The sequence below is a fragment of the Aythya ferina genome (assembly GCF_964211825.1).
Source record: "Aythya ferina genome assembly, chromosome: 2".
Classification (NCBI taxonomy): Eukaryota; Metazoa; Chordata; class Aves; order Anseriformes; family Anatidae; genus Aythya; species Aythya ferina.
The window spans coordinates 8,862,381-9,006,559 of record NC_140297.1 but is presented as its reverse complement, the minus strand read 5'-3'; the positions used below and the strand labels follow the sequence as shown (position 1 = coordinate 9,006,559).

Sequence of the window (144,179 nt, the reverse complement as noted above, 5' to 3'; positions counted from 1 at the left end):
GCCGGCCAGCTGAGAGTGGCCGGAGAGGGACAGAGACGGAGCGGGAGGAAGAAAGAGAGAGAAAATGGGGCTGGGGTGTTTTGGTTGGGGGAGGGCGGGAGGGGAAGGAGGAAAAAAAAAAAAAAAGAAGAAAAAAAAAGGAAGAAGAAGAAAAAAAAAAGGAAATAACCCAAATGAAATGGAAAAAAAAAAAAAAAAGGAAAAAAATGCATATTTTTAAAAAAGAGCACGGATTAAGACTTAAAAATAATAATAATAAAATAATAATAATAAAGTAGGACAGTCCAAAGTAGACTTTAAGGGAAACAAAGACCCCGGGAAGTTCTGTTCCGTTTAGTTTATAAATATATATATATTTTTATTTGTGTTTTTTGTTGTTGTTTTTGTTTTGTTCATTGTTTTGTTGTTGTTGTTGTTGTTTTTTTCTTCCTCTCCTGGATATTTATTTCTTTGGTATGTTGAATAGATGTTTTAAATGATATGAACCGGACCTTCAAGAGCCTTAAATAGTTTCTTTGATAATTTATTATCATGTGAACTGTACTCACAGGGGAAAAAAATTATTTTGTGAGGCCGAGCAAAACTGCGCAGAGTCTATTTTTCTACATGTCATGTGTGTCCTGACTTTCAGAAAGCAAAATTCTGTACTTTCCCATCTCTCCGTTACATTGCTCCTTCATTTCAGTGAGTCTAGAGTAACAAGCAAGCAAAAACAAAAAGAAAAAAAAAAAAGAAAAAAAAAAAAGAGAAAAACTTCATGGGGGTCCGTAAATTATATTTTTATACACAGAATTGTAAATTAGATTTTTTTGAGAGATCAATACTTAACTGAATCACATTTCATTTTTTTGAAATAGTGTAAAATATGAGAATATATTATTTTAATTTAAATAGTTTCAAATGTAACGTCATTTCCTGTATTGTTTTCCATGTCTCTTAAATATTTTGCTTTGTAAAAAAAACACCATTTGGCCACGTTCATGGAAGTCAAGACTGTTACACAAACTTTTTATTTGCAAAAACCGTAAGAAACTTTGTTATTTTTAACTTCAAGAAAAGTTTATTAGAAAATAATATTTTTTAAAAGCGCACATGGCGGCAATTCTGTGACGATGGAGACGGTAGTTTGTACAGAGGGGAGAAAAGGATGTTTTGCATTAATAAATTGAGAAATAACTGCTGTAAATTTACTAAAATGTATTTTTGAATATTTTGTAATAGTTTTAATAGTTTTATAGAAATAAAATGTGCCATGCACAGTCTGGTTAGTATATAATAACTAAGAGTTCCTGGTGCATCCCATTTTTTTATTTTTTTTAAATTTTTTCTTTCCTTTTTTTTTTCTTTTCTTTCCTTTTTTTTTTTTTTTTTTTGGCTTATTGGTTTTGGAAACATAATGCCTACAGGAGTGCCCATTATTTTGTTTAGATATATTGCTTATAACTTTTAGTTTTGGTACATTGAATAAGGAAAGAGATCCATCACATCGGCTCGTAACCTGGAACCTGTTGTACTAACAGTAGAACCTCACTCATTCGCACTAACAACTGGGCAGATTTTTCCCTTTTCCCTCACCAGCACCCAGTCTCCCCGTCCTTGCTCAGGCAATGCTTCCCCTCTTCCAGTTTCAGTGCTGGGTCCTCATCCTCCTCCCGGTCTGATCTGGATGCTGTGGGCATCTCTTGATGGATTTCCAAGGGCGCTAAACCCTTTGAAGCAAACTAACCTGAAGGCAGGCAGCTGCATTCACATTGCAGCACCTCCGTGGGTTTGATTAGCTTTAATTTGCATCCCCTGAAGATGCCTACCTGGGGAGCTGGCACTGGTTTTGGTGAATTAACTGGAATTCGTGTTGCTGAAGCTGAAAGAAGGATCTGGCCACCGGATTTCAGTGGCCACCTTGCCTGAGTAAAGATGCAGGGCTTGGGGCCACCAGGAGAAGATCAAAATATCCTTGGTCAAATAAAATTAAAAAAAAAAAAAAAAAAGGAATAAAAATTGCTCTTTTATACTGAGAGCCATGCCTTAGCCGTAATGCACCCCTGTCGACCCTCAGCCATGGATTAGCGAATGCATTGGAGACATATTTTAGAAGGAGGGCGAGGAGGCCACCCCTGTGCCCTCCCACTGGAGCACAGCTCCAAGCCCCCCAGGAGCTCAGTTTGGGGGTGCTGATCAGTGAGGTTCTGCTGCGCTGTGTGTGACCCTCTCTCCTCCATGGAGGCTTTTCAGGATCCCTTGAAAAATTTTGCAAAACATTTTGTGTGTGCATCTGAGACAAGACCATGCTGGAAGGGAGCTTTCCTTGAATGTCTTCTCACCATTTCTTCAGTTTCCATTACTCGACCGGTTTAGGATGTTCACCCTTCAGGCAGCACTGTGCTCCAGAGACGTGTCCGTGTCCTCCACCAGGATGGAAGGCAGCTCCGTGGTGTCCAGATGTCCTCCTGGGATGATGTGTGGAGGAGCAGTGTGCTCTTCTGTGCTCAAAGCCTGTGAGTTTCTGGAGCAGTGAAGGGAGGTGGTAGCCAAGCCTGGACATGCATGCAGCCTCCAACAGATGGATGAAAAGAGGTGGTCTCTCTTGTTCCTGGCAGCCTCTAGCTGAGGGCCACATCCTCCATTGGAGCATCTGGGATGGTTCTTGGTGGTGGCCAGACGTCGGTGTGCATGCTGGTGATGCTCACAGCACAGCAGTGCTGTGCCAGGATGTGGACTGCTGGGATGAGAGCAGAGCTGTGGCCTCAGGCAGGGTACAGAAGCTCTGCACTGGGACGCAGCTCCTGCTGAAGGTCAGAGGAACCTCTTCTCCAACTTTAGAGGGAGCTGGATTTGTCCCTTGGGCAGTAGTGCTTGCAAGTGAGAAGTGATTTGGGAGCCTGAAGACTCTCTGACTGCAGACTGCAGCTGCAATCAGCTACTCCGTCTCAGTAAATGCCATCTTCTGCAGTGCTCCAGCCGTCCCTGGGTCACCACCACAGTGGTGGCAGTGGTGTCACCTCTCACTGGCATGGGGACTGTGCACTGCAGGTACCAGGGCTGGGACTCTGCCACTTCTGGGTCTTCAGGGGCTGCTGGTGTGTTGGGGGCTGCAAGCACAGATGTAAAAATACGGACATGGAACAAATAAGTCTCTGCTTTTTTAAGAGTTTGTCCTTCCTATGGCAGTGTCAGGGCTTCTCAGCTCTCTGACCCCTATCTCTGAACAGCGGCCATCATTTTGTAAGGCCTTTGCTCTCAGAAAATGGCAATGTGGAAGCCTACCTCCTCCAGGGGTTGTGCAGTGGAAGCATTCAGGGATTGAATGTCAGTGGCAGAATGCAGTCCAACCGAGGTAAAAAAGACCTGCCAGAGCAGAGCCCATGTCAGGGTAGGGTACATGCCCCAGTAGAGAAGATATCAGATCCCACCACATTTAATCTCCACCGAAAGGCAGAGCTTTGCAGTGTGAGAGCAGCTTGGATGCCGCCGTATGCCAGGATCAACCCGTTGCAACAAATAATGAAACGCAGCGCTGTGCTCCATCGCACGCATTTCTGGTGACTGTACGCCTCCCTCTCACCATATATTTATTACATCTCTCCCCAAAACCTTCGGCGTGTCACGTCTGGATCACATCTCCGTGGCACGCGTTAGAAGTGCTTTGTTAGATGGACCAATGCAACCTCTAGCTACAGCTCTCGTATGAAGGATGTACTGTCGTAACCTTGTGCAAAACGTCTAGGAGATGTCACCGTCCATTTTCAGGGTCTGAGTATGGCAATAGTTTGTATAAAATGTACACATAGTGGTGGCTACAGAATAGTTTATGACTAAATACATATCTATTACTGTTAAAAATAATGTATCAGAATGTACTTGAAGCTATTATCCTTGTGCTCTGTTGTCTGAATAATTAAAGAAATTACAGAGACTTCCTGAAACGTCTGTTATGTGACATTCAGCTCTCCAGCTCTTCCCCTGGTGATACTGAGATGGGAGCTGGGGCACACGGTGCCAGTCCCATGGGGCTGCAGGGTTTGGCACGGGAGGAGCTTCCACGGCAGGAATTCTGCTTGGGCCGGTCTGTGTGATGGTCTGGTTGGTATTCACCTGCCAAATACCGTGTGGGTGTGCAAAGACAGCTCATTTGGCAAGGAGTTTTGGGGAGAAAGGGAATCTCTGAGTGCTAGCCCCAGGAGGATGTGTGAGATTCCCAGCCTCCCCTGTGAAACCAGCATGAGAAGTGACCCTAAAGAGACTGGGGCTATTTTATATTATTTTAATGTGGTCGGTCTTTCACATAGTGCCACACACTCATATGCCAGGCAAACCAACTGAGGGGAAGCAGGGATGTGGCAGTAAAGGAGGATCATGGCAACTCTGCAATTAAAATCCAAGCTGTGCACAAAAATAAGCCAGCTCCTGCACATCCAGGTAGCTCTCCGTGTTGTCACACACAAGAGTTTGCTTAGCTATATCTTTATATATACATATATGCACACGCACGCACATATATATAACATTATTACCCACATATTAAGAGCTCAGCATATCCTACTGGGCTATAAATATGTTTACAGTGGCCCTCCTGAGCATTTTGCATCAAGCTGAAGTTGGACGGAAGATTTAAATCAGCTGAGTTTGGTGATAATTGGGCAGCAGCTTTGCAGCTCCAGTATCACATATATTTCAATTACAGGGGGAAGGAAATCAGAATTAGCATTCAGTTTTACTCATTACTGCAAGCCATCAGGGACTACTGGATTTCCTAAGCTTTTGAAATTCTCTCTTCAGCAGTTTCTGCTTTAAAACTAGTGCAAACTTCACCTAAAAAAAAAAAAAAAAAAAAAAAAAAGGTCTATTTTCCATATACAGAACACTCCATAGCTTTCAATAGAGCTGTGTTAATGTGATCCTTGGCCCATGCAGGTTGAAATGGAAAAAAATATATAAAAAAATAAATCGTTTTTAAAAAGTGAACCTTTACAGAAGACAGGATTTTCTCATATTTTGGTGGGAGCAGGCACTGTTTGAGCCAAGAACGTTTAATGTCATTTTTAATGCTTTGCCTTTGAGGTGTTTAGTCTTTGCATTTAAATAATTTTGGTTTTCAGGACTGATTGATGAAAAAAGTGAGCAAATGTAGGAAATATGGGTTTAATAATCCTGTCCTGGTTGCAGAAGAATCAAGAGTGGCATTCAGAGCAGGTCTGGGAGCACAGGGAGCTGTGCTGTCACCCTAAAGCCCAGTGCAGGGCCCTGTGTAACTTTTTTGTTCCCATTTTTTGCAAGCCAACTCTCTGGCCAAATATTGTTGCAAATCAGGAGTGAAACCACAAGGTCAAGAAATATGTTTGGGGGAAAAAAAAGAAAAAAAAAAATTTTGTTTTGATGGACCATGACCTAAATGTGAAATAAATATTAGATTTGCTCAGTTTGGTGTAAAGAAATGTCTGTTCCTATTACTGAGGAGAAGAGGTGACAAGGGATGCTCCGTGTGGCGTGACCGCGGAGGGTTCCCCGGCCGCCAAACTCATGCCTGGCTTTCAGGGAAGATATCACTGTGCTGTTCCAAGTCTGGAGTCTTTTGATGACATTCGCTGCAAGGGAGCGGATGATAAATCTGTATGCAATTACAGCAACATCCTTTTGGTATCATCCACACAGAGTCACTATGTCACAGACCTGTCACAGGGTTTCGCTGCGTGCAGGAAGCTCATTTTACAAGCAAGGTACAGCTCAAGTTTTGGCCAGTTCGGAACATTAAAATATTTCATGAGTTTTTTTGGAACCGTTTAGGCTGGAAGGGGCCTGTGGTGGTCCCATGTCCAACCCCATCCTGTATGGGGCCAGCTTAGGACAGGCTGCTGGGGGCCATCTCCTGGTGGATCTCCAAGGATGGAGAGCCACCACCCCTCTGGGTAGCAGATATTGTTCTTTATGATAACATTTTGCCTGAATACTCTGTGCCATGTTCTATCTACCAAGAATCTCCCTTTATATTCTCTTCTGGGGGTAAGAAACCCAAGAGTTAAAATGATATCATGTTTAAGAAATGCCAGGTTTAAAATCTGGGACATTCAGAGGTCTGCTGGACTGTACTGTTCCCACAGCCCGCACCTAGCAAAGAGAGCAGAAGCATTTGCTGGGGAGAGCACAGCATGCCCAGCCAGCCTCCTCTCTGTAAGCCAGTCCTGCTTTCTACAGCAGTAAGCACTGCTTTTAATTATTAGGTTGTGATGAATGCAAATAAATATTAGTCTCAGGATTGCTAATGAACAGTTCTCTTGGAATAGTCACCGGTTTGGTGCAAGCTTTGGTAGCTCTGCCAAATGATGCCCTTTCTACCCTGTAAAGCTTCAAGAAACAGGAGTGTAATAAATGTGCAGTATCAAACAAGTCTGTTCTGGCATAGTATTTGTATGAATAACTATTTTGTGCGAACACCAGTGGAAGCTACGGGGTTCACAGGCATCAGAAAGTCCAACTGACATTCAAATATTTGCAAATAATGAATCATGTGATCCCACAAATAACAACAAACCAGCCTGCTTGCTTTCATTGAGGAAAATGATTATGAATCACTGTGTACCGTGGGACCAATCCAACAACCACCAGCGTCAAAGGGAGTCTTTCCATAACTTCAAACAGGCAGGGAGCTGAGCTGTGTTTGCTCAGCTTTGCTCAGTGTATCCCTCGCTTTCATATCACACAATTAAATAATAGAATTTATCAGGCAAGTTGGAATTTCCTAGAGCAGCCAAGAGTGGGCAAATGTCATCTCCTGACTGCATATGTGCAGCTCCCACTGATGTCAGTAGGGTTATGTATGGGCAAAATGAGGTCAGGCTGTGTTGTCCTACTTTACGTGCCCTGTGGTATTACACTCAATTAAGTTTGTCTCCCAGGACGCAGCCTCCCTCCCACTTAAGTCACCAGGAACTTTGTCACTACACAGCAGCACAGGAGAAGGCATGAAATACTGGTCTTTCATCCCGACTGCAATGAGGTTTAACTCGTGGAGCTGCTCTTTGAAAAAGGGGGGTTACATTCTGTAGAAAAAAAGTAGAAAGATCCATGAAATCACAGTGTGGGTCATCTTCTAGAGAACGTAGCAGCATTTAAGGTCTCCCACAGCCTTGCAGAGCATGGTGGCCTCAACAAGACCTTCTTCCCAAGGCATCTTCCCTGCCCAACAGCTGCCCACAGTCCCTTGCAGAAAGAGTCTGAATATCATGGCCAACACCTCTTAGGCAGCGCTGGAGAGTCAGCCACATCTTCTGTGTGGGTGACCACATGCTAGGCTACTTTGGGAATATTAACCACTGGTTATGAAGTGAAACTATAAATAGCCATAGGAATGCCAGCTGAAGGAGAAAGCAGGAAAAATCCCCTGGTGCAGACAAACGTGTTGCCAAAATGCTGCTGTGCTTTGAGTGAGCTGGGCTTAGTCCTTGACTCCTTGATGGGGTTCCTCCTGATGTTGAGCAAGTGTCTTTTTCTCTCTCTGCCTTCAGCAGAGATGTGCAGAAAAAACACCACTGAGGATAATTTTCTATGGTCTGTATGATGAGAAACACGGTCATTCAGATATCATCTGCTGACTTTGTGTCACTATGAGGGAAGTTCATAGCTACCATGAAACCCAAGGAGATTCAGGTCTGTCCTACACAGACACATACCTTTGTGTAACAGCCTAGTTGAAAGACCACCTATCTATATATTGGTTAGAAAATAGTGTTTGATTTTTAAATCTCTCACAACTGCTGTTTTAAGTCCCTTCTAAATACTTTTGGAAAAAAGGATAGCTGACTTTTTTAAAGATGTTTAACTTTGCACAGTATACTTAATCATGAGGGGGCCACAGAAGGCAGCAGTCAGCTCGAGGCTAAGACAAAATTTTGGCTTCTGGTTGTGTCATTGGGGTACAGAGAGAGCAATTCAGCTCCTCCTGAAGCAGATACTCTCTGGCTGACAGGAGGGTTTTATGTTATGTCTAAACCCAGTTGTCCTAACTCAGAGCTGGACCCTGCTCTCCCTTTTCCACGAAGGCTCTCCTGTGGGGTGCTGGATTGCATTTAGGGCCTCCTTGCCTCCAGTAGTCCTGGCTGGGCGTTGACAAAGCCACCCCTCCAGCTGCACCCACAGCCGCTGTAGGCCCAAAACCGAGCTTTCTCAGGGGCTGGCCCTGCACTGCGGGACGGGATCAGGACTTCAGAGCGGCCACAAACCTCAGCACCTCTCTTTCCAAGAGTACGGCACGCTTGTTCAGCCTTGCCTGCGTTGGTATAAACACCGCGCACGTACTGTGTAGTTAATTAAAACTATTCCCACTCAGTTTTCCCTGGGGGGGAAGGAAGGGAGAGGAGATGGAACCACTTGGGAGAGGTGCTCGTCGCACTGCTTAATGCGATCTTCGGGGGGAGGCAGGCAGTGCCGCAGAGAAATAAAGCCGCCAAGGCCTGAGAGAGCACCGTGGAGAGCAAGGAGGGCTGTCTGCTGGGAGAGATGTCCCTCAGGCCCTGTGCTGCCCAAGGGAAGAGGTGGTGTGAGCCTGGCAGAGAAAACAGAGACCATCCTCTCTGCAAGGCTGGGTAGCACGCATGGAGGCCTACCCTGACACCACCTAACTTCATGCTCAGGACCTTCTGGGATCTTGGGAGGCTCCCATCCTCCAGAAGCCCATCTTTTGGGCAACTCATGGAAATGGCAGAAGTCACAAGCGGCTGGGCATGTCCATGACATAACCGGCGCTCGGCCTGGGTGACTCAGCCCCATACCTGGAGTTTTCCCAGGCTTCAGACGGAGAACAAAAGCAGCCTGCAGCTCCCCACAGAGCCAGGTTACTCACCCAGACACCAGGAAGTCATTCAGGCTTTTGTTCTGTGGTGTGTGGATGTGCAAGGGCTCATTCGGGGAAAGTGGCTGCCCTGATCAGTGTTCCCAGAGCTGTGATTTTTTTCCAATGCTGGGCATCCTGGCACTGAGGCAGCGGTGCTGCCATGGGACAGATACAGCTGGTGCCACCCCACTGCTCCACCAGGTCCCCCGCTGCCCTCCAGCAGATGCTGAACAAGATCAGGTGCAGGATAAAAGGTGAAGCCTCATGGGCAAAGCAGAACACGCATAAACCAACTGCACCTAGCAGTGGGCAGGGTGCTGCTGCAGGTGATGATGTCTTGGTCCCTGCTGGTGACTGAGCAACCCATGGTGTGGGTTGCTCACATGGGATTCAGGTGTTTCCACTGTGCACACCAACAAGAGAGCTTGTATGATAGGGCCCAAGGCAGCCCAGATGTCCAACATGAAATAAATATCACATTTCATGCTATAAGTTCATCCATTTCCAACAAGGAAAGTTGTTGCTTCACAAAATTAAAAGAAGCCAAGCCTGGGCTCCCATTGGACTTGTTCACAGAAATGTGTCACAGGGAAATGTTCTGCATTATCAGAAATTTGGTTTTAGCATTTTTTTCTTTCACAAAGGAAATGACTTTACTTCAGTTATCAATTGTGTCTAGGAAAGAAACACAGAAATGCTATCACACCTTTGAGTGCAACAGAATAGGCAGCAAAATTAGAATATTTTCTTGCAGATTTATACATCAGAGCTATTCTTTTCCTATTTATAGGGATCCTGACAGGACAGAACTATTTACTGAGAGTTAAATAATGACATCTGTTGTGATGAATATCAAATCCAGTGGAAGCTGTTTCATATTAAAAAAGAAACTCGGGGCCAATTTTCCTCTTGATGAATATAGGCACAGCTTTATAAACTTCTTTAAAGTTTCACCCTTTACACCAGAATAAAACCCAGCCCAAGTAGCTTATATAAACAAGCACCGTACACATGTGCAAAGAGAGTTCCCTTTTAAGCAATGTCTCACTGAAAAACAGAAGAAAGCAGAAACCAAGCCCCAAACCTTTTAGGATTCCCTCGTTTAGATGGAATCAAAGTGACCTCTAGTGATTCGCTGCTAACCGTGCAGCCGTGAAGCACCGAGCAGGAGCAGTGTGATGCTGCGGTGGCACTCCTCTGGTATAAACACCATCAAGACCTGATTAAAGATAAATTATAGCAGTTAGTGGCTGTTACAATGACCATCACGAGTATTCAAGTATAAAGTATTTTCCAAAGCCCTACTGGTTCTTTCCATGCAAGTCTCACACTGTTAAAAGAAGAGGATTGTTTTTATTAGGCCATTAAAAATAAGCAACACAATGAATTTATTAGTAACTTATCATCCATGTGTCTTCTGGCACTGCTGACGTGCTGTTCTTTGGGAATAGGCAGGATAGGAAGTGCACTAGATTTGTGATTTAACTCGTTTGTTCCTACTTTTTGGAACAGTCACAGGCTGATGGCAAAATTATTACCAGTTGTTGTGCAGCGAGTGTGGGGTGCAAGGCTGGGCAACAGAAGGCAGATTTGTACCTTGGCAAGGTCATCCTTCTTCTCCCAAACAATGTTTTTATTTTTATTAATATTTTTAATTAAATAAAAATCATAGAGAAAGAATGTTTCTGTTAATCAGCTGTGCGAGAAACTATATGAGCCACATTGTGTTGGTTTACCGTGAAAATCAATAGAAAAGGGGGTAGAAATGGGATATTGCTGGGGTCACTCCCTGGCAGGAAATCTTCCAGGGACAATTGCAGGGAACTCAGCCAGCAGCGAGATGATGGAGTGCTCTAATATCCCCCAGGGGTGTGTCAGGGCTGGAGTGGGCAGCAGATACAATCGATTCCTTTGGCATGGGAGGCAGGGATGGGCACAAAGGAGATGCTATTACTCAGAATGCAGATTTTTGATAAAATATATCCTCCGCAGGCTGGATGCATCAATCTCAGCACCAGAAACGGGCAAAAACCAGGACACTATTTTTGCTAGGAAATGTTGCCTGACTGCTTTAGTTTCATATGTGTTTGGAACTTCATCTCCAGCCTCCTCTTCGATTCCTTCTCTCCCCATCCCCATGTTACATTACCATTAAAGACTACATCACTGTACATCTGCAGGAAGATGCACAAGAACAATTCTTCCCCTGTTGGCAGCTCTCCGTGACGGTCATGCATGGAGCAAATTGCATTTTGACTCCTTTCCAGGGCTGCTCTAGCACTCCCTGTAATTTTTGTGGAGGATCCGCCGCAGCCATCATAATGAAACTTGCTCCCTTGTTGTGGTCAGCACTGCTTTCATCACACATTTGCAATGAAGCGCCTTCTTCTTCTTCCTTTTTTTTTTTTTTTTTTTTTTGGCCTGGATTTGTCAGTGCTTTTCTCTCCTACCAGAAAGCATTAGTTAAGACATTCCTAGGATAGGATGCAGAAGGACTTCTCATGGGAATGAGGCATTTCACAAGGGGTGCTATTGGACCTGCCAACACCACGAGGGATGCTGGGGACCCTCCTGCCATTCTGGGGTGCCCACGGTGTAAAACTTTCCATGTTTTGGATAACTGCTGCCTGGATAAATGTCCAGACCTAGATGTTAGGCTGCTATTAATGGTCAACCTACAGCTTCATTTGCTCAGGAACATCTGAGCAAAGCCTCCTCCATCTGGGGACAAGAAGCAACTTGAATGAGTAAAATTACATGTGTGTTTGTCCAGGCCTTGGAAACTAGCCAGAGAGCAAGGATTTGTCATCAAATAATGAATCCAGCTACCGGAGAGACCTAGCCCAGGCTCTGCTCTGCCCCAGAAACCTCTCCTCAGAGCCATGGTTTAGGTGGCAAGTGCCAGGTCTACTCACAGGTCTGTGTTAAATAAAATGTGGCTTGACATGTGTTTGTTTTTAGGGCTTACAGATGGAAATATTATTATTGCTATTATCATTATTTCTATTATTATTATTGTCAGGAGGAGCAAATCCAATAAAAACAGATAGGTAAAAAGAAGCAAGGTGCTCATTGCAGGATGATCTGGTACTAACTCTGGATTGTCTAGATTTCTTTATTGGTGTTATAATCAAAAATTCATGTTTCTGTATTTTGTTTCATTTCTTTCACAAAGAAAGACACTTGCACACTTCATTAAGCTCCTTCTACATTTTACATTCATTGTGTATAAAATGATATCATTTTAATGAAAGGCAATAGCTAGAAAACCACATTTTGTCTCGAAACAGCCCCTTTCTGGTAAAGAAACATTTCCTTATTTTTAGAGCCAGAACTGTGCTAATCTGAAGTACTTGCACAGCCTTTGAGTCCCAAACCTGAAAGCTGTAAAAATATAATTTATTTTATACATGCATGCTGCGGGTTTATTTTTCCAGCTAAGGAATGAGAATACAGAAGCTGGTTTCACTTTTGTGGTCTAATAGGTCAGTGCAGATTTACCATTTTAAACATGTGCAGCCATAAATACACAACAAAACAAATTGCTGCTGTTGCTGTGATCCAAACCCCAAATTAAAAACAAATACAAATTAGAAATCCCCTTTAGAAATCTCATCTGTCTCAAGCTGCTAGAATATCATCTTGATGACAGAACTTCTCAGATAACAATGGCATAATATTTGGACTTTTCAGAGTATTTTAACTAAATCTCTTTGTTGTTTGTTTTGAGTATCCAAATACTTAAAGGCATTTGTACATTTCTGACTCTGTGAACCATGTGATTGCATGAGAATTTCAGATTAAACTGTTTGTTTTTTTCAAGTTAGCTTCCAGCTTTCAGCATTTGCAGAAATAATATTAAGAAGAACCTGAAATCTAGAAGACCAGGAGGCAAAAATAAAAAAATCCTTGAGCTTGGTCCTGTATTTATTTCCTGGTAAATTTTACACAGTTGAAGTTGGCATCGGGAGACAAATGAGAAGTAGCACAGTGGAACATTTACATTCTGCGATGCTGGGAGCTACGGAGAAGTATGAAGCAGTCACCTGGAAACCAGCCAGCCCAGTTTAGTCTATCTACAGGATGGTAGGTCACTCTGGTCCTCTTTTGAAGGAAGTGCAATCCGATGATGTTTCATATTTTAAAAAAATATTCACAGTTGACTGAAAGAAAGTTTTCCTAAGGAAAGTAGGCTTGGTGACCTGTTCCTTAAAAAAAGTCCCACTAGATTTATTGGGAATGAAAGCAACCATGGAATACAGGAAAAGAAACGACTCAAACAGCCTGGAGAAATGAGCAGAGAGCAATATGCTCCTGCAAGCCTGCTGCAATGCTCTGCAGGGCTTCATTTTCCCTGCTCTGAGAGGAGATTTTAAAATGTGGGAACAGGGAGGCTGGGTGCCAGAGGAAGGGCTGGTGAAGGTCCCCTGCTTGCTGGGCAGGGGATTCCACATGGATCAAGTCATAATCCAGTACCAGTACATGGCCCCCTAGCTCCAGTGGGCCCATGCAAGCTCAAAACAGATCTGGGGGGACAAAACCAAAAAAAGAGTCTGCAAACAACCCCTTCTACTCTTTGGGATGATGATATCCTCATGCGTTGCCTGAACACATCCTGAAGCCTTGTCAAGGTGTTGAAACTATGGGTTATACCTTTCTGGGATGTGTCTGCATTTTAGCCAATTTTGTGATATTAATCGAATGTTGAAAATATGTTTTTCACCCTTTTCAGGCACACTTGCAAAATTAAAACCAGACACTAAGGTAAGCTGCAGATTGCACTCCCAGAAATAAAATGGCAAGAACTGAGCAGCAAAGAACCCAGTCTTTATGGAGTTTGTGAAAATCTAAAGGACAGTTGCCACAAATCAGGTTTTGTGCCTTTGTTTTGTGTAGGAAAAAAGCTAAAGATTCTCGAAACTTCCTGATAAAGGTGAAGCTGTGCAAGAATAATTTCACTTGTTCTGCAGAGAGGAGGCATATGGCTTCAAAGTAACTAGGGCATAGCTTAAAAAGTGCCTTGCTATGGTTTTCAGTAGGATGCTGATGCTGAATGAACAAGAAAAATGGTTAATGATAATAGGGGTATGGGCTGGAAGTGACTGCATCCACCATGGAAATGAAGTCTGTTCTTTAAGGCAGTGAAAACATGAAGCATTTCTGTTCTCTATGCAAGAGCAGGAGGGAAACAGCAAGTGAGATGGCACGTCCAGGAAGGAGGAATTTAAACACATCCATCAAATTGGCTGCATTAGCATCTGACTGGCCAACTGCAAAGGCAGAAGCTCAAGTTTTCAATGTGGAGAAAGGGGCCTGAGCTATCACAGAGGTCTCGATCCCAGTATTGCACAAGAAAATAAAACAAGTTTTAGATAAAAGAATGATCAAAGATTAAGAGCCAAAGAGAAAATGAGATATATAGTACCCGATTGATTGGGTCAGGTTAATGCAGAATAGTTCTTTGATACTGTAAGCAATTTTATTTTATTTTTAGACAGAACAATTGATCTAAGAAGTATTTCCAATGATGTCTCATTAGTGTATGCTACCTAAGCCAGAGACGATGGAAACAAGTGCGAGAGCTGCAGGCTGGTTGATCGGGGCTCACGGTGACAATGGGAGGAGGAGGCAAATGGTTTTCCTCAAGCATTGATCCTTTCATGGGTCTATTTTAATACCCCTGAAAGAAATTGAGGTGTGCCCTGTGCTGGGTGACAAGATGAGAGTTGCCATCAGCAATAAAGATGACCAAAATATTGATCAGGAGCAAAGAGGTGACCTTGACTGAAAGAATAGAATTGGTATCAAAATGAATAGCAAGAAGTGTTCTTTGTGCACTTAATGAGTAAAAACAGTTACTCATATTAATTACTGGAGGCAAAAGAGGAGAAAGGAGTCCTTCCTGCCTTAGCCACCCCCGTGTAACAGTCAGGAATGTGACACGACCATGCAAAAAGCTAACACCATGCTGGTTGTAACAGGGGAGGTATTTCCAACAGGGTTTGAGGGAACTCTTTGGGCAGCAGGACTTACACATAGGAAGGGAGAGGTTATAAGTTTCTTGGTGCTCTCGCTCAGGATTAGGATGATGTGATGGTGACAGGAGGTCGGAAGGGATGCTGCGTGTTGTGAGCTCTGGAAGATGAAGGTTTTCATACACTCTAGCAGGAGTCAGCCACACCAGTAGTGCAAAAATAAGCACTCGGCAATAAATAATATCCCCACAGGAAATCCACCAGGTGTACAGCTATCTCTATAGCTATTTACTTGTTTATTTAAAGCAGAGTTAACTTACACTAATGTGACTGGACAGATTGTCTGACAAGCCCACCCTATGGGTGTAGAAGCAGAGGCATGAGATGGACAGACACCCAGCCCCTGGTGTGGCAGTACCCAGGCAGGTTCAAGCACTGCCAAAACAGACACCCCAATACCATTAAAATGCCATGGGGAGAGCTGGGGGGGCTCAACTCCATCAGCTGGGCCTTTCTACCACCCTCTCTGGTGCAAAACCTGGGACTGGAGCCCCAAAACTCAGCCCCAACCCGTGCTCTGCTTATCTGGATGGGCGTCTTTCATGTTAGGAATCTGCTTTTCTTTAATATGCATACAATTATTGAATCAAAAACTTCCCCTTTCAGCTTCACTCCGGGTAAAGAAAATGACAATTAACCTGATTCAGCTGTGAGTTAATTCATTTAATCTCCAGGTGCCCTTAGCCTTGAAATTAATACCCCCTAAAACACTGCTAAATAGCGCTCGAATCTCTTCCTTTAATTAAGTGCGTAATGAAGCTAATTTAAACAGCAGCCAGCCTACTGGAGCCCACGCTGCGGGCTCCGTGCCCCTTTCCACTGACACCAGAGAACTTTTTCCAGGTTAGGCCGGCACCGCACGGGCTGTGGGGCCGCTTGCCCGGCCCCTGAGCACCACCTGCCGACATATCGCCTGCAGACAGCACAGAAGCAGGGCCTTGGAGTCTTCAGTTCTGACAAACAGGAGGAAAAAGTGGTCTCAGTGGGCTTGTTGGGGTCTGGGGTTATTATCTGGGGTTTGTTGTCTGTGTCTGCTGCTTTGCTTCCCACTTGGAGGAGGGCTGGGAGGCGGGTGATGGGTTTTCTCCCACCTCTGCACCTCCAGCAGGCTGAGTTAAGGGGAGATGTTTCTCCTCCCCTCAACCGGTGCCTCTCAGGGCTCATCCAGCCCGGCTCCACCTGTGCCACCACTGAAAACAGTTGGAGTCCTTCCTTTTCCTCTGCTGAAATGTCAGGGCTGATGCTTGACACTGATAAAAACTTGAGATAATGTAAAAAGAGGAGGGGAGGCGGGCTTTGTTTATAACAGGACTGGGTTCACACTCCCTCCGTCTTCAGAAAACAAGGATGGGGACAGAGAGGGCGACCTGGTGGCCATGCAGCAGGATGGGGAGAGCTGAAGCACCCTGTGAAGGGCCCGAGCTGCCCTGGTCCCCACAGGGAGCTTCATTTGGCCCTGCGGGGCCACCCCACTGCAGAGACCTGGCTGCACGGAGGTCTTGTCTCAGCTCTGTTTGCTTCCTTGCATGTTCCTTACGCTTCTATCTAAAGGCTTTTTGCTGGGTTGCCTATGCCAGGCTGAAAAATATATATATATATATTTATATATGTATATACATCTATATACACACACGCAACGCCCTTGCAATTGGTTCCTGTAATGGATTTCAAGCCCAGCTACACCTCTGGCTCAGGCAGCCCGACCTAAGGATTTTATTGTGCCCTTTCCAAAGCTGCATGTTAAAACCAGTTCCCAGAGAATATTCTGGGCTGCTTGGTATAAACAGCAGCAGCCTAAAGCCTCTGGCAGGGCTGTGCCTGGCTGGCAGCCTCTCCATCCCCTGTCCTCGCCCTGCTCCTGGTGTCTTTTGGTCTGGTGCACAAAGGGGGCAGAAGGCTCAGCAAGGGTGGGTCGGGGCTGTCCCCGGGGCAGAATTTCTCCCCATGGCGGTGGGAATTGCATCATTAGTGGCTGGCCTGGGGATGGGCAAAGGTGTGGCTGAAGGACGTACACTAGACTTAATTATTTAACTTTATGAGGTTCAGGAAGGAGAAAAGCCCTTGTACCATCATGCCCAGCATGAGTCCTTGCAGCCAGGGCCAAAAAATCACCTTTCTGAGTATCTTTCAGAGAGCTGGCAGCATTTATGAGCTCTGCCTCTCACGCAAGCATGTCATCCTTTAAGATACACTCACCAACATAATGTAGTCTACAAAAAAATTAAGACTTCTGTGAAGTTTGGCTTTCATGTTTTTTTTTTTTTTTTTTTTTTTTTTTTTTTTTTTTTTTTTTTATGTCATGGGTAACTTCACGTCTTTGCTCAGAAAGCCAAACCTAAATCTCCTAACGAAACACCACCTTCACAGGGAGCCCACTGGGTCAGGCTGCTGTGCCTCTTGTTGGCAGCTTCATGCTTTGGAAAACCCGTGAGATCTGAATATTGGTGTGTTGGGATGTTATTTTTTTTTTTTCATTTGCTTTCAGATTGTTGACATTTCAAAATCCTCGCTTCCAAGGCTTTGGCCCCATGGAAAGGAGCCTGTGGAAGGCTGGGGTCCATGTTGGCTCCTCGAGGGGGGGTGTAAGGATGCTCAGGAGCACAGCAACAACTGGAGCCTGTGGTTCCCCTCAGCTCTGTCTTTTGGGTGCATCATGGTCCAAACCTGACCGTGTGCTCACATGGCACTGGGGATGGATAGAAGGACAGAAGTCCTTCTTTTGTGTGTGTGTGTGTGTGTTTTTTGTTTTGTTTTGTTTTGTTTTTTGCTTGCTTTTGTGAGGTTGGGTGTTTTTTTTTGATTGGGGGGGAAGGTTGGTGGTTTTTTTGTGTGTGTTTTTTTTGGGGGGGAGGGGAGTTTTTTGTTTGTTTGTTTGTTTTTGTTCTTTTGGGGGTATTTTGGGGGTGTGCTCTTTGGATAAAACAAGTATTTCTCTGCCCAAATTACCCCACTTTACTGAGGCGGAGGACAGGTAAAAGTGAGTGTGTGACAGCTCCCAGCTCTTCCTTAACTCTTCCTTTTCCCAGCAAATAAAAACGAGCAGATCCTTTCTAGTGAAGCCCAGAGATTTGTGGCTGCTCTGAGGATGTGACCAGGTTCTGTGTGGATGTGCCCTGTGCTGAAGCCCTGGAACCTGCCAGTTGCTGGCTGTTGGGTTGCACTTTGGAACAAATAACGTGCTGTTAGTGTCATCCTATTTTGCTTTTCTGCTCTATTTTCTACTTCAGTTTCACTTCACTTCAGTATAGAGATGGGCTTAGAGAGCCTGGAGGCAGGAGCAGGAGGTCTCAGCTGCTCTTCTCCATGGGTAACGGAGGACAGGAGTGTTTGCAGCAGTTCCCTGCTAGAGGTGTAACAGCATTCAAGCCCCCATCCTGCTTATTTTTGTGTCACATTTCAGGTTTATTGTATGCTCAGAACATGTAGGGTTAGATTTTTTTTAATCTTTATTTTTATTTTTTTATATATATATTTTTTAAAGGTATCTGGTTTCTGAGTTGTCTGCAAGGATGGAGGTTTTGCATAGGAACACTGCAAGTCCTTTCCCTCCATATCCAAGGCATGTTATTCACCATCTCCAGCCCACAAACACACAAAACTGGTATTTGTTCCTCACAACTGATCAGAAAAGAAGATCTCAGATCCTAAAGCACCTCTTTGCAGCAAGAAAGATGAGGGTTCATGCTTTGAAATAAAAGGGGCTGAGAGACACTCACCAGTTTTAATCGATAAAGCCAGAAATACGCTGGCTCTGAGCTCACCCCTACAAGACCAGGGTTTGAACTCCCCGGGACCAGGCTGGAGATGTGCTGAGTCACTGAAGGACATCACCATGAACAAGAAAAGCCTCAGCACAAGATGCTTGTTAGGGCTTTAAGCATTAAAAAAAAAAAAAAAACCTGCTGGAAATGATCCTGCCTTCCCCCCGGACAGCCCCCTCATCAGCAGCATTCACAGTGTGAGAACCCATTTCACCTCTCAGAGAGGAGGTAATTATTTCTTGTCAGTTAGGCTCAATCACTGAACTCTAAACAGCTGGTGGTATATCACCATTTAGCCTCATTTACCACCATGATAGCCTTTTAGCTGTTCTACATTTCACGCGTTCTCTGCCATTTTGCCCATAAATTCTCCTCAAAAAAAATCATAAAAATTTATGAGGGGGGGGGGAAAAAGAAAAAGCATAAAATGGAGGTGGCTAAGAGAAAAGGTACTAAAATTTTCAAATGAAGATGAGGTTGCATACCCCCAGCTGTGTGAAGTGCAGTGATTGAGGGTCTGGCTGATGAGGGTTGATTGCCTTCCTCCTGCTCCTTGCCCCCATTAAAGGAGAAGTGCATCCTCCCTCTGGGTGCGGCTGATTAACGGCAGCGCAGGGAAGACCTGGGAACAACTGTGTCTTCCACGTTTCGATGTGATCCATGGATTTTCCTGACCCCCTTCCAATAAACTAGCACCCTTAAACAGCCTGAAAGGTTTATAGGAACAGAAACTGGGAGGCATCACTTTGCAGAGGGACCAGCTTGTGGCAGCGTTTAAGATGGAGAATGTACCAATACATTATCACCTTATTCAGTTAAACGGGATTTGGCTTCCAGGATGGCTTTTGTGACACAAAAGTCCAGGCTGAAGTTGCATTTGGTAGTCACTGTGAAATAGCAAAATCCTGTTTTTATGGTCCAGGAGTTCCTGGGCTCCACTGACCAAGTCCCAGTTACTTCCCTGGGGCTAAGGTTTTGAATCTAGCCACTGTTTGCAGAAGCCCCAGTTCCAATGTTAATAGTAATAATAAAGACAAGCAAATGATAGGAAGTGACAAAGAATAGGCTGACTTAAGGGCCACTGAATACCTGTGAGGGAACATTAAAACCATCCTAGAGCAAATCCAAAGCAGACCTTCTGTTTTATTGAAGATCCACCCAAGCACAAAGTGGTAAGGATCCAGATGATGCAGGAGTTTTATTTCTGATCTCATTTTCTATCAACTTTTCTTAAGAAATGAGATTTCAGAAAGATGTAAAAACAAACAAAACAAAACAACAACAAAAAATTAGATCATTCAATAAGTAAACTTAATTTTGCCTGTGTGGAGAATACTTGATGCCAGCCACCACTAATATATGTATTACCCAAAGAGCACCATCATATGCTCATAAGTACCTGAGCTGGGACCACTTTTCTCTGTGCAGTGCTAAACAGACACCGCATATTTGAGAGAGTGCCCACACTCCCTGTAACCTATCTTCCATTAGAAAAATAAACAACAAAAAGCCCCCAGCCTCCTCTGGGATGAGGGCTGTAAGGGCAGACAGGAATCCCAACCCCCTGAATACCTTTTGGCCACTATTAAAATACATGGAAGAGCTTTGTTTACATCTTGCTTTTAACCTCTTGGCCATTTCCACAAACCCTCAATCCCTGCAGGGTGGAATCCAGGTTAAGGAGGGATGTGCGAGGCACTGAGCGTGGTGTTGTGCACCTGATTCACCATATAGGTGCATGTAGGAGGGAAAAAAAAATGCAAAAACGCTATCCCTCCTTTCTCGTTAACTTTCCTCCAAGTAAAGATTGTGCAATGCTGTAAGGGAATACCAAAGTTTCCCTTTTTGGAAGACGGACGAATTTGTTTGCAACCCAAGGAAACAGGATTGGAAAGGGCTGATGGGCAGCTCTCGCTCTGTTGTCATAAAATCCTTCTCATGGGAGTACAGTCTTTTTATCAGCAATTTCATGAAAACTGGTTGTTAATTAGCAACTAACGATTACTGGAATAGAGCACTAGAATAAGAAGAATTGGAAATGTTCACTTCGTGTGTCCTCTCCAGAGCCTCCACAATGCAGAGCACATCTCCAGAGAATGACTTTCCCAGGTCAGCACCTCTATTTTTTTTTTCTCTTTTTTTTTTTTTTTCTCTTTTTTTTTTTTTTTGTCAGCTGAAGGCATACCTTTCCTCAGTGATCGTTGCAAAACAGTGAACATGGGTGGATGAAAATACGTAATATACATCCCGCAGTTACCAGAACTGGCATTTGAAACCAAGGAGCAGTGGTGCTGTGTGACCAGTCAATTCTCATTGAAGCAATGTGCGGATGTTTTCTGTAGTTTAAGCCCTGGTATTTGAAAGGCAGAACATGCAGAGCAAAAGCAGAAAAAATCTTTGACAGCTGAACCATTCAAAATAAATAAATAAATAACCAAACAAATAAACACCCCCTGAAATCAATATTCAAAATAAACATCCTCTAAAATCATTATTCACAGGGGAATTCCACTTAGGGAGTTGCTTTGTATTTTGAAGTCCAGCACTAATTCCTCGTACTATACATACACATACTAATACTTCAGTTCTGGAAGTGCCTGACACATTGATCCTGAAAAGGCTTTTTTTTTTTTTCCCCCCCTCTATGGCTCACCACATCTGTAGATCAGCTATCTGCAATTAATTCACTGCTCTTTCTCTTCCTTTTTCTTGGCAACACTCAGCTTACAGCAAAAATCCTTACTTATTAATACCAGAGTGCATGCTCTTGCACTTTGCAAGATTTAATTTAATCTCATCTTTATTATTCTAATTCTCTAGCTCATCCAATTCCTGTAAGATGCTCCAGTTCTCCTCCTCCTCCTCACTCAAGCCCTCCCTCACGCGTCTCCCAGCACGCTTGGTGAGCGCGCTCCCAACTCTTCATGCCCAAATCGTTACAAATTAATTAAGGTCAATCAAGACCAATTTTTGAAGCACTCCACTCAGCATCTCAAAATTTAATTTTAAAGGCTTACTTATTCCTCCCTTGGTCACTCCCTTTCTATCCCTTCAATAGCTAGTTTTTAGTCCCATTGATTTCCTCTTCAGCTCTGCATTTGCCAGCCTCCAGCTGAAGGTTTAGTTTTCCAGTCTTCAAAACACACTACTGCATGAATACTGCATTCAGGTTCTTAAAAAATAACACGTTCGTTGGTGGGAGATTTTAAATTTGTACTGGGTTTACGTGGTAAGGTTTTGGTAGCAGGGAGCTGCAGGGGTGGCCTCTGTGAGCAGAGCCCAGCAGCTGCCACATGGCAGATCAGAGCCCACTCCAGCTGGCCCCAAAAGGACCTGCTGCTGGACAGAGCTGAGCCTTGAGTAATACTGGTTGGGCCTCTGGGAGACCAGAGTTAAGGGATAAAAAGGCTGTGCTAAAGTAGCTGGGAGAGAGGAATCAGAAATGTAAGAGACCCAGCCCTACAGCCCCAAGGTGAGTGCAGCAGGAGGGCAGGAGGTGCTCCAGGCACGCAGCAGCAGTTCCCCTGCAGCCTGTGGAGAGGCCCCTGGTGGAGCAGGCTGTCCCCCTGCACCCATGGGTCCCACACGGAGCAGATCTCCACACTGCAGCCCCCCATGGGTGGAGGAGCCCCCGGTGGAGCAGGTGGATGTGGCCTGGAGGAGGCTGCGGCCCATGGAGAGCCCCCGCAGGAGCAGGCCCCAGGCTGGAGCTGCAGCCCGTGGAGAGGAGCCCACGCAGGAGCAGGGGGTCTGGGGGGAGCTGCTGCCCATGGGGGACCCGTGCTGGAGCAGTTTGCTCCTGGGGGATGGACCCCGTGGGATGGAGCCGTGTGGGAGCAGTGCTTGAAGAGCTGCTGCCCGTGGAGAGAAGCCCCCGTGGGCTCAGTTCACAAAGGACGGCATCCATGGGAGGGACACCACGCGGAGCAGGGGCAGAGAGGGGCCGTGAAGGAGCAGCAGGGATGAAGCCTCAGGGACTCACCGCAGCCCCCAGTCCCCAAATCCCCTGTGCTGCTTGGGGGGAGGATGTAGAAGAGGGTAGATGGGGGAAGGTGTTTTTTGTTTTTAGTTTCTCACAGCTCTATCTTGTTGATAATAGTCAATAAATTATATTAAAGTCCCTACATTGGCTGCTTTGCCCATGACAGTAATTGTTGAGGGATCTCCCTCTCCTTATCTCAACCCTTGAGCCCTTTCTATCATATTTTCTCCCCCTCCTCCTTTGAGGAGGGGAGTGAGAGAATGGCTGTGGTGGAGTTCAGCTGCCCAGCTGGGTGAAACCACCACAAACTTTCAGAAATCACATGGACTGCTATGCCTGATCCTAAATGTGATCTCAGAAAGGAAGATTGTTTTTCAGGTCATGATTCTGTCTTGAGATCTACCCCCAGTAACGATGTGACATGCTAGTAATGCTCCAGTGAAAACGTAGATATTGGATCACCGGTAGCCACTTCAAGTGATAGCAGGGTGATAGTATGATTTATTACATTTTCCTCTGTGAATAATATTAACAGATTGTAAAGCTTCTCCTAAGTGCAAAAAGGCAGATTTTCTGACCTCTTATCTGAATATATACTATTCCAGTGAAATTAACCTTTACTGATGGTGATAGAATTGTGTTCAGAATATAACTGATGGTGAACAGATTGAGTTTGTTCAGAGCTCCTTTATGTCATAACTATAAGCAGTATTTGAATGCAGAGATCTTTTATTGGACATGTCAGTACAGCTGAAAAAAACAGAAAAGCTTTAAACCCACATGTGTTTCTCCTATACTCATGTTACGAGCTACTTGTTAGCCTCAAGATCTTTTCAGCTGTTCACGCAAGCACAAGCCTCATGTACCATCACCTGTCCTCAGTCATTTGTTTTTCTGTTCAGGATGCCTTTGTACAGCTCTGCAAGAACCCTACACTACAGCACTGATGTAAAAGCAGGGGCCCAGGGATGCTACCACAGTAAAACAATATGGTATGTATGGCTCTTTTCCTGGCAAGTCTGAAGTTCAAGTTGTACATCAAAAGACAACAAAGCAATCATGAGGAAAATAAAGTTTTATTCACATATTTTAGGTACAATAAATGTATTTGCATGTTGACATTGTAAACATGGAATTACATGTAAAAAAACTTGCATGAGATTATTTTTGTGTTGCCATTTTTACATTCACTTAAAGAGGTATGACAAAGATCTCTTGTGCAAGTGGAGGATTTGGAATAGTTCAGTGTTACATTCATGAAATGAAGTAAACAGCTTGTGCAGATGATGCTGTAGAAAACATGAGGCAGATGAACCCCCAGTGGAGTCAGAATGATACAGTCGGCTGTTGAATTTATATTCTGAACTGCTAATAAACAAACTCTGTCATCCAGATTAGAGCAATACATTTTAAGTGATTCTCAAAACACCTAAATATATATACAGCATTTAAGACTTTATAGGTTAGGAAGGATCACATTCAGTAATAGTAATAGGAGGTAGAATTGTGTCGACAGTGCTTGTATTTCTAAGTGACAATAAAAAAGTGCTATTACTATCACTGAATTCAAGAACAGAACTCCTGAAAAAGTAAAAAGGATAAAAGAGGTGTTAATCCTGTTCCTCCTGGCTTGCCACAAATGCTAGAGCATCTATAAAAATGCTGTAATTCTCCAACACAGGTAAAACTGCAAAGCAAAACTGTTAAGTGGTATTTCTCCAGTGCTCTGGTATGGGCAGCATCTCCTAAGGTGTGACACCTGTAAACGCAACTTCAAATTCAGGTACTATGAAGTCTGCAAAGAAAAATACAGTATGCTAATGCTTCCAGCATGGAAGATTTAGTCTTCAGGTATCAAAAGGGCTGTAAGTGAGAACAGAACAGAAAATACAGCAAAAGATTGCATGCTATGCACTAAGATAGGATGAAGTCTGGAGGGATGAACGTAGAGTCAAAAGATCAAGAACATAACAAGGATACAAATATCCTTGTGGGAATGGAAAAATAGGGGCGAATGAGATGGAAATGAGGTAATGCACAGGGTAGAGGAAAAGGGCACCACAAGAGAAAAGAAAGTTGACTCATTCTAAGGGCAATTTGTGTCAATAAAAACTATACACAGTGGCATAGAAGATCAGCTGCGAATAAATTAGAGTTAGCATCTCATCTTTGGTGTGTCTGTAAGTGAAAATGTGTATAAATTAGAAATTAAACAGTTGAAGAATTTCGCTGCCTGCAAAAGAAATCCTGCAAAAGAAAATATTATTTAAATGGAAATAAAACTATTCAGAAGTCGGCCTGAGGAACACTAGGAAAAAATACAGCGGATATTAAAAACCATTAGATGTACATAGAGATAATTTTGACCCAGTGAACGAATGCAACATTAACACAGCAGTGCTCTGTTTAAACTGTGATCTTCCAAGTAACTACACACAACATCGCAATACAACTCCATTTAACCATACGCCTTTACAAAAACATTCTTAATGATTAAAATTATTCAGATGGTAAAAAATGGCTTAACCTGAGCGCTGTTACATGAAACAAGGAGTGCAACGCGTTGAAAAGCTGTATGTATACAAGGCCCATTTCCTGTTAGTTAGAAAAACGTGTATCCAACCAAGAAGTGAGAAAGCAACACAGGCACCTAAAAGACCCAGTGAGATTAACTTTCCCCTTGAGGTTTTGTCTAGTGCAATAGGGACCACACTTTCCACCAAAATAAGCATAGAAATAGAAAAAGAAAAATAAAAAAAAATATATAAAATATAAATTAAAAAAAGAAAAAGCAAAAAAAACAACCCTGCAAAAAGTAGTGTTATAAAGAACAAAATGATCCTTCCCAACCATATTATACCAGAAGATGGTATACGTAAGGATCCAATATGAATCAGGTTTTGTACACAAGGCCCTGTGCTCATGTAGACAATAAGTCATCTTCGTGATTAAAAATTAGGTTACAAAAAAACCTTACATAAAATCCTTAGGATTTAACACTAATTGAAGATAAAATACTTCCACAATTATGTTTATGAATTAATGGTTAAGGCATGATTTAAGGTAACATTGAAACAAAAGCCCTATGTTACCCTAAATGACCCATACATACCCTTTATAACATAGCTAACTTTATGCAACCTGTTCATTTTCCTTCAAATTTATTTCTCATCCAACATGCTGCTAAAAATTAAAAAGCACAAAAAATAATTTAAAAAAGGTTCATGTCTCAACAAACAAAAATGCCTTTTTAACAGGGAGCACGTGAAAGCCAGATTTCTACCTTCGAGCATCACAACCCACGTAACAAACATGGTACCAGGCGAAGGACAGAACAACACAATGCTATGCCAGAGAACAAATCCAGGAAATCTCCCCAGTACGACAAACAGGCAAAAAAAAAAGCCAGCAAATGAAAACCCACACCCTCCCTCCCGCCCTCTCACCCGTAGTATAAGGGCAGCACACCCACACACACATACATACACACAGTTACTTTCTGTAACCATAGAAAGTGCATACAACAATTTCTCAGGTAACTGCACAATATAAAGCTAAACAGAAGATACTATATATAAATATAAAAAATACTATTTAAAAAATATTAAAAAATAAATAAAAAATTGTTTCTGATTCCAAGTAGCTAGATTATGTCGAGAAAAAAAACTATGAAGACCCTCAAGGCACATGTTCTCAAATAACCTACAGTTTTATAAAAAAAAAAAAAAAATCTCATCTAAACACTTGCAGTGGAAACCTAACATCAAACGAAAATGCTCAGTCTACTTGGCATTTTAGTGGCTGGAAGGCCGTATTTTTTTAAAACAGAAATTTGGAAATCTCAAGTTATTTTTCAGAATTAAACTGGGGAATAAGCTACGTATCCTGAAGATACTTTACAGATGGGATGCCAATATTCTTCTTGAAGTCATACTGGTGATATATAGGTGGACCAAGAACAATTACCCCGTCTAAATTTACTCTTACCACTACTTAGAGGGAAAACATTTGCATGGCAGCTCCTTCAGCTGTGAAAATGCTATGGACCCATCCTCCTCCTACCTAGCAACAATTGTACTGAGCTTTTCAAACACTCCAAATTGTTTCATCGTACATTATGTGCCACATCAATTGCTAACATTGTGATGAGAGCAAGTTTTACAAGACCAACTTGAATTATGTGTAAAACGAAAATAGCCCAAACTTTTGAGAACAGTATTACAAAGCAGACCTATCTGTGCTTGTACAGCAGAACCAAACAGACCTAGAAAACCATGCCTTAGTCTGACAGTGTACTCTGTTTTCCCTTTAACGTTGAGCTTTTTAAAAACCTTTCCTTTTTTTTTTTTTTAATGTAGAACATTTTGCTAAAATACCACAGATCATATGGCCAATCCAATCTTTCAGTCAAAGCAAAATATGATTAGTTATGAAGTGAATTCTCCAGAGCTACAGATGAAAACAAAATAATTCCAAAAAAAAAAAATGGCTCAATATAATCACCTACTATTGCCTATTAAAATCATTATAAAATTATGCTAATAAAAATTGTGAACAAATAATACACAGATCAGGATGTATGTATTGACTTACTAGCATCTTTATAAAAATTTGAAGATATACACAAAAACACATCAACATTTATGGAACTGTATCCATTAAACTTAGATAAGACAACACAAAAAACTAACAGGTAGCTAAGATGTGTTTGACTGTAAGCACTTTGAGTAACATTTTAATTTTAAAAGTTCAATATTTACATACTACATTAAATGTTCCTTTTTTTTTTTTTTGCATTGTATTTTGAATGCATGATCAAGAAAGAACAAGATAATGGTTGCAACAGATCTTCCAAGAAAGTTAACTTAAGATGTTCAGATTTAACTACGTGCTGAAAGAGAACATGGATGTAACACGTTCATCTAGCTTTACCTCTACTTCCTTTGTGTTTTTTTGTTGTTTTTTTTTGGGGGGGAGGGAGGGAGGAGACAACAAATAGAACTAGAAGAGATGTACCACTCAAACTGATCATTGCCAACAGATCCAGTTTTAAGTTAGAATTTGAGAACTAACAAAACACAAACATTTTCACAAGTGACTCACCTAATTGCTACTTTTGCTACTGAGTTTAAGGTATTAGTAAGATATGGCGACAATACAGGGTGTGCGTATGTATGTATGTGTATACTAAAAGGCATATAGACATACATACATATAGTGAGTACGTTTACACGTGGTTCTGATACCCAGCTACTGCAATAAGCAGCTAAAATAACCAGCAATGCGCTGTACATTGTCTATGCACAAGCAACAATCTACTGCAACCACCTTTAAAGAGGATCCATCTAGTCATTAAACAGGCATTGTTTACATTGCCTCCTACATTTAAATAGATCTGAGGCAATTTCACGTCTTTGTTCCAAAGCCACCCATTTTTGTCTTTTTTTTTTTTTTTTTAAACCCCAACTGAATAAAAATTCTTAAAACTTGTTTAAGTTGGCTGAACCTCAGCCTCTTTGGGATAGATTCAAAACCCAAAGCAGGAGCGTTTCTACAAACTTCTTTGACTTTTGAATCAAACCCATATTCTCAGGCTCCAAGAAACCCTCTAACCCCAATAACACATGCTTACGACAGGACAGCTGATCAACTGCAGATGTTCCTACTGCTGAACTCAGCTGCTGGCCTGTCTGGCATTCGCATCTAGCCCAGATTTCCAGACACACACTATTAGTGCTCCATTCCTAGATGTCTTCCCATCCTTCTCGGCACAGAGAAGCTGCTTCCTAACAGTGGGGTGAATAACTGTTTAATGACTCATTTTAAAGATAAGAATTTATTTTTAAAAATAAAAATGACATAACCTGAGGAGGTAGCACAGCAGTCCTAGCACTCATGGAAGTGAGGAACTACACCGCCCTTGGCAGAGCCAGTCACCGCCATCACCTGGCATTGGTCTTCAGAGTCAGCTTCCACCGGGCACTTCCTACCTGAGACTTGTTCTTTGTCCTGGGCTTAGGCCTATCTGAAGCACTAACAGCACTGTATGTGCTGAATGTAATTAAGAAATATGCTTAAATGGGGAACTGTACAGACAGATATAAAACTCACTTCCACATTAATATTCTCTTGATGTTATAGCATCTTGTCACTATGTTGGAAATGGGCTTAGAGCACTCTTTATAATTTTTACCAGTGCAGTTATTTCCGAAGTACCACGTTACTCTGTATCATTTCAGTGAATAAAAGCAGTTTTACCTAGAAGACTCAACAGTATTTATTAATCGTTATAATTTTTTTAAGCAACTTTTACTTAATTGAAAGCCTGGACCAGTCTTTCCGTAAAAAAGCCAAATGGGTCTCTGTTACTTAGTTACCATTAAACCTTTAAAAAAAAATCTATGCTACTATAAACTTGCTTAGTTCATCCTTCTGTTTTGGCCCCCATTCACAGCTGTTCCATTGGTGTTCTTCTGTGATTGCTCAGGTAACAAACCTACAAAGCTTCTTTAAGTCCCCCCATTCAATAGTAGGTGGAAGGCTTAATAGTATTCCTAAAATAAAGGATGAAGCAAAAGCTCACAGTCTAAAAACTAAGGAAATGTTCATAAAAACTTCAATCCAATATAAAGATGACATTTTAATAAGTTTATTCAGAAGTAACTGAAAAAAGTTGTTCCTTTGGCAATACCATCTAAATGGTTCTAACCAAAAGGAAATATTATGAATTTTACTTTGAATAAAATATAAGCTCCTTTATGTTTGCACATAATTTTTGCGAACTGCCACATTCACCAGCAGATTCACAACGTCCTTATAGTCTTGTTGTATGTATTGGGAACAACACATCAAACTAAATCCTTTCAGTTATGGGTTTCTTATGGTTCAGTCAAAGTAAATCTCAAAGGAAGAAAAAAAATAATCAAAATAAAGCATAAGGCGATTATGAAACACTAGCCCAAAAGAACTATTAGGAATGCACCGCTCTTCCTGTGTAACTTTTTTTAAAGTGAGCCACTAAATATTTCTTTTTCCTTGTATCTGGCAACATCATTTAAAACAACTTAGTTACAACTTGGAGTTAACTACCCCAGGATGCTACTGAAGGGCAAAGATCCTTGTTTTTAAAAACCAAGGGAAAATACAGCAATGTTATTCCTACACAGTGTTTTATGGAACAAGTGGAGTTGGAAGGAGAAGGTGGAAGTCTGTGTTGGAATAGAAAATGCAAAGACAGACTTAACATATTTACAAAGATAGAAACTACAGTTTTCCAGTGTCACCTCCAAAGCTTCTCAGCTTACTGCTATTCAGTGAAGTAGACCACGTTTAAATCTATGCAAGAATACTTTCTATGCTCTCAGATATACAACGTAACTAACGTGTTTTGTTTAGAAAAGTGAGTTCTCATTCAAATACCTCGCACTGAAGATAAGAGCAACCATTATCAAATATTCTTTGCTATGAAGAAAGTTTTTAGATCTTTCGGTGTAAACGTTCTCTCTCAAGTCACTGTGGTCACACAGTAGTATCTTGAAGAACAGTGTCTGCATGCACTGTAAGCATTTTGAAAAAAATCTGTAGTTCCATGTGGTTACAACAGAACGTGAACAAACTGAACAGAAATTCCACCTTTGCAGATCCCTCTCAAGTTCTGCTCTTCTTGAGGACATCTCGCTGCTTTCTGTAGTTCAACATGGCAATTAAAGACTGTAAGCTGAAAGGTTTCAGAACCTGATGGTTGTGCCACCGTGTCTCGTGTCGCTCCACAATAGGCTTCTGTTAGTGTATGTATTTCTCAGCAGACATCACTCAACTATCAGTGCCACATTTATGTGGGACAGATCTATCATGTGCCTGTTAAAAGAAACGTAAAACTCATACTCAAGCTTATTCTAGGGATAGAGATCAGACAAGAAGGTTCTATGAAGGTCACCAATAAATAGATGCTTGAATAGATTAAGAGAAACATTGATCAGAGGAGACTAATTTCATCTTTTGAAGGGAGGGAGTGAAACAAAGGTTGCAGCAGTGCTTACTTACCTGTGGAATTTCTGTTGAAATGCTAAAGCATGTGCTGGCTCCTTAAATTTTGCTATGGCTTTCCGTTGTTGAGGAAGCATCTGTAAACTCTGTAGAGACAAAAAAGTCAAAATATATTTTTATTATTCAACTAAAATTACACTTAAAGAAAACTTATTTTGCATCAAACCTATCAAAATTTTGTTTTATTTCTTTTCTCAGAAACACTTACTGGTGTTTATGGAATGGAAAGAGACTTCTGATTGCAGTCAGGGGCCTAGCTGAAAGCTGGTATGTTAAGCAACTATGCCAAAGGGAAAACCTAGACTATCGCTGGTTAAGCAAAGACCACAATTCTTCAATCTGATCCATACAGATGAAACAAACCCTGCAGCCCGACTTCCACCAACTGACTGCGAAGCATTCAGATGGGCACAGTCTCACTTCACACACAAGCACCTGGATTCGCTCACCTGACCTACATTAATGGATCACAGCATTTCACAGGTCAAACCAGAGCAGAAACGGGGAAAAAGTGGCAAACGGGCAAAAAGTTATAAGTTTTGATCTCTGGACTGTGTATCCTCGTGCTATTTCAATACAAATGGTTAGCTTTTGACAGACACTAATGATCCTGTGACCTTGATGAGATGATTTAGGACACAAATTTAAATATCCAAGTCCCAGTAATGGGAAACGATGCAACACATTTGCCTGCAGAAGTCCATGAGATATATGTTTCTCTTACTAAGAAAGCAGTATTTCACAATGCTGTAAGAATCAACAAAAGATATGTAGTATTGAGGCCTCTAGAACTAGAAAACGCCTCAGCTACGGAGCTGGAGCACTCATGTCCCTGTTCCCTGTTGACCGGTGGCCCTGTGGTCTTTGTAGTCATAGAAACAAAGAATATCCTGAGTTGGAAGGAGCCACCAGGGTCACAGAGACCAACTCTTGCCTCCACAAAGAACCACCAAAAATCAGCCCCTGTGTCTGAGAGTGGTGTCCAGATCCTCCTTGAACTCCTGCAGCTCGGTGCCGTGCCCACTGCCCTGGGCAGCCTGTCCCAGTGCCCGACCACCTCTGGGTGCAGACCCTTTCCCTAACCCCAGCCTGACCCTCCCCTGTCCCAGCTCCATGCCGTTCCCTCGGGTCCTGTCGCTGTCCCCAGAGAGCAGAGCTCAGCGCCTGCCCCTCCGCTCCCCTTGTGAGGGAGCTGCAGGCCGCCATGAGGCCTCCCGTCAGTCTCACAAACCAAGTGATGAGAAGTTAACAGCCTTACTAAGGTTGAAATTGATACTTCGGGTTAGAACAGTCTAACCACCCCCCCTAAAAAAAAGACACTTCAGAAATACGAGAAAATTAAGTTTTACAAATTAAATATGTGCACTCCCAACAATCCCTGAGAACATGCGAGAGGCATTCATCATAACAGAACATCCAGGATGGAAATATCCTGCTACGCTGATGTCTGAACACAGGCCACAGGGATTTTACAGTAACTAGGTTAAAACATCTTCTGAAAGTTTCAATCACAATTTTGAAGCTCAATGTCACAGCGATTCCAGAATCTCACGATAAGTTTCTGAAGTTTAATTGCCTAGGCTGCAGAACACTGAAGACAATTGTTGTCATTCAGCTTCCAGCTCCCCACCATTCTCATGGCTTTGCATACAAAATTATATACCTACCATTCCTGCTTTCCATGCCTAAGTTTCCACATAAAGTCAGTCCAATTTTGCACTGAGCCTAATATGTATTAAGTCACCTCAAAACTTTTCTAGGTTTCCTTGTAATTTCCTGGTTGTCACATATAAATTTAATTCTCTGTTCCCGTGTATCGCCTGCACTTAGCAGCATCCCCACACTTGTCAGTGACTCTAGCCTTCTCTAGGTCAGTCTCCAAAATTTTAAATTCCATCTGCAAAAACTTCATATCATCTATTGAAGAAATACCAAATATCTTCAGACAAGCAACTGTTCCTTGGGAAACCACAAACAACCACACTCAATACATTTTTCAAGGGTAACATGCTTTGAGACGTCTCAGTGAAAGGATTTTTATCCAACTACTGTGTGCAGTGCTTGCTCAATCTCATGCAGCATTTTAAGCAAGATGTCAAACGTCAGGATGAAATTTGCTATTAAAATTGCCTACTTATATCTTTTTTGGAGCAGGCTGAGAACATGTTTATTTAACAAGAGCTGTGGTACCTGATAGTCGCATTTCTTTATTTTTAAGCCTGACAATTCAGCTGTGGGCTCTTTCTGTAGTTTATCCATCTGTGGATTTTGAAGTCATTAATTTTAGCGCTGGCTACCTTGCACTACCTTGTAATTGACAGGAAACTTCCCTTTCACTACAAAAATCACAGAAGTTTAATATTTCCATTACTCTGACAATTTTAAAGTGAAAGCAGAGGAAACGATGAGGAAATTATCAGCTTCAAATTTGAAATAACTGAGAAAAAAGTGAGTAAAGTAACCAGCAGAAAAGTTCCAGTTGGTTAATTTGCACTGTACAGTTTTCGGAAGTCTTGCAATAAGGGAAAGATTTAGCTAAGTAACTAGAATTTGTTCTTTTCTGAGCTAGTAGCAATAGGATTTATCTAAAAAAAAAAAACAAAAAAAAAACAAGCAAATAGGAATATGTCTATTTTTTAATCAGAAAGATCTTTACAAGGTTAAGCACATTTTACCAACATGAATACTATCTAATTGCACAAAGCACCAAAGAATGAACTTGGAAAAAAGCTCAGTTCTCCTGTATGTATAGAAATCTGCTGGACTGGATGAGGGAGGTACTGAAGTTTGTGTTCTCCTTTACAGATGTCCCTTTATTATAACTTACAGAACTGTATTCTCTTGCCACCACCTTTTCAGTCTAGACTAAAGAATAAGTTTTAAAGACTAAAAACTAATTACAGCCATTAAGTAAAACATTTTTTAAAGAAGACACTTTTAAGAGTTAAAAGGAAGAAATGTAATTTAAAAAAAAAACAAACAAACAAACAAACAAGAGAAGTAAATCTGTTTCCTTGATTACGACCCAAAGAACCTGAAACGATTAATATAAGAAAAACCTGTCTGAATCACTGAAAGGACAAATAGTTCAGAGAGCAGTTGGACAACAGCGAGTACCCTGCAAGTCCTACTGTCACCTCGTTCTCTCCCCTTTCCTGAGCTGCCTTTAGTTCTGCTAACAACCGATACTCACAGGATGTGATCAGTTTCAGAAGAGAAAATGTGCTCTTTTTCCAATAGTTGATCAATTATGACTTTAGTATGCTTGAAACGCAGAAAAGCAAAATTTGATTTTGCAGCTCATACACCCGTAATGATAAATTATTAAGAAGCTGCTCAGTAATTAGCATACAAGATTGACTAAAGAAAGACATTCCGGCGTAGTAGAGGCTTATTAGTGAAATTAGAAAGGCAAAGTATCTAAATCTTACTGTAGACAACATATTTGTGCTTTCACATGAATTAATAAAGCTTACTGGCTGACTAGTTTGGATATGTCACTGCCTGCTCATCTTTGTGTTGTATTATTGTCATATTTTCCAAAGCAAAAAAAATGTAACCAAAACAATTCTGATTTAAGTTTTAATTTTAATACTCAGTTGTTTTGGCAACAAAGCATCTGTTCTTGGATAAGTCTATTGAAAAGCATCTTAATAACATTCAGTTTCACTTGTCAATATGGTGAAACAAAGTAAAAGGTTTTCAGCTGATTTTCAGTGGAAGCAGCAACCATTTATACTCAGCCTGAACTTACTTGAAAGTTCTCAGTTTATTCAATTCCCCCAACAGTATTTTATATTTCAAAGCCTCAACATCAATTCTAACAATCAAAATTTTCCCACAGTCATCTGGCTAATGAATCCAGATGGGAGCCACCGTAGCAGCATGGATCAGTGTGCCACGCTGGATCTCCACTGGCTGCAGTAAGCCAATCCATCTGATCCTTTGCTGAACAGGCTCCATGTAACGCACTCACAGAGCCCAGCAGTAGGACAATCACTTCCAGCATCAATCTTCTCAACTACTGCAGTTACATGCTCTTGTGCTTTTCAGCAAGAGAGAATTTAGGACTGCACAACAAAAGGATAAACGAACGCTACACAAATGATACTCCTCTAATTGAAAACTGTTCAAAAGCTCCAATTAAACAGCTTTAATACAATTTCTCAACCTTCACTACACTCAAACCATGGTTGTGAAAACGGTGCAGATTTGTGTTTGCCTCATTTAGATATAAAAAAATGGTTTTGGTCTTGTTTTAACACGAAATAATTTACTAATTTACTTTCACTATATGAATACCATAGCCTGAAATGCCATCACAAATACCTTTGCTGACAAAGACTTATAATATCACAACATGAGACATGATCTACATTGTGTTTTCAAACAAATCATTATTGATAACGTGCAAATATGAGCATTTAGCTTGCTATCAGAAGTCTCTTGAAAATGTCTACTGTTATTTTGAGACAACATACATTTACTTGTACTACTATATAAACTCCGAACTTCATGCTTACACTGTTAAGAGAACAACGAGGCTGACTGTCAGGCACCGAACAAGTCAGTACAATTTTGCTGGAGTGTGTAGGTCCTGACCTGCTGCTATCCTGAGCCTGAACAGATGGGCTATCGGCTGGGAATACAAACAAGTGTTCCACTTCAGTGGAAACCTGAAATAAAATAACTGCATATTCATCTTACTGGATTATTTCTGTCTCCTTGAATTCTGGGTGAGATGTAGTTTAGAGTTGATCCTGCACTTAGGTGATGTTAACAGCTTCAGTTAACAGGTGATGTTGTCTGAAGAAACAGATTGGGCATGCAACCTGTGGAATTTTATCACCTCAACATTTTTTTTCAAGGCATTATCTTATGGACTTTACCAGCTTTTCCTACATGCTAGGAAATTACACACAAAATTAATTCTGCATAACTTAATCACACTACCTTGTTATTTTGAGACCCCTATTTTTGTCACCTTTTTAGAATAACTGGGCAGCCATTATTTTCAGTGATAAAATTCAGTATTTCTAGCACATTCTTAGGATAGTCCAAGCGCTTGCACATTCACAGGGTCATTTCAAAATAACCTCCTAGAAAGCTGTTACATTTAATCAGCTGGACCAACTGCAAGTCTCTGCAAAAATACCAGTCCTTTGTAAGAAGTGCTAGCCCTCCAGGAACACCGCATTTCCAGAAACATCACAGTGATCACAACTATGCCGGTGACTTGCTCCAGGTTCAAGTCTGTAACAGCTATGGCTGATACCAGGCTGCCGTAAGATAAACGTGTTGCATGCTATTAGCGGTAAGACTTTTTCTTCTTACAAACTTTACACGTGGAGTTTTGGTTCGTTTATACTCTAAATTGTGAGTAACATGCTAATAAACGCATAACTGTATGTTGCTTAGACACATTCAAATCTATATTAAATGCTTCCTTCAATAATGTTCAGATACCACACAAGTACCACAGATGAATAACATCTATGGAAGAAAAATGGTTTTAGAGGTGAGTTAGTATCAAAAAGAAGCTAAAACCATCAGACAGGCAGGCCTTCATATACTACTAATGATCTGTTCTCTCATTTTCAAAGAATACATAGCACAAAACAATCCTTAGCTTTATGATCTCCATTACAACAATAAAAATGAGTTTATCTTTGACAAAATATCATGCCGCCCTATGAATTTGATCTGAATTTAGCATTATTCCAGTAGCTACTGATTTTGCAGGATGCCAAAGGAGAGTCAGGAGAGGCTGGGTAAAGACCAGCTACACAGCCTTGCTTTTGGACATGCACTGGTTCTACCAAGAGTTACTTGACTTCTCATATAATGCAGGGACACTGAAGTTTCCTCAACAGGAGATTTCTGCCACACTGCACTTCACAAGAATCTCCTTCTATCAGCAATTCCTAAACTGAAATATCACAATCCTTCCAACCGTCACAGCTCTGAAAAAACAACTTCATTCACATTTCCTCTTTAAGTTGACCTAGTCAGACGTTCACCAGAGGATGAAAACCCCTTCCCGGATCCGCTCAGGTGTAAAGGATTGACAATCCAATAACTTCCAGGGGATTTCATTGACTTGTTACTTTACAGATTAGGGCGTACAGATCTACAATACAGTTCTTCCTGGAGATCAGCCTGAGATCAGAGGTATTCTATGCATTTCCCCAATCGACTCCGGAGTAACAGAAGAGATTAGATCCTGACACAGTTTTAGCATTAAAAAAAAAAAAAAAAAGAAAAAAAGAAAAAAAGAACTGTTTTATGCTGGGGAGGAGTTTTTTATGTTTTTATACAGAGGTGATTTTGGAAGCGTAGAGCTCATACTGATCTTCATTATTTCCCTTTTCTGCTTCTTTAGGTGCTGCCATGGGAAGATGTGTACCTTTTGTAGAATGGAAAATGCAACAGTTTCAAACAACCAGGATTTCATGAACACTCATGCTTTTGGTTGAGAGCTAGCCTACAACTGTTTTAAATCACTACTTAATTCAACATCTTTAAAAAAAAACAGGTCTGACATTTTCTGCAACTGAACTATTACCAGTGACTAAAGAACGAACATCGTAAAAAGACCATTCCCTCTGCAGAGGCCGAGACCTACACTGGGCTCAAATTTATCCTTTACACATGCTTTGTCCTTACATCTACACTTTTCCAATATCAATAAAAAATAATGTTGAAATAACCTGCATATCAGCAGCACAATGATCTCTAGTTAAGCTTCACTGAAAAACACTACCTTGACACACGCAACAGGACAACCAAGAGTAGAAAGCAAGAGATCTCTTGTAGGAACCAAGTGTCTTTGACACTAAAGCTCTCAGAAGTTACACAGAGAGAAGGAAGTTAAAAGGGAGGTAGTAAGAGTACTGAGAGATGGAAACTAAGCAGGCAGGGATTGAGACTGGAGCAAGAGCTCGTTTCAATTACAATAGACACATGGGAAATAAAAGTTTCCTCCTCTAAATAATAGACTGTACATTCAGTTCATTGCTGAATTTAGGCTTAGGGGGTGACAGTCCATACACGGCTGCTAAAAAGGGTCTGTGCAATAACAAACTGTAAATGGTCATAAATAATAACATTACTAGTGTGTGATTCAATCTGTTCTCCAACAGTATGAACAGCAGCACGGCAGGTACTTTCTGAAAAGGAAAATCAGATTCTATTTGTTCTTCCATCCCTTCAATACATGGGGATACATTTTTATTGTTCTCACAGTTCCCTGACAGCTGAAGCATCTTTCTGTAGGTGACACTTCATAGCCATTGCCAACAGGCACAGAGGCTGGAACAGAATGTATTTATTTTACCCTCAGCTTTTGCATATGACTGCGCCCCTCCTGCCCTTCCTTCCGGCTTTTATGCTTTAAAAGTGCTCAACTTTCAGCTTCTGTATGCAAGATGAGATAAGAAAAAAGGGATAATCACCTATGGTTGAGATGAGCTTCTCTAGCTCAGGCACTGCTCTGTAGCGCAGCTGAACAGGACAGGCTCATTGTAGAGTTGCTCTCCTCTCCCCCAGCCCAAGGACAGGGCAGGACTGACCATGCTTTCTTCCACAGTCTGTGGAGAGACTCTCAGCTGCGAGAGCTGAAAATGTTTTTACAGGCAGGAAGAACAAACAGGTCACCAAAGCGGCGCTGCGCACCCTGTGTGCCATGTCACACGGAGAAGAACCCTGCTGATCCTGGAAGAGCACTCATGTTCTGGGCGCGCTCATCTACATGTGCTTGTCATTTCCACTGATAAGCCTTTATGCTAAAAATAAAATCATCAACTTTAGGTGTAGTGTTAGTGCAGACACTGTCTTTACCCTAAGTGGGCACTAGGTAGCACTATCACTCTAAGAAAGCAAAGAGAAGCACATCGACAAGGCAATTGTTTTCCCTTTCTGAGACTGGAAAATAAATGACTCTTATCAGAGTATAACTTATATTCATAAATGCACTTCAAATACAGTTGCAGCATTCTAATCATCTCTGATATATAACGGTGGCTTGCTCCCCCCCCTCCTTTTTTAACATCAGAATTCATGATCTTAAATCTTTTAAAAGCAACACTGGGAATTTGCACTAATATTTTATGGTTGGAAACATCTAAATATATGGTTTAAGACAATTATGGAACAACTCCACAGGATGATCACGCAGTACTCGCATCACCTGAAGACCTAGAAAATGATTCTCTGTACCTGCCACCAACCGTAAAAAAATATATAAAGGTGTTGGTAACGGCTGAATACAAACCTCTGCAAACAGTACAAGACAGCATGAACATTAAACCTCGATTCAATAGCATGCAAATAAGAGCTAAGTTTTTAATTACTTTTGTAACTTCTTACAAAAGACATAAAATTATTAGAGTGTCCAAAGGAGGGCTATAAAGATGGCAAAGGGTCTGGAGGGGAAGACTGGTGAGGAGCAGCTGAGGCCCCTTGGTTTGTTCAGCCCCGAGCAGAGCAGGCTGAGGGGAGGCCTCATGGCGGCCTGCAGCTCCCTCACAAGGGGAGCGGAGGGGCAGGCGCTGAGCTCTGCTCTCTGGGGACAGCGACAGGACCCGAGGTAACGGCATGGAGCTGGGACAGGGGAGGGTCAGGCTGGGGGTTAGGGAAAGGGTCTGCACCCAGAGGTGGTCAGGCACTGGGACAGGCTGCCCAGGGCAGTGGGCACGGCACCGAGCTGCAGGAGTTCAAGGAGTGTTTGGTCAGCACTCTCAGACACAGAGTCTGGTTTTGGGCTGGTTATGCGTGGAGCCAGGAGTTGGATACAATGATCCCTGTGGGTCCCTCCCAGCTTGGGATACTCTATAATTATTAGTAATCTCCTTCAGGAAGTGGTTCTGGACAGATGTGTACTGAATGTCACTGCTGCAGTGCAGTCCCCAGGAGGCTGTATTTCAGTGGCGTGCTCAGAAAGCTTCTATACTTTCAAATGTATTTTGGACTGCATGATTTTATTTATAGTATATAATTATTTTAGATTCATCACTCAGATTCTACTTCAGGGACATTATTTGTATCTGTATCTTCTCCAGAAGGAGGAGGACAGCAAGCCATATGCTGAAAGGAAGTGGTTTTCCTGGTAATTTAATCATGTTTGAGTTGGAAGGTGCAGCTATGACTAATGGGCTGTTCCTGAAGCCTGGAAAATTTTCTTCAGTATCTGAGAATCTTAATAGTGTTTTTTCTCCTGTTCTAGTAACAAAGCAGCTTTAATGAATCAAGGATTAGAAATAAGGAGTCTACAGTGATAGTCAACAGAGCATAATTTTCAAAGTTCATATACAGGAAAAGACAATTTTCTCCATTTTTAGGGGATGGAAAGGAAAAATTGTAAATTTCCCACCTCTGAACTGTAAAAAATCTCCATCTTTTGAGTGCCCAGCTGTTCCCACATTACAACTTACAGAACCATCATCTCAATGCAAACTGATTGCAAAGCTAGGAGCACTGAACATCATAAATTGAGGGGATTTTTGAGCTTCCCTTTTTAAGACAGTTTTGTGCAAGGTAATGATACCTCAAAGATACGAGAAAAAGGCAAAAGTAAAAATCCAAGCCTTCTGCATCCAGAAAAAGTGTAACCTCCTTTATGCCCAATGCATCTTTCTGTTCTCCTACTGCTTCTGGACTTCCACCTGGCTGAGCTAAAAACCTGAGCTTTCTTGAATTCATTTCTGAAAAAGCAGCTAGAATTTCTGACTCCGCCCTTTTCTTGGAGGTAATTTTTTCTTTCTGCATTCCTCCTTTTCCAGTTCACCAAGTTTCAACACTTCGATTTCATCTTAAAAGATCAGAACTGCACTACCTAAAGGTGCTCTTCTGCTCAGGTCATTCCCATACCCGATGCATGAAATATGCCAACCCCACATGGCCAGGAGCCCTTCCATTCACTACTCAGATCTCTTCCAGTGGCTCACTTCTGTACTCCTCATTGCAAATTACATACATGAAGTGCATTTTAAAGAATGAAAACATGATGTATAAAAGACCGTTATAAGCAGACTACTTCTCCCCTGGACATGTCACTATCCACACTTCCAAAACATCGCTTAGTTGCAAGCAAGCCAAGAAATGTCTAGCCTTCTATAAGCCTGATTTGAAATTCAAGGGTAGAATTAGCACAAAATGCCTTCTGCATCATTAGCTAAATTCAACTATCTCTTTCAAGTACTAATTCTAGATATCTGGTGAGGTGAAAGCAGATGATTTACAACTTTCCAAGGGTACAGCTGACACTGTTGAGCTGCAAGAACACAAGGGACATGCATATATCAAATCCCACTGGAAAATTAGTCACAGGTTTCTTCCTATAAGCATACTTTCGAAACTGGTCTGTGACGCTACATTAAGATACTACCGTTTGGAGTCTGCTAAGAAACAGCAAGTACTGAATAAATTTTTTAGCACATTCTCAATATCTTCTCTCAATCATGAATATTTCCTAGCAGGATTTCTATTAATCTCCTCCTAATATTCTCATGCAAGATTTAACAAGTAAACACTGACTAAATGTGCTCTGGAACTGTATGAATAATTTCCTCGAGTACTACAGAACACGAAGGGAGAAAGTATTTTGTGAGAGTATTTTTGCCTTCACAAACAAATTAAACCTCTCTGAATTGACGACATAAATAATTCAGCGTTATTCCATTTACTAAATTGGGAAAAAGTGAGGCAGAGAGCACATCTTTAGGAAAGCACTGTGTTCTACAACAGAGATAATCCTATTCATAAACAAGTCTCCAAGCCACAAAATAGCTCCAATTAATGCATTGCATTTGTCTGAAAATGTTGATCCTGTCAAAATCAGCGCCCAAAACTGAAAAATTAAAGGAGAAAAATAATCATAATCTGCATGTTTCATTATCTGCTGACTGATATTTTCAAATATACTAAAAATTCAGACATGGGCTCCTAAGCCCTTGGGTGCTTTGAAAGCCTCCTGTTTTGCTTAAAGCCAGTTTAACTGATACACCAATTCCAGGAGGCAGTTTTAGAACAGAAGCTTTGCAGCAGATATACCAGCACATATGTCATAACCTTGCTCACAGGCCCCTCCTGAAGAGAACCTCCTAAAAAGTAAATTAAAAATCCTTCAAAGCAGAATATGTTTTCATTTGAAAAAGCAGGCAGTGCTACATGGTATAAAACCTCAAATGAATACTGTTCATTAAATAACCCAGGACTGCAATAACAGGAATCAAAAAAGAGTGTAGGTGCAAGCCAACAATAAAAACAGCAAGAAAAATGTATTTGCTTTGATATGATAATTTGGCTTTAACAAAACCTCACAGAACGGACGTGCTTGTATTCTATATGGAAATAATAGAGATCGTACAAGAACACCAAAATGAAGGAGACTCTTTTGCAGTAAGAATGTGACAGTTAGCAAAATTCTACTGCATTTCCCGTGCCGCAATGTAATTGCGCCTGTCTTTCCTATCAGGTGTGGTGCGTGTGGGTGGGGGTACCTTCAAACATAAATTACCAATAAACACACATTGTATTTAGTGTCAGGGAATTAATTGAGCTTTCCGGAATGAAAGACTTTTGGCACAAAAATTATAAACCAAGGTTGACCTACCTGAATGGGTCCCACTGACATCAGCAGGTTTTTCAGTTGGACATCAGTAGTTGATGAAGAAAGCCCTTCAACTGACACAATACAGGGCTGAGGTTTGCACTCCACCACTCGCAGGTTCTGTTTATTTGGCATCAAGCGTCCTCGGCCCATCTGGCCTGCTACTCCTCTGCCTCTCCCATGCATAATGACCTGCCAACAACAAAAGTAACAGTATTTTGATTTACTTACCTAGTGTTTCTGCTAACCGCATTTGACAGATGATACAAAAGTTAGCAATTTACTTAAAGATTTGATTAAAGCACGTGTTGATTTAAAACAGCTTGTTGCTGTTAGCTTATTTGAAAGGCCACACATTAACATATCTCTCTATTGCTTATATAAACCTATTTTAAAGGGACGGCGAGTTAGAGATCATAGTGAGACTAAAGCCTCAGCCTTAGCACAGATCAAGCAGTGGAAGGTCCCAGACCAAAGTGTATAACCTAGTTTTCAACACTGATCACATTATCAGGCATGTATTTAGCTCCCATATTTTGAGTTTGGTCAAAAAAATCCAAAGTGATCCCTCTCATTTTTCTTAACCCACAGATATATTTAACATATGCATAAGATGGGCAAACTGCTCCAAGTGTCTCCAGTCTCTGCTGCTTGCAACCACTAGTCCATTATCTGGATGGAGTGTTTATGCATAGAGAAAAAAAATAAATTGTTTTACAGTTCCTTTTCCCCAGATCCTGTAAGATCTGGAACCACAATATTTATTCATATCCCACAATATGTATTCATTCTTGTAAATTAAAGGTCGAACAGTTGGGGAGAGAAAAATCAACAATGAAACAGTAACAAACATCAAACAATTAACACTTAACATTGAGATAACACTCAACACTTTCTCTTCTTCAGTAGGATTCCTACTTGAGAAGCCTAGGTAATGACTTTTCCTCTCCGCATCAGCAAGGAAATCTTAGCTTGCCATGAAGCTGGAAGGTTACTGCTAACAGTTCGAAACCAACCATTAACTTAAAAGCCAAAATCCCAGTTATTTTCAGGGAGCATCTCGGTTTGAGGATGAACAGAAAGCACACACCAGTGCAACCTGAACGCTCTCCCTGCCTCCTCCCAGTGAATGATCAGTGCGAAAGCCTCATCCTGAGCTCACCGACTGTTCTGAGCAACACCAGCTTTGAGAACCACCCGAGGAGCATCCTGAAACAGCTGCTGCGTGCTCCTACGCGTGCAGCCAACAGCCTGAACACAAGCAGAAGCACAACTTCAGAATAACTCTTGGGTTTTAAGCCAGAAAGCACGTTGGATGCCGTTCCTCTAGTAGCTATCTTGAGACGCACGCATTTCCCATGGGGAATACTGTGCTGGCCAGAAAGTCATCGGATAAAACAACTTGCAGGCATCACCACTCTGTGCTGGATACAAACAGGCCTCTATAGATTAAATGCTTTATATGCAATTATGCATCTCCTGGGTCATGCAGCCCTGTGCTAGTAATTGACAAACAGAATGCTAGTTATTAATATAGCAACACAGCTAGACAGTAAAACTTCTAGCAGCGATATGCATCTAAAAATCACCTTTTTAGGTTGATGGATTCCCTGGATGTTTTTGACTCCTTGAGGAGCTGGTGAATGGATCTGTGCCTGCTGCTGCTGTTGGTGCTGCTGCTGTTGCATTCCCTTTGTCAATGTGACCTTCCGCACTGGCTGCTGTTTCGGCTCCAGAGGTTGTTGAGGCCGCTGGGGCTGGCCCTCTGGGTGAAAAAAGCCAGCATCCTCTCCCCCCTGCTGAAATCAACAACACAACACGCGGCTCAATGTCTACGCAGTGCAAACACTCGCCCTGAGAAACCTCCTGTGACATCCAGCTCGGTTAGAGCACAGCAAACACTCATCGATTTGCCTATTAAAACAAACCAGCGCCTGCTACAGAAGTGTGTAAGGGCTCAGCCTGGAAATTACGCTTTAGTCTAAAACAAACCCACAGTAGCTAAGCACAGCTTATTTCCTTTGAACTTTATTATTGATTGCTGTGTTCAGTAACATCTTTTCAAACCCAAATCAGCGAGGTATTTTCACTTCTCTTTCCAAATTATTCTTCCTTCCAGGTTTACATATGAACTATGCTTATTGCTTTTTGGTGGTGGTGGATTTTTTTCCCCCCATAGAGACGTACACGTTACAGAGAACTGTGAAGGCTGGAAGAACCACACAAGTACTCTGCTCATCTTTCAAAGTTGAATCTCTCTTTAATTAGAAATTAGTATTTATTTTGAAGTGCATATTTACGCTGCCTGCTTCCATACCAACAACCTTTTAAGCTATCTTCATCCCCAAGCACTGTCCACGTTTGGAACAGTTAGAACAGTTCTTCCCCAAGGTTTTTCTTGTTTGGTTTGGTTTATAATGCTCTTACTGTAAATATTTATACTCACAAGCACAAATAAACAATGCCCTTTCCGATCCAATGACCCCTAACTCTTTCTACTACCTCTCACTGAGCACACAGCACAGATGTGAGGTGAAGGCACTAGGAGATGAGTGATTCACTTCCACTGCCTCTACCCAAGCAGTTTGGCTTTGTACAAACAGAGGGGAGATTCTTGAATTTGTGTCTAGCTTTCCAGACTAGATACCGAAAACCAGCATCTATAAAGGGCTTCAAATCATCGCATGCTTTCTGCATGGTTTTGACAGTAAAATGTATATATTAGCTGGAATTCAACATTCTCCAATCTGCTAATATTAGTCAACATTGTTCGTATTATTTTACATGCTCAAAGAATACTGATGCTTGCTGCCTGAGCACCCAGCACTGACCTGAGCATGAAGCTGCAGGACCAGCAGGAAGCCCCCCATCACCTACTGCCACTGGGGAGCCAGGCAGGGGAAGTTCATTAATCCCCAATCCCACCAGTGCAACACCTGAGAGTCAGGCTGAATAAACACAGACAGAACTGCAGGCTTTATTTAAGCCCATGACAAACCTCAGGCAACCTTGCAAAAGCCCTGTAATAGAAGGTGTGTCTGAATAAAAAGTAGTAATTGTGAAAGCATCTCTATTTACACAGTTTCTTTCTTTTTGCTTAAATATCGACGAGTCAAAAGTCCTTCTGCATCCGTACCAGATGTCATGAACCAGAGAGGTTCATGTTAACCGGCACGTTTCTTGGGGACAAGCAGACAAAATATAAGGCTGCAGAAGGAGTAGGTTTATGGTCCAAGAGTGAGATTACCTCGACTGAGAAAGCAAATCATTACGCCTCTACCAGGATTACACAAAAGCAAAAGAAACACCTACTGAAGACTGCTTGCTACTAAACCTTTTCACTATTATTTGAAGAGAAATAGTCCAGAACAGGCAGTATCTACGATATTCTCATATTTTCAAGACCACTAGTGCACAATTCAAATCCCTAAACCACATTCTGTTTTATCCAGTAGATGCAGGCAACAAGTTCTCAAGAACTCGACTACGTAAATCCCAGACAAGTTAAACCCCCCAAAATTGGCTTCACCACTGCCTTGCACCATCTACATTTCAAAAGCACAATCTGTCATAGGGAAAATCTTGAAGCTCTTCCTACTTAAGAGCTTTCTGCCACGGTACCCACAGTGAGAAAGCAAGAGAAAACTGCATCTGTTTTTCCTACTTCTAAACAAATTTGCTTTTTTTTTTCTGTGCTAAACTGAACGGCTCCATGCTGAATGAGGCTTCACAGAAAATTTCGTACATAAACCTTTGAGATCAGTAACTAGAAAGATATTATGAAGTTTTCTCTTCAACTGCTGCTCAAAAAAAAAAAAAAAAAAAAAAAAGGAAAAATAGCAGCAGCTCTCCTCTTCTGAAAAAACAAACATATGCACACAAACAAGTATCTTAGCAAGAACCCAGTATTAAATCCTCTTCATTTTAGTATTAATTCCACTATGAGCATCAGCATAAGCCTTATGCTCTGGTCAGATAATTTCCTTTATTCAACCTTCCAGCAGCTGGAAGATTATGAAACAAAAACGAATAAAAACTCCTAGGAGGAATTTAAATGGAAGAATGGGGAGTTAAAATCTAAACTATGCAACCTGCCTGCTGTGAAAAACAGCCATAAGTATTTGCAACCATTTGTTTCTAAACCAAAAATTATTCCATCCCATACAAAGAGCATGAGAGCAGGGCCCTCATGTACACAATGTGCTCATTACTGAAAGTTCAGAAGCAAACAACCATTTGCCGTAAGAGGCAGGGACAGTCAACAACCTAATATTTAACTTGCAAGCCCAATTATCACCAAATAAAACTGTAAAGATTAATGCAGGAAACAAACAATCACACAAAACTCGAACAGAGCCAAATGCAAACACACAGTATTGGTTCAAATTCATGGAAGATCTAATGGGACTTTTTCTCTGCTGGGGTCTATAGCGGGTTGAGACCCAGTCTTGGGTTGAGACTCAGTCTGCGGGTTTCAAGCACTAGCACAATGTTACTGACAATTCCCTGGGATGCTGATCCAGTCTGAAAAGGTGGAAGCATCCCTGGACTTTTTGTGAGTTAATACATTTTGGAAATACGAAAACCTGTAGGTAACAACAAAGGTAGTCCACGGGGTAAGAAATGGAGGGAACAAAGCCTGCTGGTTCCTGTTAACAAGAAAGGAAAACAGGACAACCTGGATCAAAACTTTATAACACCTCTCTGAATACCTCCTGCCACTGGAGATGACTGGAGCTGGCAAGGGCAGAGGGCTCCCTGCTCACTGACCTTCAGCAGTACGTTGCAGCACTGTACAGCCAGTCCTGCCTTCCCCTTTAGACAATGTTGGTGTTTTTCTTAAGGAAATGAAAAACAAACACAGCTCCTAGGTCAATATGCACTTAACAAGCAAAACAAAGTCTCAGGTAACAAATTTTAACCAGCTGAAAAAAGAATCGGTGCCAAAGTCATGTCAGTGCAAGGACCAGCACTGCTAGAGCCAAAGGGAACTAAATCTGCATAGTGCTATTTAGTGGCAAATTAAAACATGGCACTCACCATCATACCACCCTTTAAACTTCTTACATGCAAGGTAATTGCTGGCTTCTCCAGGAATGCAAATAAAGAACTAAGTCTCAAGCAAAAATAAAGCATAAAGAGCTTTAATGCCTGGCCTTAAAGCTACAAAACCTCACACATTGCTCACGGGCCACACATTCGTATGAGAATATTAACACCTCAGAGGAAGAGGTGCATGCCTGTAAATAACAGTGTTTTATGTTCACTCCTGGCTTTCGCTCCAGAGGCAAACACCCGGCCAGAACCCATTAGGCTAATTAAACACATGGCAAAGCTACAGGTAAGGAGGCAGGCAGAGCACACTGGTAGTGCAGAAGCTACCAATACAACATCTAAGTGATGGAAACTGAACTGCTAGCATCTCCTCTACTTCAAACGTCCCACTTCTACCTCATTTGAAATCCACTTTTTCTTAAGGACTTGATTTCTCTAATGGTAAGTTTTCATTAGCTTACATCCTCTCTTCCCCTCAGATTTAAATGTGTAGAAATAGAATGAGATATTGTAATTCTTGATAAAGCATGTTTTTCTTTTTTTAGTACCCTTTTGGGATATACTGGGCAACCCTAAATCCTGCTGCAAGGAATCTATCCATCATCATGGCCTGCTTCATACAGCCTGATGCACTGGAAGTGCTGAAACAAGGTAGAACAATTCTCAGCCCACCACAGTCCTATGCTAAGACCTGAGACCGATTGTTACAATTTCTGATTTTATAATACAAATTTCCTCTGAAGTCCCCTACAGATAGGTGAATTTCATCTTGTGTCTGCAAACCAATAAAGGGAAAATGCTTTTCAGTTATTGCCTACTGCTTAATTCCTGCATTACAAACCATTTTGACCTTCAAGCAATGAATTCCCAACTTTTATACAAGGGCTACACATGAAGCTAGGGAAGAGTTCTCTTGAATGAAACTTTATAGTTACTTGCCTAATTCAAGAGTAATAAAAACACCTTTAGTAAGGGACAGGAGTTCTGTTCAGGGCAAATCTCAAAAACTGTCTTTCAAGTTGAAAATACTATGAGATTGCTAGCAGTGCCAAAACTACAAGTTAATTTCTAATACTGCATGCAATTAAACACTAGTCAAAAGATCTAGATGAAAGGATTTGATCTATACGGTGAATATTTTTCAAACGTTACTGTGTAAGAATCTGCAGACTAACAAAAAAGAGAAGTTATGCCATTTGAGGGCCATGAATTTCAGAATCAGTTCCCCGATAGTAATCGGGGCTGGTTTCCAATATTGACACTCGTTCTCTCACTTGTCAGTGCTGTGCATTCAGAAACACAAAGACCATCCTGCCAAATAGGAGATCATGAATCCTAACCCCAGAATTTTCTGATCCTGCCCGAATTTCGCAAGCTGAAGCTCTGCGCTCCATCATAATCATTGTGACAGTTTTGTAATGAAGACGAAGTTTATTTGCCACCAACATTAGCAGGACAAATTTATTTATAACAAACGCCTTAAAATGTACTGATAAAACTGCCTATTGATAGTGTCAGAGCTTCCTGCAATTTGACAGATCAAATCTTATTTTCATTCTTAAACCCCATGAAGGAATGGTATCACCAACCTGCATTCTGTAGTGAGCAAATTGATTAATCCCCCTCTATAGAAATCTCAACTCTTGATTACACCTATCAGACGTTAAGCAGCATTATTCTAGAGTGACAACACTTGACAAATTCCCAAACCATTTTTCTCAGCCTTTGTGGCCCTGCTAGCTTGTATTAACCCTGATGAAAAATTAATTTTCCTTATCTTCTGCTAAACCCCAAAATCCAAATCCGCCAAACTGGCAACTCTTTCTGTAAAGGTATTATGAAAACCTCGAAAAGATTAATTGCATGTCTTCAGGTGACATTAAATTAATTTCTGCACTCGTGACAGACATTTGATACTCCGTACTGAGAGGACAGATAACATTGTCAGGATACACAGAAGGACAGTGGTGCGGTGTCCCAGGGCAGCCTCTTATGAATTCTCCTCTCGATAAGGCCATACTTCACTGTCACCGGCACTGTTAGGGATCTTGCAGCCCATAGACCTCACTGCACAGGTTTCTATTAACTACGACAATGCCGTGTCTATCCGTGTAATCTTTATAAAGCTAATTCAAAAAATCACCCAATAGGAAAGGGATGTGCATGCCGGATAAAGCACTTAAAGGAAATAAACTCCGGGTGATTTGTGTAAAAATAACCCGGAGAAGGAAAATATTTTCATCTTTTCCCAGACGTACTATAAATCAAATTCTCTGTAACACGATGAAGGCTTGAATCTTGCAGGAAAATCTCAATCCAGAAATGTCTTGTAATTGATTTCCTCTACGAAAAACTCCTACCAGTTTGAGTCAATATTTCTAGAAATGAGTACAGTATCACAGTCGTTCAGAGGAAAAAGCACCTACCAGGTTACTAAACTCATCTTCACTTCAAGGACAAGAACAAATTACTGTTTTCTTTCATCAGTTATGTGGATTTTCATATGTAAACTTTTTCTTTTTACTGATACTTCAATTGATTGTCAAACAGACAACTACGCAGACAGCTGTGATCACCATGTAACAGAGTTCAATTAAAAATCATAGAAAGCAAGAAAGACCATCATGAAATGTATGTGAATAATCTCTCATTACAATAACCAGAAACCAAAATTAAAGGCAAATTGCTATTAATTAGCTGTGTCTCTTCAATTGGTGTTCCAAATATTTTACCACTGTGATACTGCCAGGGACCTGGGAACAGAAAGCCCAACCATTTGTGAAATACCCCACAAACCAGTAACATGAACAAGCACTCTTTGTGAACAGCTGAAAATCTATTTTCAGTCTGTCAAATGCCAATAAGAAACACCTGGAAACCCTTTACTGAAAGGTCTTAGAAGGCTTTTAAAGTCTTTCTTTTTTATATTCAAGAACAGCAGTAGTAAAAAAACTAAACAAAACAAAAAAAAACCTCCTGCTCTCCAGCCAGGCTGCTATACACTCCTCAATTAATAGACTCATTATTAATGACACATTTAAGACACACTAATGGTATGGTTTTGACTTACAAGAACCTGCAGAAATACGCTGCATCAGCCTACAGAGCATGCAGAACTACCAAAGCTTCCCCATTCACACCAGAAAAATGCCACTTTTGGTGCTGTGGTTTATTTTTCCTGGCCAAAAACTTTGGCATGAGGCAAACTTACCTCAAACAAGAGCACTCAGATTAAGTAATACATAAAATCCAGAAGTGGTTCCCTCCCCATAAAAAAAAAAAAAAATGAACAAGACACTGTTAAGCTGCTTCAGTGAAGCATGATTTGATGACAAACTTCTCTTCTAATAGTGCCTAATGGTGTATGGAGAGTCAGAACAGCAGAAGCAAACACCTCATAAAAAAGCAGCTAATTCTGTTTAATCCCACATACTAACAGACTCCTTACCTTTAAGGCATTTCCTCCTATGTCTGAGAGAACTAAGGCATGGAAAAGGACTGGCCAAAAGGCAGAGAAACCCAGCTGTGCTACGCTGGTTTCACCAGCAGCAACAGAAACACAGCTGATCAGATGCTGAACCATGGTGTGTTCTTCTAGTACAAACATCCACCCGCCCATTACAAAAATACAAATGCTGTTTCAAAGCTGCAGCAAAGACAACAGAGGTCGTGGATGCCCCATCCCTAAAGGTGTTCAAGGTCAGGTTGGATGAGGCCCTGGGCAACCTGATCTAGTAGGTGGCATCCCTGCCCATGGCAGGGGGTTGGAGCTGGCTGGGCTTTAAGGTCCCTTCCAACCCAAGCTATTCTGTGATTCTAAGATTCTGGACTGGGCCTGTATTTTACTCTAAGTACCACCTTTGTTTTTACATTTCTGTCCACAAATATACATCACCGGAACGTAGATATCAAAAATATGTTTTTGAGCTAAGTTTCCTGTGTCCCTATTCATTTGTCAGTATTCATGTCCAGGGTATTTTTGTACAGAATATTACAATGAAAACTGGACAGGCAGAGAAATTACCAAGAGAAACCACTTCTGTTTGAAAATACCAGCAATTCCAAAGCTCCTCAAAGAGCACTTTTGAGCTGGACACCAGAGATGTTAGAAAACACGAGGACTGGCTATCAGAAATCAGTACAGTGGGAGCTTCCCTCATTTCTAGGTTCCTTTCTAGGTTCCCTAGTTCACATTCCCTGTGATCCTCCCAACTCACAGCCACCTCTGTATTAAAGGTCTATTCCAAACTATCAAACCTGAAACGCCATTTAAAAGACATTTGTGACACCTTGAACTATTAAATTTAAACTGGACAAATCTGCGTTTCTCCCCACCAAATTCATTGATTGCATTCAAGTAATTTTCATGTGAAAGCTGGCTCTTTGTTATGAACTTCAGTGGTGTTAGAGCTGCCTTTAGTCATTTCCCATCAGGAAATGAGATGCTCCATAACACCAACATGGCATCAATACAAATTTCACACTGTAACACAGCGGCAGAAAAACTCTCCTTTGAGACTTAACAACAGTGACAAGCAATACCAAGTGCCTTGCTTTCAGGGTATTCAGGAGGACGCTGCTCTTCTTCAACATACAATTTAAAAGTCTCCTGAGGAAAAGGAGAAACTTGTTCTCCAGCCTTCAATAGGAAATACTTTATTGCACTTTGCTTCCAAGTTAAACCACAGCAAAGCTAAATTCAATTTAGTTAGGTATCTCCTTCTCTTTTTTGAGGATTTTATTACGAATCCATAAAAAGTACTGCTTGCATCTGGTTTGGCTGTCACCTCAAATCCCTCTAGTTGCTGAGTGTGTCCACACGTGCCCTTACACTGCCCCCGAGCCACCAGGTATTCTGTCTCTGTAGGGCCCATCCTCGTTGGAGGCCTGGGAGGACAGTTCATTTGTTTTGAAATACTCCATAAAATAGTATGCCTTTTTCATAACAGGAATAGTACCTGACTTCCTTTTTTTTTCACCCTGATATTTGCGGGGAAGAAATCCACGTTCTTTTGTGAAATATTTCTACAGCACTGTCTCGCAGGCTGCAGCAGGCAGAGTCCTTTTTCAATGACACTTGAATTAGTACTGCTGCAGAGGTCTTGCCCATTCTGACACAATTATCACTCTAAGTGATATCTGGACATTCAGATATGATGGCTTCAGCCTGTTCCGTCTGCTTCCAATATGGACATTATCCACAGCTCCTTCAAATAGTGGGATTGAATGAACTACAATGCCATTCCCTAGTTTCTTAAAAAATTAATCGCACTGTGTGTGGTGCCAGCTCCTGTGTTCTGTTTCTCACAGCTGGTAGAAGAGCAGAGATCTCTCCAGAACTTGTCATGCAAACATAAAGAAATCTTGGTGTTTGTAATTCCTGACATATTTAGAGGAAAGGCGCTATAGAGCTTTCAAGTCAAATACTTTTAATTGAACTTGAAACATACACATGCATGCAAACACAGGTACAAACAAAGTGAAGTTGGTTGATAAGGTTACATTATTAAACAAGAATCATCTAAATCAGTGTCTTTGTCCATATTTAGAACTCCACATTCCACTATTTCACTTCTCAGTTACTTGAAATAAGAATGAAGTTGTCTATCTTCCATTCCCATTTTCTTTTTACAATCCAAGGACAATTTTGTAACAGACTTTTCAAACAAGACTTGCCAATACTTTCTTCAAGCTTTTCAGATGAAGCATCTCAGGTTTTCATGATTAAGATCACTAATAAGATAATGTTGCTTTTAATCCAATAGGGAACACTGAGATTTTTGTGTAGTTTACAGATATATGAAACAAGCTCATTGTGCGGCTTTCCACAGAGACAAAGATTGGTGTGTTCTTGTTGCAGCGTAAGAAATCAGCATTTTCAGGCCTTTGGGACAGACACATATCACTTTAACCATGGCAGACCATTTTCTGGCTAGAGAAAAATCATCCAACAACAACATAAGGTGACTGAAAGATACAGAGATTTTAAGACTTTATTACCGTTTCCCAAAGAACCTCAAACAAAACGAAAACTAAATTCAGCACCCACTCCATAAAACCTTCAGATATTTAAGGATGTATTTGGTACAAACCTGTTCTTCTAGGACTAAAGACATTCCTAATATACTGACTATGGGAATTCAGCTGAGCTTCGTACTGAACTATTTGCCGACAGACTGGTTGCAAAGCCCAAAGGAGAGCACCACAACAGCCAAGGTGTCAGAAAACCTGACCTGTCCAGAGTTAGTGATGGGAATGACTGATCAAAAACAGTTAAGAGATCTTCAAAATGAGAGACAGCCACAAAGAGGGACATATTTTTTCCCCATGTCTCTTGAGGTAAAATACAAATAGTGGAATTCAAATTGCAGCAAAAAATATGGCTTGGTCACTAAGAAAAAATCTCCTAAACGTACACGTTAACCATTGAAGTAGATGGCCCAAGAAGTCTCCATAAATGAGATCTCAGAAAAAAAGCTGGACAGATCCATCAGGAGTGCTATAAAGTTCACCTCTCTTCAAGGTGGAACAAATGGTCCTTTCACCCATTTTCTGTAAGAGATTTATTAGGGTATCTCTGCCTGACAAATAACGCCCTACAACCTCTCTGAGTTTATTCTTATGCAGATCCTTAGGACTGAGTTCAGGCTCCTTTCCAAGGAATCAAGTGTATCTCAAGACTTTTTCTTAGCAGAACATGTTAGTATGAATACCCAACATGTACGCTGAGTGATTTCTGGAAAAGCTGAATTGGAAGACACAGCAACCATAAAGCAGATTGGATCTGTCAAAAGACTTTTGGGCCTCCATGAAAAAAATAAAGTCAGAATTCATTTGCTAAACTCTTAGCACTATCTCATTTTTCCAAGAGTATAACATTTAAAGGAGTAATTAATATGGAAAACTATTCACTGTACTGCCATTCCTGCATAAATTAAAGAAGTATTAGAAAGGGATGGGCATATCTGGCAGTGGGTTTTTATTTTTCCTGAAGAAAAAAGGCAATTTGTTAAAAAAAAAAAAAAAAAAAAAAAAATTAAGTATGGTACCTAGCATGTATCACCTTGGTATGAGGACTTAGTCTGACATAAAGAAAAGGGAAGTAGAAAATGACCTTAATTTCCTTTAAGAAGCCATAAATAAAGGCATCTTACACATCAGATAAACTGGAGTAACTAACATATTTCTTAGGATTTAATTAGTAACTCTTACAATTAGGTAAAAATACTTAAAAAGTAAAAACCTCTCAAGAGAGAATATCATAGGAAGAGATTAGAAGCTCTTTTACCTTAAATAACAAGGATTACTTTTATCTGGAGGTCAGAGAGCCTCAATAGTACTGCAGTGTCCAGCAATGTAAGTATAATTAGAAGCTTAGACTGGGGAAGTTACTTACTGTCCTCAAGAAAATAAACCATTTCACCACATAATAAACCTTTCTCTTCTGGTGTACGGCATTTGTACACCATAAATGACACCGGTGTACTCAGTACATCTCCCTAACTTAAATAACAAGGCGCCAGCAACAAATCCTCATTTGATCCTGTTCTACTGATGGCCCTACTGAATCCTGGGGAAATCTCCTTGCCACCAGCTGCTGTTTTAGGTTAATTTGGTCTAGGGCAGTTTGTATGGGTCTGGCATCGAACTGATCAGCTCTTCTGCTGACAGCTCTGCTACCATGCTGTACCATGGCCAGCAGGCTGAAAGAGAAGGGACCTTCTAAGTCTGTACCTGCCTGAATGAAGAGCTTCAGAAAGGGACCCTCATTGTGTCTAATCACAAACCATCTCACTTGGACACGGGTCTTAAAAACTGTGCTGCACAAAAGAGCTCTAGAAAGGAAAAAGGGTACAAGCGATTAGACTCGAGAGCAACAGCAGGGCTGCTAACTGCAGGATGAAGTCAATGCATATAGATAAGAGATACCAAGCATCCCTTTGGCCAAAGGAAGGGAATTACAGGAAACACAAACAAATACTAAGGAGAACAGCTAGGAAAAAGTGATTTGGCTTTTCCTTTACATTTAGGGTTGAGGGAAGAGGAAGCAGGTGGCAGAGCTAAACATGAGAGAACAAAACTAAATGTGATGTGATCTTTATGGCAGAGCCCACACCTTTTAATTCTTCTTTAAAATCCTGTCAAAATAGACAAGATTGCACACCCTCTCCGTTTTTTCATCTTGCATGGTTCAGAAATGAAGTCATATGGATTCAGCCTGTCACTAAATGATTAAAAATTAACTATCTTGATCAATGTTAAGCAGCTAATTGCAATGCTTGCTCTTATTCTTCCATAGTTGGAACGAAAATTTTCATGACTATATGAAAAAAGGCAGAAAAAGCTACATGTAAAGAACCTGCTTTACCTTGGTAATAACACCTCAGTAGCTGGAAGTTACAGACAGAACAAATCTGCTTGAATATACATCAAAAGAGAGGTTCCAGGTGCATTTAACAAAGCTAATTGCTCTTGCTTACCAAGAGACTCATCTGAAACAAATCATCTCTGGTTTCCTGAAACAGAGTTACAATAAGAACTATTGCATTACAAATGCCAGTTTGGGCAATGATAACCTTTGTTATGAAGAGCTGTATACAGTGGTGACTGGCATTGTTTTATTTCACCACATAATAAAAGAAGTTGTGCATGATTGCTTTATTTAATTACTCAGGAATAACAAACCTGCTGTACCTTTCACAGACCACTGGGATTCCTGCAGACATATTTGTATGTAACTATTTTCAGCCCAAGAAAAAAATTCTTTCAACCTTTTGAACTTTCTTCTACACTTGTTACCGTGTCAGAGGATTTAGACATCCTCCAAGCAAGGTTGTTGTCAGTTCTATTTAGTCAACAAGGTCCTTTATGTTAGTATTTTGAAAGATCACGTGGTCATTATGCAATTCAAAATTTTAAGCATATTTGTTTTATGAGCTGTAGAAAAGTATTTATAAAAAGTAATTCAGGCTTTGGCATTTCGATTTCTCCCTTATTTCTACAGATTAAAGCTTACCCACTGAGGCTTCCTTGAGCCCATTAACACAGTATGTTCACTTCATTACAGACTTAGAGCAGTTCTGCAAGTTCCCCTAATTAACGTTCTTAAATAATTAAGAAATTTTCTTCAACCCCCTCCCCGACATCTCCAATGTATCACAGTTTTTAACAGATCACATCCTTCTTTCCTCCTCAGCACAGAACCCAAGGACAGATTGCACACTGGCAACCATCACCTCACTGCATCTTTTCGTGTCACTTTCTTCAGAGCCCTACCAAATTAACCTGTCTTTTTCATTAAGACAGAAGAAATCTGGTCTAGATACTTCCTAACCAACCCCCCAGATCTTAAGTATGCACGCTGCCATCGAGGCCAGCATTGAGAGTCAGCCACAATGCTGGAGCTCAGGGGACGCCCTACAAATAATAGACCCCTCATCAAAAGATAAGGAAATCTCATTTAGATGCAGAAGGGAAATGGTAATGTTTTAAACCCAGCCTCTAACAGAAAACATCCCTCTCCAATATACTGCTTTAGTTAGTTTCGCAACACACTTCCCAAGAAAATAAAGCCAATCTTCCCTTGGGTACAGAAACCACGCCAATGCCAGTGCTGGCACACAACTAAATTATGTGGCTTCAACTAATGAGTAAGTAGAGCCTAGATTTTTAACTGAGCCTAGAAAACAGGTCTACAAGTCCTTTTCTCCGACCCATTATTCGACCTATCAACCTTAAGCAAAATGAGCAGAGTTGAGGAGTCCCTGAGACTCAAGTTACAAAGAATTTAAAGGAAAGGAGTGTTAATTTAGGTAACAATGTGATAACAGTAACTGCCTGGCAGTAAAGCAGTAAAGAAAACATACACTTCTGAATAGCTAATAACTTACAGTTCTGAAAATCTAAAATATGGATTGTAAAGTCTGCTAAATCTGCTACTTCCCTCTTCACCTTGGGCCCATTTTTTATTTTGGGATTGCACGGAATGAAACACACACAAACAAACCATGACAAGAGACACACACAAGACGAGCCTCGGAAACTTACCCCTCCTGACAACTTAATCACCCTGACTTTGCTGCCGACATGGGGCCCATCTCCACTACCACTGTTTGTCCGCTGCATGACAGTCCTTTTCACGCCAGGTTTCAGTTCCTGGGGCCTTGCTTGTACCGAAGCCACTCGAGCAGTCTGTGGTGAGGGCAGCGGTGCTGCAGCAGGTTTTGTCTGCGATATTTTCTGCGCTGCCTGAGGCTGACTTGGAGGTACTGTCCTGGGCTGCCTCAGCTGTTTCACTGGTTTCAGCTGCTGTCCTTGATACTGCATATTGCCCCCAACCTGTGGGTAATCTGTGTGTTTGGGCTGGGTATTTGGGACTACCATATCTTGCTTTTTAACAAGGAGTCTGTTTTTCACATTTTGCCTGGTCTGTAAGCCAGAGTGGGGTATGTAAGGGTTGCCGTTGGTGGGGAACTCGGAAGAGTCGTCCTCCTGCTGCATGTAGGATTGCTGCGTAGAAGGCTGCTGCTGCTGCTGCTGCGCCAGTCTTTCAAGCAGTTCTCTCTTCCTAGCACCAGCCTGCTGCTGCCGTCTCAACTCCTTTTGTTTCAGAATTTCTTCTCTTAAACGCTTCTGCTCTTCTATCTTCAAACGGTACAATCTAGTTTCTTCATCTTCATCTGGATACTACAAAGGGAAACACAAATTAATTTATAAAATACTCTATCTGCCCGGTTTGGTCAAAATAACATTATTTTGTTGTTTTAGATGTGATAATGACCTAACTCTCTGTAGAGCTTCTGAAATTATCCATGACACAAAGGAAAGGCTATTAGTAGTAGAGCATATCCACAAATATGGTTTATTTGCTATTCATTAGAGACAAACAGCTCAAATCAGGTTTAGGACTTAGAAATACTACTTCCTAAGACAGTTTAAAAAAAAAAAAAAAGCTTTAATACCAGTTAAGAAATCTTATCATAATACTAAAAATGAAGTCTTACAAATTGGAACTCATTTAGAAGTTTCTAAAACCAATTAAACTATTAATATAATTTGAGATATCAAAATATGTTTCAAATGGAAAGTAACAATACGAAGGCAACCCACTGTCACACAGGTTTTATCTTGCTCTTTTCTGACAAACTAACAAAAGGTAGGGTGGTAAATGACCTGAAAGGCCCTGATTAGAACTATTGATTTTTCTCACAGAATTTTCAGCCTGATCTCAAACTCATTTGTCACACAATAATTGGTTATAATGAACAGCACAAGTCAATCTCTCTGACCTTGAACTCATGCACTCTCTTCAGAATCAAAATGTTGCCAAATGCAGCGTTGGAATATTAATGGTATATAGAGAATGCCTTTAATATTCCGTCCCTAGGCCCTTCTGAAAGTCTTATACACTATCAAATAACCTTTCTAAAGATTATTCAACTTTGGCGCAACGGGTTCTTATGAAAAGCTATAAAAATAGACAAGAGCTGGGAAAATGTTAATTCTCACCATCCTGGAAAAGAAATCAAGCAGCTTATGATACAAATATATGCATTTTTTTTAAAGTTACAAAGCATACCTTTTATGTGTTTTATTTTCAACAGTTTGAAACATTAGAGACTTACAGAGACTGCTTACAAATGTTAATGAGCACAAAATTCTCTTGATAAGATCCATTAATCACCCCTAACAGGCTCTCAGAGTAATAATACTCTACATTTTGGTAAGTTACAGCATAAACAATGTTAGAACACTTCTAAAAAACTGAATCTGCAATTAATAGTTATTTATGTTGCTCTAAACTGGGGTGCAAGAGCTTGTAAGTATAAGTGTCTTTTTTTTTTTTTTTTTTTAAGATTATTTTTAAACGCATGCATACCCAAGTGTGCAATAATAACTTTTGGTGTTTGAGGGCTTTTATCTCTGGTACATCACAGAATCTCCAACACAAAAAAAAAAAAAAAAGCAGAAGAGATCCAACCATAAAGTTGATTTGCAGATACAAAAGCCCATTAGTATTTGTGTTCATAGAATCCAGATGCACAAATCCTGAATGCTCGTCTCCTCCGGATATAACTGCTCCTTTCCTAAGTAGCCGCATGTCTCAGAGTACAAGTCTAGCCTAAACAACGACTAAAATAAGATTTCAACAAAAACAGATTTGTTTATTTATAAATAAGGGCTACGGTTTTGGGAGGAATCCGACCACCATCCTTTTTAGGACAACACTTCATAAACCACAAGGTTCTGATCTTCCCCAATCCTTTTCAGAGGACGACTGTAGTGATAAATGACTGATCACTGTAATGATTAGGTTACAGGTCTTTGTTGACAGATGGCAACAGGAACACACTTCTACAAATTAAAACATGGAGGGAAGTCAAGTAGTTAATCTTGGACTGAAAGCTGGAGGTGCTGGATTATAGTTTTAAACACCAAAACTACAATAAAAAAAAACACGTGATCCTTAAGAAACAGAGCAAAAAGGTAAGACTCAAGTATATCTTGCATAGGATGAGAAAAATAAGATAAGCTCCAGATAGGAGGATGACATGCTGTTATGCAGAACCTGATGTTATGAATGAAGCTTTCAGTCGGTTTCCGAGACAGTAAATATGTTGTTCAAATCGTCCAAACAGAAAACCTGTTCCACTTAATGAATTAATTCACTTGCTTTGCTTTAGATCAGAGCATGCTGTATTTTATCTAAATGGGTCTGACAGATGCCAGTGAGCCAGTACCAAGTCTACCTCTAGAGGTAGCACTTTTTTTTTTCTTTTTATGATCAACTGAGGGTGTCAATACTAGCAGAAGTCTGCATAAGACTGGGCTTTTCTATCAGCTGTGCTGTATCATCAGGGAACTGTCTGCTTGTATTACCATCTAACAAGTTCTGAAAGCCTCGGAAGATACAAATCCCGATCTGGTAAGTACAAAACACCAACTCAAAGGCTACATGTAAGCAGCACAGAGATGTATTTTATGGTGCATTTAAATGGGTCTTGCCAGCAGGCAAGAACGGACATCCTGAGGGGCTCTGATCAACACGTCCATGCAGAACCCCGTGGGCAGACTTCAACTGCACTAGCATTAAACACAGAAGACAAGTGGCAAACTCTATTACCAACACATCAGAAGATGGATGAATGCTTAGTAGAATCTGCGGGCTACTCCATCTCAAATATAATCTGGAATTTTCCTTTCAGGAACTCAACTCAATACATGCTAAGTTAGTAAGGTTCCTACAAAGTCAATACAAAGTCAATTTCTTCTTAAAAGGCGAGCTGTGAAATGAAGGGCCAAAAGCTCTGAGGTTATATGACAATTGCAAATCAGATCATTAATAGGCTACAGACAGGCCTAAATCCTTCATCTCCATAAATGAGTTGCTATTACTGTTAAGTTCTCAGTAAAATACCCTTGCAGCTAGAAGACAACCACACAATATAAAGACGCTGTGATCATTAGCAAAGTATTTGCATTAGGAAGCACTTCTAATTGTTATTAGTTGGGGAATGACCCAACAGCACGGAATCAGAATGGGTAGCAAACTCCTCACCAGGATGAAAACAGGGGCAGTTAAATCCTCTGCCTCTTGGCTCTAAAACCATCTCTTCCCCTACATTGTAAGTAGCTTCATCAGAAAGAACAAGCAAGACAGTATGCTGGATCAAAATGGAAATGGTATGCAATGACTGCTGCTAATGCTTTTCATCCTATTAGCTTAATAACCGCAGCACAGACTTCTTCACAAGCAGTTGCACTGCCAAAAGAAAAAAAAAATAAAAATTTTGCCAAAAAAAGCAACTGGGAGAAAGTAGACATCCGTCAAAGATACCGTGAATTTCACAGATCGTATTTGGAGGTTTAATACCAAAAGCAACATTATCTGCAGGTGAAGCAGCAGAAAACTTGGAGCAGCCTTTTCACTAGATAAACCAGATGTGTCACCCTTTTTCTGCAGAAAATTCTACAACATGAAGAAATAGTGTACACAAAAGGAGAAGCCAGGTGGAATACAAAGTAAAAAAACAAAAAGTACAAGCACAAAGCCAGAGAGACAAAGCAGTTCCCTTAGTGTCATTTTTATTGTTGTTTATTTATTTTTTTCCTGTTCATTTGTTTTTGCTGTTGTTAAATGCAGATTCTCATCTGCCTGAAAAGTTCTTGAGCACAATATATTTAATTGTGGTTTGGAGGGAAGACCAAGCCTTAGCTACAGGTTTCCCTTCTGCCTTAAAGGTTCATAGATTTTAATGTAAAGTGCCAAAAGAAGAAGTTACAGGCTGCCATTCTGAATCTAACTCAAGAGCAGCAGTAAGAGAAGCAGCAGACTTTTGTAGGGTAACCCAGAAATGCTCTAAAACAAATTACAACATAAAGTATAACGTCTCTAGTCCTCGTACCAATAGCTTGCTTCTCATATAGTGAATTCAAAACAATCACTTTTGTGGCTGTGGGTCGGTTTCTTTTCCTTTTTTTTTTCTTTTTTTTTTTTTTTTTTTTTTTAAGAGTTAAATGCAGAGCCCTAAGAGCTGGATACTGAAGTTCTCTGGTTTGCAACGAAGGATAAAGGAACAAAAAAAATAATCATGCAGCCAGGCTCACTTGTTTCCCTCAGTAAAACCGGCACAATCAAAACAGTTTGAACTGCAGCATATACACAAATCAGTTTATTCAAGAGGTTATTTTTTCCCCATCAGTTATAATATTAGAAACAAAATAGACTAGAAGCACTTGTCCAAAAATTCATAATAATTCTTCATAAAAGGTAAGGACAGATCCAAATTACATCATTTGGCTGCTGGGGTTCAATAAGGACAGTTAAATAAACGTCACACATTACTAATGACAGGGGCTCCTAAACCCTATGAAGGTATGAATCATCCTACAAAACACAGGCAGAGTACATATCAGAGAAACAGAAAATTAAGAATGAGATTATATATTAATTTGAAAAGCACACTGCCCTCTTATGATCTTCTATCTAGAAAAATATCGCTGGAAAGAATTTAAGCACAAAGACAGGAGGCATTATTTTTAAAATTTGGAAGTCAAACCTACTCAAGCTGGAGAAAAATTAAAACGTACATTTTTTTCATGTAATTAACTTCTAAAAATGCAGATTTAGAAACATTTTCTTAATAATCACCTGAACTTCCTCAATATTGAATATTTTCTATACTCTGAGTCTTATAGAAAAGAACATTAAGACCCAACAAAAATCCAACTCCAAAGTTTACTGGATTTGGAAGAACAGAAAGGTTGCCTTTAAGGACACCAGGGATGTTATCTGCAATATAAGTGGTGATATCAGTAAACCTCTGATTATGCAATGGTTTACCAAGATCTCTCCTGTTCTGAGATCCAGTATTTCATTTCTTCTAAAAAGCTTCACATCACCTTTCTACATTTTTCTGCCCCATTTTGAAACTCAAAAATGCTTAATGTTTCCCTAATTCCTCCCTCCCTAAACTGACCTCAACATGAGCAGAATGAGACCCGCAGTCACTACCCATTTCTCTCAATTTCATTGTCTCTTTGTTACTCTCCCAGATGTAAACTTCCATGTCCTCGGTCTGAAAAATCATTTTGACAGAGGCACTTAAAGGTCGATATTTTCCAGCTGCATAGGAACAAGTGTACCATTCAGAAAGTTTAAACAGTTTTCAGTCTTCTAGTCACTCAGGTTGCAATCCTTTATATATCTATTTGGAAGATGAGGGAAAACCTTTAACAGTCAACATTGCTATTTTTTGTGCTTCCTGAGTGATAGGGCATTCATAAATATGGCCATTGGCTCTTAAGGAAGATGGATACAGAAAAAGAGTCTTAATTTTCCAGTTGAAGACACTTGCAAAATAACCTGCCCAATTCAGTTATGAGCCAGACAGCTAGAAAAGATGGCAGAATTTAACTCTTTCATCTTCACAGAAAGCCTAAAACAGCATAAAGTTTGGTAATTAGAAGAAAAATACACAAAAGACTGGAAAATATTACAATCTGCCTTAAGGAGGGGATGTAATAACCTACATTACAAAAATAGCAGAGAAAATAATTAAGTACTTGGAAATGAGATTGCCAGTACAGCAATCCTCAGTTTGTAAACTGAGGATGAGTGGCACCAGTGAATATGACTACCAAAGTGGCACAGCTGAAAAGGGACAGCTGTTACTGCACTGTAGTGCAAGGCTCTCTTTTACGTCTACTTTAAAAAAAGAAGTGTTCTATTCTGTGCGTGCACGTTCATAGAAATTTTTGACAAGCGTACCTATGAAAGCTTTACTGTTATGGTTATCAATAGGAAACAGTATAGAGACATCGATTTTTCAAGGGCAAGTTTTTTTTCCCTCCTATTTTACAAAAAAAGTGACGTATGTGAAATAGGTATCACAAACTCCTTTCGAAGACAGCTGTTTTACCATGGAAAAGAAAAGAAAGCGTGACTTACAGGACCAAGAAATCACATGAGTTGAATTAGATGGTCTTAAAGTTACAGGTTTGTTAGGATACGTATAATACTTAAGATGGAGAGAACTAGATATCTGTACTGGTTATTTTATTTCATTTGATTAACAGGAATGAAAACTAGTAGTTCATTTTTCCTGACACTGACAGAGATATTTCAGGACTAATGTCCTAAGTTCCATATGGCTGAAACATGAAAAAAATATAAAATGCTTTAGATGGGGAGGCCTGTAACTGCTTTGCATAGGTCTTCAAAAACTTACCTGTAGTATTGGCCTGAAAGACAGATTGACTTGGATTATTCCAAGAAACTGAACTGAGGTGAAAGAGATTACTTAATCAATTTTTTCAGAAAAGATCACAATTAAAAGGGTTTTTTATATTCCCACTGAGAAGCAAGTCCAGAAGAGGTCAAGCACTGCCAGCTACGGGTTTCTTTTGTGCCACATTTCCGAAAATTAGGGATGGTCATAGTAATTCATGAACGAGATGAGAAGCTAATCACCAGCAGCTTAAGAGGAAGACAGTATTACCACAATTAAAGCTTTCAACAGTTGTTGAAGGAAACCTGGTCCTTGAGACAAGTTTCACGGGCAACCGAACTATAAAGATTTACAGTTTTGTTCCGAATAACCTGACATTCAGGAATTGTACAGGGTGCGTTTAACCATCATGTTCCTCTGGCACTTCCTGACATTCAGTATTAACAATATCATCTGTGCAATCCTACCTACTCTCTCACACAGTGCTCATGGCAAGTCTTCTCTAGCTTCCAGGAGAATCTGTGCAGGAAAATGTCCCCTGTTCACAATGCATAACCCAGTGGAATCCAAAAACCTGTATTTCATTTTTTGATTGTGCAGAGTACTAGCAGAGCAAACAGCATCTTTTTGTCCAAAATGGAAAACTTGAGAGCATCTCCTATTTTCCTTCATCCAAAAAGGGTATATGAGAGAAAGATTTTCTTCCTCAAGAAGAAGAAATTCCGTGGACAATACAGCTGCAATTTCCTGCAGGAATGCTCAAGACCCTAGAGTAGAGTGGGCAGTCTAAGGACAAACAGCACGAGGAAGAAAAATGGCTATTTAGGGCATATAAGGCATATAGCAACACAAAATGGAAGAGAAGAGGTTTTCTAACCAAGGAAGAAGTACTTACCTGGAAGGGGAAGAAAAAAACAAATGACAAAAAAAAACACAACACAAGACAACTGATCGTAAACCTGCAAGATACAAAATGGGCACAGTGGGTCAGAGGACTATCTCAGAGACTTGTATCATTGATGAAGTTCACGCCACCTCTGCCTTGTCACAGTAGGAATGATTCCTACACCTGCAAAACAAGATCACCAGTGCCCTGACAACCTTTCAGACTTCCCTTTTTTCTTTTTTATTTTGGTCAATGGAAACTGACTGAAAGCACAACTCAGAAGGGAGGCCTCTAGTGGCAGCAAAAAATATTGGGCGAATAGTATGTTAGATACGCTTACAGTCAGACAAGAAAAGTTTCCAATGGGTTTTCTTTTTAAAAACAGCAAAAAAAACCCTTACCTCTGTTTCAGACTTTGCTTCTGGTTTTGCTTGGGCCACTGGTGTGATCGCTTTAGCTTTCACCTCAGGCCGTCCCTGTGAGTTTCCAACACCAGCTACAGTCTTGGTGGCAGACACTGTGCTGGTAATGGGTTTGACCTGAGCAGCTGGGGTAGAGGTTCGCCTGTTGTTGCTCACTTCCAGAGCATGTGACGGTGCTATTGGCAACTCCCGCAAGTTACTATTTCTTGGAGCAGTTGGCTGTAGCTGCTGATTTGGACGCTTGACAATATTTTGTGAGGGTGTGTTCTGAAAAGCAGAAAGAAAAAAAAATACAGATATTGCTACTCCAAGACAGACTGAAGTGATCCCTGTTTTAGATTTTCATGACTTGCTTGCCAACACAAAAAGAACTTTTCAAAGAGGTAGTGAAAACACAGTAGTGTTTTCAATGTAAGTATTAAAACCAAAAACATTAACTTTTTAATCTACAGCAAACAATCTCAGTGGTTTAACATATTTCTCAGAAATTGGCCTCAGTGTGATTTATTTTGCTAATTAAAGTGATTCCTCCGAACTACAGTCACATCAACTTGAGTACTGCCATGGACTGTTGTGTTACCCCAACCTACCTAGTAGCAGAACATGCTGGATTGGAGCAAACTCACAAGACATGAGTGATACCATCTGAACCAGAACACTTATCCACAGTGCTACTGAGAGGCCTTCAAATTGAAGGATGGTGTCACAGAAATGGGCTCCTACACAGTCACAGACTACCAGCAGTTTTAAATATGATCCTGCAAATTTTCCCACCAAACCCTTTACTGTCAGTTCTTGGGCAACTCTATCATCTCTTTTTGGAATCAGATCACAAAAAACACAGAAAATTAGACTAGAAATAAAAAGTAAAGACATGTACTATTTGTGGATGTAGATTATAAAATGATCAAAGTAGAAAAGGGAGCAAAAAATGGGAACAGAACAGAAAGGGACAAAACAGAAAAGGACTAAGCGATACTGAAAAACTGCGGTGGCATTTTGAAATGTGTTTATATGCTTATTATCCACGCAGAGCTAAGAGAGACAACGCTGATGGAGGTGGTACTCACATGTCTTGGCTTCATCGGACCCTGCCGCTGCTGACACTGCATCCTGTTGTTATTTGGCTGCTGCTGCGTGGCCTGCATGTGAGGCCTGAACTGTGGCTGGTTCATGGGCATCAAGGGCTGTGGTGGTCCTTGGAGATGATGGTGGTGTTGCTGCTGCTGCTGCTGGTGATGGTGCTGTTGCTGCTGCTGGTGATGGTGCTGCTGAGGCTGAGGCTGGGGCTGAGGTTGCAACGGTGGATGCAAAGGACCCTTTGTATCAAGAAAGATTATTTATTTTTAGTTTCAAGGTAGTAATCTTTGGAAAAGTAGCTCCTCCAGCCTCACAAGTCCTCAAAACATTTGTGTCCTCAAAACATTTGTGAGCAGCTACTGCCCAGGCTAAACCAAAACCACACTGATTAAAAAACAGATTAACAGAAGCTGTGCAATGTAGTTCTATGCTTAAGCCTGAGTAAGACAACAGATGAATTGGGAAAAAGGCAAACGAAAGGCCTTCTGCTCTCCTTTTTCTTTTCTGTTTAATGACTTAAACACTGTTCTTTCTCTTCCTCCCCCCAAACACAGAAGTCCATAGAAGTCTTCATGACTTCCCCACATTCAAAACCCAGACACCATGAAAAGACCCCGAACACCCAAGCATGCAGGCAGGGCCCTCTCCATCACTCGGCGTAACCCCAGAACATTTACCCACTTCAAGCAAGCAGCTCAGCTTCCCCTCGGGCAGCAGGAGGCCCCAGCTCCCCGCTGAGCTGTGCGGCTGAGCAGCAGAGGGCGCTCCGGCCCTGCCGGTGGCCCGGACCAGTGGGGCAGCGGGACAGCTCTCCCTGCCTCCGCGGAGCTAAGGCAACTTAAGGAGCTGCATGGCACTGGATCAAACGTGGCATTAAAACTTCTCAGACTACATTAGCTGTAAAGTGTTAAACAAATCACGGTGTTTTTTGTAACTTTACTGTAGAGATAGGACTGGGCTGCAGACTGCTGTTGGAAATGAATTAGTGCTGGCAACCGAAGGAAAAAAATAATCACTTTTTCTGACAGAGTAATAAGCACTATATGCAAATCTGCCTCATACCTGTAATCTTGAATAACTCCGTTTTATTCACATTACTCCTATAAGCCAACAGGGCTACAGTGCAGTATTGGGACACTGCAAACACCTCTTGTACGACTGCTCCTACTGTAGATCTGTACCTGCATGTTAGGCTGCGTATGTGCGGCGAGGAAGGGCTGTCCAGGGGCTTGTAGGAATTGCTGTCTCGGAGGAATGAAGGGCCGTGGATTTGCTGCACCCGGCTGGTTGAAATGGAGAATTCCCACCGGGCCTTGAGGCTGTATGTTTGGCCTCACCGGCCTCTCTCTGGGAAATACCGGCTGTTGCCCCTGCTGGCTGAAGGCTGGCCCGGGCTGACTGAACGGCATGGGGCTTTGCGTAGGGACAGGATGCGCGCTGTTCAGAAGCGGGGGAGGTGGCGGCGGAGGGGGGCTCCGCTGCTCAAACAAGTGATGGCTTGGAAATCTTGGATCTGCAGGAATCAGAAAAAGTCATTAAATGACAGACTCCCTGGGAAACAAACATGCTTTTCAAACACAAAGTTGTTTTGACTTAGAAAAAAGTAACTTGAAATTTGTAGAAAGCAAAAATATGAGGTGTTTTAAGATTAAGAGCTATCCTCAACATCCATTTCCCTCGCTTGTGCCACCTGTGTTTAAAAGGAATTGACGCTTGAAAGACCACCAGAACTGACCATTACCTAGAATTAGGAATAGCTTTCAGAAATTCTACTCTACTGAAATCAGCGAAGGATAACAGGGATTAGTGCTTGAAGTACACAACAACTCACAAAACTCTGATACCGTTTGCTAACCAGATACTCAGCAACTTTACATATACATATACATGATATATGTATTTCATACATTTGGTATAAACATATCTATATATACACACAAACTATTTTGTTTGCTATGCTGCAGCAGTTCAGCTAACGTTAACAGATTTCTTATAGAACACACATAGTCCAGACAGTTTATAGTGTTAATAATGGAAACCAAAATGTACGGAGAGTGCATTATGTAAAATGTAACAAGGTACAACAATTTTATTGCATTTACTTTTACTTACAATTATTTGCATACTGATTTTATTTTGCATTTGTATAAATTCACAGATTTATGGTAGCTAAATGTGTAGACAGAAGACTACATCAGAACAGGAGAAAAGATACCAGACCACTGCAATTTCTGGCACTGTAACTCATCAGGTTACATCAATCTTCTGGTCTTCAGGTTCTTCTCAACATTTCATGTTACAAGATACATACTTAAACTGCATACTGATTTTACAAAATGTACATCTTGTACATTAATTGAAATGAAAATGCTTACCTCCTATAAAAAAGGGATCTCTCTCCTGAGGAGGTGGAGGAGGGAGTGGTGGTGGCGGTGGTGGTGGCCCCCTCCACTGGTCCTGGATTGGCAGCCTTGGGGCCTGTGAGAAGTTGGTAGGAACGGGTCCAGGCGCATGCTGCTGAAAGTCTGGAGGAACCTATTTAATAAGACAAAACTAAGATTAAGACTACCAGCCAGAAAATTATCTATTGTCTGCTATAACTTTTTTTTCTCTTAAAAATGTAATTGATTTATGGAGTTACCTCCTATAATCTCTACAAATTGGCAGCTCTTACTGAGTCATCCTTTTACAATGGAAGAGATATTAAACCTGAGCACAGCATTTTGAAATGAATTCACAATGTTTTAATAATCACTAGCACTACAGGAATGCCATTTATTCTCAAAGCTTATTGAAATCCATGCAATTATTGACCTTCTTTCCCATTAATCCCCCCAAAATCTGAATGTCTACTTTAGAAGATATTCCTGACATTTATCTTCTTAAACCATGCTATTCTGTGCCATCAACTCAGTACAACGTAGCACACTGAAGAGAAGCAGCTCTGCTTGGGGGAGGGATGGGGGACAGGACACGACTATGCGACAATTTGTGGCATTTGAAAATTAAATAAACCATCTTTCAAAAAATAAAAAGGTAATATTTCTGTCTATTCAGAATGCAAGCATCTGAAGCATTGTAAGGCAGACTACAAAGTTATATTTCCTCCATTAAGTTTTTAAAATGTAAACTGAGCCCTTTCATGTTGCAGAAAGTGGAACATCAATACAAAAGCAGAATTTTGCAGAAGACACACTTAAGTCAGTAATTCACATTATTACCATTTCTTTTATATCAGAAGTTGACAAAGTATGTTGGCAACCTCTGATAACTAACCGAGAGAAGCTATACCTAAAATAAATTACTATATTCACAAACATTTCCTTATTATATATGAGTAGATCAAATAAGTAATGAAAATAAACTAGGAACATTCTTGTTTTCCACTTCAGAGAAATTCTGAAATTAGTGGTGGCATCTTTTTCATCTACATCTGGTGTTCACCTAAAAGCTTAAAGCTTGCCATTGCTGAAGACAAGTTTTTCAAAACAGATTTCAGAACATACACACTCCCTGCTAAACTGAATTATGGCCATCAGCAAAGGATTATCATTTATCTATGGGGCTGCCCTAACCAACAACATACGCAGTCTCACCCTATCCTATGTGTATTGAAAAAAAAATCATAGTTTTTTCATTAAAAAAAAATCTCACACAGCAAAAACAGGTATTTGCTCTGCAACTGAAGTCTGCTCACTATCAAAGCAGCACAAGACAAAGCTGCTTCACACCCTTCTACTAGCAAGCTACAGATGGGATTTGCAAGAACCAAAAAGGTAGATGAGAGCAAATCACTGAGGTTCAAAGCCATTACTAAATCTGTGGCCTTCTCGGAAACACCTAAATGGGCTGAGAAACTAAGAGCTCTTATTTGGAAGCGAGACTGTGACTATGTATTTCATGTCATTATATAGCCATCAACTGCAAATACTTTATCATCAGAGATTAAAGGTTCTCTATCCTGTTGCCAGTGCTCCTTCCTAGTCAGCCAGTCTCCTGTGGGTATTTCATTTAGAGAAAAGACATCATTTTACACTCAAGCATGACAGTCTACATAATGTACATACTATTTACAGGAGGAGCTGCTATACTTCTCTAAGCTAACAGTTACCAACACAAAATATTCTTGCCACCTCAGAAGACACCAAGACCTTTGAATTTCAATGCTGTCTGCAACCAGTGGCACTTAGAGGAATAGGGAGGTATTCAGGGTGGAGAAAATGACATTGATTCGTCCCATCAAAATCCATTCAGGTTTAGCTGAACCAGGCGGTTCAACCGCGTTGCCCTTCCCCGGTGTGGAACAGGACAGCGCTGGCTGCCTGCCAAAGCAGAACTGAACACAAACCTTGAGGATCCTGACCCTTCATTCCCCAAATGCACCTGTACCATCACCACGCATAGAAGCTGCCAGAGGTACTTTCAAACTAAGGTTAAAAGCATCCCTTCATCCTGGGGGATAAAAGCGTATTAAAGAGCAGCTCTCACAGCCATCGGTCACCCTAAGGAACACACAGGGCTTCCGCAAGCCACGCAGCCTCAAGGGACGCACCCAGCAAACCACCCCACGTTTAGCTACTTCATTATTTAGGCAGTCACATTTAGTTTGTCATTGGATAATGCATGAGGTCACTGCCAATGAAGGCAAGGGATAAACCAGTTCATCAGGGCAGTTTTCACACAAGGTGGTTATCTTACATCTTACTCACAGCACATCCTCACATGAGCATATGTCACCTGGGGAGAGGAGGAAGCCCAGGCAGGTAACCTGCTTTTTTTTTTTTTTTTTTTTTATTTTTTTGAGGATTTAACTTTGAAATTCTAAAGTTCTCCTAGTTCTCAAGATATGCCTACAAAAAACTTACTTATTTCTAAAGTGGCCACCGAAAAACATGACGTGGAAACAGTGACACATAGGTAGAGAAATGGTGAGTACCACATATTTGCCGCCTGAGCTGAAGAACTGGCAGCAGTAATAACGTGGCTGGGCTTGTTTCCAAGCACCAAATGGTGTCACAGTGATGATAATCTGTACTTCCTTCTTCCAAACTCAACATATTCTGCCCTAGTGAAGGTCACAGAGCCTTTTCAGTCTCTCCCCCTCACTCCCAAGCTCTAGATAGACACAGGTTACGGAACAAGCAGGTGTCTCCACTCCTACTCCTGGAATCTGCAACCAAATCTCAAGCATTTTCCTCAATATTAATTCATTTCTCAGTCTTGTTTTTTCTCCTGAAGGAGAAGCATGAGGTGTGCATGTGTTTCTATACCTGTATTTAAATAAAGAGCTTTCCCTGTCCTGCCACCCCACACCCTCATTATTACACCTGGATCTACTACATCCCAAAGCAGCCCTGAATTGCAAACGCACGGGAAGTCCTGCTGAATCTCACACAAATCTTAATGCAATGAAACATCCCCCATTCAGCCAAACTTTTTTTTTTTTCTTGAAAAAATGAGCAACAATAAAATGTGAATTTCTGAATAGCTCACTCGGGCAAAATGATGTTCTTCAGTGCCTTAATCTCTGAATTCTGTATTCAGAGTTTTTCAACCAAAATGATTTAAATTGAGGCAGGCAACCAGCAGAATATATTGGCTCAAATCACAGAAATCTGGTTTGAGACCACACACACATTGAGAGCAGATTTCTACTTGCCATCATAGGGAAACTTTAAACCTTTATGAAATAAGCTTTGGTAAGTTCCAGAACTGAGCCAAGTTACTTTAAGTCCCACTTTCAAAAACAAACAAAAAACAATCAGCAAGGTATTTTACTGCTATAAATATACACAATACTGATATCAAGCTCCCTTCAGTTCCAAAGATCTGTCCATCTTCATTTTAGAATCAAATACTCTCCTCCAAATAGTTTCACCAATTTTAAGCCTTTACCCAGTTATAGAAAAAAACTTTCCACTAAGGTGCACTGAGGCTCAATTCTGCTCTAGTTTTGTTAATAGTGTATTTCAGAAAGGATATCCTACAGCACAAGTTTGGGTCAAAATAAACAGTCCAACAAAATGAGAGCAAGAAGGAAATAATTTCACCTCTTCCTAAAAGGCTCTTTTTCATCCCTCATGGGTAAAAAAAAAATTGCTCCCCCCACCTTTTACTTTTTTTTTTTTTTTTTTTTTTTTTAAAGATTCTAGTTAAACTTTGAAGCTATTAAGTTTTTTAAAGACAAGAAACATTTCTGAATCCTAAATCCAACTCTGCCTTTTTACATTTAAAACAACATGAGGAGCCTTTTCATATTCTTTAGTGAATAGGGTTGTTTCTGACAGAATTCATTAGTGCTGAATTGTCGCATACACGGTTACTAAAACAATGAGACCCTTCCCTGCCTGAGCACTTATCCCATGCACAATGGAACTGAGGGTTGTGGGGTTTTGCTTTTTATTAAATCTGGAAGTTTTGAAAGTGGGAAAGTTACAGAAGTATGGCTGATATAACACACACCACAGTAAAGCAACAAACTGCACAGACAACTGAGTGTCATTAACAAATATCCACTTATTTGATCACTAACAGATCTTAACTTATGTATATGGCATTTTGAAGAGCCAGTAAAAAATTATGACTAATCACATTTCTTGGCTGATAACCAAAGGCCAATCATGCAAAGTTAATTGCAAAGTCATTTGCTATTTGCAGAAAAATGAATTACCAATATTTGCTTCTAAAAAAACAAATAAGTTTGATTCTCTTCCTTCTCAGATCAGCAAAAGAAAGACTGACCTCTAATTTTTTTCCAAACCAGCTTTGCTTCTGCTCCCCCCAAAAGTGAAATAAAACCCTACCCATAAATTACTGTAATATGGAAGGGAAGAAACTTGCATATTCAGCTTTTACATTGCTGAAACTTTCCTTCTGAAAAAGCTTTCGGAAAACTCCAACATAAATTTGATTATTTTATTAATGATTTAATAATTAAAATGATTAATTTAACATAGTATACGTGAAACTAAGTTTCAACCAGAGTTATTACTTCTAGGCACAAATGAACTTGCTTTTTAATAAAACATGCACAATACGGTGGATGTTTTTCTGAGTTATGAGATACTCATCTATGATTCTGAAATACACCCACCCCATCCCCAGGAACACACTAATACCACAGCTTTGACTTTTTCTTATGCCAAATGCTAATTGTCCTAAAAATAGTACAAAGCAATATAACAGTTTTTTATTACTTAAGGTTTAATTCCTTCCTCTCCCCCTTCTTAACTGCAGTCAAACTAATTCCAGGAGTGGATTATTTTATCATTATTGCTAAACTCTACATTCAGCAAGTATTTGCTACTGATAACTGCCAGGTGCCTTCTGGTATTTAGTAGGAAAGACCACGCAGAGCTATTTAACTTCAAAAATTAATGAAGAGCAGGTGCAAAAGCCAGTTTTCATAATGGTCTATTTTGATAAAAATAAGCATACTGTAATGTAGATGCATAATAAATCTTTATATGCACAGTAGTTACTTCCATTTTTCATGGTTTTGCTAACCGGACAGTTTCGAATTACGAGCAACTATTCAGTTCACACATCAACCGAGACTCCCTACAGAAAGGGATTTTAACTATTCCTTCATCATTATTAAACCTTTCAGGAAACTTCTCTACTTAATAAATCTCACGCTCTCCAAAACACCTATTTTCAAATTAATGAGTTTCAAGTGAACAAAAAGGAGAACTAAACATTCATAGTCAACCAAGGCTTTAAGTTTCTAACTTTTAGTCCCAGATTGGGGCCAACTGTGCTGCTGGGGGGGAAGGGATAAAATTATTTATGTGCCTTTCCAGCAAGAACCCACAAAGCTGGCTCAGATTCATACAGACAGTAGTTTGGAAGATTGAGTTACCAAGTGTCTGTATGAGAAAGTGTATGAGAAAGACCCAGAAGAGCACATAATGCAACTTTCTGGAAGAGTCTACTCTATTCTTCATCACTATCAGATTAAATTATCGATAATAATGATGCTAAATCAATGATAGTGTCATTTACTAAATAATCAATTTGATAAAGTGCACCAAGCTGCAAGGAAAGACTCCTAAGATGGATCTTTTAGCTATATTTAAAACTAGTTGCAAAAAGAGGTCAGAATCAGAAAAAAGCACCTGACCTAGAGCAGACTTACCCATCACATCACACTATGTATGGCCTGGAAGCCATAAACCGACCTACACTTACCCCTTACAAAACTGCTCCCAATACTCAGCGCTGTGCAGTTCCTTCTAAACCATGAGCTGCAGCCCTGGCATTAATGAGAATTTCAAAGAGCTGAGAGAGCAATTGTTATTTTTGAAAACTTGAGGGCTCACATCTAGTGCAGGAAGGCCTTCGAGCCTCTCAGTAGGAATCTGCAGGCTGTGAAAACTTAGCCTGGGCCATTCTTTCTTATCTTGCGTGCAAACTAAAACATATGTCAAGCCCCAAACAACGATAGCAAGGTCAAGACTTTACTCAAACTACCAAAGATGTGCTGTATTTTTTCTGTATTTTTAAGGAATGCAAGTGTTGATTTCTAGCATTTAGTTTATCCTAGTGTGATTTTACTTTGAAAATTTTGATTTATCATCTTTCTGAATACACTTAGGTCTAGACAGAAATTACACTGGAAGGGGGGTTCTGGGTGGATTTCCGAAGAGACTACAACCACAGGCATCCTACAAATACTTCAAAGGAGAAGATAAACACACACTGAAGTGCTACTGACAAGATATTTTACTGTCTTAAATATTCATTTTTAACAAGTTTACCCCGACAAAAAAAAAGTCAATCCACACTTTCTCCCCCACATGCTATAATTTACAGCACCACGGACTGACATTTTTATACAATTCCACGTGTATGCAGCTTATACAATTTCCCCTTTTGCTAACTTCCATTATTCAATTAACTTACATGTTATCAATCACTTTTGCAAAAAAAATGCATTGCAAACTTGTGTCTACAATTCATTAGAGTTGTGAATAGCTCATTGAACACGACTTTCACACACTCAGGCAATCCTACCTTCTGAAAGAACACGAGATAAGGTTACTTTAATCCTTTCAAAGAACTGCACTATTTTGCCTTCCTTTTATCCCTTTAAATATCCTTCCTAGTTAAGAAATTAACATTCTCTCATACAATTCTTACACAAATTGTACTTTTACTTTTCTGCATCTCTTGTTAATTACATGATGTTATCTCCAATAATCTATTCATGAAGCATAGATAACTTTGGTTACCAATAAAAGGGAAAACTTAGCATAAATTGCTTAGCACACAGTTAATCTTATAAAGCAAGGAATAAAGAGGATCTAACAGCTATTATATGACTTATCAGCTTCTCTAAAAGGGTCACTCCACTTTTTTTTTCCATGAGACTAATTAAATACCTTAACAATGTCATTGAAACTTCATGAATCTTTCAATAAATTACACCCTGCCTCCACAACATGTTTTCATTTATTAATCTCACTTAAAATGCAAAGAGCTAGGAGAACCCCATTGACAGTTAAGCAGGGCCACTCAGTTAATTCTTCTTATATGGTTTAAATGCAAAGAATAATGACCACTGTAACCTATGACAATTAAAACTATAGCCATCTGTCACAAGATGTTAATCCTCTTATTTCAGTAGCTACTAGACTTTTTGAAAAGCTTTCCTAAAATGCCAACCTTCCAGTGCAAGGAAGTGACTTTTCATCCTTTTGTGCAAGAAGCCCTTTTTCATATAAATTAAATATGGTTTAAAATTTTTCAAGTAGAAACGTATGTATCTCACAAAACAAGCCAGTTTCACAGTGTTCTTATTTATTGTGCACAGCATACAGAAAGCAAATGATTCTCTGAAATTTCAGAATAAAACATACTTGGTATTTTCTCAAATGCAGTCTAAATGAACCTGTAGGCTCCCTGCGATGTCCCTTGACAAGCATAATTCCATCAAGGTCAGCTAAAACTTAACAGGTACCAAAATATTCCCTATGGATTCAATGTTATAAAAAGGCCCTATGTAAAAGTTTATGCCTTTAATACATTTCAGTCAAGAGAGACAAAAATTAAAGTTCAGAGAGATCATGAAACTTGAGAGAGTGAATGTATTCTACCCCTACACGTGTCTTCAACATTTCTGGAATACATTTTCTAAGGGGAAAATGCAAGTAGATAGAAACTGCTAGTTCATGTATGTAGATCCTAGCATTAAGGCAGATTCAATTTGAAAAAGAACAGGTTGGTATTTCCCTAAACTAAGCCAAAAATAATTTGTAATATTGAAATGTACCAGGTAACTTGGACAAGCTTCTCTTTGACACTGCACAGCTCCAGGAGGTAAACCACACTGGGATATTTAAGCACAAGTCCTGTGATCTGAGCAGATCGTGTACATACGAAATTTGTATAAAAAATAACTAATGCTCAACGTCACTGTTTAAGGTCCCAAAATGGAATTCATCCATCACAGAAAACTAGTACGAGAAAGGTGCAAGGAGGGAGACAGATGAATCCCTTGTTACTTGAGCTAACTGACTGATGCTACCCAGAAGGATCACGTTATAGAAGAAAATTTTACTTTTAACTTCAAGACACTAAAAATCATCCTGCATGTTTTTGCGTTCAAAGCTAATAGTTTACTAGGAATAGGTATATTACTAGGGACCCAAAAGCATGGCGCGTTTTGTATCTCTTCTGCTTTCACAACTATTAACATAAAACACCTATAAAATATATTATAAAATAGTCTCACCTTATCCTGAGGCTAGAGACCATTATATGGAAATATTATTAGAATGTTTATTGACCTAGCACACTCTGGTGACCCGCATGTCACCTGCGATTAGAAGCAAAACTCAGATGAGTATCAAATAGAATATCAAATTCAGGATTTCTACATTACACTCCAAGTTTGACAGTGAACTTACAGTTAATTTCAAAACAATGTGAGAACCTCAAAGATGTGACTTGAGGACGATGCTTCTCCCTTCAACTAAAAATGCTCAGATGGCAACAAAAAAAAATAAAAGAGAACGAAAAGACAGCTTTACAGAAGACAAATATTAAAATTGCTGCTAAACTGAACTTTGATCTGTGACATTTCAGATCTATTTAGTAGTTAAATTACAAGACTCCTTACTTATAATTCTGTACAGAAATTTCATTTTGGAGGTGTTCTGTACTTCTGACTTTGCAAACACTTTGATGCAAGAACTTTACACACCCAGGGCTACCAATGTGCTTGCAGGTTCTACTCGCATGCCTGAAGGCCTGAATATATTTGTCATTTGGTGTATTCCATATTCAACACTTAATATTACTCTAATTCAGTTTACCGTAATCAGTAGTACAATTTAGTATTTTACAATGAAGCTTACAATGAAGCGTGTTTTTTTTTATTTCACATACTAAACAGCAAGAACTCAAGGTACAGAAGGTGAATAAATACCCATTTATTGATAAGATCTTTTTTTCCTACTGTGATGACAAATATACTGTTTTTCAGAAGTATGTTTCACAGCTCAGTGAAAACAGCTTGAGAACTATACTAGCATCAAAGCCTGGGTTATAACAAGTATATTTTAGCTCTGCATTCAGCATTTAAGCACTAGATTAGTCTTACTGCATTGTAGTAAGAAGTCAATTGTACACTGTAATTGAATTTCTTTGTAAGAGGAGTCTTGACATCAGCAAAATATCTCTAACTGCCTAATTAATGGCCATAGAGCCATACACTTAATACATGTTTGCGTGTGCTTAATAAAAATTTATCGTTTGCTCATACAGCTTAAAAAGTTCAAACTTCATTCATACAAATATATCTGAATCAATCTATTTTATATCTAATCATTTATATATACATATACATCATTACATGTAATATATAATAGATATAAATATTATTACACATAGAAATATGTAAATACAGTATTTTTATGTGTATAAATACACGTGTTTACATGTGTATAGGTGCATGTGTGCATGCATATAAAATATACACATACAAAAATACACCCAGACCTAAACTTTGCAACTGTGCAGGTGATGGAGCACTGGCACAAGCTGCTTAGAGAGGTTGTGGAGTCTCCTCCTCGGAGATCTTCAAAAGCCATCTGCACATGCTCCTGCACACGCAGCTCAAGGTGGTCCTGCTTGAGCAGAGGGGTTGAAAGACAACCTCCAGCGGTGCCTTCCAACCTCTCACCGTTCTGTGACTCTATGCTTAGCAGGTACTAAACCAGAGACTGAACTGTAGAAACTTTTAGTGTCAACAAGACAAAAAAAAAAAATTCTTCAACTCTGTTTTTTTTTTTCTTAGCAGTCTTAAATAACAATTACTTAAAGTTAAATGGCAAAAACTATGGAATATAAGTGCACAAGTTTTCTGTTTGATTTTAATTTCTACAGAGCATGTGCACACTGGAGCTAGAAGGACAAGTTAAAGGGTTACTACATTTAGAAACCATCTATTTCTCTCTTATTTAATAGCTGTTACCATCATGTTTTGCTGCTGCTGCTCCTCCTGCAAATGGGAATTCATTGATATGATTAAATTTGATGGTATGATAATGTATGGTAATCGTGATTAATCAGAAGCCCACTAGCAAATGGAGGATGTTGGGTATTATGTCACCTGCATTTTAAACTGCACTCCCTCTATGCCAGCCTGACAATATTTGACAGCTGGAGGGATCTCACGCTGCATCTGCTTGCAACTACTTATAGATCTGATAAGAGAAAGTGCCCATCATTCCTTCACTATCTTAAGTGCTGTAATTACAGGGCTTTGCAGTCAAGTTGTGAAAACAGTAAGTGTTCTAAACGAAAGCTTTTTGCTAGCTGCAGAACAAGCTCCGTCTCACATCTGCAAGGGCTATAATCTGAAAGAAATGTAATTTGATGCAGCAGTCTCATTCAAACATGATTTGCATGAAATGCTGTATAAAGCACTATCCAAGAAATGTCAATCAACACCACCTGATACCATGTATCCTGTTAAATGAAAACAAAATGCTTTCTACACTACCTGTGATCTGCTACCGCGACACAGTAATAGAGTGAAAATTTCATTTACTGTTACTCATTATAGTAAAGCCATAGCTAAAGCAGAGTAATTGTGAGGAAGTAGGAGAATCATTTTCACAAGTGACTTTCTATTTCCATTAACAGTTTGTCTCCTACATGAACACTGCTGCAAACATGTACTAGTTACTATCTATCATTTTTTGCTAAGTATCACTTTAAAAGGACTGAATATTCTCAGATGCAGAACTGTTTAAAATCATCCATACTGTAGGCACTGGAAAATAGGAGCCAAGACCTTAGGAAGGGTTTCAGAAACCCTTACTTATTCACAGCAATTCCTAATGGAATTAGAAATTTTGGAAAAAAATAACCCCTTATTTACATTTTCCACAACGATCACGAAGCACTACTGCAATGAGCTTTATTTACAAAAGCACTGCAAATTTCTGCTTTCACAGACTGCAAGAGGCATTTATGTAAAGACACACCCCCAGGCCCAAGTACATCCTAAAATCCATTAAACTTACCCAAGTTTGCTAGAACAGTGCTACAGGCTGATTCAAGTCAGCCCAAGGACCACTTCAGGGGGAAAAAAAAAAAAAAAAAAAAAAGGCAAATCATATTTTAATACACCTTTAATAATTTAATACAGCATTAATACTCTTTTTTTATCTAAAGGAAATGTTTCAAGCCAGTGGCAAATATGAAGGACAGCGACCTATGATCTGAGCAATAATTGAGCACTTATTCAAAAACCTCACGCAGTTTAAAACATAAAGCAGTGATTTTGAAGTGTCTGAATTTCAAACAATACTTCAAAGCTCAAAGTTTGTCTAACTAGGTATTTCAGAAATGGTAGAAAACCAGAATCAAAACTCATCAGCTCCCCCTCACAGCATCCATTTACAACAACAGCTGATATCCTGGAGATGAAGTTGAAGCATGTTGCATGAGACTAAAGAAAGCTCAGTAAGGTTTTTGCAGTTTAAGAAAAAAAATCTTCAAGTATTCTGTTGGGATAAGGACCATTTTGAAAAGAAATTTTAAGGTAAGTTCCAAAGACAAATTGTGTAAAAAAACACCCCTGAGAATTGAAGAGACACGATGCAAAATATTCAAAAGAATATTCTCAGTTGCCTGAGGACAAGTTGTTCGACTAAGGTCTTATTTTTATACTGAATAAAACAATTTATACGTCATGCAATTCAACTTTTTTAGATTTGAATTCAACAGTTACTTGAAAGGCACCCAGTGCACTACCAGGTGTCCTATCAAAGGAGGAAAGCTTTGTGCATCTCAAAGCCTTCCTGGTTGGTCAGGCAGACACCAGCGCTGCTGCCATTTTTGCTTCATACCACATCAGACTATTCTTAGTTTCAGCTCTGAAACTCAAGTGGAGCAAAATTAAGAAAATTTGTCTGTGGGACACCAAGGGTGTTAAGTTAAGGATAACAAATGAACAGATTTTCATCCAACTTCCCTGAAATTCCTGGCAAAAGGAATCGAGATACACTGCCAGCCTCCGCTCTCTATGCAGCATTTTCAGAGGACAAACCCAAACAGAGATATAAGGGGAACGGATGGCCCCAAGTCAGAGGAAGCTATTCCTCTCTTCTGCCTCAGGCAGTGTAAGGAAAGTTTTCTGCAACTCCCTCTTCACACAAAACATCTTGTTCCAGACTCGGGCTGGCATATGCCAGGGATCCCCTCACAATTTCTGTCTGAAGAGTTTTGACAATGAAAATGCTGGGGCACTCTCTCAAAACGGACATGACAACACTTGCTCCACTTTCATATGTCCTTAAAAAATCCCAAACAAATGTGCCACATGTGGAAACTGCCTTGATGTTAAATGAAATTAAGTAATGTTTAAAGTAAAAGGTCTTCACCTTTCCTTCAGGCAAATGCTGAAATATTTCAAACACAGAATGTGCTGGTGAAACCACATAAGGAATGAAAGGATTTGGACCATCAACCTTAGCTCATGAAAATTGCCATTTGAAAGCAAATGTTTCACATTAAAGGTCTGGCCCCTACAGTAGTAAGATAGTAGCAACCTAAATATAGTGTTTAGAAGCACCTCTTCTGTTTCCTTTTTATTTTTTATAGGAGACATTAGCCTAGATAATCACAACAGTTCCTCTTGTAAAAATTCAGAAGATCCATGCAACTAGCCTGTAAATAAATCTCCAATCACTTTCCTTCAAACAGATCAGTCATCCCCCCAAAATCTTGTTTGTGAAACACTGGGACAGTAACTCAGAGAAAGGCTTTACCTGGAAGGCAGGTGATACATAAAGCTAGACCTCCAGAAGGACCTGAGGATGTTAGCCAAATCTCCTCTTTAAACAGTTTAGGAAAACACATTCAGTTGGCACGTGCACAGTTCCAGGTTAATTCCAGTACCTGGAAAAACACTAGCACCAACTACAGTTGAAAACTGAATTATTTTTAAATGCAACCACCTGAAGAATACTTAAATGATGCTTTACACAACTTGAGGCTTTAACTTCCAGTTAGCACCACTTTACCATGTTTCTCAACTACTAACAACCCTCAGATTCACCATTAATTCAGTCCTTATTAGCTGACCACACCTCTCAAATATTATCCCCACTAAGTCACCTCGAATAATTACAGAGTAAGAAATAGACAACTTCCTTGTTTGCTTCAAAATTACCCTAAATGTTCAAATAACTTCAAATAGGGAATGCAAACGGATAAATTCTACTAGACCCTTTCTAGTACTTCTCTAAACGCTTAAGGGGTTAAGTTTTAAGTAGGAAATAATTCAGAAATAAGCCCTACCCTGAAACATTATAATTTACATCCAGGGCTGTTAAGTGAATTTAATCAGTCCCAAATCCAAGCAGACTGGATTCTGATCAACATTACCCTGATTTAATACCACATTATTTCTTATAATTTAGAACTGAAACCAATATGCTAACATGCTCATTACAACTTTGTTCAACTCTTCAATTACATCCTTCTGCAAAAGGTTGTAAGAATTAACCATTACATGGTTACAAGTCACTTCATTAGTCCTAAATTAATAACACCTGGTTTCCAATGGATTTATGACTTGCAATTGATTAGCTCTGATTGAAGCTCTTCTCACAATTGTAACACACAGGGGCTCTCTGTGCTGAGAAGTCTGCTAGATGAGACAGGAACTCGGAAGTGGTTTTTCTTTAGTTAGGTCACTAGCCACACATAGGGTTCTCACAAGGGAATTCGAATGTCATTACCTTTAATGTTTGTGCACCTCTGCCACATTCAAGCAAAATAAGCCATCCAGTTCAAAGACACAGGGGAAAGCAACCTAAATATATTAACCTCAGATTTATTTATTTTTTTTTTTTTAAGAAACAAAGCAAACAGAAGACTGACTACTATGCTAAGATCAGGTGATCCTAAAACCAGAAATCAAGTTTTCACATATCTACGGATTCCTTTTATAATGAGAAAAAGGAAGAATGTACCATGATCAGGAATACTTCTTTGACCTTTTTCAAATGGCTCGTCAGCAAAGTTGTCCAACCATTGCTATACTGCTATAAGTCAACATTTATACATAAACAAGTGAATTCTAACAGCACAGAGGCATTTGACATGTAACAAAGCAAGAAAAGGTAGCTCCGCAGGATAGAAGGTTCAAGTCAGAAAGTAAATTTGTCTTCAGCTCAAGAGCTAACATACTACATTTAATAAAACAAACACGCGATATGTACACAGTGACACTTAATTCCTAATCCTAATATATCTGATAACCTATGCAAAATTTATAAAGTGCTTCATGGAGGGAAGACCACATTATACCCATTTTACAAATTATTGAGTCATGGAAAGATTAAGCACCTTTCTCAGGGTCATAGAGCAGGTTACTAGCTGAAGTGGAAAAAACACTCAGGGCAGCCAAATCACAGTACTGCATCCTCTTAGTTAAGACAGCCTTCCTTCTCTTAATGGAAAAAAAAAATAAAAAAAAGGACACTGACTCTTTGCTAGTACATTGCTTACATAAAAAGTCAGCAAGCACTCTGTATTTTCCTTCAGGCAAAAGGAGCAGTCCTAACGAAAACGTTCAATCCATTTTATTCCATTTAAAAAACTGTTGCATACAAGATTAGTCAGGTTTGCAGTACTTCTTGACTTGCAAAAACAAAAGTGAACAGAATTAAAATCTAATTTCACAGTCAATTTAAAAAAATTAATTTCCAATTTTTCTACACTGATGTAAACACACTTCAAAGATGTCAATTACAATGCCTTTACAGATATTCCGTGTCCTTCTATTTCTTTTCAATCCCAAATTGGGTTTATTGGCACAAGCAAGTTCATGTCAAAGGAAACCATACATGAGATACCTGTGCTTTTTAAATAGTTACTTTTAAAATGTTAACACTGTTTTTACTTAATACTAAAGGCCGTTGAAAAGAACTCTTTCCCTTAACCCACAATAATTTTAAACAGAAAAATATTTCCTGTTTAAACATTGACACAAATTACGTGACAAATTTAGTTATGAAACTGCAGTTATATTGTTTAAACTTTTTATACTTCACAGAAGAAATGTGGAGATTTAAGAACTCAGCTACTATACCAAACATGCACATAAATTTCTTAGCTAGATATCTAGAACAAATATTCTGCATCAAAAGCAGCCAGGTATGCACATGGCAATCAAAAGTCACAGCAGGTTTCCAAAATCTGCTTTTTTCAAACACATCTGACCTCTATGCAAATAATTTACTGTGTGATACCACACAGATGTTCACAACCACCTACTTTCCCCCTTCAACACTGCAAGCATTAACAGAGGATAATTTTTGTCATTTATGTATTTGGGAAATAATATGCAGATTGTTACTTGAAAATACTTCAAATAATATTGCACAAATAAATATATTTTTTGCTTATTTTGATGATCTGCAAACCACCTGAATTAAAAATTCAGGACAACAGAATTGTGAAAGTTTGAAAAAAATATCTAGAAAGGTGCTTCTCTAAATTATTAGAATTAAAAAGTGTTTTTTTCTTGTGAAGCAGTTAGATGTCCTGTTTGTTTTGCAAGTTAGGAACATTGAAAAAAACAAGGTCATACAATGCCATTCTCATTTTTTGATATAAAAATACGAAGGCATTTAAATGCCTGAAGTAACAATAAAAATACAATTTTGCTGATTTTTACCATGAAAATGTATGTTACTTTTTAAGCTTAGGGATTTTTTTTCAAATAGCCTTTATTATATCAAATAAAGTAAGGATTCTATTTATACAGAAAGACTCAAGTAATAAAATGGAGCCCATATTCCTTAAGACAAGATGCATTCACGCCTCTCCCACTGGAGAGATTGGTTCAACAATTTTACAGTTAAACAGAATTAATTCTACTCTCAAAAATCCATTGACCTTAAGCTTTTAACAAACATTTTCAACTGCAGAGTGTATTGTCAATATTTACAAATTCTTAAAATTATATTTCACTAGAACAGCCTTTATTTGCTGTATTAATATTTCCTTGCAAATGTATGCTTATCCATATCAAAGAAGAAGAAACAGCTGCTACTCACAGGAAATCTCTGGGGTCCTACGGCAGGTCTTGGCTGGGCTGGAACTGGCAGCAAGGGCACTGAAACAAGAAGCACCTTTTAACACCATTTGTTTTACCTAACAGTTGTTGCTGTTATTTCCAAAAGTGGTTGCAGTAAGAAGCCACGATTAAAATCCGCTACATTTACCCTCGCATGTCACAGCTCCTACGATTAACTTTAAGCAACCATTCCCTCCCCCACAACATGCAACAGGGCAATTAGGATTCTCCTAGTTCATTTACATAATTTGATTCTGCATTCTCCAGAACGAGATTGCTTCTTGCTTCAGGAAGGAAAAAAAAAAACAGTATGTATTCAGCCAAAGGTATGTCTCAGACAAAGCTGACACGGACTCTTAACAATAATCTCATGTTTCAAACAGGAGGACACGTAATTAACTCACCTTCTCAACTTAGTGCCCCTCGTTTCCTAAGTATCTCCCAGTCTCACCACCTACTTCCCATAGCAAACACTGGCATCAGAAAAGCTATCTGGCATAAATCACTGTTCACGGAAGGGTAAAAGGAGGCAGGTAGCAGCAATTAAGAGCAAGCGAGATCCTCTTAATGTGGCTTTGTCACTATAATGCTGCATGCAACTGCAGTCATAGTTTGTGTAATCGCAACTGCTGATCTCAGAAGGTAGACTTCTATTTCGTAAAGATGAAAAATAACAACACTCTTCCTGAAAAATAACTTCTCCAAAATTAGGAGTTCGGAGACTAACATGGATGACATGTTCACGTAACTTTTTTCTGTCTGTTTTCTTGAAATGCAATGTCCCAAAACAACCACTTAAAATGATGGCATAATGCACAAATTAACTACAGCCAGATCACCCTGGGAACTCAATCTTTATGAGAATCCCCAGCACTAAGTCTAGTAACAGATTTTCCATTTTTCCTTGTTTGTTTTTTTTTCTTTTTTTTTTTTTTTTAATTTTTTTTAATTTTTAATCTTTGGATTGTCTGAACGGTTAGAAGTACAAATATGTCCATTTTAGACAAAAGGTCTGCAGAAGTTAAATAAAGCATTTCAATTAAACAGCACCAAATGAGTTTGTTCATTTATCAAAAACTTTAAGGCTATTTTTCTTCAATCTGTGCTTAGCATTTGAAAATAGGGAAAATGTTTCCCACACAGGGTTAAACACTGACTTTGTAGACAACTGCATGATACTTGAGAGCAGGAAAGGTGTTAAGAGATGTACCCTTCTCCCTTAACTAGCTCTATTTCACAACACAATTTTCTAATATACCTCAAAAAAATTCCTTTTTCTTCAGTAACACAGGCACAAGAGCTAATGCATTAGCAACTATTTTTAGCTCATGTTCATGTCTGCCTTCTATCCACTGTTAATTACCTGCAGTTTACTGCTTCATGGGCTGAAGTGGTAAACTACGTGCACCAATCTTTCAGCTCTGAAGGACTGTGTGCAAACTTCTGATCAGGTTACATGAGAAAATTAGTCAGTCTCATTGTGGTTTCTAATGAACATCTGTCAGTATTGCACAGCCATGACCACTTAAAAAAATTGACAGCATGCTCTTGACAGACCAAGGACTAAAATAGCTCAGGTCAGAGAGCCAAGTCTGAGAAAAATCACATAAGGTGGGAAATGCAGAGAAACTTCATCCATACAGCGCAGTCGTGTCTATTTCAGTATCCTGCCTGTGGCAGGAGCATATAGAGAGTTATATATTTTTAAACAAACTAATTTAATACCCATGAAAGATAGTTCAAACTCAGCACCCTTTCAGTCCTTGGACACCTGCTGAAGCAGCAAAGAATTCTCAAATAAGCATTCGTTACTTCAACATGAAATCTTCCACAGGTTTGAAAGGTATATTTCAAACATAACATGTTGTTCAATGCTATTTTAAGAGGATTAATTTGATTTTAGCTGTAAATTTCAAGGCTATACCTGAAAAGATGGAGCAGCAATTCCCACATTAATGATTTAGAAGAATTATAATTTTTCCCAGGATGCGAGTTTTTAAAAAGGTATGGCACACTAATCCACTGAGCTGCCACAAACTGCTCATCAGTAATTCCTGTCAATTTTGGCAGCACCACAGTATCCTTGAAATAGTTATTTGTGGTGTAAACATCAAGGGGAAAAAACATTCAATACCTAAATCACAGCCTGTACTAGTATTTCATAGTGTGTCTACTTGCATTTTGTTGTCCTCCCATATTTGTAAATTGATCCAACTCAAATTTGGACATGCACTCAGCCAAAAATCTCCTCTTACAACTCAAAACTAATTTACAAAATGGGACACACAGAAAAGAGAAAATTTTGACAGGTAATCAACAGAAAGACATGGGATTCAAATGCCACAAAAGGCACAGCTGAAGACTAACTGAACACTATCTGCAGCAGGTGTGAACAGACACTCATATAACCATTAAGGTTTCTGACAGACTGAGTCCTTCTTAATCATTTATGAAGCTTCAAAGACTAAAAAAATATTAGAAATTTGTTTGAAAAAATGACTTGACAGAAAGCAACTACTGGGTGGGTTTTTTTGAACCTAGATACAAGGAGATTTGCCACTGAGACAAAGAAATAAGCCAATAAAAGGATTCTTCAAGAGTGTTTCAACTCACTTTCAGGCTGAAGTAGCTGGCTACAGAAGACCTCATATATGCTATTTTATTCAAATGAAAATTTCATGAAAATTTACAGGTTTTAGTCTATTTTAGAAAATACTGATATACTGAATGCATTTCAAGATGAACTCAGGCCAAAAGGATGTTGAGAAGGAATATTTCTATGATTCGCAAGTTAGAACAAATGCCCTTAGTGCAGACAATTGAAATTATGTGGACTTATTCCTGCCATAAAATTAGAGAGGTAAAAAATGCCAGTCTACCTGAAAACACGACAGCACACCATTAAAAATAAGGGAATCTACGTGTCTGTATCATGCACTTCCAGACACGGCATTTTGACTTCCAGGCATCACATTCTAAACAACAGAATCCAAATAAACTTTGTATCTGACTCTATTCTCTGATATGTAAAAAAGCCTTGTATCTGGAAATAGATTTTGTTGAGAAGGGGCAGGATATCATCAAGAACATGAAATTACTCTCATCTCCTTCATAGTTCCCGTTACCCTTAAATAAATGCTGCTGCGTGACAAACATGCTGGTGTTGTGAGCTACCAATTAAACTCAGCAAGATTTTTTAAGAGGAAGTTTAGAACTGTTATCTCTGCTCTGGAATTTCTGTCTACCATTTGCATGCCTACACTGAAAATGCTTAAAAATTCATCTGAAAATGCTTAAAAATTCAGCTGTTATGATTTTAGAATTATGCTCATCTTCCCTGAAGAATATAACCTGATGCCCTACATATTTTCCTTCAGTGTGTAAATGTATACTTTCATTTAACATAACTCTACTACTGTTTGATGAGATAGCCACTTCTAACAGCCACTGCAGAAGACTGACTGCTCACTAATTAAGAAGCTAGATTTAAATCAGTAGAATTTTAACAATTGCACTGAACAGTATGCTGCACACCTAGCAGCAGAAATATTCTGTAGTCTTGCAGAGGATCCTTTCAGTAAAACAGATGGCACTAAGTTATTTCATATGAAAAACATTTCATATGAACCCTTTGCCAAGACCTTTCTCACTGCCACACAGGTCTTCTACCATTTTAAAACAGATCACTTTGGGGCTGTTCGTTCTGAGAGGATGACTACTAGTCAAGGAATGTGCACACAAAGTCAGCAAGTGTAAATTATAAAAATAAAAGGAAAAAAACCCATACAGCAGCCTACAAATCCAATATTGAAGATCTATTAACGTGCAGGTATGCAATTTGGTTAAAATTAGGTTCAAATTAGGCAAATTAATAGAGAAAGAAAAGACTATGTCCAAGATAAAGCAAGGTCTCTAGCATGCCAAACATACTTATCACTGACACTGTGGTAAGACTGAGACAAGACTGAAGCACCTTAATTACATGACAAAGCAACTCATACGAAAGAAAGACGACGCACTGCTGTACTTCTGACATTGGGCAAAAACAAAAATCCCAGTAGCCATTACTAGCATTAGGAAGAAATCTGTTCACATAGGTGAAGGAGATGCATCAATTGTTTCACTGGGAGAGAACAGGCATCTAGAATAGCCTAAAAACTATTTTTGCTTTTCATAAAGCAAGAACTGTTGCTTTGGAAATGTTAGTCAAATGCACAGAAGGCATACATCCAAGACTAAAGGATCTTTTGGACTGCTTCCAGATAATCTGTCCTGATGCATAATTTGATGGGAAGCACTGATTTTATTAGACAGGAAAAAGTGAAATAATCTCTATGAAGCAGCTACTGTGAACCCATCTGTGAGAAGCCTAACAGATTTCTATCAACTGGCAATATCCTACCCTGCCAAATTCCTACCTTTCAGTGGGCAAATAAATGAAGCAAAGATAACACTGGCTCAGAGTTCTGCTGATTCAAAGGAGGGAAAAAATACAGAAAACCTAATGGTAAATACACATCCGCTTGTTTTGTTTCGTCTAGTTCCAACTGAATCACGAGTCAGAGATATATAGGTGCTTTTTCTTTATCCTCTTGGAAATTAAACACTTCCCAAATAAGTAGTAATATTAACAGCTCTGTTTGCTGAGAGCTGCTCTAAGAACTGTAGCCCAAAGGGTGCTTGTATTGAGTTACAGAAAGAGCGTGTACTTGCAGGCTCTGAATCAAATAATCATACATGTGGAACTGAAAGGAGAACTGAAAGCATGTATCTTGTCAAGTGAGGACTGCAGCTTGTACCTTTCACACAGCATTTACAGTTCAAGGACTGTCTTTGTGTATTCTCACTGAACTAGGTGGGCGGTCATTCTGTGACTGCTTGGCTGAACCTAGAATGATGTGGGGAATTCTGAACTGCAGCATCAATTCTAAACCTAGTATTAAAAACCAACATCCCGCTACTTTTAAAAACATTCTCTTTTCAGTTTTATTGTTCTTTAAAGGCTTTCAAACAGTAATGATAAAAAAGTGGAAAAGACTTTACTACTCCTGTTGTTGGATTGCACTCAGCTGAAGTGTATCACTGTCTTTTTTTTTGTACAAGTTTCTTTTTCACATCTTATTTCTGGCAAAATATTTAAGGAAAAAAATATTAGCCCAAAGCACATTTCCATCAAGAGATAAACAAGGAAACTGTTGCTTCCTTGGCAAAGAGCAAGATGCCTCATACGCTAATGACTGAGAATGTGTTCAGAAAGCTCACCTTGTACAGGCGTCACTACCGTCCCCTTGAAATGTGGGTTTATGTGTATGTTCTTCGGTTGCTGAGGTGTCACTGGTGGTGGAGTCATCATTATTCTAGGTGTTTCTATCTGAGGGGGCATATGTAGCCCTGGAGGAGGAGAAGAATGATGCTGATGCTGTAAAGGAAGCAGAGATTGTAACTGTTGCTGCTGCTGCTGCTGTTGTTGTTGCTGCTGTTGCTGCTGCTGTTGTTGCTGCTGCTGCTGGTGCTGGAACAGACTCCTAACAGGTTGCTGGTGTGTTGGAATTAACCTCTGTGAATGAGTCTAAAGTCAGACAAAAGAATAAAGTCAATAGGCTTTAAAGTTCAAATAACCTGACATAAACCAGAACAAAATTAAGACACCTTTGGAGAACTGAGGCCAAGCATGAATGGAAAAAAACTTTCCTATAACATTAAATCAAGTGGAACTGTTAAGATCCATTAGCACAGGAAAGCAAAGGAACAATCAGTTAAGAACAATAATGTGAAGAAGATGGCAAAGTGCAAGAAAAAGATAAAATTTGCAACTGAGTATGAGTAGTGCACAGGGTGCACATAGAGAATGTTACCAGAACACATTCATTTTTTCATGTACTTCTAACAGTGAAACTACCTAATCTCATAGGTTAAGGTTCTGTATATGCCAATGGAAACTGCCATCAACCACAATACGATGCACTGAAATATGAGGCCCAGTATCATCAAGCTGCTTTACAGATACCTTGAAAGGTACTTTTCATAACAAAAAGAAGTCTCTTGTTCAGAACTCTCAAACATGAATAGCCAATATCTTTTAAATAAAATAAATCAAGATTTTCTTCAGACATGTTCATTTTTCTGGTTCTGAACTCATTGATACTATGGGTCAGCCCTAGGCCAGTAACTTTCAAATCGTAGTGCACGAAGAGTCCCAAGCACACAACCTTTTAGTAACAAGGATGTGACATCTGTTTTTTTTTTTCCCCAGCAGCCACATACATCAAGCAAAGCAGCTACAAAGCATGCACAAGATATTATGAGTACAGAAATGTTTACAACATTTAAGATCAAAATAAGTAGCAAAGACTCCAGCAGTATAGAAAAAATGATTCCACCTTCACTGTTTTAAAACATTCCACTGCAGGGCTCTCAATCATGGAGCCAGCCACCAACTCCTGCTAGCGATCAGCACCTAGAGTTACTGCTGTCAGAAAAAGTCCCCACTGTTTAATACAGATAACCTTGTCCTGCAAAGGCATTCACAAGCTTTGTTCTATAATCTCAGCTTCCAGTACACTGTAAGACAGTTAAAACAAGTAAATCTGGGATACCTCTGGATCCTAAACCCACTTAGTTTCAGGACAGAAAAAGTAAAGTCTTCTATTCTGAGATACAGAACACAGGCACAAAAGCAAAAAAAAGTGAAGTTGAATTTAATCTGAAAACCTAAGAAACTGATTTATCTAGCAGTGATTACTTTCCTTCATTTCTATTTGCCTCCACAGTAGTATGGTAGGAATAAACAGATTTTAAAAATAAAAACTAAAATTAAGGAAGTGTCAGCAAAAAAAAAAATAGTTTAATAGAAACCCAAGAATTATTTCACAGAACTGTTTTTTTTTGTTTTGTTTTGTTTTTTAAAGAAATAGTAATGGGAACATATTCAGTCCCACATGTTGCACGTAGAGGACTTCTCAAAGGAATTATCTTACTCCTCCACGTGTATGCAAGGCAATAGAAAGCCTGATTATATGCACAAGTCAAAATCTGCTTTTCATTTGGAGGCCTTGAGCTTCCTCAAATTGAAGCTGGTAGCAGGACTAATCCCATACTTTTATCATCATCACCTTACACAAAGCCCACCTTGCCTAACAGTGCCCTGAAAGAGTAAAATGGGAATGTTGGAATACCCATATTCCACCTTCATAATGATTCACGACTTGGAATGCCTTTCATCATAATTCCTTGCAAGTACAATCAAAGAATACTAAGGGTTAAAAGGTACCATTGTCGATGGCTGGTTTGGCAGCAGTGCAGGCCTATGATCCTTCATTCTTCCCCTATCATTATTGTCTCTCCTTTGTTCTCCCATTCCATGGCACATGACTGAGCCTCCTCTTCGCCCTCCTCTCCTTGAGCCATACCGTCCTTGTTTAAGCTGCCTTTCCCTTTCTTCAAATTCAAGTAATGCTGCTTTGGCTTCTGCAGAAAGTTCTGTTAAAAAAGAAAAAAATATTTTAGTTTCAAGCTGAAAACACAGGAAATACCATGAAAAACACTAAAACTACACAAGCATCCCTGCAACTTAACAAAATTTGCAGGCACTTTGATCTCCTTTAGGTGGCATGTTAACATTTCATTAAAGACACCTTCAACAGCAAAAACCACGCAGATACTTGTGTCTGGTGCACAGGCAAAAACTGGCAGGTGAATGAAACAAACATGAACAAAAAGGTTTGTTTTTCCTCTCACTTAGCCACAGAAATGTCAGGCAGCAAAATGAAAGCCCAGGCAAACTCTACTGTCAAGGATATGTTGAGTCTTCCATAAAAACAGATTTTACCCACCAGAATGTTTTGCACACGGGCGTATTCCAAAGAAGGACTTGCCGGTCGATGAGGTGTTTTTTGCAGTAACTGCTTGTTATTTTCTCTCATGTACGCGGCTGAAGAACCAACTGTGCTTCACAAGTGATAATGCTACTTGGAGCACACTTTAAACTGTGTGCTCAGCTCAAGTCAAATACATAACCACTAACACCCACCCAATCCACACGACAGGCAGACACCAGAGAACAGATGGCACCCCACAAAAACTGCCAAGTTTGTTTGAAATCTGGGACAATGCTGATAAAATTAAGAGAAAACTATGTAGTTACAGACCCAGGTAATCGAGTTACTTGTAAAGAAAATCCAAAGCAGAATTCAGCAAGCACTGTGGCACTAGCAGCAGTGCCACTCACCAGGTTTTGGTTATTTAAGGGGGTAAACTTGAACCCAGACTTGCAGCTGAGCGTTTTGCCATGTGCCAGCCACATCCCTTGTTACCTCTGAACTGACTTATGCAGTTAACAGTAAAAAATTAAACTAGTCTACAAGAAACACGTTCCTGACCTATAAAAACATATTTTGAATTCATATGAATAACAATTAGTGCAAGAATTCTGTTTTTCCATTAAAATGAAGTCTGCTCATAAAGGAATCCGGATACAGAGACCAATTTTTCAGGACAGATTGGTTACCTTCTAATACTACAAGTAAAAGCTACAACATTTGAAGATCAATAAAATACTTCTCATTTCACAGCACTCCTAAGGCAGCTACAAGACACTATGAAACCTCTGTGCAGCTACACATCCTCCATCAGGAATATATAATTACAGAAATAGAAAATTATTAACATTTCTTGCCAGTGCAATAGCCAAAGCTACTGAAAGAACACCTTAAATATCTTTATAAGTAATCTCAGTCAGTCTTTGAAGCTGAGGATTGACAAAAGGGCACAGAAGGGTAAGAACAGCATAGTCCTGCTGCCGCAATTGTTCTTACCTGGCTACCTGCAGGTACTACCTGCACAACGGAGCTGCAAGCTGTCAATTTGCATGTCCCACTTTTCAGAGGTGTTCAACACCTAGAGAAAACTGGTGCTTCTTGGTTCTTGAAAGAAAAGCTTAGAACTTGCTGACAATCCAAGAACACAGCAAACATGACAGACTGCCTAAAATCCCAGTATCTGTCCTACAGTTTACTATTCCATTTCTGCATGTTGGTGTTATGTTTCTCTGCCTCCCTTCATCTCCCCTCTCTGACACTGGAATTAAGTGACATAAAAGCTCAAGTTACAATTGCATCAGATGTTCTTACAAGATGCTACTTCTGCCCTACTACTGCCTCAGGAGATCAGCAGAGCCCCAGACGATCAGGAAAACCTCTTACTTGGCATACTTTCCTAACATTCCCTAAAGTCTTTGTATGGAATTAAATGTGCACACTGTGTATTAGCAAGGAAAATTAAGATAACCATCCTCTCATCCAATGCAATCTAAAGCACTGGATGTGCCTAGAACAGTCACCCTATCCTGTCAGGGATGGAAAAAGCTAGGTTAATGGAAAAAACAGAGCTCTTATTCCAAGCCTCCTTTCCATCCATGCCTGAAGCAACTTCACAGGTTTACAAGTGTGAAAGGGCTGACACTGGCTGTTAGTTGGTCTGCAGGAATGAACGTTCACTGACTACCATATACATAGTCAGAAATAATGCCACTGCACTGCAAAGCAACAGCTCTCCTTCCTTTAACCAGAGGGGATCCAAATCCTGCAGAGCCATCCTGGGCATGTTGCCAGTTGGAAAGTTTTCTCTTATTTCACCAAGAACAGGACAAGCAGGATTTTTTTTTTTCCTGCTATTTTCCACACTACAATCCTGAACTCATGTTAGTTTGGAAAGCAATGTTCAGTCATTGCAGCAAGTACCTATCACTATTCATTCAAAACACTGTTAAACAGCTTAAAAGTCACACGTGAGGAAAGCAAACACCCAGGAACACTGCTAGGCTTCCTACAAGACCATGTCTGAGTCTCTCAACCTCTTTAGCACACACTGGAGGACACTGAGTAGAAACAATGTTAGAAGGAAGAATGGGTTGCCCCAAACAAAACTGCTTCAGAGAGTGATGCTGATTACGCTCTGGGAAGGGATGAGAGCATCCTGGTCAAAGTCAGCCTCAATGACCTTACACACATATGTACATTTCACTCTTCAAAATGAAGACTAAAATTATTTTCCTTCTCATTTTACACAAAAGTTCACACAGAATCACACAGAATTTTCTAGGTTGGAAGAGACCTCAAGATCATCGAGTCCAACCTCTGACCTAACGCTAGCAGTCCCCACTAAACCATTTCCCTAAGCTCTACATCTAAACGTCTTTTGAAGACTTCCAGGGATGGTGACTCCACCACTTCCCTGGGCAGCCTGTTCCAGTGCCTCACAACCCTTTCAGTGAAGAAGTTCTTCCTAACATCTAACCTAAAACTCCCCTGGCTCAACTTAAGCCCATTCCCCCTCGTCCTGTCACCAAGCACGTGGGAGAACAGGCCAACCCCCACCTCGCTACAGCCTCCCTTGAGGTACCTATAGAGAGCGATAAGGTCGCCCCTGAGCCTCCTCTTCTCCAGGCTGAACAAGCCCAGCTCCCTCAGCCGCTCCTCGTAGGACTTGTTCTCCAGGCCCCTCACCAGCTTCGTCGCCCTTCTCTGCACCCGCTCAAGCACCTCGATGTCCTTCTTGTAGCGAGGGGCCCAAAACTGAACACAGTACTCGAGGTGCGGCCTCACCAGAGCTGAGTACAGGGGGTCGATCACCTCCCTAGCCCTGCTGGTCACGCTGTTCCTAATACAAGCCAGGATGCCGTTGGCCTTCTTGGCCACCTGAGCACACTGCTGGCTCACATTCAGCCGACTATCCACCATCACTCCCAGGTCCTTCTCTGCCTGGCAGCTCTCCAACCATTCCTCTCCCAGCCTTGTAGTTCTCAAACTTTTAAAGGCAGTGTCTTCAAATCAGAGCCACTGTATCCAGTTTTGCACACCGTTCCACTGTACCAGATGAAAACTTTGAACTTGGAAAAAAACATCCAACCCAAAACATAATCCCCGTGAATTCATGACAGTAAGCACCATTACATAGACAGCACATCTCTGACCACAGAAGTACATTATAAACACTTGGTTGGAAGACAAAGGAATATGCTTGATGTGTTAATGTAATTTTATATTTCGCCCCACAACATGCTGCTAAACAAAACAGTGTACCTGTCAAGAATTTTGCTCACACACAAAATTGAAGGTTTAGAACCTCAGAGACAGGCTACAAAAGTGAAGACTCCTGCAGGGAACCAAACTCATTCTCCATGAAAACCCCAAGCTCTTTACATTGCTATCCATCACCATGCAGCAAAGCACAGACAGCTCAGTTATGAGGTGGGCTGTTTATCCCATTGCAGAGCATTGTGCCACACATGCAAAGACCTAGGAGAAAAAAATAGCATGGAAGAGGGTTCTGGAGGGAGGAGAGCAAGGAAATGTCTTCCTTGAAAACATCAGATGTTTGACTAGAAAGGAAGTTAGAGAAAGAGGAAGAGATCATCGTTCCCTCTCTAGTCTCTTCCAAAGCACACCCAGGGATTCCCATGATAAGGCCACTGCTTCTCCCTGGTTGTGAGCTTGTGTGCATCGTCACCAACACACGCTGGGCCAGGCTGGATGCAGCCCTGTCCCCCCTTGTCCACCAGCTCCTGCCTGAGCCAGCCCTGAACAAAGGTCTCTGCTGCTACACCTGCCCTGGGCAGCTCCTTGTGAGCACAGCAGTTCAGGTGCTTCAGAACCCAGGAATCCCTGTTGTTCTGGGTAAGGCACAGATTTACAACATGAATCACATCCCACAACACCCATAAAAAAAATACACATTCACATATATATGCACATGTGCCATCTGAATTGGGAGGGGTAGTAACTCTTCTCCCATTTTATTTTTTCTCCCCATTATCCAGACTTATAACATGGTTACATCTTGGTCTTTTGCACACAGCGCAACAGGGTAACAGTGAAACCACCCACCTTAATTTCCTAGTCCTGCCTGAAATCTCAGCCACTAGGTATCAGCAAACGTAAACTAAGCGGAACATAACAGGAAATAATTGCACATACATGAACCATTGTTATCAGCTTGCAAGGGAGTCTGCCTAAGTGTAGGGTTTTGTTTGCTTTTTTGTTTTTAATTAGCTACAGAGAGAACAATTCAGTTTGGCAATGCCAAAGTCTTTTCTTTTTCTTCGTATTTCTTTATGAGTAGATCCACAGCCTAATTACAACACCAACTCGACAACAATTCAATCACCTCCACTGAAAGTTACACGTTTCTCGTCAAAAATGATAAACTCAGCACCTCTAGAAAAATCAATTGCATGGATGTCCTACAACCCCTCTCCTTTAAATTCCTTATAGCACTGCTGTATCTTGGATAACAGAATATTTAGGAAAAATCTCAGCTACATTTATGCGAATACACTGTATTTTTGCATGGTTTTACCAGCACACACTTGCTCTAATCTTGACTGTACAGTTCTCTCACATGCACACATTTAATGCAGTGAATCAGCAATTATTTTTCTAGTGTCTCTAAGTGTCAAGATTAATTTCACTATCCCTGGTAATAAAATGGTTTCAAATGACATCTTTAATCAGCAAGTAAGAATGCACTCCTCCAATAGAGACAAGCTGTCACAAAAGGTCACCAAAATGTGACAGGATGGAAATTACGTTTGTAACTTCAACTGAAATGTTAATTTCTCTATAAGTGTTTTCCCAACTATGTTCAGATTTTAAAGTAAGGAGATGTAGCTCTCCAATGAAGTTTCATTTTTAAACCAGTAGTGTCTAAAAACCTATTCTATAATCTCAAAAGCTGATATTTATAGGCAAGGTATTTTTGCTGTTTAACTTTCCACCAGGCAATAAGTCATCTGGTCTCTTACCAAGAAAATAACATAGGAAACTAGATTAAATAGAAATCTTTTCACAACAGCAAGATTTTTGCAAGGACCAGCTAGAAAAGCTGTTTACAGATTCACCTACATTTGCATCACCTTTTACATCAAAGCAACATCCCTGATCACCCTCAGAAGTCAGTCTTGTTCTGATCACTGTTCTAATAACATCCGAGCTCTGTGGTACAGTTTCTCATTGCCTAGTCTCGTTTTTACGTTACAATGCTGAGTAAACCCATAGATATATGAAAATGCGTGGAACTGTCATTTACCTTGTAATTACATGCTGAGATTTAGCTATTCCAACACGTTTTTAAATGATCCTGTTTTGTAAGACCACCAGCACCTTTTGTATAAACAGGATAAAGTCTGTACATGGCATGTACAGACACAGTTTTATGGTTGAAAACACATTTTGAATGCATCTCTGCTAAAATATCCCTTGCCCATATAGATTATTTTTGTGTCTGAACCGTTCTAGATGGTTCCCTTCAGGCTTATTTTAGTCAGTATCAATACCTGCTTATAAAAAAAAAAAAAAAAGTCAACTGAAGGCCTACAATACACACTTTGCCTGAAACTGCAAGAACTATACAATAAATACAAAAACCAGATTTAAAAGACCTTGATTCAAAGTAATGCGCTGATGTGTCTCAGAGCACAACAGGAATACTGCTGTGAAAGGCTGGTTCAGCCTTTGCAGCTGACTCCTTGTTGCTCATGAATAAGTCCTCATAGCCACACCACCTTTATTCTAGATGTAAGGCTCCTCATTTTTCACATGTACAGTAAAAGCCCAAACTGTACAAGCAAATTAGAGGAGGAGGAAGAGAAGCAACTCAGAGAAAAATCCTTAGAAATGATGCCCATTTTAAGGCAAACCTTTTCAGGAAAAGGGAAAATTTGATCAGGACAGGTCCTGGCAATCTAGATAGGTGCTCCAGGAATGTAATTTCAAAATGCCCTGTTGCCCCCAAAAACACTGTCTCACCGGGAAAGAAAGCAGAAGCACCCAGCTACCAAGTATGGGCTGCATGGGACCCATCTTACAGAAATCACGTGTGAGGAACTCACGCCTACAGCCAGGCAAAGCTTAAAAATATCATCAAAAGCTATCTTCTCCCAGTGATATCTGGCAATTAGCCAAAACTAAGTGACAATGTGCCTTCATTACCAGTTCATACCTTGCATACCTTGATTCTCTTCAAAAGATCTGACCTTTTAATTTGATACTTCGGCTCAACACCGAAACTATGAGAATAGCACACCCTTCTAAAAGCAAATCTTAACTTCTATTCATCTCACTATCACCATTTTAACTTGATTTTTTTTTTTTGAGCATTACCACACTACTGTAAGCACATCATGAAGGGCAACATGGGTATCCTCAGTAGGACAAGTACATGTCAGAGAGTTTTAAAAACTCCAGGATCAAGTAAATACTCAAGTACCCAAGACACACAACCGGTCTTGAACTCTCCGATGGTCTTGAGCTCTCAAAAAAACAAACCAGTACTGTGCTATTTACAAACTAAAACAGGGCAGTTGCAAGATAGTTCAATATCTACTGCGTCTTCTGGAAATAAGTGTCAAATTCATTAGTCACAGAGCTTATGTTACACTACTCCCATACGAAGTAAACCTACTCTTTTAGATGCTACCTAATAGAATCAAGTCAGTAGGAGACACTCCCACAGTTCCACGTTAGAAAACCTGAAAGGAGAACACGGGGTTCTATGTTTTTCTAACACCATAAGCACATTTGCAGATCAGCAAGTTGCAACTTCTCTAGGCCAATCCAACAGGGGGAACACGATAGGTTTGTAACACACTCACATTCCTAAGTGGAAAAATTGAAAAAATACAGGTATTTTACAGTGGAACAAAAGTAACAAGATCTGTGTTACAAAGTGAAAATCTTCCAGGCAATAAAGTCTAAAGGAATTCCTTAAATTGCATTCCACCACAATAAGCAGTGAAACAAAGATCAGACAGCTGCTGTTTCAAAACATGAAAGCTTTTAAAGACACCACACAACCGCCAGTGAACAAACACTGTGCTAGTTTTCAAAATACTGTAAGCTTTAACATTACCACCAAGGAGACAGACACTACAAATGACTTTGGACAATTTGTGTATAGGCCAGTCTAAGTTATAAAAAGGGTATTCTATCTTTTGCCATCGAACTCATTCCTAGAAGTTCTAGAAAGCCTCTTTTAGCTTATTTTATTATAGCTCTTCACCATAGTCCACAGAATCTCACCTAAAGTTTCTGGAATGTTTCTCCTTTCTCTTGTCACATCTGAGAGCCTAATTATCGTTCCTTCTTTCCGTTCAGTTTTGAAACGTAATCGTCCAGACTCTTCATCATCATCCTCCTCTTCATCAGATTCCTCTTTTGTCTGGTCTTGAAGTTCCAGAGATTCAATAGCTGCCTGAATCACAAAATACAGAGGATATGCAAACTGAAAAATCTACTTTCTTGTGATCAGTGAGATTCAGAAGACAATGCATTTTTAAATGCCCCTTTGTACAAATTTTACTGGTATTATGTATTATAGAAACTCAATGAATATTAAAGCTTTAGCAACTTAAATATACATATACAATTTATTATATGTTCTGCATCTCTGTAACATCTACTAGAAAAGCTTACTTTGACACAACAGTCTAGGGCAGGGGTAATCTGCAATCAGGACCACCACCTGATTAGCATCTGCTTTTGCACACAGAGTGACATTCCACCACTGAATTGACTGAGATGCAAGCCTGGGACACAACCCAATTCACGTAATCCAAACACTAAATCATTTTTTTTTTTTTAATTTGCTAAAAACTGTCAGTAGTACGTTGTAGAAAAAAATACAGATAACCTCACATTTCTCAATTTTATTCCTCCAGGTACACATAATTGTACTTGTCTTCACTTTTTCCACTCCTTGACTATTTCCCAGTTTTAATTCAGCAAATGATGAAGAGGAAAGGATTGCATAAAATTTGAATATACTAAACTTGTATATTGGAATGCTATTCCCTTGTCCTCATTTACTTTCCAATTCTCTCTGTAACAGAGAACATTTATTCAAATGAAAATTCCCAAATGAAAATGGATTCCTCACCTTCAAATTAAAATATATAAATAAATGTCATTGCCCTGTGCTGGCAAGATAAAATTAATGCTCCGAATGTTACACAAGTTATATTTGATTTCTAGAATTGAAAATTAGAAATGTTCTAATACAGTATGATTTTCCATAAAATATTTGGTTACTGTAGATTTGGCTTTTTTTTTTTTGTAGAAGCCTACTTGCTCATTTCTTAGAGCCTGCACATGCAATCTAATTCTTCGTAAAGCTGCTAAATAGATCAGAACTTCTATGTTGCTTGAGGACAGTTAAAAAGTGAGTGAAATGTAACACGCAAGAAATACTTTAATCTTCTAATTAACCAGATCAGTGCAGTAATTTATATGAAAAAGGCAAAGCGTGTCAGTCATGTAGACAGATACTAAGTCAAACACCAAGAAAGAGAATAAATAGTAGAATAATAGAGACTGCAGATTTCCTCACAAAAACACAGGAAACAAGATATAGGAAGAGAGAGGATCTGGCAAGACAGTTTCAGCTTTAGAAGACAGCAAACTAAGAACTCAAGCTCAAAGCTTCAGCAGCTTCTACCTGGTAAAGACACAATCTGTGTGCTTAGTTACTGGGTTTAATGGGCTACTGATCCCACCTTGTTTTCAACCTGCCATCTCTTTATCTCAGATTGTATTGTACCCATTCTAAGCACATATCCAAGCATTGTACTTCCTGACTGTAAAAACGTTTAAAGATATAGCTAACATAATAGCCTAAGTTTACACAAAGCTTTAAGCATTACATCTGTTAGAGATATTTTATAAACACACTTTATCATCAAATAGCACAGTTAAAAACAACAGATAGGATCGCAGGCAAAGAAAATCCTTCAAGACTGAAAGAAATGCAAGCCTCAAAAGCAAACCCAAATTGAGAACAACTGGTCTGATTAACATATCCATGGAAAATCAAAGCACCTCAGAGGAAAGGCAGTTGAAACTTGTGGAACAAAGGAATCATGTTAGAAAGGGAAGATATGTTAACTTTGTTTAATAAAAACAAACAACAATTAAAAAGGGGGATATAGTGTGTTAGAATTTTACTTTCAAAAGAGAGACTCCCAGAAGGGAAAGGAGTAGCAAAACCTCCATCAAATCTGTTTTAAAATATCATAAAACACAATTTTACTGTTCTGATGCTCATCTTTAAGGATTCTCCCTTTAGGATCTCAATTTGGGAGTCTGAATCGAAGCAGCTGTTTTGTGACACAAGCTCTCACTGCTCTGAGCCTCTTGCTTTTACTTTAGAACATAAACCCCAGACACATCCATTTCCTACCTTTGTGCCTCTTTAAAGCTGTGCTGGGATTACACTTTTTACTCATCAAAGCCAGGTCTCAGTTACATAATTTTATCGATGAGTGCAAAACATACTCATGCAAGGCTCTATGTGCAGCTCAGACTACCGAATGGTTAATGTGGTCTGCACTGTCCTGAGAAATCTTGACGTGGTCTAATGAAATGCTACAGAAAATACCTATGGAAACTGCTGCCTTTCACTATTTATTTATTCTGGAGGAAAAAAAAACATTCTGAAAAAAAAATGCAAGTTGTTGCAGAGTACATGGTAACTTCTTTCCTGTTCAACATTAAGAAAATCTTGATTCAACTTCTCTACACCAGTGTAATTTTATTCTTCTTGCCACTTATATCAATTCTGTAGTCTTTTGGGTGTTATCTGACATTATTCACCAGCATAATGCTCATACCACCTATAACCAAACAACAGCCACGCAGGCGTTAAATATCAAAGACAAAAAAAATCAAAGGAGCTAACAAAAAAACAAGCACCAAGGAAAGGCAACGTTGAGAATGCTAACTGACCCATGTCCAAGTCTGATTATACGTATTATTGAGGGATTTATATTAGCTACGATGGAGACACAAACATGTCTGACAGCCAACCATATGTTCTCTACATATAGCTACAGGAAAGGTTATCTGAGCTGTGTAGGAGCATACACCCTTCCCCTGTGATTTGTACAATAGTTGTAGCATGCAAGACTTCTTTTTATCATCTATTCTATCCTTCAGCAAAACATGAGTTATTTTCCCAATATTACAGTATATAGATATATAGAAATATAGACAAAATTCATTCAGGAAAGGACACGAGCACAGGCACAGAATTAATAGTACTTAAAGGATTCTATTTAATACTAGCTAATCATGAATATCTCTGCATATACATCAACAGTCCTTGAACAGCCACTTGAGGTCACTGGACTAGTCAGCCAAGGCTTCTTAGCAGCTCTTCTCAAAGGGAGCTTAACATTTCCCATTATGACACCTTGTACTAAGCTATCAAAGAGCTTTACTGATTTTTCATTATGAGGAAAAAACAATGACCTTTCCCCTATCACAAGGTCAAAGTTTTCTGCCACACTCATTAGATAATTATGCCATAAATCCCAGTTATTCACCAGAACTCCCCATGCTGGGTTACGATCTGCTACAGAGCAAGAATGAGTGCTCCTGCCCAAACAGTTTACTATGCAGCTGCAGGACTGATAACAGACACAGAAAGCCCAAGGAAAGCAGGAGAAAACACTAATCAGTGTGATAAATGCTGATCTTAGCACAGGATCCTAAGCGTGGGACTGGCAAGCTATTGCCAGAGTGCTAAAACGCACAAACTAGGCTGAGTGTCATAAGGTTAAACCAGATCCTTTCCACATGGAACATTACAAATGAGAAACAAAGAACTTCTATGAAATCATTGGCCTATGGTAGCCTCCGATTTTTTGCTAACACCGAGGCAGCAGCAGTTGTTCAGTCCTAACAGATCAAGAGATAACAGGGCAGGTAAGATAACGTTACATCTGTTCCAAGGAAAAGTCCATTTCACAGATGCAAAATGGGAATAAAAAACAAATCAAAGAGTTCCAAAATATTTTTCTGAATGTTTAAAATTGGACTGTTCTGGTTTAAGCTTTTTCATCATTTACTTCCAGGCTGAAAGATCTTCAAACTTGAACAAAAGAACTAAAATGCATGAGTTTTGGTTAAACATAGATGGAATAATCTTATGACAAATGCACACATTGGCTTTTTTTGTCTACGTTTTATAAAAAAAAAAAAAAAAAAACCACAAGTGTGCAGGATTTCTTCATGAAATATGTTCCTGATCAAAGTCCTCGTCATTTCTTATCAGCACAAGCCAAGACACGGTTTAAATTTATACAATGAGAACCCCCCCACCATCATAGACTTCACAGAAGATTAGATCCAATATTAAAATGACAAAGAAATCGCGAATTTGATTTTAGGTGGTCACATTTTTTTGAATATATCATAGAAATAATTAGCGATATCATTCTCCTGAAAGTATTTTGGACATAACTCATGTAACTGACAGTTTTACCAAATCTATTTGCTGCTGAAACATATTGATATTGAGATTTTCTTTGTACCTTATAAAGGCAAAAACGTTTTCTAAAGCACTGCTAGGGTTTTCAAGGAAGCTCCACGAAGACTGTTATTAATACATAATCCAAGTTCTAAGCACCTTTTCAAATGAAATAACAAGTGAAAAACGATGCCCTGAAACTGATCTAGACAAGGATAAACTTTTCCTGTCCCTCCCTCCCACCTGAGTACCCCTAATACGTCTTTCTCCCTTTCCTGCTTCATCAGTTTCCCCCATCAAGTTCCAATCCTGTGGCCAGTCAGCTTTTCCCTTGACTTAAAAAAAAAATTTCTTCATGCAGTATAGTCAGATGCTCTATTTTTGTAATGTGGAAACTGCTTAAAATACAACACTGCAGAACACTTTTCTCTATCAGCTCTCTCTCCATTATTCAGATGCCAAATCTGCATCCAAAAAGTACCAATGCTGTCTATTTGTACCTCATCTACTACAGCTTTATTCTTGCCCGTATTTTCTGCAGGAGAATGCCAACGATTACCCTTGTTTACAAGCTGTGAATGTTATGAGATTTAATGAAGAGTCCCTGTTATGTAACATTCAAATAAAAGCAATTGGCATTGGAGGCCTAAGCATCACATACAAGAGTGCATGCTTTGCAAAGGTTCTCTGTGGTATCCTCATCAGAAGACTCCAACTAAGAGCCTAAAAACAAGGGTAAATATGATACATCTGGAATAACAGAGGCATTAAAAGACAGTACTATTTTGGAAATAAAACAACTGTGGAAATCTGCAAGCTGTAAGAATGAAGTCAGAATGGAGATCAATGGAATAAAGATGCAGCCAGCACCTTGACATTATATAATGAACAAGTTCTCTAAAAGTTCTATTAACTAAGTCAATTAAAAATGTGTTAGTGGTGCATTTCAAATGAAAGGAATTTAACTCTGAATTAGACAAATTTAGACAACATTTATTACAGAACTGACTAGTTTATAGTCTAAAAATGAAGCTGTGCTTTTTTGAAGCAGTCAGTTTGACAGAACAGCTATGTACTTAATTTTACATAACGTACCATGCTCCCAGCATCTCATACAGCCTGTGGCTGCAGACAGAACAAGTGCATCAGACTGTTTATAAAACACCAGGAAGAAACCATTTACCAGTGAATGGACAAAAAAAAAAAAAAATAGATCTCTAAAGGCTGTAAAGTTTTTTGGAAGGGTAATTTAATTTTTAAAAAATAAACTACGTTTAAGGTATATTTGGTATAGACTGTCATGACTGCACAGAAAAAGAGTGAACAATATAGGTGGGTTCCTTTCAAGGTGTCTCTGTTCCTCTACCAAAGGATGCTGGTTTATTATCATTTTGATGCAACCAAAGAATATCACAGCACACCCATTTGTTAGAACCTTACAGAAAAATGCTGCTTTGTCTTTGAGGAATTAATTTTCTGATGAGCTCAGGCTCCAAAGAGGGAACACACTCTGACTACACTTCTCAGCAGGTATTACACTCAATCCTATTTAATTAAGAACTGGATAAAAGTAATATGAAAACAGATTCCTGGTGGGGAAAGGAAAAAAAATCCCTTTGCAATCCACACCAAAAGCCTGCTGCACATTACTAACAGGTATGATACCACTGTTTCAGACTATACCGAGTGAACGTATACCTGACAGCTTTTGGCATAAGCTTTCTTCTTGCAAATGATGGAACTCATCTTCTTTCCCAATCAAAGAACTAAAATTAACTTCATAAGAAATTCTGTCCCAATACAACTTCTTTCAAAACAATCTGATCTTTGCCTTTCTGACATACAGAACGTTTTATGTTCACGCTCCTCAAAATGGGATACCTGAGAGCTATACACACTTAACAGCAGTGAATTATCTGTCTGGAAAATGATGCACCGTAACCACCTGAGATTTTAACAGACAACCTAAATATGACGCAGTGTTACTATCATTCTCCTACTAAAAAGCATCCCTGAAGTTTCTAATGCTGAAGCCGAGATGAAATATTGTCACTATGAGCTCTCCCTTACAATTTTCAGCCCAAGGGGCACTTTTTTTTTTTTCCCAAATATTTAAATACCTAACAATACACATGCTATCACCACTCATCCTACATAAAGAGTAATGCCACTAATAATCCAACATTGGCAAAGCTGCATCAGCTCTTACCCACCAATATTCACAATTCCAGAAATTCAAATTCTAAAAAATAATTAATTTGATTGTCCATTAAATTCACCACATACCTCTTCTGATTCATTTGTCATTGTCTGGGGTTCTTCCAGCTCCTCATCAGCTGTATATTCTTGTTCTTCCATTGCTTGCTCATTATATGACTGCATGTAATCTTCATCCTAAAAGAATAATGCAGGAAGATGAAAAGACATAGGCAAACTTTACAGAAACACAAACCTGTCAAGAAAAGGTGTCTGTAAGCATTGGTATTGTTACCAGAACTGGAGAGAAGTATTGTATCTATCAACATTGTCAGTTGTAAGTGACAGATCATATAAAGTATAATTACCAGGGCTTTTAACTAGACCATTGCAATATTACCAAAATTATAACCAAAACATTTTCATATCCCAGCAATGTCATCATAAAGATCCTGTCTATTACTGCTTACCCCATCTACTTCTGTATTTCATATCCTTTGATTACAAATTCATATACCAAAAACTGCAGTAATTTCTTTCCAAAGGAAATATGAACCTATAGCACATCTATATTAATATCAGGTTTTAGCTCATCAAAAATGTAAATATTCTTATAAAATTCTGCAATTATTTGTGTTACATGCTGTACAATTCTGAGCAACTCTGTAAAATTCTCAACAATAAAGTAGAGAAAAAGTTTGCTGAGATTTTAAGGCATCTCACTGATCACATACAGTTTTAATTAAAATTGAATAATTTAACTAGCAATTAAAGGCACCATGTGTTCACTAATACACAGTTTAAATTATACCAAATTATGCAGGTGACATTTTCTGAACTAACCTCCAATCTCTTTATTCAGGTTTAGACAGTTCTCACTTACAAAAAGGATGAACAAGCAGGACATCAATCACTTTGGGATATTAGCACCTTAAAGATGTCTTTAGCAGGTCAATAATCTTTTCACCTTCGAAGGACTTTATCAGATCTTGTCTAAAGCCTGGATAAAAGCTTTTGCATTAAGTACTTCTAACAATTGGCAGTGTATCTCCACCACACAAAGCTGTTTTCTTCCTTAAGGATACAATCCTCAAGGTCATGATTCTCAACTGCCTTCCAGCATGACAAAGGAGCATTACCTACCGCCAAACAAGCTGTCAACACAAACTTTGTCACAGCCTAGATAAAGAAACTGGCAGACAGTGATAATAGGTCTAATTTCCCCTACTCCCTAGGGATGTAAACAGATTTCAAATCAGTCTGAAACCCTATGCACATGAAGCAACGTTATCTTTGAAGATACAATAGAAAGAAACTCACTGGAAATTCATCTAGGGGTTCATTGATTTCAAGGTCTAGCACTTCATCATCTTCTCCAGGCTCTTCCCCATATTCTATTTGGTCTTCTGTCAGTTCAGGATCATTGCCTTCATAATGTCCTTCCTCTGCATACTCTGAAGCATACTCTTCAGGTGCTTCAGATTTGTAACCAATTTCATCTTCCCCTTGGTCGTACTCATGTTCTATTGATTCGTCATTGATGGTCTCAGAGAGTTCGTAGGATGTAAGTAAGCCAGATGTAGCATCGAGGCTAACTGTGACACCTTGGGAACTGTAGTATAGGGGAAAAAGATTCAAAGGTTGAAATATAACAGTCAAGTGCACTCACAAAGACTTAGCAAAACAAAGCCATCAGACATATTCTCTAAGTTGGTAGACAAAATTATACCTCACACACTATTTGACTCCATGCCATACTTTCATAATGCATACCGTCTTGCAGCTTATCACGAACTGCAGGCTATTTGACCAGGGGAATCAAACCAACCAGATGGTTTAACAGGTCAAACTGGCAAAAGTCCTGCTCAGTAACCAAAGCAGGCTGGATTTAATTTTAATTCCAAGACTAACAAAAAATCCACAAAATTACTGTAATTGCATCTGTTTTCCCAATCTCTCAAAATAAACTGGTAAATTAGTTTCTTATTAAATGCATTAATATTGCTCCTTCTTCATTACCTTGAATCCAAACTTATATTTTATGATAGATTTTATGTTCTACATAATGTAAAATATATAGTCAAATTTACAAATACATATGTATGCCTAACACTTAAAATTAGTGACAGCACTGGCACAGACAATGAAAATAGCAATCAAAATGAAAAACAGAAAGGTTATTATCTGGAGAAAAAGCAGAACTCAGAATTTACTGTTTACAATAGCTACTTTCATCAACACATAAAAGGGCGAGTCACCAACTGCAGACTAGTTATAAAAGAAGGGAGAAAAAGCTCTTATTGATTTGAGAGTTCTGGGTACAAGGAAAACAACGATTTATTTTTTTTTTTAAATTGCATTCCTATTATTTACTATTTTCATAAGTCTGGGGGCACGAGATCCAGGCAGCTTTGAGCAATGTGCATCTATCAGATGGAGAAGATGTAATACAATAACCAAAACATTATGCAGGATTATCATTATCCTCCCAACTGCAGAGGAATTGATGAGTTTCAATGGAAACAAAGGGAGAGGAGTGGACCAAGGCTTTCATATCCTGGCAATAAAGCTGCTAAAAATGCAGAGATCTGCCCGCACTGGGTACCACACTCCTGATACTTCCTCAGCATTAGTGCAGTCATATGGCTATCCCTGCAGCCCACGGCCCAACAAGGAGGAAATTCAGAGGAGAAACAGCAAGGACTAACTGAACTCCCCACATTGAAGGGAATACTCCAACTCTCACTGCTCCAGGGAGGAAAAGAGCAGCTAGTGAAGAGACTGATTGTCTCAATGGTGAGGTATTTCACCCCGCCTTCATCAGTCCAATACAGGGAGATGTCCCTCGTCCTAATCCACACCAAGGATAAAAAGGAGATCTGAAGCAGTACATTCATGTCACTCTGAGAACATACACCTGCACAGCATGACACATCAAGGAAAAGCAGCCAGGAAAGAAAGACCATTAAAAGCAGCAGTGATACTACATCACTTCTCCATCACAAGCATCTTCTAATCCCTTTCAGTCCAGCTTGAAATGTGAAACAATCAGAACTTTTATTTTGATTTGTAATGCCCATAATTAAGTGCTGGATCCGTATCAAAACAGAGTATTCACAGGGCAGGTTCCTCACTTAACTCCCATGGAAGTAAAACCCTGCTCAACCCTACAGACCCCATACAAATTTCCTGTTGTGTATTGTACACAAATATTTAAGCCACAGTTCATGCTTTAGAAACTATGGAGAGCCCCTCCTCAAGGTCTCAGGTGGTAAGATACATTTCTAAATGCAGGATGGCAGGAAAAGAACAAGAGATGAAAGCCTACAACAATAGAAAAAGCACAGTACAAGAGCTCTTTAAGTACTTACAAACAGTTCTAAATAGCATAGGAAATGATACGGTTTCTTCTTGAAGCTTTCTGGGTATTTTTTTTTTTTTTTAATAGATTTGGGCTATGTTAATTTTATTAGATTCAAATAAATAAGCATCATTTTACTGACTCATTAACAATGCCACTGAACACATATATACATATAGTAAGTAGTCGATTGAATAAGAAGCAAAACTAAAAGTATATAACTAGTAACTACTACAGAGTTATTATCAGTAGTCAAAAACTTATAGGTTATACATATAGCATAATAGTTATTAAAAACACAGGATTTAGAAAAGGTACCCAAATTCGTGCTCCTCTTCATTGTCACTTTGCAGAAGATCGTCGTTCAGCTCCTCATCTGACAAGTCTGACTGATTCTAGGTTTTGGAAAAAGTCAATCATGAGCATAAAATATGGATACAAACTATACAAACTACTTAATGTTCAGAAGTTTTTGTTTGTTTGTTTTTTAAATGAGGATCCTCAACGAAATTGACTAATTCAACAAGAAAAATACACCACTCGAGATAACAAATCTGTAAATAAATGTTTGATGGTTGAACATAAATTTCCAAAACTCAGATCTGCCCAGCTATCAAGTCTATTCACTGAGGTTTTTCCAAATATAGCCAAAGATGACAATTCACTTGAAGAAATACCAGGATGAGAGAACAGTTAACATTATTTAACTACCCTGTGACCCTGATACATTAGGCAAGTCAGGAAAAAACAATTTGAATTGCTCTTCTTTTTAATGAGCAGATACTTAGGAGCCTGAAGAAATGATATAATGATATTAAGAACACTGACAAAGTGTTTATATAATGGTATTAAGAATACTGATAAAGTAGTTTTCAAGCGAATTAAGGAAAGAAGAAAATATTGTGCCTTTTTCTGAACTCCTAATTTGTCAAACCATATTTTCAGTTGCTTCATATATTTATTCTGTTTTATTTTGTTTTAAATAATTACACTGTAGGAAGAGATAACTACAGTTTTGCTCAGCAACATTATTTCCATCCCCCTGAAGTAATGGGGGCAGAAAGGTTACACAAGGGTAGACTTATCTAAAAGTACTTGGATGAGATTAAGTAAAAGCAAGTTTAGCCTAAATAGCTCAGGGAAAACTTCCTGAGAAACCTATTATTACTCCACCATTTAAGTCCATACCCAGAGATACTGCTGAGAGCTCTGGAAAACTGAAAATAAGACTAAGAAAAGCAAAAGAACATGTAATACATTGGAGAAATCTAGTATCGCTTTATATTCATACAGTCAAATTTTAGTAAGTAGCTTTATCAACTTTGTTTCAACTACAAAGATTTAATGTTAAGTGCTTACATTTTTGATAACCAGTAAACTAGTCAACAGGATTTCCTATCTTTTATGGGGATTACTTACAGAATAATTTCACAAAGCTAGCTTCTAACATGTGGAGTGTGAGGCTACATCAATTAAAACTCAACTTTCACCAGACCCGTGCTTCTTAAACCTATTTATCTCCAGCTACAACTTTAAGAACTACTTTCTAATTGAACTCATTTAGCAGATAAAGAAGGGAAAGAAGTGACCAGCCAGTTTTGATTTCCCTGTCTCTTCCTGCAGGTATCAGGCAAATCCAAACAGACCCAAATCCAAACAAATCCAATCTCTCATGCAGTTCCATTTTGGAAACACGTATCACAGAGTGGAGAGTCTAAAGCAGTCGTACGGAAACTCGTTTATGTTCTCCAACACTAGCTCTTCCCACATCCTTCCTTTACTGTAGGAAGGAAAATCCTCTGCCTACTTGTTATGTAAAGAAGTAGCAAATGAAGTGCAGTGGGTGGATCTTTAATAGACACCACTGACTGCTTTTTTCATTCACTCACCACCCAGAATGTACCAGAGCACCTCAAACAGATCTCGGTATAACACTGCTGGGAGTGAGCGGCACAACAGTACTGATATTTTGACAAATAACTTTTAATAGCCAGGAAACTGGCAGCTGAAATGAATTATCAGGAATCCTGACCAGCTGCAGGAAGCATATATATAAACACACACACTTTTTATATAGATGTATTATTATTATTATTATTTTTAATTAAGTCAATCTGAGCTTCAGTTAAATTGATTTCGAGAGCCTTTTTTTTTTTTTTTTTTTTTTTTTGGATCTGTGTGGTACAAGGAGAAATGCCACCTCAGGAAAAAAAGTACTAAAAATTTATTGAAATCACCACACTTGGAGGTATTTCACAAAAGCAGCAGAGCCTTGGGTTGAAAGTGTCTGGCAAGACAGCAGATCAGATACCTGAGCAAGGTGGCGCTCAGGCTTCAGGGAGGTGACCATATGATACATAAAAGGCCGTATCAAATAACTGGAGTGGATGAGCTTAACAAGATTCACACTTCAATATCTGTAACAGTTCACTTCAATGCATCTCTCTTACCTTTTTGCCAGCGAGCAAATCCTCTCCAAGCAAATCATCATCAAGTTCACTGGAATATAATAACAAATTTTGAAAAGTTGAACTTAGAAAACAGAAATAAGCACCACACATGACTTAAAAAACTAACTTGAGATTTGTCACTGATTCCACACAAAGCTTTCCTTTTAACAAAGCATTTAGCAAGCAGGAAAGGATGTTAAATGCATCAGACGAAACACATTAATACTGCTGTTGTGCAAAAACTTCATTTTCAGACCATCTCCTTTCCATATCCCTCTAATTATAACACAGTAAATATACCTAGACAAAGTGCAGACATTTAAGACACAGCTAGATCCTCCTATTCAGAGCCATTTGGGTATACTGTCCAAATTGTTTCCTACTTCCCTACAGAAGCAGCAGGTAAAACAGTCACATGCTGTAGGCATAACTCAGCCTACAGGCCACTAAGTGGTCCCAGCTTCATTTCAGGAAGGAGGCATCAAGAGGCCACCTGGCTTGGGACGTGGTAAGGCCTACATCTTTTATAAATGCCCCCAAATTCAGGAGGAGGAAAGGTCAGACGTTTGCTGGACCACAGAAACCAAATACGTGGCTCACTACCTCTTTGAGAGTGGCTAAGAATTCAGGAAATGAAAATACCTGGCTTACTAAACTTCTTCCAACACACACAGTCTCCTACATAAAGAGGATGCAACACAAAGAACTAGTCTCACTGTTTAAGATATAAACTATTTCATTTCATTCTGCCTTTAGTCCAGTGCCAGGAATGAAGAGATTCCCCCTTCTACAGAAAATATTTATTACTGACAAATGCTCATATCAGAGCACACACATCCTAACTCTAAAATCAGATGGCAGTGATTTGAAATATGAGCTGTAATTCAAGAACAGGAACCTATTTTAACCTACATACGTTGGCAGACCTTAAAGAAGAAAAACAACACAGGCCTTGGATATTACATAAAAATTAAACACCCCAAAGTGAGAATGGGAACTAAAGATAGGTTTCACTATACTTGAGTCCACAAGAAAAAGCATATTTGCTACTCTTTTAAAGCAGCTAAGAGGAAATTCATACTGCTGTAATTATGTGTAAGAGTTCTTTAGGATGACACAGGAATACCTGGAATGACACAGGAGTAACTGAGGAAGCCAATCCCAAGACATAAATTAGTACTAGACATTGATAAGCACATGTCTTTAAGACCTAGCTAATGCACAGATAACGCACAAAAAAAATACTCTGAGAGAACTGACTGCATTCCACATTGTCACTAAATAGGGTATTATCAGCAGCACACAGTGTTTCTCCATACTGATCTCAAACAATTCCAGGAATGTCTGAACATTAACAACCAGCAACTGCTCTGTGTTCACTGCAATATTAAACAAAAATTGGGACATACGACACATACATCCCAAAGAGTAAAATGGCTAGCATTTAAGCCCTTTATTTCAGAGACAGAAAACTGTACATAACAGAATGGTTCTGGAAGAGTTTTTAGCCAAACCTGAGGTAGCAAAAAGGCACACTAATCTCTTCAGCACAGAATCAGTAATCTGACAAAAAAAACCTGACAAAAGCACAAAGATTTGAGAAAATTTCCCAGCACTATGGTCCACCGCTGGCAGCTTTTAATAAAGCTGCACAAATGAAATTCAAATAGACAGCAAGAGTGTGGGTTAGGCATTGGAATGGGCTGCCTAGGGATGTGGTTGAGTCACCATCCCTGGAGGTCTTTAAAAGACATCTTTTTAAAGATGTAGAGCTCAGTGGTATGGTTTAGTGGAGGACTTGTTAGTGCTGGTCAGAGGTTGGACTCTGTGATCTTGGAGGTCTCTTCCAACCTAGATGATTCTGTGATTCTGTTGTAGCAACATTTAAAGACAAAATGCAAATTCAGCTAGGAAGAAGGTCAGGTCAGAAGGAATGATAAAGATAATGAAAGACTAAATTCATTATCTAAATATAGTTAGGGCTATTCAGCATATCATTAAAAAAATCTTTGATGCTTTTTTTTTTTTTTTTTTTTTTTTTTTAAGACATTTGGTCAATAGAAGTAACTGCATACATACTCTAGATTTTTTAAAAATCTTTGGCTTGCTACATGGCAGACCAAAAAGTTTGTATGATCACATAAACGAAGCCCATGACAACATGTCAACAGGTTTTCCATACAATGGTATTCACCATTTGCACTGATGATTTAAAAGAAAAATCAATGTTGGTAACTGCTTGAATTAAAGTAACAGTGAAAAGCCTGAACAGTAAAGCAGGCATCATCTCAAACTTCTAACATAACTAAATCTGAAGTTATATATCAGAAAAGAGGGACCAGAACTACCAGATCTATTTAAAGAAACAAACAAACAAAAAAACCACCACAGCTACTAAGAGATCTTCAGTTAGCAGAGAAAACCAGATGGTTAGAAGCCAATACCACGCAAAGCCATGCAAGAAAAATTAAATTGGAATAAAAGTACACATCTGTGACAGTTCCAAAGGCAACCAATCCTCACTATCATCAGGACACAAAGGTCTTTCCAATACTGCAGTTCTAGGAAAATGGGACAAAAATAATCTAGTTCACTGCTCTCAGAAGAGACAGACCCATTGCCTGCCCTTCCTCACCTCCAATATTCAATGTTCCCATCACTGAATAAATTCAGCTCATCAAATCAGGATGAGAAAATAACATGAAAAATGAAACAACAAAAAGGGAGAAGTTGTCTTTTTCTTCCAAACATAGAGAAATGAACTATCTCAGAGGAGGGTCTGAACAAAGAAATTTCTACAAAAATCAACTACTAAATCACTCCTGTCATCTCACAGAATAGCACCAGAACAGCACATTTTTCCCAAACCCAAGCTTTGGGCTACTTAAGAGAGAGAAATGTTTAAGTTAACAGCCCGTGATAAACACATCAGACTATATGGCCCTTTCTGGCCTCTGATTTCATGAGCATGCCTCATTAAACGTTAGCAGTAGCAAGAACAAGTGTTTTGGAAAAGAATTTGTAATAAAAAAGGGTAATGGGAAAAATTCTCCAAGAACAATGTTACATTTGTACTCCAAAATAACATGGGCCTTCCAACTCTCAGCTATCACCCTCTGGTGTTTGGGAACAAAAGAGAGCTGGAAATCCAAAATGGTTTAAATGTCTGGGAGACAGGACTCAGTTAAAAAGCAACACATCAGTGATCAACTCTTTTCTAACTGCCTAACTCCCTCAGCCTCATCCCCCCCCCCCCCCAAAAAAAAAAAAAAATTTAGGTTGCAAAACAAAGCATGAGAGCCCAAAAAAACAAAAAGGTCTACTGTGTTTATTCAGCTTTTTTCCCATGCCATATTCAGTAAGGTGTGCCCTATACTGAACCAGGCCAATAGTTAGAAAAAATTAAATTACATTAGGGCAACAACATACCCGGGGGTAAGGCATTTACATGTGCCCAGACAACCACAGAATTTAACACGTCCAAAAGAAAGCCTCACAATCTAGCAAGAACTATCATTAGAATAATAATAATCCCAACACATTTGCAAATTAAATTATATTCTATCAGATGAAGCTGTAAAAAAAATATTCTCTCAAATGATCAGCAAGATGAAACTCTGGAATCTCTAGCACTGCACCTAAAACCATTTCCCTTACAACTGCACTCAAGAATAAACAAAACATGATTATTCATCGTTTCTAATTACACGTAGCTAATAATAGCAACAAAAACAAGCACATAAATGAAAGAACTTTCTTCTAAAACTGCGTGCTTCAAAGTCTCAACTTAGTGAAAATGCCCTACAGCCTTCCTCAAGTCCTATAAAAATAGCTTTGTCACAGGGCATTCACCTCCAGCAACAAGTTTACAGCTTCTTCCAAAAGAACTGTTGTTTGACTCGCCCACATTTTCCATGGCAGCAAGAGTAAGGCAGCTGAAAAAAATGGGACCAACCAACATTTAAAAGCCCACCTATTCACACCATGAAGTCAGTTGTACAGGCAAAAAGTTCAGAAAATCATATTTTAATATAAAAGCATTTGCCTGTGATACAGGCTTTAGTATTCTGGGGTTTACTGTGCTACCTCAAGCATGACACCACAGCTCTGGGGCTGGGAGGCAGCGCAGTACAGTGACCTAGCTTTAACACATTATTTTAATTGCATTCTCAAAGCAGATCAGTTCCTTGATGCAGTTTTCACCATCCAACTCGCAAACAACTGTGCTGGCATGACAGTGCAGCAGATATCCCCCAGAGCAGCAGAACAAACTGTACATTCAAGATATTGTCTGAGTTCCTTAGTCATTCTTCCTCACCTCCTACAGCAGCAAAAACTATTTAACCTAGCAGGAAAGCATGGAAGAGGAAACTAATCCCTCCGGAATGACAATAAGCGTACAGTAGCTGGTTCACTCCCAGGGCTCAGCTCAGTGGAAAACTACTTACAGTACAATTTGTTTACCAGAGTCACAGGAGCGATTATTAGATAAGACAAGTTCAATTCAATTTTTTTCCCCCTTTTTACAGTGAAACACACTGACCACTGGCAAAGTTTGAACAAGCTTCTCTGCTACTAAAAAGGACTAATAATAAAGCAGTTTAACAAGAAGTGAAAAGCTTCCTACCAGAAAGAACAGACAAGTTTAGCCAGCAGCTAGACTCGTCTTTCGCAGTCAGAGTGCCTTCACATAAAAGGACATGCATTTATTCTCCCCGAAAATAACCAAGTTAGTGCATACTTCTAAATCTTTATAGCAGTTGTATTTTTCAATAGCAGCCTGTATGTAAGCTCAATTACCCTTCAGATTTTGAGAATAAGAATTTAAACATTAAAACCTCTCAAATTCAAGTACCAGACAAAAATCTGTTTAAGCTAATCATTAAGACCCTACTAAAGACTTAGAGGAAAAAACAAGGCTTTTATTGTAAATTTAATTACACACCACAAATGCTTTATATTTATCTAATTTTAAATGGCATCTCTTCATAGTGCTCTCTAAATTCCTCAAGACAAATATACATTTGGCACAGTCTAGCATCTGCTGACACATGCATAACAACCAACATCTTCATTAGTATCTGAAAGTGCACTACTGTAAATATTAGAATACAAAATGCCAGAACAGCAAAACACAGCGATGTAATACAGAAGCCAAACATGAAAATATTCTACCCACCTGTCCCACTCATCATCTCCAGCTCTTCTTCTCCAAGACCTCTCTGCACCAGGCTTATCAAATTGATCAAAGTCGTCATCTGTAGGGGAAAAAAAAATAAAAGGCAACTACATGAAATAATCCTTATTGAAATTCAAGGAGGTTTCTGAAGCAACCACTTGAGTCTGGTTTTGTTTGATTTTTAAGATGATGCAATGATAATTTTTTCACTTTGTTTTAACGTGAGAGAACCAGATAAATACTGACTTGTTTCAATAATTAAAAAAATCATGTAAAAAAGCTCATAAAGTTCAAGTACGTTGGAGATGAAGGGAATTATGTCTGCCAGTCCTCTGCTCATCTTGGGTGCAACAAGCCTATCTGCCCACACTGAGCTCTTGCAAAAGTACTTAGAAAAAGGCAGCAGCCACCAGGTTGGCACAAGGCAGGGTGGTACCAGCACCCCCCCCAAAAAAAAAGAAGAGGGAAGTCAGGTGTAAAACACCACCAATACCTCAGCTGGGGCATTAAGAAACCTGGAAGCAGGTCACCCTGTACACCTAAGTTTGTACACGCCTTCCAAAATGAGACTGCTGCTCCAAATATTTTTCTCACCAAGTAACCTCAGTTTACTTTGTCAGGTCACAAGTTATTCTTATGCAGCTTAGTTTTTAAATGACAATTTCACTACTTAAAAAGATGAAATCTTCCGTTTATCTGCAAAAGAAATGCCAAGTTCATCTGCTCTGTGCAGATATGCAGCTGACTCATCACCTGCACATTGGCAACACAACCTTCAGAACCTCAACCTTCACTCTCCCATTCTCTAGCTACAGCCCAACAGAGAAAGCAGACAAGAAATAGAGGGTTTTTACCCATTTTAATGACTTGTAAAAGTCAAATAAATAGATTAATAAAAGTTATGCTCAAGACAAAGGGAAACTGTCTGCAGTTTAATGATCTCCAAAATACAGGAAGCCAAACTACCCGGCCCTTCCAGCCTTACAGTCTGAACTGATGAACACTTAGATGCCATACATCCAGTCATTCTCCTGGCTCAATTTGCACTTAAATCTTTGACCAAATACAACACCAATGATAGACTGATCTTTGTGTTTTGAAGAGCTTTCAAAAAAAAAAAAAAAAAGTCTTCAGTTCTTTAAACTCAGCTGCAGCATCCTTTGCTGAATATTCCTCACATGCAATGACAAACCTATTCGCTTCATATAAGCAAAAAGCAGGTGTTAAGTGACAACAGAAAATTAAAAGGAGGAAAAGACATTAAAATTTCTGTTTTGAAAGCTGTTGGTTTAATGATGTTGCCAGAGCTGATTTTTTTTTTTTTTTATCATACACATATTAAAATAAGACTGCTCGATATGAATGATAATGCCATACAAATCGTGTATGGCAACTCACTTCTTCTGGAACAGGAGATAAAAACAATTCCCCTCAATCAGGTTCCCCCTTACTCCCTGTAGATACTTCTGTATTTTAACAAAGCTTCTATATATTCGCTGATCTACATGGACTAATACCACTGAAACAAAACATAATCTTACATTTCTCTGCTCAAACATCTACATACATGTATTCTGACCTCCTTCAATTCCTATTCCTTTTCCAACCACAGGGAGAAGCCAGACAGATATGCAACCACTTACTATCTTCTCTTGAACACCAAATTATCCAGTCTTGTGGCCTATAAAAAATGCCACGTTGCTCTCCTTACACTCAGAAACATGCTGCAGGGACTGTATTTGGCTATTGCTGTTTTAAGGGCACAAATCCTGCAGTGTTGTTGTTCTTACAGCTGAATTGCAGTAACAACTGACTTGATGTAACCACCTCTAAAGGTGGTTTAAGGTAACGTGACTGGGTTTGCAGCAACTCAAAGCAGGAGTGTTTGCACACTAACATACCGCCTTCCAGGTGTGGTGGTTGTCGTCTTGAGGTATCTTAAGCTTTGCCTGCTCCTTGGAAAGAAATTGCAATTTTGCATCCCAGGCATCACTCTTAGGAGTACAGAGCAGTGAATTAGAAACCAATACAACTCAAGGATGGTATCTTAGCTCTGTCGTGACTCAATTCAGCACTAAACTCTTACACAGATGGACCTTCTGCCAGATTTAAACCCAGACAAAGCTACACACCAAAATCTCCTTTTCTGTTGACATTCCTTTACAGCAAAAAAAACGCTCTTCAATACAATTCACACAACTCTTCAAGGCCTGATAGTTGAGTTTCACTGCTATAAAAGTGCTTCAGCTTTCGAGCAGTTAAGAATACCAAAAGAGGAACCAAATTCCTGGCATAGACTCCTACTCAGTAAGCACACAAACCTCCACCCTCCCTCCATCTCTTATAACTTGTCCTAAACTGTCCCATTCTGCTCTTTATTTAAGAGCAACTCCTACCAAAATCCAAAGCTGCATTAATTTCCTTCAAAGCCTTTCTCACAAGCCCCCTTGGGCAGGATGCATACAAAGGCTTCTGAAATAACTGGCTGACCTCCATGCAGTGAGTGGGGCTCCTAAGAACCACTCCACATACGTCCCCACCACCTCCTTGCTGCCTTCTCTGTCTCATCGCCCACTTACAACACAAAGATTTTGGGGTCAAAGGGAGACAGCTTTTCTTTTGGGGCTTTATACTTGTTTGTTCTGTGACAGCTGACACAGACAACAAGCATTACAAATTACGCCATTAAGCCCTTGCATATTGTCAAAGCCCAAAGCAGGCCGTACCTGTCCTTCAGAAAAGCAGGTTACAATAGTCATGCGCCTACAAAGAGCATTCAGTTCCAGCGTCGTGGTTGGTGAGATAGCAAGCACTAAAACAGCTACACAGGTGTAAGGCCTTGCTGTCCGTGTGATACCTATAAAACCTCACAGAGGCACCATTTTGTGTTGTTTTTTTTTTTTCATTTCTGAAGCTGTATTTTTGTTCTGTGTAGGAAATAACATTGGAAAATACCAGTGATCAACAATCAGCATAACATGTATGGATGTTTCTCCTTGAAGAAGTCAATGTTTATGTCACACGCGGTTAAGTGCTCAGAAAATTCATCATCAGTCAGAGCACAAAACCACTGAGAGCAACAGCCAAACACTTTTCTTTTTTTTTTTTTTTTTTTTTTAATTCTCAGTTCTACTGTGTTGGAGGTGAGAAAAGGGGAAGGGGGGAAATCCATGCACGTAAGTCTTTTAAGCAGGAAAATGTCCATCACAGGGCATTAAATGTTTTGTACTTCTTCCAGTGGTATCACTGCAGCTAGGAAGGTAGCTGTACATCACAGCTCGGTGGTGAGATTTGCCATGCAATGGCTATGGCTCCTTGTTTCAATGCAACATGGTCACCAAGATGCGCATGGATTAGCAGAGTATCAGCAGCAGGATTCAAACAGGAGCACTAAATACACTGGCGTCCCCCCAGGCAACTTCCAGGCAACGTTGTAAGGAAAAAATCAAGGCCTATCACATACCAAAAAATCACTGAACGAGGAAGCAGGAAAAACCAGTTATGCAGGAAAAAAAAAAAAAAAGAAAAAAGAAATGATCCAACACTTGGTTCTCCCTCACTGCAGCACTAAGAAAAACACTGTTTTAGAAGCTTCAGAGAAGTTGGAACAGAGACTGCCCAATGCTGCCCGCTTTGTTAGACCCGCCTGCCTCCCCAGGCTCTGGGCAGCTGCGAACCTAAGTACAAAGAGTGCCAAACACACTCGGTTCCCTACACTAAGAAGGTTTCTGTTTGCTTTGTACTTACCCTACTGCAGCAACAGCAGTGCTGTAAGCTGTTCTACAGCTTATTTTCTGCTTTTATGATGTATGACCAGAACTGCTTTTTGTTGGTTCTGTTTTATTATTTTTTCCCTGCTTCATAAGAACAGCTCATCCACACTAGAAATCCACAGAATTATTTCTTCTTTGGCTACACGGATGGCAGTTTCCTGCTCTCTGGTCTCCCTTTCAATAAAATTTACGCTAATAATTTTCCATGTAAAATGGAAGCCTTAGCTACACAGTCAAGTCTCACAAGCGTAGGAGGTGAATCAGCAAGAACACTGCAGAGCAGAGCTCTTACACATCTTAAAATGGTACCAGCGTAGCCTAAAAAGGTAGTACCACATAGCAACTGTTGCTAAGATGGAGTATTTTACTGCAATGAGATGGCCAAAACTTCTCGACTAGGAAAAACAGTTGATGACTGCACTGCTCTTGCTACAAATACACCTGCACGCTTTCCGGAACACTAACTACACCTCGTAAACCTCCTTAGCAGCTCAAAATTTTGTATCTTGGCCCACTTCAGTATTTCACTACCACGAATACCAAACTTACTATTGCTTATAGGCACTGAGAAAGCATCAAAGATGTCTCCTTAACCTAAGCAAGATGGAGAAAAGCTATCTCTTGCAACAGTGATCCAATAGTTCAATGGAAAAAAAAGCATCACGCTGCTTACCCAACAGGTCTTTTAAAGTAACTATGCTGGACTGCTTCTGGGCAGAACAGAAGGGGTTATTAAAAAAAAAAAAAAAAGGGGGGGGGGAGGGGAAATGAAATGAAAAAAGGAAAAGTCATTTACCACATGGTAAAACACTTTTCTATGCCTAGATATAACATTGAATGCAATCATTTCATCTTGATCTGTCCCATTTCCCAGCATCGTATTTAAAACGCTCAACAGCATTACAGGCACGAGTCCCCAGGTTAAGAACAGCTTACCAGCCTTTCTTTATGCAGCAGTTTATTTGTTCAGAGTGGTTTTTTTCATATTTCACTGCAAGATGTTACCCAATACACAGGTATTGTGAAGCCCAGATTTCCAGGAACTGAGTACACCACTTAAATGCAAAGCCTAACAGCCAACATCAGTATCTTGCCGTGTCATATGGAGAAATGTCTACAGCACAGGACAGAGATGTAACTGTTCTATTGACACTGACAGAACAAAAACTTCTGGTAACTAATCACAACATCTAGCAGTAAAAACTCAAGGTCAACACGAACTCCTGAACTGAAGCCTGTGATGTAAGCCAAACATTTTGAAGCAAGCTATGAGTCCGGATCACTACCCCATCATAAAAATCATATTCACTTGGACTGCCTCGTGCACAAGAAAACACATGCAGAAATACACCAGACAAACACCAACACTTTGGTTTGTGTGTTCGGGGACAGCCATCATGTAGTCTTTATATTGGTAAACAATTACTCATTCAAGCCTTAAGAATTCAGTGACTAAGTGTTTGTAACAATATAGTAGTTGCACAACACGGCCCTCCACTACTGTATTTCAGGAGTTCTTTCCAAATTATTCGTATAGAATAGTGGTTTGGTTTCTCAAACAAATCAAGTAGAAAAATGAATTTCTACAGGAGTCAAGTTATTTTTACCTTCTTAAAAATCTTTTCCAGTGTTTGTAATGGTGGAAAACAAGTCACTAACTATAAGCAAGAACAGAACTAATAACAATGTGCCACCGGGAACTTAAGTTCTGTCATCAGTGCTTGAAAAAAATATCTTAAACGGAAAGTAAGAAATAAAAAAGAACTTCATCTAAACACAAAAAATGTTTCCAAAGCACTCTTGGATTTGAAAATATATTTGCTTTGGAAATACATTTTAAAAGTGTCATGGTTCCTTCCCTCATGAGCACACTGAACAGCAAATGAAGGCCAAGAGTTTAAATGAAATCCACATGAGCTTGATTCCCAAATGGCTTTGGACACTGATGAGAAACGTCTACTCTCCAGCATCTCTCATAGCCACCAAATGTTACAGTTGGAACTGAGGCTGCATAACAGCAGCGCATAATAAACGCAACACAGGACCAAATCCACTACTTATCTGGAGGTTTTTTGGGTTGAGCCTGTGACAATCACCACCTTCAGTATTCTAGACAATAAGTTGCATCAGACCTAAAATCAGAGGTTTAGTATTTGATGCAATAAAGCATGGTTCAGCTTCGGCTTTCATTAAAAACAAGTGATGCTATGGTTATGTTCAATTTAGATGACCTTTGGTGAGATAATATTCAGAAAAAATGTAGCTCTTAGTGAAAACTTTTCAAAGAAGCACTAAAATGCTTTAAATTGCCATGTTTAAAGAAAGTCTGCTGTCACAAGCTCACTCAAGTAATGTTTTTTTGGCACTAGTCCTCAGCTGATACAGAAGTCCACGTATTTGTATCTCACAAACTGTGGAGGCCTTTGTCACTTCGGAGTCTGTGTGTGTACATTCCAATACAAAAGCAAGTTATAGCGCCCAGTTGCATCAGTCCACCTAGCGAGTGCAATACCCAGAAACTCAACCATGGCCAACGCTCTACCCACTTCCATCCAGGCATAAATGTAGAATCTGTTTCCAGTCCCTGCGTGCTGCTGTCAAGTAGCCTGAAGTACAACAAATTCAATTTCACTCAGACTGCAGAGTGTGTACTGTCTTTAAATTGGATAGTGACCCCACAATGCAGGGGAAGGTGCTTGCTGTGCTAGCAGTATTAGCTTTTTAGCAATTTTTATTAACAGCAGCACAAGAGGTTTTTATAGCCACTACATTGCTAAGAATGCAACAGCAGCCTTCAGATTAGTTGAATGAAATTAAACCAATGACAGCTTGAGTTCCAACTGGAGAAATAACAGGCCCAGATGTAGAGAAGCACCCATTTGGCTCCTCTTGGTATAGGACTTCTGAGGAACATGGGAAAGACACGTACGGATTGGACTCTCTTCAGCTGTTTTGCTGTCTCCCACATTCCATCACAGCCCATCATGATTTACTCCAAAGATATGTGCACTCAAAGTAGTCTAGAGGAAAGTTCATCAGAAGCAAATTAACCAGAAAATAAGTTACAATAGCTTCCCTTTGCCTCAGTAAGGGAGGGTTGATGCTTCCCCTGCTTCATGCTGGAAGGGTTCCAGTGGTATCAGATGGCAGACAACCAAGAAGTGTTCCTTGCTTTGTTTTACTGCGGGTTTGCTGTTTAGTTTTGCTGTAAGCACCTCTCACTGAGTAAGATTACTACCATCAATTTACAGCTACATTTTAAATATCACAAAAATCCAGCAGCTACACGACACAGCTGGTGTATTATAAGCAGATGTTGGACTCAACACTCAACATGTTTGCTCTGGTCCTGGTTTTACACGCAAGTTTGCATCAAGCTTGGGAATCGCTGCCTTAACCATATCAATGGACTAATGAGCAACTATCAGCCCTCAGAGTCCTGCATCATCACTACCAGAGGCATCCTGAACGCACATGTTTCGATACGGGCACTCCAGAATAAGCAGCAGGTTGAATCAGGCCGCACGGCAAAGGAACTTGCAAGTTCATATGAAGTTGTGAATCACTCCCAGAGACCTCACAGGCCACCACGTGAAAGCTTTCCAGTTTATGTTTGTGAAATCTATCGCTGCAATAGCCTTAATCATCGTCCTTAGTATCTGGTCACAGAGGTACATACAAGTACTCTGTTATTAAGAATCAAGCCAGTACTTCCCAAGAACTTAAAAAAAATACATAAATGGCCAGTGAGCCTACACACTCTGTCCAATAGACAATCCTTCCATCGCATCAAATGTACTTGAGATGTTCAGCAGACAAAGCCATTTCATTTTTCAGTCCTGCATCATCTCTTTACAGAAGACTTTAAATTTAATCTGTATCTTCAACCACAAAACTCTTACTTTGACAACTATTACCTTGAAATTATGTCAAATTAACACTCCATTTATTCTGCACTTCTTTTCCAATTGCTTGTAAGCCCATTTTTTAAAAGAAAGCTCTATTGCTATTACGTTAATAATTAAAAGTCTTTGCCCATCCCAAAACCAAAAAAAAACAAACAGAAATAAGAAACCCTGAGGACTAAATGGAAACATAAGCTCTGAAAGCCAGAACTTCAACTAACCAAAACCACTTCAGCCAAGTAACCACAAATTCCTGGATTCCTTTTTTCCCCCACTTACTACTGCTATTGACTTTAGATATCAGCCTCTTTCCAAATAGAGCTGTACGTACCATTGTAGTGTAACTGCCATTTTTTAGGGGGGGCTTGAAGTGTATTTAACAAGTTCCACCAGAAATTTTACTTGACTACTCAGATTAACATGAAGTGACACCTCTGTATTCTTCATTTAGATAAGTGTTGCACAGTGATCGTGCAGGTTAAAACCGCCACTATTTACATGGAGCAAGGATCATATTTAATTGACTGCTATTTTATTGATGAGCTCAGCGTTAATTCTGAACAAACAACTGCCTGCACCCATGTAGTGCAAAAGGCTCCTAATTCAGTTAGACATGAGCAATATTCCATCACAAAACAAAATAAACTAGAAACTGCAACTGCACCCCTTGGTTGAAGGCTGTCTGTTGCATGCACATTTACACAAGTAAACACTCTCACTCAACTTGCAGCAATTATAAGCACAAAAATTCAAGTGCTTAGAAAGTGATGTTTCCTTTAAAACACCCATTCCTTGTAGTACTAGCAAAAAACTTCTAGATATAGAACATATATGCAAAGTTTACTTCCATAGCAAAAGTAACTGAACCACAGATAATAGCACAAATACTTTTGCAAACTAACTTAAACACTACAATGTAATTAGCACCATTAAACCAATGCTCAACATCCTCAAAATATTACCAATTACTGCTGTCCTTTCTAGCCTTCTTCCCAAAGTTTTCCATTTTGAAATTTGGGGATTTCCTCTCAACTTTTACCTTCAGCAGCTCTATTTACACACTTTGTTCACCACTGTTAGCTTAACTGGTAGCGGATTGACCACTTTGGCAAGTGATCCTGAGGACCAGCCACGCTCTTCTCTGTAATAGTTGCTGACAAGAAAAACTAACTAAAATTATCAGAAGCTTTAGCACAGACAAGGACAGATGCTGTAAACCCTAACAAGTGTTTAACTAACCTGTTAGTCCTTGTGAAAGGAGGGCTCAAAGCACCTGAAATAGATGCGTTCTCTAAACTACATCCCTCTTGAAGATGGGTCACATGGGCGATCTAAGTCTTTTTTTCTTTAAAATCACTCAATCAAGTGTTTTAAAGTCTACCTACTGCACTACCCAGAACAGCCCTGGCTTTTGCCTGTCGCTTAAATACTGCGAGCAGGAGCCCAACGGGAGAGCAGTGGCGCGCCCAAGAACCCTAGGACCGAGCACTGATTTCACCTTACGCCTTCCAACCGAGATGCTCTGCTTCGGGATCGTCTGCGAAACAAAATTGTCGTTACTTCTTAGCTTAGAGATCAATTATTCGATCGGGACACACTCACGGTGAGCATGAAACCACGGTACGTAGCACCTCTAAACAAACAGGAGCCTAAAACACACCCCACCCACCCACCCGGCGCTCCCGAGCCCAAAAAGGCGGCTGAAAAGCCTTCGTGAGGGGAAAGGAGCCGAGGGGGCCCCGCACCCCCTCACCCCTCCGTGAGGCGAGGCCCGGCCCCGCCGCCACCCACCTGCGCCTCCTCCCAGGGCGGCAGCCATGGCTCGTCGCCTCACCCCGGCCGGCTCCCCACACCTCCTCCGAGCCCCGAGCCGCCCTCCGGGGAGCGTTGGGACGGGGGCAAGGCCCCGGGGAAGGGCCCGGCTTCAGCGCCCGGCGGCCGCCCCTCGGCGCGGCCCGGCCGCAGGAGAACAACAAACTACCACAACATGGCGGCCGCCGCCGCTGTCGCCGCCGCCGCGTTGCATGCCGGGACGGCGGCGGACCGGCCCTGCCCCCTCGGGGGAGGACACGGAGGGCGGTGGGCGCCGCCGGTTGGTCAGCCCCGCGCCTTGTGCGCATGCGCCTCGCTCCCTCCCCTCGGCTCAGCCGGCCGGGTGGAGGGGGCGGGAGTGCGCATGTGCAGAGGGGAGGGGGGAAGGAGAAGGGAGGGGGAGGATCTGGGAGGGGAGGGGCGCGCGTGCGCAGTGCGGGTGGTGGGGCTGGGGGGGGGTGGGTGTCATGGCGGCCGCGAGGCGCACAGGGAGTTTGGAGCGTGGGGAGGGCTGAGGGGACGCGGCTGGGCGGGTGCTGCTCCTCGCCCCCCACACGGCTCTGTGGCACAAGGGCCTGCTCAGACTGTGTGGGGTATCGCTGAAGTGCCATATTTGTGTTAGGTTACACCACTGCTTCAGTAGGCTGGAGGTTCTGCCTGACACCCTGTCTGCAGCTGCCTGTTACATGAGGAGGAAAAATAATTAGCAACAGGGTTGAAGTACACCCCAAAAGGGTTGATTCCTGTTACAAGTGGTTCTCTGTCCTTCAGGGTTTGAGTGTGTGGGGAAGCTAGGCTTGGTTAAAGAGTGATCACTCATGTAGGTCCTGCTTGCATCTCCACTCACGCCTCACCTCTGTGCGTGTTCTTACTTTGCACGTTCAATGTCATAACACGCTAAATCCAATTTAATCGCAGGCTAAACATCCTTTTCTGCCACCCTTTCTGTTGAGTGCTCCCCTCTTGGCTTAACCGTGCTCTCCCTTGTTCCGAAGGCCTAGCGCTCCTGAGCTTACAGGGCGGATCAGTTCCCTAATCCCAAAGGAAAGTAAGCCACCAAAAGGAGCCGTTCGTTTTCTTCCCAATGGGGCAACACAACTCGCAGCATTACCCACACACCACACTAAACACAGTATAAAAATGTGCCTCAGTACACAACAAACTTAGTTTATACTCCTTGTGAAGAAGCCCGATCTGCACTAAAGCAATTTAATGGAGCCTCATACAACAAGACTAGTTCAAGTAATCGGCAAAACTTTCCCAGGTGGATAAGTCCTCATGGAAATAATTAACAATGTTAGTATTTAAATTATCGACATTATCTGATTAAACCCACGCTATGAGAATAGAGAAGTTCTCATGTCACTTTGTTCCAGGCTCCCTGCGGACTCATCTCTGCATTGCATTTGGTCTCATTTTTTAGCTTTGCTTCACAACTGTATGGCTAGAGATTTATTCTTTATATATTACTGCAAACTCACAGCCAAATTCTGACTTTAATTTAGGAAACAGACCATCAGTAGTTGCTGGTAATTTAATACATAGTCCATCTGTCCAGTTCTGATTGCCTTACATAGAGGTAGTAAGTGAAATGTGAACACTACTGTCAGTGGTAAAAACTAGGGTGATTTCAGTGGGACTGGGATTTCAGCCATCACGTCTTGGTATCCATTTTTCTTTTGGGTATCTGTTTTGCAAAACAAAAGGATTCCCTGGCATGGGAGGGAGTTTTGTAGTCTCTTTAAAGGCTACATGGCAAGAATCAGCCAGTCTCAGAAGTAGATTTGTTGCAATTCACAACTCTCTTGTCATAATTCTCTGTATTCTCTCTGGCTGAGGCTAGGAAATGAAATATTAACTGTAAGCAGTATGCACAGTGAGCATCTGAGTGACATTCAGATATGTAAAAGTATATTTGATAGGTATTCAATGCTCTATATTTATGCTTATTTTAATAGCTGATTTGACTTTTTGTGACTATCAATCCAAATGCAAATCAAGTTACCATACATTTCCTTGCATATGCTTAACACAGCTATTAAAGAGGAATAACAGGATAGTTCACTATAGCTATTTGATAGTATATGGGTCCTTAAATAATTTTGTACATCTCTGGTACAAAAAACAGTGGTCATTTCCAGATGTTTGATCAGCAGATGTGGAACAGGGACCCAACTTACAATGACAGAAACAAGTATAGTGGCTGTACTCCTCTTCACTCAGGACTTTCCTCTCTGTGAATTTTCAAATTCCAGGTGCCATAATTGCTCTGAATTGTGCTTAAAAAACTCCAACTCAGTACTATCTAACCTGTGCTATAAAATGCCAGAGCCCTTTCTGTTAGGGGGGTTGACATTCTTGCCCCCTTCTGGAAGTTTTAAATCCATGAATTAAAGTGACTTCATGTGAACTGATCATCAGTTTATTAAATACTTCTGAAGAAGATTTATTACAAAAAAAAAAAAAATGATTTATTTGTCAGCATGTCTTCCAAAGCAATTCCAGCTATGATTGGGAATCCTACAGATTGTCTTGCAAGAGGATTAAGTAAACAACTGAGCCAGAACTCAAGAAACCTGTAAACCCAGCTTTGCACTAACATGCTGCATTACTGGGGCAGGTTACATTGCATCTGCTGCAAGAGATTTTCCTCTGAAAAATGGGGAGAGTAATGCCAAACTATTCTTTTTTTCTGATTGAAATCTTCCAAATTATTATTTTTGTGTGCATGTCCTAACTTCTCTATATTAAACTGCTGTTTCGATTGCAGTACATGCTAACAGTTTTATTTACACTAGTTTGAGATTTCTTTTTTTTTTTCCAAAACACTCAATAACTTATTTTTGGAACAGATGGTTTATTTTAGATCTGTTTGTTTTTCATTTAAATTATTTACTTATTTTTACACACATACTCAAGTGGTTAAAAAGCCATCAGTCAGTAATCTAGTAAAGCACAATTCCAAGTTTAATTCTATTAAACACTTAATATAAAGAAAGTGAGAACAGTGTTATCGGCAGCAAACAGCTCCTAATTCCTTAGAGAAAATATCTTTCTGGCTTATCTTTTACCACAGTGATCTCTTCATGAGCTTTTATTCTAGTTCCACTTGTTGTGGCAAAACCAGGCTGCACATCGTGGTTTCCATAGTGTGGGAGGATGGGTTTGTAGCGTTGGGTAGTGGTGTTCTTGTGCTGAGCCTCTCCTGCCTCCCAAAGGGGTGTCTAACTCTAAGGCACCTCTCTCTGTGTGAAGTTAAGCCTGTTTTCAGACTCGTTCTTCCAAATCAGACATTGAGCTGGTGTTTGGTTATTTCAGCCTGTAACGAAACAAATGTTCTGTTGCACCTGACAGGAAATTCTGCATTTAAAGTGTTCAAATGAGAGATATGAAAGCATATTTGCTCTCTTATAGGTGCATTCCTTGTGTAAGACCTTTTGGCAAAGGCAGCAGCCCTCAGAGCCTGCAGTACCTCCTCAAAGATATATGCAGATGAAATAAATCTTTTCTTTGAACATACTCCAGAGAAGGGCAAAAGCAGAGATAGAAATAGAAAGGACGTTGAAAACAAATAGATGTCTTCATGAAGGAGAATAGTATGAGGATTAAAATGAAAATATAAGAAAAAAAAAAGGTGATAAATTGTGAACAGAAACTTTTAGAGTGTAAAGCAGATGTGGTTTCAGAACTGCAGCCAGTGTTCACATAGATCAGCTTTTATTATAGCTGTAATTTTCACTGTTCTCTTTCCCCCTCCTTGTTACTTATTTACCCACTTGTTGCAGCTTATCTACCTTGTTGACTGTGATCTGCTTGACGCATCTTATTTTGGTTATGATTTCTTCAGAGCAACATGACCCAAGGACTGCTGAAACAGCTGCTAGGGAGGAGAATAGGAGGCCTTCTGTGCTGAGAAATGGTCTAAACAAGCGATGTGTCTGTCAAGTGTATTATTAATGTGTATAGTGTGGAGTCCCTGGAAAGCTGGTCAGCCACCAAAGATCCAAATCTCAACAGAATGAACGCACTGTTGAAGTAGGCTGTAAAATATATAAATTATTACCAGCACCAGCCCAGGCAGAAGGATATAAATTACAGTCTGGGCTTGATAGCAGCAGCCAGCAAGCAAGGCGAAGGGGAGTGAAGTAATACTGGCCTCCAGATATCCAAGAAGCACAGCCACAAATTTAACTCAGCGTGACATTTGTCTCATATGCATCCCTTGGCTGATTCCCTGTGAACCAAAGGGGAAGGTGCAGCAGGACATCTGCATACACAGGGAGCTTTAGGCTGTAGCTCTGGGTTCTGGTATTGCTTTGAGCATCAGTTTTTGCAATATTTAGTGATCTGGACAAAAGAAGTCAAGAAACTACAGAGGATCCTAGGTGTGAAACGTATTATAAATTGTATTTGTATATATATATATTTATATTTTCAGTTTGGACCCTGTAAGTCTTACTGATGAAGCCTTTGCTATGTTTTATCAGAAGCCATCTGGTGTCAGGGGCAGCAGGTGAATCAGAGTGAAGCTGACACATATAAGGCAGTCCTGCCTCACAAGCATGACTCAGAATAAAGTGTAAAATGTCTAAAATGTCCCATTCTTAGGCAAGAGAGCTGTACGCCATGATAAACTCATCAGAATAAGTGATGGTTAGAAGTGTTTCTTGAGGTTTCCTGACAAGGTGTCAATGTAAGTCATCATTGGCCCTGCCCAAATGCTGAGTTTTGGAAGGACTTTCTTCCTCTGGACCCAGGCTGGCCTACATCACTCTGTAAGGACTGAAAAGAAAAATGACGACTCCAGGCAAACCTCAAAGCATCATAAGCAGCGTTAGTGGCCCAGGATCTTGTGGCCCATACCTGTGAGAAAAGCCCTGTGCTCTCTGGAGCCCCTTTGAACTTAGATACATTCTGCACAGGTACCAAATGTTAGCTCTAATACGTGAACTTCCAGATCACAGCTTATGTTCCTAAAAACTCCTCATACCAGAAGGCTATAATCCTGTTAAGGGCCTCCGGGAGCTACTGCAATGCAAATAATAGTAGCAATAATTAGCTCTGCTTTAATTGATACTGTGTATTCCTCAAATGTCAATGAAAATTTACTTTGCTAAGCCAACAATTTCTCCCCTGGAACTTTACTGGCTTTTCTAGAATTACACAAGGGGTGAATTTGGATCATTGTTGGTTCCTGGCATAAATTATCAGCTGTTGATTCTTTGCCCTTTAAAACTTGGCAAGCATACAGGAAGAGTTTGCCAGACATGCAAGAACTGGGTCTATGCATTTATGGAGAAATCCTTAGGGACTACACATAGAAAGGAGTACAATTTGCTAGAAGTACCCAGCTGTGAAATCCAAGCACTCCTGAATACGACTCTAGCAACTCACGGCGTATTTAGACTGCCCTTGATACCTGTGGTTCCTGGAAGCAGGTTTGTTGCCCTCAGATTTAAAAAAGGCTATTCTGAGTTTACAGAATAGCCCTAGCAGGTTTGACTGGCATAATCTGGAGTAGTTTTATGGTTACTCCTGTTTATCCAAGTAGCAAGTTACTCCCATGGCCAGGGGTTGTCTCTGCTTAACATTGAGAGTGTAGTTCTGAGCATATCATTGGCAGAAATAAGTAAAGATAACACACTTCAAAGCTATTGTCATCTTTGGTATGAACAAGATCCAAGTCTTGATCTTTGTCTTGCTGAACAACCAAGAATTTCATGTCCCATCCTTTATGGACAGACATCAGTGTCATAGCACTGCGTCAACTGCGTGCTCAGGCACTCCTCGGGGATTCTTCCCAAGGGAAGGATAAATGTTCTCCAGCTCTACCTGTCTAAACATTAGATGCCTCATTTTACTTTAAATGGGCTAAATGGTGAATCTTAGCTACGGGAAATTTGTTGTGATGAAAGAGAAGGGAAAAAAATTCCAGTCATATAATCTGTATTTTGATAGGGATGAGCAAAGCTGAAGGCAGTAGCAGATCTCAGGTCTGAAATTTGCCAAATTTGCCAGGAAAAGACTCCTGGCTTGCAGATCTCCATATTGCAGGGCTAAAACATTTTGTGTTGCTGTGCCTAATGGGTGATGGTTTTAGGATATAATGGAGTCCTTCAGAGAAATGAGGTACAATATACCTCATTTTATGGATTATCCATATGTACAAAATTGTTGTTGCCAATGAAGCTCAGGAACAGATCATTCTAGCAAGTTACCAATAAGCCAATTAGTGAAATGAAGCATTGCATGTATTAGACTTCTTTATGCAAATGTTTGTCTGTGTGGAAATTTGGACTGGGTTTATTATTCAGGAAGACCTTGCCAGTACGAACTCTGGTGATAGCTGCTATAGCTGTTATTGACCAGTTTCTTTTTTTCACCCCCATATGTGTGGATGTAAATGCATTGAGTGACATGAACCTTAATGAATAAAAGGATGGTCAGGATTTAGGACTTATCGTGTGTTTTTCTGCTAGTTGAGTTTGTTCCACAGGCTTCACAAGATCTCTTAACATTAAATTTGGTTATACCTTATTTCTGTTTTAGTGATCTACACTATCAGTATTTTATTTGGGCTAAAATCCACAAATCTTTCACATTCAACTCATTTCCTTACAAGGAAATTACACGGACAGAATTAGGCCCTACATATCAAATCAGTTTCGTCCTGGGACCTCAGTTTATCTAGCTGATCCAAGAGATTTATTTATCACAGCCTGTCCGAACTAAGCTGGGCACCTTTTCTGTAATGAGTTCCTTGCTGCCAGGAGCAGGTTATGGAACATGACCCATTTCAGCATGCTGTGGTACAGGGAACCGATAGAGATGCATTAGCCAATGCAGGCACAGTTGGAAGTGCTATCTTGTATAACAAATTATTGACTTCATTGTACATAGTACTAGGATTTAATTAAGCGATAAGGCCCATCATAGCGGTCCTTTATCTAGCAGATAAGGATTTACCAAGCTTACCCAAGAGGTCTTTATCTGAAAGATAAGAAAAAGGTACATAAGGTTCCTTCCCCTGTTTCTAAATCGTTAATTGAAAAGACCTTATTTTTAAGTTCTAGGTTGTTGTATTTTCTTCGTAGCTTAGTATTAAAGATTCAAATGTACTTTTACAAGGGATGCTGGAGCAGGAAAGAATATTACCTGTGGCCTTCACGGGGTGAAATTAATAGGATTTATATAGTTTTTTTATTCACAGTGTACCAGCTCAAAGCTCAATTGGAAATTTAGCCTCTGATCTGCAGGAGATTTTCCAGTGACTTCGTGATGTCATGGACACAAAAGAAATTCATTCATCGCTGATTTCAGAGCGCTACAATTATGATTATGTTGTAAAGTTTAGAAAAAATGAGGGTTGCACGAGAGAAGAAAATGGGGAAGAGAGTCTTTCAATTTCAAGACAGTTCTTTCAATGATCATGTTGTCAGCTCAGCTGAATGATGCCAAGATTTCTGGTCTTTTACTTCTGTGACTTGAAGACATAATAAGCAGGAAACAAAGAAATTAATGCTAATAAAAAGACCGGACACTTTTAAATAAGAAAAATGCAGTGGAAAACACAGTCATATTAGTGCTGATGCTCGGTGGGTAAGAACACAGAGGAAATACCAGACAAAAAAGAGAAGATAAGGTTTACATGACAGAAACACCTAAGGACTACTGCATGGGTGAAAACAGAACAGGATCTTTGGACTTATCAGATTTAACGCCTAATGTCACAGACACTTTTTTATAATCCTTTCATAAACATTCAAGCTTTTTTTTTTGCTTTTTTTTTTTTTTTTTCTTTTTCCTTTTTAGAACTAGCAAGGCTGTTACCTCCCCCTCCCTTCCAGGAATGCTATGGTGCAACATCCCTATACTCAAAGATATGTGAGATCTTCCAGTGTGCAGCCTGACTGTATCCCTTGCCAATCCGTCCTTGTTAGCTGTTACGTGCTGACATTATCTCTTAGCGTAAGTGGCATTTCTTCCTTCCCATCCCAAGAAGAGCATGGAGGGCAGTCAGCCTTTACTCTGTGTCAGAATCTAAGCTGCCCTTGTATGGTTTTGTGGGTCCAGAAGTGACAAACACAACTCTGTACCACTTCAGGGAGCTGGGAGGTGTCAGGCTCACTGTTTATTCCATGGCAAGTTGCTTTGTGAGTGCTCTGTGAAATTCTTCTGAATTTCCAAGTGTCCAAAAACCAGAGCTGCCAGATACTGGAAATCCAGTAGGTTGCTGCCCAAAGCAGTTGTCTACCACATAAATTGATAGTGTTGGCAGCTCTGCTTGTGAAAGACTCCCTGTTCCCAGATTGTATTAATCATCCTGCCCTGCACCTGTTCCAGCCTGAATTCTTCATGCTTGAACAAGGGCAGTAAAGCAGGGTCTGAAGGGATCAGATTGTATTAGAAGTGCTTGGAGCAATTCAAGCCAGGACCAAGTACCAGTTATAATGAGACCCTCCAGGTTACACGAGAGGGAAATTGCCTGGGCGGTGAGTGGGAGTTTGTGGGGCTGCTCCGAGTCTGTTTGTTCAGTAAGCAGGGGATTTCATTTCCATTGTTGACAATCTGACACCGTTTATGGGCAACTGATTCACTTTTTTAAAAGTATCTAGCACAGAAGCAATAAGTGAGTGGAAAGGTGTGAATTAAAATGTGTACACAGCTAAAGACGATTACTCAGATATTTGCTTAGACTCGAAATCCCAGCTGCGAAGCTGGGATTATTCTCTCTTGCTCCAACTACTCTTCGGTAATTGCTTTGTGAGCAATTTTTCTACCGTGTCTTTTTATTTATTTAGTTGCAACTTTGAAAACTGATTGAGCTTTCTGCCTCGGAGAAAGCGATAAGCACGGTCCCTCACCTTTCTGTACCCCATACAGAGTTGCCTCACCTTTGTGTAGCCTCTCATGCCTGCTAGCCTTCAAACAGGGTCTCCGATGGCTCGTAGTGCAGAGCAGCCAACAGAACTGCATCAACTGGCTTCAGCAGAATAACTTTCCCACCACATACTTCATGCTTATTTCACTCAGAAGAGATTTTTATCTGAGTGCTGCTCGCAGGCACTCTGCTGTCCTGTTCCTTTCAAACACCAGGTGAACAGAACCACCCCCCTTTATTTATATGTATTTTGACACAGAAATATTTTCCTTCATGCATTGGAATGGTATATTCAGATAAACAGGGATTTTTATTCCTTCAAATCGCACTCCAGTGGGAGCTGCCCCAGCCAGATATGTTTGTGCTCTCTCTCTCTGTGTAGTTGTTCCATTAGAGTAGTGTGAAAGCTACAACTGTGTGTCCACTGTCATTCTGTATTAGAATTCAGGGGTAAGGTAATGATATGCAAGCTTGATCCTTCTGTAATACTTTCCTTGGAAGTACAGTTCTGCCTTTTCTGCTGTCAGCCTGCATTTAGAGTGCAGAGAGTGCTGCATGACTTGAAAGCAGCAGTAGGCAATTCCCAGTCTAAGCCTTAGACATTTACATATTTATGCTCACTTCAGTGGAGTAAATATGTTATGAATAAATCCTATTATGTTTGAAACTGTACTTACAGTATAATAAAAACACACAGTACGGTTGTGCAATCTCAAGTTTTCTTTCAGTGTCAATTTGGGAATATATTTACTAAATTATGTATTGTTAACATGGTATTCAACTTCCAGCAGCTGTTAGAATTTCTTGTATAATATAAGGAAATAATGAGGGAAAAAATCCTTTACTCTTTAAACAAGAATTGAAGGAAAAACACTGGCTGCAATTACTTGTAAAAATGGTTCTGCAGAAAATGGCCAGTCCATAAGGGCTGACTCCATAGCTGTTAGTTTTGTCATTACTGCTTCCAAAGCTCTGTGCATCTGAATGCGCCATCTAATGCAAGGGAATTTTTCAAAGACCATTGACAGGCATTGCAGATACAATGCCATGAGGTTCAAAGTGACACAACTGTATGTTGGTGCTGTGTTCCAGGGAGAAAAATCATTTGACTCCATACCTGCCAAATTTTCTAGTAGTTTCCTTCCTGGAAAAGATATCTATATGATGCTTGGGTGTACACTGTCCCCTCAGTGGTTACTTCAGCAGTATGCTAAGATGAGTGAGTGAACTGTATTAGAAGAGAGGTCCTGATTTTTGCCCAGAGGAGCTGTGGCTGCCCCATCCCTGGCAGTGCCCAAAGCCAGGCTGGATGGGGCTGGGGGCAGCCTGGGCTGCTGGGAGGGGGCCCTGCCCATGGCAGGGGGGTGGAATTAAATGGCCTTTAATGTCCCTTCCAACCCAAACCATTCTGCGATTCCGTGATTCTGTGATTCTATGATTCTTGCTCCTAAAGCCCCAACCAAAACTCCTGTTTTCTGTTCTTAGCCTTGCTGTTGACCTCCTGAGTGACCTTCCTCAAAGACACAGCACCTTCCTGTGCTTCCAGTTCCTTCCCATCTTCGTGTGTGTTGTCAAGTCTTCATGGCATTATTATTCATAAGAATTTTAAACACTTTCAGCATTTCAAAGCAACATTGTTTAGTTTGGTTTTGTTTTGCTTTGTTTTATTTTGTTTCATTCTTGGTTTGTGCAAATCTTTAGTACCAGCCATGCACCATACCACCAAGAGGAGTCCAAAAGAAACCAACATGCTGTTCTCTCTAGAAGGCTCTGTATTAGGTTCCACATTGCTTTGAATATGTATTTGCTTTCAAGGCTTAACCCTAAATCTGCTGAAGCAGAAAAAAAAAAAATCGCAGCACAGACCTCTATATCTGTGAAGATCCTTTCAATAAAGCTGAAGAGAAAGTCTTACTCCTTCTGCTAGTTGGTGTATGAAGGCTACGCATCTTAATTGGAATAGTTATAATATTTTCCACAGAGTGTTTTACACCATCCATCTAGGCTCAAGCTTTCACTTTTCAAAGATCACCAGTATTGCAGAGGGAACTTCCAGGCTGAGCAGAGCCTCAGAGGAGCTGAAAGAGCAGCAGTTCTGTGCATGTCCTTGCACTGCAGGGTATGAGGAGTCTCTCATGGAGAATCTAAAGGAATTAAAAGATGCTCAAAATAATTCTGAGTGAAGAAAGTAAAGTAATAGTAATAATAATAATAATTGTCATAAAGAAGTATAAAAACTGCAGTGAGACATTAGCTCCAGCTAAGCACAACAGAACTCAAACCATAGATAGCCCTGTCAGGTTGCTGATGGTAACTGAGGTTTTGCTGGACACAGAGGTTTGAGTTTTGTATTCTGTAACTTCTACTCAACAGAGAAGAGAGAAGAATATCAATTAAATGCATGGATATTTGTCATTGAGACAAGTATGTTATTCCTTACATTGAGGGAAGAATATATGAAAATAAATAAATAAATAACTGCCAAGGACTGAGCATTGATAGAATGTGCATAAGTGACAGAACAGTGCTTGCTGTCACATACATCAGTTTATCACCAGAACTTCAGTCCAACTGAAATGACACCACAGTAAAAAGCTACAGCAAGAGTGAGGACACAAAGTCTCATGGAAGAAAACCAGCAAGATCTATCTCCAAGCAGCACAAGGAAAAAACGAGTCAAAATAGTAGACGGGATGAAGTGAAGATGTCAATGTGAAAGAAGCAGAATCCTATTAGAAGACCAAGGCCTAATCAGAGAGTGCAAGTGCAACACACTTCAGCTCTACCCCTGAAAAGCTAGCACAGAACCTTCTCATCTCTACCTGCAAAAGGAACATCACTGCACAAGGGGCCAGGTCACAACATGCAAAGGCTTAGTTGTGCCCTAGTGTGAAAGTAAATGAGAAATAATGTAAGGAGTCTTTCTCCTCAGAAAGCAGTGTGTTGGGCAGTGCAGGCCCTAGCTTTTGGCCAGTGCTCTGATGGAGGCAACTCCTGAGAACGGACTGGAGGAGCTCCATGAGATGGTGGGCCCAGGCCCCTAACCCTGTGGGAATTGGAGGTGCTGGTGTAGCCTCCAGCACATGCACAGGAAACATCACAGGATGAGGGGATCCCTCTTTCTCAGGGATCTTTCCTTCTCTCTGCCTCCAGAATGGTTTATGTTGAGAAGATGTAATCCAACCAAGTGGCTAGGCAGGGGCTGAGGGGAAGCCAGGTGGTCAGCTGCAGAGGCTCATCTCCTTATCCTCTCCAAAATGAGAGAGATGACCATTATGTACTGTTTCACCCTGCTAAGACCTGTGCTTGTCTTAGAAGAGCACCTCTCAGCAATGCTGAAGTGGATGTGCTTACTTTAGGTCATAAAACACAAAACTCACTTTATTTGGAGTCAGCATGCTGAGACGTTGAATATTTCAACTCTCCTAATTACCCCTCTGTTGCTTTGTAATCCTCAGGACAGTTTTTTAAGTATGTTGGTTGTCTTGCATTGTACATTTACATTGTGAGGTGTTTGAGGTAGGGACAGTCTCAAAGGCTAAGAAAATACAGATCCACTTCTTGATAACAGTCTCCAGGTGCATTGAAATACAAGATGCCTCATCAGAACATCCCTCTGGTCAAAGCTTGAAGATTAAAAATCAGGATGCACTTTTAATCTGAGCAGCTACTAGAAAAAGTAGCTCAAGAAACAGAAAAAAGTCTTGTTTACTGTCTATCATTAAAGTCAAATTTGTTTAAGTTACAAATAGTTGGCTTCCAATTCATTGTAGTTTTGGTGTAGGGAAAATAGAAATTTCCATCTATTATGCATCAATACTTTCTGGAAGTACTGAAATTTTGAAACAGTCACAGGTGATTTATTTCGTAAGCAAAATCTCATACTGGTTACATAGGATCATTATTTTAAAACAAACAAACAAAAAAGCAAAACCAAAAATCAATGAAAAAGCAATCCTAGAATGAACACAGTGGCTGTACCCATTGTAGTAAAGAGAAGAGGTCAGAGATTCCCCTCTGGCCCTGAGTGGCCTGGCTCACTAAACTGTTACCTCCAGAACAGGGGGATTTTGTGGTGTGTTTTATTTTCACTCCAGAAACAAAAACCCTCTTTTCACCCAAAGATTTTGAAGGATGTACTATTATTTCTTTAATAGTTATCTATTAGAGTTACAGATTGTTTATTGGAGGGATAGTAAGATACTTTCAAGCCTGTAACAAATATACTTATGGGTTGGCTCTGTTCAGATTACGGTCAGTAGGAGTTTTGCTATTGTTTTCAGCGAATGTAGCCCTGAGATCTTTAAAAGTGTGAAGACCTCAGGTGAGTTTTCTTTTTAGAAAAATGAGAATTAGTACGCAGAGAAAACTTTTGTACAAACTACAATAACTTGACAGATCTTCTGCTGAGGATAGAGTGCACCAGAGCAAACCAATATGTCTTAATTAATAACCCTGTCTACTCAGTACAACTGCAGTAATACTAATCATTTCCTGAGAAGCTCTGGAAGAGTCTTGGCTGAATACAAAGGCTTTTTTTTTTTTTTTTGCCTACTAGTTGATTTGCTTTTTCAGAATCAAATTACTGTAGTGTTTTGAAGATAAATAAAAACTACTAATGAATATGTATGTGTTTCCTGATGTAGAGTATGTCAGTGAATATTCTAGGACAGTTTTATAGTCTGCAATGAACGTGCTCCTTTGAAGTTTTACTGATGTAAAAATGCAGTCATTATGTTTGGGTCACACATCAGTTTACTGATTTAGTTAGACAAAGAAACTAAGCTTAGACAAATATTTCAAGACAGGAACACTTTCAACTTCAAACAGAAAAATACCTTGAAAATTCTTTTAAATAGCAGCAAGACAGTTAAGAAAATCTTTTGAGAGTATGGAACAAGCTTCATTTTTACCTGTTAGGTAGACAAACACATTTCTCATCTGCTTAAAGAAAAAAAAAAAAAAAAAAAAAAAAGGAATGAGTTACGAGCCACTGGAGGATTAGAGGTGTCCATATGAAGACCACAGACATATGGATACTATACAACTATACTGTGCAGCGCCTGCTATCCAGCATGCTGACTTCATGCCATGCCATACAGGGAGAATGGTGGCAGCTGGGACTTGGGCGGACAATTACCCACACCTCGCACCCCTGGGCAGTCTCAGGAACAGGAGCAGAGCTGGCTGTGTGCTGTTTGGTGAGTGGCTGTTCTTGTGGTCTGCTATCAGAATCACAGCCGCGGTGACATCCTTTGACTCAACTTTGGTGGGAAGCCAAGGTGGGTGAAATGAAGTCTTCAGCTTTCCTTCAAAAGTACGGGGAAAAAAAAAAAAAAAAAAAAAGTAAGTGTTCGACACTTAACATTCAATTTCCATTTTCTCTGTGTTTTTAACATTCCAGTGTCAATCAAAAGAGTTACTTATAGCTTCATCCCATCTCATAAGGTGCTGCACAAGGTTGGGGTAAGACAGTTCCTGTCCTAACAAAATGACAATCTAAAGGGTAAAACAGAGAAGATGGGTAAGGAAATAATGGCTTGAAGAGGCAATGTTGCTTGCTCCAGATTATAAGAAATGTGATGTCACCTTCAATATAACTCCAACACTGGCAATATATTTGTGCATCAATCTCCTTGATATTAAAGACAAAATATTCAGGGAACAAGCTGGCAGCAGTTAGGGCTATCTATCAGTAGCATCTATCACTAACAAGGGGGGAGCCAGATTGATTCAGTGACCTTCTTTCATTTCTGGTGTGATTTCTGCAGACAGTCCATTTTTGAGATAGTTTATTCACTCTCAGAATTTGGTATCCAACTGACACCTAAAGCTGGATGATAGGGAAGGCATTTTCCGTCCTGAAATGAGCATCCCGCTACTTTCAAAGGGGGAAAGATATCTTACCAATATGTACTTGAGATTTGTGCCCTGTCCTGCCAATCTATGACCTTGGAGTCCTGAAGAGCAGCTTGCTAGCACAGGTTGTAGTTCTGAGAACCCAACCCAGTTGCATAAACTCAGTATTTTCCAGAAACCAAAATGCATATTTTCCCCAACAGAATCCACCTTTGCTACAAACAAATAGTTTCATGTCAGCAATGCAGAGACATCCATTTGAACTGTTGATAAATCTGTACAGAGACAAACTGTTTAGAATGTTTAGGTAGCAGTTTGGTCATCATTTTAGCTTCCTTAATGGTTGCTTGCTTGGCCTTCTCTCCAAACCTGGACATTCCTGTAAAAACAATACACAGCTCATCTTCTGTATGTGAGCACTCACTTAACCTTTCCATAGCTGCATATGTTTTACTTCTTAAGTAAGAACTTTGACTTCTTTACATATATCATGGATCTTCTTGTTCCTGGTACCAGGAGCTAGGTTACTAAGTAATCTAGAGTACGGAATTAGGTCTAGTAAATTAGATAGATAAAACCTTTACTTGCTCCTCTGTAGCTCTCCATATTGTCCTGGGCAACATAGCTCACTTGATTTTTATTTTATTAGTTGGTTGTTTGTATTTTATTTTGTTTTGTTTATTTTTTGAAACTTCTGAAGCAATTCTGCACCTACCTCTGGAGAATAAGAGACTGTGTCTTGGGAGCACTGCTTGTAGCTAAGTGCCAAACAGACCACTCAGATCAACCTGTGGTCATTAACATAAATGGGAGCCCACTGCCTCACTCCAGGACAGAAGTTATTTAATGAGTAAGATCTGAAGTGGGTTTTTGATCCATATTTCATCTATTTATTTCAGTTAACTACAGAAGCTTCTCTTACAATTCCTTCCTGTAGTGGATATTCTTGGGTCATTCCTACAGGGAAATCTGTAAATTCTGTAATCTCAAAAAGAAATGTGTACACACACAACGTATGTATTTGCTTATACCTAACAAAGTGATGGCTTCCACACCAGTAGAAGCCATTGAATCAGAAACAGGTTGTTTTCTTAATGATGTTTCCTAACTTAGTCAGAAATAATAGACTCAGCAGAGGACTTGATGAAAGTCCTGCCTGTTTAATGGAGGAAATGAGATCAAATAATTGTCACAGTCCCTTCCAATCTTGGAGGCCTATGGAAAGAAAAGCTGGGAAATAACCAGTGTAAGAGATTTAGGCAAGAAAATATAAAGCAAATGAATGATAGTGAGTGTGATATAGGTATTTTAGGTGACCTTGGGCTCAGAGTGTTTAAACACACAGACTGGAGGAAGTCAAATCATGAACAGGACTGAAGTAGGGTAAGGTTGTGAAAAGGACAACACTCATCACCAAACATCTTGGTAGTGCACCTGTAAGACTTTACTTTTGCTGGTGACCCAAAGGAGGATTCCTAGTCCCTAAGGGGGCAGAGCCAGCCCTGCCACCAGCAGGCCTCAGCAGCTGCCACAGGCCCCATGCCACAGTCCTGTCACAAAATTAGCATCAAAATAAGCTTCACCCTGCATTCCCCAGAAATCCCATAAGGAGGAAGTTTCCCGTGAGGTCTTGTCCTTGTAGTTCACCATGGTGACTACAGCTCCAGCCTCACCCTTGTGCTACCTGCCTGCCTGCCTGGGGCTCCGCAGGCAGGGCATTGGCCTTCCCAGCCCTTCACATCAGCAGGAGCAGGTCAGCGAGTTCTGCTTTGTGCCAGCCCCAACAGTCTGGGTTTGCCAGAGAGATCCCAAGGCTCTGGGTGAGGTGGCAACTCCAGCTGATGGAGCTGGGGGTGGCTGTGGGCTGAGCTACCAGCCACAGCTGCCTGCTCAGAGCCCTTCTCTGTGCTGCCTTGCATTGGACATCTTGGAGCCTGATCACTTATATTTTTGCATTGTCAGTATGAATTGACTCAAGAACAAGCATCTCAGGCACTGATAGCATGAGTTCCAGCCAGTTTTCAAACCTGTGCTTTCCCAAACCCTTGAAGTTATATTAGCAGGTGTGGAGCTGTGTTAAAGACTTGCTTTCAGAGAATGCAACAAAGTGTGTTGGCAGCGCTGCTTTGTGCCTGATTTTAGCAAAAGAGGTCTTCTGCTGCAAACTAGGAACACTTCTGGTTGAAAGCCAGGCCCTGCTGGACTAAGCATCCTGTGTAACAACTTGATCTTGGTCCAGCAGCTATTGTGGAGTGCTGTTGTACAAGCAGCATTTGCTGTAATTCTGACTGTAAGAAAAGAGCAATCTCTGAAAATGTGGGTCTGTTTCCGTGAATGCAAAACACGTGCGTGGGGCAGGTGTCTCTGAGTTCTGGGTGTGGAAGTTTCAGCGGATAGAGACCAATGAGCAAGTCAGTGCCAGGTCTTGTCT

General features: G+C 39.9%; 2 protein-coding genes and 1 long non-coding RNA gene across 9 annotated transcripts in view; 2 read left to right on the top strand and 1 right to left on the bottom strand.

Annotated features, from left to right (window-relative positions):
- SHH (sonic hedgehog signaling molecule) overlaps positions 1-56 on the top strand; it is a 9,578-nt gene extending 9,522 nt beyond the window's left edge. The window contains exon 3 of the mRNA XM_084509397.1: positions 1-56. This exon is cut by the window's left edge and continues 694 nt beyond it. Within this exon, the coding sequence (XP_084365523.1) occupies positions 1-13 (13 nt within the window). The 3' untranslated portion in view covers positions 14-56.
- Positions 57-15,595: 15,539 nt separating this feature from the next.
- On the top strand, positions 15,596-19,434 carry LOC311432775. The gene is made up of 3 exons (XR_014690320.1): positions 15,596-15,702; positions 17,886-18,040; positions 18,341-19,434. It is a non-coding gene; the product is annotated as an uncharacterized lncRNA (long non-coding RNA).
- Positions 19,435-27,184: 7,750 nt separating this feature from the next.
- On the bottom strand, positions 27,185-127,218 carry RBM33 (RNA binding motif protein 33). Of its 7 annotated transcripts, XM_084511955.1 has the most exons (20): positions 127,115-127,199; positions 126,988-127,039; positions 117,519-117,597; positions 112,340-112,388; positions 110,208-110,284; positions 107,849-108,140; positions 106,619-106,726; positions 100,108-100,279; positions 92,304-92,512; positions 90,296-90,602; positions 85,014-85,072; positions 68,805-68,964; positions 67,611-67,942; positions 66,420-66,668; positions 65,329-65,616; positions 57,359-57,997; positions 43,846-44,055; positions 42,260-42,448; positions 30,646-30,734; positions 27,185-30,459 (listed from the first exon to the last, which is right to left on the bottom strand). In XM_084511955.1, exons 2-20 carry the CDS (start codon positions 127,013-127,015, stop codon positions 30,411-30,413), a joined length of 3,585 nt encoding a protein of 1,194 aa, XP_084368081.1. In that variant the 5' UTR covers positions 127,016-127,039; positions 127,115-127,199; the 3' UTR covers positions 27,185-30,410. The 7 variants fall into 7 exon arrangements, with proteins under 7 accessions (XP_084368081.1, XP_084368080.1, XP_084368082.1 ...); XM_084511954.1 differs by having other exon boundaries at positions 126,988-127,218; XM_084511956.1 differs by having other exon boundaries at positions 43,846-44,052; positions 126,988-127,218.
- Between the last annotated feature and the right edge of the window lie 16,961 nt (positions 127,219-144,179).

Excerpts from the sequence above, each read along its gene's own strand:
- RBM33 (XM_084511954.1), bottom strand. The coding sequence starts at position 127,015 with ATGGCTGCCGCCCTGGGAGGAGGCGCAG. Across the intron at positions 106,727-107,848 it reads AACCCCTAGATGAATTTCCA|GATGAAGATTACATGCAGTC; the intron begins GTGAGTTTCTTT and ends TTATTCTTTTAG. Across the intron at positions 44,056-57,358 it reads TGATTAAGTTGTCAGGAGGG|CAGGGGGGAGAGGATGCTGG; the intron begins GTAAGTTTCCGA and ends TGTTGATTTCAG.